Here is a 109,701-nt window from a genome sequence, read left to right on the forward strand (position 1 = left end):
TCTGTAAGCCCTGTGTTTGGAAAATAGAAACAAGGATCCTCAAGGCAAGCTAGGATGTTGAACTATCCCAATTGGTGACTCTGGATTCGACTGAGAGAGTCTGTCTCCATGAATAAAGGTGGAAAGCAATGAAGATTCCCTGTCCAGCCGTGAGCACAACATGCACACTCACATACATGCATGCACGCCCTTCACATATGCAGACACACGCTCACACATATGTAAGCTGCAGCATGAGTATATGTGTGCACATGCGCACACACCCACACAGAGCCTCAGGAAAAAGGCATCAGGTGCAGAGATGTGCATGAAGCTGCAGGCAAGACCTTCCAAGCTATAGATAGCCCATCACTCTGGGGGACAAGAGCACATTAGTCCTCAGAAACTCCTGAATTAAGTTGCATCTGTGAAATTGTATATTCAGTGAAAAGACTTCCAAGTATAGGCTTCCATTCCAAGTGTTATTCCCCAAGGAAAGGAAAAGTCATGGGAAACTCTTCCAAGAGAGAACAAATGTTTGTTTCCAGAATGTAAAGTGATGTCCCAATATGTGGGTGCCTTGATTGTAACAATTGCTGATGTTTCAGGGGAGGTGTTAGACCACAGAAGGCTTCTGAGCTACAAGCCAAAAGACCTTTGGGGTCTACATTTGAGGTTTACAAACACAAGGCAATATTTGTATAAGCACTTTGTGTTCTAGTTAAAGGATGAGGAGAGACGGATATTTACTGTTCTTTGACAATGAGCTGGGAGCTTTGCCTACCTCATCATAGTGGACAATGAGCTGAGCAGTCTGAGCAGACTGTCAGTTTTTTTCACTAAGGGAGGAAATCGGGCTCCCCAAAGCCATTTGCCTGAGGTCACATAGGAGCACACAGCAGTCATCGCACGGCCTCCCCGGGTTCTCCAGGTCAGATTTGGGATGCTTCCTGCTGAGCAGTTTTTATAGTTCATTGTTGATCACTACCAGACAGCTAAGAGAAGAGTGAGTCTTTGATAACAATAGAAAAGACAGAGCCCCATCAAGTATGGACGCATTCCCAGAAGATACTAGGTAACAATACAAGCTCATCATTGATTAGACCCCCATGCATGTAGAATGCTTCCCTCCATATCATATTTAGGATATTTAAATGGACTTAGATTGCACTTTAAGCACAGATCGAAAGCCACCCGTATTCCACTGTGTCTGTCCACAATCCCTCCTGCTGTCCTCAGACCACTGTCTCAATGGATACAGTGTTGCCGATGCCGTCTCTGTGCCTGGGAGCTCAGACCACTGTCTCAATGGATACAGTGTTGCCGTTGCCCTCCTGGCGCCTGGGTTGCATTTCGTCTTTGAAAGCCCTGGTCAGGACCACTTTTAAGGACTCCCTGAAGCGCTTCTTCTTACTGCTGCCCACAAAAAAGTAGATGAAAGGGTTGGCGCTGCTGTTGATGGTGGAGAAAAGCAAGGAGATGTTATGCAGGTTCCCAAAGGCTGACCAGTACTCGTAGTACAGCAGGTAGAGGACCCGCATGGGCATGGCGAAGATGAGGAATATGGTAATGGTGACCATGATGACAATGTACAGCTTCGATGAATGGGAGGCCCACGTGTTCTTCCGGATCTTCACCACCAAGATGGTGCTGGACACTAACATGAGCGGAGTGAAGACCAAGAAGCTGAGGATGGCTATGAAGATGATGACCGCCCGGCAGTCACTCCGAGAGTGACTTTCTTCTCCGCTGTCAATACACATGACATACTCCATGGTGGTCACCAAGCATGAAAGTGCCCATAGAAGAGAACAGACGAATGCCGACTGGTGCTTGGGGCGGTGGCATCTGTACCAGATGGGGTAGAGGACCGATAGGCACCTCTCCACACTAATAGCCGTCAGCAGATAGAGGCCCGTGTTGTAGCCAAATAGAAAAGTCACCGATAATGTCACGATGGTGTAGTAATGACCAGAAGAGAGTTCATAGTCTAAAGCATAGTCAATGGACAGAATAAAAATACAGAACAGGAGAGAGATATCAGCAATGGACAAGTGGGTGATGTAGACTGTGAAGGGATTTCTCCTCATCCGGAAGCAGAGGAACCAGAGGAGGATCCCATTCTCCACAAAGCCCAAAGGGGAGATGCTCATGATGACCCAGTGCACTATGGGAATGGGTGGATGAGAGCTCCCCAGGGAGGCATTTCTGCTCGAGGTATTCATGGCTTTCTCCTCAGCAAGGGATGTCATATTTGACTGGTCCATGAGGATTTCTTTCACTGGGCCACTTCAGGTCATTTTCTGTAGATAAGTCAAACAAACAAAACGTATGAAAACTTCAAGAATTGCAATAGAAGAGACAGCTAGGGGTGGGAGGTGGCTCAGTTTAGGAACGTGTGACCTTTGCAAGCACAAGGAACGGAGTTGGATCCTCTAAACCCACATTTAAAAAGCAAAAAATAAATAAACAACAACAAAACCTAGATGTGGGGCCTGGAGAGATGGTTCAGTGGTTAAGAGCACTTGCTTCTCTTGCAGAGGACCTGGGTTTAGTTCCCAGCATCTATATAGAGACTCATAATCTGTAATTCCAGTTCTGGTACATATGGTGTCCTCTTCTGGCTTGTGTGGACACTGTACACTTGTAGTATACACATACACACACAGATAAGAAGTTATACACATAAAAGTATGTATTTTTAAGAGCTAGGTATGGTGGCACATATTTGTAACCTCAGCACTGGGAAGACAGAGATGGAGAAATCTTTAGAGCTTTCTGGCCAGCCAGCCTACTCTAAGTGGCAAGTTCCAGGCCAGTAAGTGATCCTATTTTTTTAAAAAAAGTGCAAAACACCTGAGGAACAACACTCAAGACTGACTTCTGGTCTCCACATATGTACCCACCCACATACATGTGTACCTGCACGCTTATGAATACACACAGAGAGAAATAAATAAAATAAAAGAGAGAGCTACAAATCATAACCCTGACATTGTGGCAAGAAATTATAGAGGCTGGAGAGGTGGCTCAGTGGCTAAGAGCACCTCCTGTTCTCACAGAGGACCCAGGTTCTATACCCAGCACCCACATGGGTGCGCCTAAACAACCTGCAACTCTAGTTTTGAGGGATACAACACCCTATTCTGACCTCCAACGACACTTGGCATATGGTACACAAACATACATGCAGGCAAAAAAGTAAACAAACCACTCATAAACACAAAATAAAATGAATAGACAGGGGCTAGAGAGATGGCTTTGTGGCTAGAAACTTACTGCTCTTACAGAAGACCCAGGTTCAATTCCCAGCACCTACACAGTGGTTTACAAGCATCCAAATGGGGGAATCTGATGCCATCTTGTGACCTCTGCAGATACAGACATGCAGGTGATACATACACGTACGGAAGTACATACCTACAGGCAAAAACACTCATCCAAGTAAAATTAAATAAATCTTTTTTAAAGAAGTAAAAATAAGCCAGGGAAATTTATTCTGATGTTCTATTTTATCTAACTCAATGAGTTTAAAATATCATATTCATCATATATCCAATATGAAATTAAAAATGAAAAAAAAAAAAGGATGTGTCCCCCATACGTACTGTCTACCTTATTAGATGAGTGACATCTTCTGTGCTGTATAGGACCAGGTGACCGGTGGCCACCCTATAGGAAATGATATATTCTTAGCAGATGAACCACACTTCCTGTGCTGAATAGGAGCAGGTGACAAGTGACCACCCTGTAGGACAGCTCAGGCTTTAAATGCTCACAAAATGAAATTTCTCATACAAAGATGGACAGTGCAAGTTCTTAGGAGCAAAGCCAAACCAAATACTGGGAATTTGTAAAACCAGATGTAAGCTGGGTTCTTAGGGAGGTGACGGTGGTCTCAGACAAGTCTCATATATCTGGGTCCCTCTAGACCTCGAACGCAATCAACTCTTGAGAAAGAGGACTCTCCTATTTGATTGTAATAGTGGGGTGCAAGGGATCCCCACCCCTGTGCCTGCCTCCCGCCCCGCTCCTTACTCCAGAGCCCTAAATTCTTAGCCTGTTTCTTCTTACTCTAAGGCATGTCCTACACTTTCATTTTATGATCCAGGTTTTTTTTTTTTTTTTAAATTTCCATTCAACTTTTCTCCCTTTCCCAGAAAAGCTTCTAACTAAATTCACAGAAAGAGTTGAGAAAGTTGTTTGAACACTTTAGGCCCAACTGCATGTCTTTAAAAAAAATAAAAATCAAACCAACCTTATTCAATTCCATAGTTAGAGATTTCTTTTCACGGTAAGGGAACCGGCTTTCTCCATTCTTTCAAGATATAATTTTAAATCATTGTACACAGTGTTAAAAATAAGAACCACAGTGTAGTTTTGCCGGGGAGAAAGAAGTGAATGTAATTTAATCTAGTGAGTGGAATGAAGGAGAGCTTGCCAAAACCAGGCAAGCACACAGCAAGGTTTTTTATATGGTTTTAAGGGAGGTTTTGAAGGGTCGGTAGGAGTTTGTTTGCTGAATAAGGGGAAAAGGCATTTTAAGGAAAAAGGACACTGTGGACAGGAACATGCATAAAGGCAGGAGGTACAGAATGTCCCTACTAGCTGGACATGATAGCTTATGTCTGTAATCCTATCGGTCAGGAGGAAGGAGGAAGAGCATTACAAAGTCAAGGCCAGCCTGGTCTACACAGTGAACTCCTGGCTAGCCAAGACTAGGTAGTAAGACCCTGTCTCAGTCCTAGCATCACAAAAAGAACGGTTTTGACCAGCTGAGCATGGAGGTGCACTTCTGCCCAGGGCATCCTAGGGAGTGAACACTGTTTTCTCAGAGTAAAACTCATGAGCTGCACAGTCAGGCTGATCTTGATCACGGATTGGAATGGAAACAGTTAAATTACAAAAACTAATTATCACTAAAAAAAAAAAAAAACAACAATGCATATAATCCTTCCGTCGTTTTGTTAGGGTGAGATTTTACTGAAACAAACACACTGCTTAAAAAAAAAAAAAAAATCACATTCCAAATGTTACTTAAGCAAGAGGAATTTCCAACTGTCCAGCAGCAGTTTGGGAGGCCTGGGAACCAGCTGGCCCTGTGTGCCCATCTCTCCAATCCCCATCCTCTTCAAGGCTCCTAGCTGTCTTATCTGTTGCACATCTGCTGTGAGCAGCTGGGGGATTTGGCCTCGCGAAGCAGAACCAAAGTGGCAGCTCACTGACAAAATAGTGGAGCCTGGAATTTCCTCCAGCCACAGTGACACTTTCCCAGCAGCCCACAAACACCACCACTGAGCTCCCTGATGAGGGGCCTCACCTCCCTGGCAGGATGACTAGTCTGGGGCCACTTCCTGTCTCCAGGTAGACCCAGCTCTAGGACAGCAGGCTCTTTGTCCAGACATGCAAATCACCTCGTTATAGAGTAACTGTAGTTGCAGACTGCATGTTTACCCGGCTGGCAGTGGTAGACAAGCAGAAGGACAGCTCATCCTGTCGGGTCTTGGTGGAGATTACAGTGGTGAGAACCTCAGCTGGGGACAGAGGGCTAGAGGCCTGGGGCAGCTGGTGGCATCGTTAGTCAGAAGGCATGGGCAGTATCACAGAGTTTTGTTCCCTCCTCCCTGTTCCTCATGGAAGCACTTCCTAGAGAGAATCAGAGTGCAGACTTTACCATCCAAAGACTCATTTGCTGCCTAACAACGGACCTCTTATCACCAGTGTGAGAGGCTGGGAGGGAAGCCATCGCAGTCCTGATCTAACAGGGAAGAAAATTAAAGATTAATGCCAGAGCCTCTGCAAGGCACAACCTGGGGGGGGGGGTAGGGCTCCACCACCCACGATTGTGCACAGTGGTGCCTGAAAATGCTCACAGATCCTAATCAGAGAGTTGGCCGGGTCTCCTGGCAGCCAGCCAACAGCCCAGCTCGTTTCCCACTCAACAGAGAGAGGAAAGCATTGGTTTAGCCGAGCCTCTCACTTCACAGACAAATGGAAGCTAAAGAGTTTGGAAGGTGGACTAACACAGGGTCCAGCAAGCCAGAAGCCCCGACCTAAGCCCTGCTCCCTCACCCTGCTGCAGGCCTCACCTCTTGCAGAAGTCTTCTTATGCTTAAACTTTGTCTTCCACTTTAGCCTGCCACTCCCCTCCTATTGGAGGACCTGAAGGCACCATGTTCCCTGATGGAGAGGACTCATTGCCCTCTGGGACCTAAGTTTGATTTCAAATTATGATCTCATCTGTGTGGGGCCAGGATTCCTGTGTCCTCTCCACATTGAAAGTCTGTCTTGATGCTCATATTTGTAATCACAGAGGCAGGAGGATTGCTACAAGCTGGAAGACAGCATGGTCTATATAGAGAGTTCTATAAAAGCCATTAAGAAGCAGAGTGGCCCTTGGGGACAGATTATACCATTCCTACCTGGGTAAAAGACCCCCCTCCAAAAAAAAAAAAAACCCATCTTAATGGGTTCCTCTGTAAGCTACTTAGCTATAATTCAAAATGGGGAGATTTTAATTTGTATTACCTTTTATTCCTATTATAAAACAATATGTTCTCGTTGCAGAATATTTGGAAATTTTACATGTAAGACGAGTACTCAGAATTAACCTTATTAAACACTTGGAATAGTTCCTTGCATTTTTTTTCCTAATGGCTCTAACACATTTTTTAAAAATTGGGATCAGCCTAGGATAAGGGTTGTTATCATACATTTTCTCATTTGATAACATATTATATTTCTTCCTATCAGGGTAGTCTCTAAAATGTATTTATTTTTTACTAATCCTCTAACCTTGAACTTACCAATTGCTTCTAACTTTTCATCACTATACATATACATATATATACATATACACACATATATGTATATATATATATATATATATATATATATATATATATATATGCTCAAATTTACAATCACATACATACAGGCACTTACAATCAGATCCATAAAATGTGTGAGCATACACAAACACATACATCTTTACCAACATCTCCCTGTTTAGAACTTCCTTCTGTGACAGTAAGGTACCTGGCTCCAGTCATTCACGTGTGTGCAAACAGCCCGCCTCTGTGACTGAGCAGCCCACGCTGCCACTGTGCCCTGCTTCGGGATACTTTTCCATTTAGCATGGGTCCATATCCCCCTTTATGTCCCACAGCAATGCCCTCCCGCCCTGTCTGCTGGGGTTTCCTCTGCCAGGGCCCCATTCCTCCATCCCCTCCCTGCTGGGCTGCCTTCTTCAAGCAGACACTACCCACCTTGAGAAGTAGCAGAAAGACAATGCTTGGCACAACCCACCTATCTGTAGGAATTAAAACAATGGTAGACAGTTGTACACTCACCTGAATGTAAGAGGTTTGTTTGGGGTTTTTTTTTTGGGGGGGGGGGTGTTGTTTTCTTCAAAATCAGTAGAGGTTATATTACATCCCTAAACTGTCACATGTCACAAATTGATCTTACAATCTGGGATCTTTTTTCCTGGCATTTGGTAGCTCTTTGATGGTAGGCATCCTCTGTTGAACTGTTTGTTTTTCTGGGACACAGACACCTCTACATAAATTCTCTGAGATCTTTGGGTTTTGTTTGTTCGTTTTTTTAAGATTCTACTTGGGGGGGGGGAGGGGGCTGGAGAGATGGCTCAGAGGTTAACAACACTGATTGCTCTTCCAGAGGTCCTGAATTCAATTCCCAGCAACCACATGGTGGCTCGTAACCAGAGAGCTGATGCCCTCTTCTGGTGTGTAGGTATACATGTAGGCAGAACACTATATACATAACAAATAAATAAATAAATCTTTTTTTTTTTTAAGATTCTACTTTTCAGCCCCTACAACTAAGGGTCAGAAACCTCAGAGAAGAGGGGATGGGAAGATTGTGAGAGCCAGAAGCCCAGGACGTCTGTGTCAAGATTCTGTCTTCAATATAGGCCAGAGAGGCTACACCCGTGAAATCTCAAAAATGCAGCTGCCTAATAAGACCTAAAAAATGACAATACCAGTTGCCATGCCAAGAAAGACAGGGAAGGATTGCGAGCTCTTACCCCTAGGTGAGAAGCTACAGATTATTAATGGCTGCCGAGAGAGAGCGAGAAGCTCTGCCTTCTCTAGGAATGAGTCCCTGGATCATTATCTAACTCCAAGTGGCTAGCCTTAAACACATGGGCATACGGCAATGCTAAAGGGGCTCTTAAGGTTGTCTTTATAAATGTATATGCATATGTGAGTGTATATATAAGTAGCAATAATAGTTGAATAAGAGGTCCATGAGTTCGAGAGGGAGTGGGGAAGAGGAGAGTGGTCGGAAGTACCAGAAAGGGCGAATGGTGCAAACACAGTACTCATCCATGAAATTATTTTTTTTTTTTTTTTTTTTTTTTTTTTTTTTGCTAGTTAAAGATGCCTTTTGATTATATCATGAACCTCGTAGTAAATCCCATTGATTAGCCGGAATCATTTTGGACTACATGCAATAAAACTAATAATTCAAAATAGAAAAGAAGGTCACGGGTAAGGCATGAATGTGAATATGGGAGGCCAACCCCAGTCGTCCTATTTTTTCTCTCCCTAGCTACCTGCTGGCCAGCTTCTACACCAAGTATGATGCTGCTCGTTTCCTCACCAACACTGCCTTGCTACTCAGCGTGCTGCTGCCTAAGCTGCCCCAGTTCCATGGGGTTCGTCTCTTTGGAATCAACAAATACTGAAAGATGGGTTGATAGTTCTGCAGGCGTTGAGGGAAGGCACTGGAACTAACATATAATGTTTTCCCTTCTCTACACTGTCTTCTGTATCTTGGAAGCCTGAGAGATAAGATAAATCTTTCTAAACTCCAAGAAGGAAGAAATTGGAAAATGGGGTTCCTGGGCCCTCATCCATGAAATTCTAAAAATAAATAGATAGATAGATAGATAGATAGATAGATAGATAGATAGATAGATAGATAAGATTTTCATTTCTTATTTTTAATTACAAATATATATAATATATTATATATAATATATATAATATGTAATGTATAATATGTAATATGCAATATATATCCATCCATCCCTCAGGGTGTGTGTGTGTGTGTGTGTGTGTGTGTGTGTGTGTGTGTGTGCGCACGTGTGGACCTGAGTGCAGTGGCCACCGAGGCCAGAAGAGGCCATGAGACACCCTGGAGCTGGAGTTACAGGTGGCTGTGAGCTGTCCAGTGTGGGCTAGGAGCTGAAAACTGGATCCTCTGCAAGGACAGTGCATACTGAGCCATCTCTCCAGCCTCAGACCTGTCTTTAACTGTTGTGGTTGGCTAAGTCACAGTAGCCAGATTTGAAGCAGGTTCCACAGTGTCTCTTTTAAGTATGGCCTCGCCTGTCCAGGCTCAAAGCACTGAAGACGCACCATAACAAAAGACATAGCCTCTGAAATGGTGAGGTGTTGCAAAGGCCAATGCTCATGTCCCTTGTCTTGGGACAGAACCCAGGCATGACACCCCTAACTGCCTTCTGTGGATTGCTGAAGACAGAGGAAACGACAGCCAGCTTCTTATTATTTCCATGCTATTCGTCAAGTCAGAGCCTCTTCCTTTTCTTTCCAAGGAGACTGGAATCTACTTGGATGTGGCTTCAATCCCTCAGCAAGATTCCTCTAGGGGCTCTGACTTCAGCGTGTCAAGGGCCTAGAATGTGGCCAACCTTACTTCTGAGAATGGTCATTGTTTTCTCAGTAGATGTGGCAGAGAACGCAAAAGAGCACTTCATTGTGCACCGTTACAGCGCAGAGGTCTCTGCTGTCTGTGCCTGAAGCTGTCTGGCTCAGGAGCTTAGCTTTCAAGCCAGCTGATCACAGATGCAAGCCCTAAGCCAAGAAGCCTGGCCCCTCTAAACCTTGGCTCCTTCACACAATTTGGCATTTTTTACGTATTTCTGGGAGGCTGAGATAGGAGAAAACGAGAAACTGAAAATCTAGAGATTGGAAAGTCCTTTGCCAACAGGAGCCTTGTGGAAATGTCAGGATGAATCAGCAAGCAGGGAAAACAAGCATGGTGGACTCTGTAACTGTGGAAAGATGGGAGCTTGCAGAGCCAAGCCCCTGACAGCTCCTCCTGGGGCTTACACTCATCTCTCCCCAGAATGTGTGAGGAGCACTTGCACAGTGGAGCTGGTAGCAGATTCAGCTAGAACAGATTCAGGGAGAACGAGTGGGGACAGAAGACACTTGTGTGCAAGCCTGAGGACCGGAGTTCAAGTCCTAGAACCCACTTAAGGTGGAAGGAGAGAACTGACTCCATAAGGTTCTCCCCTGACCTCCACTCATGCCCCCACGCATGTGCACACACACAACAATAATACATTTTAATTCTTTAAAATAACAAATGTCACATCTTTATGTGCATTCTCTAGAAGCTCAGGAGCAGGTGTCCCCTTTTGTCTTCCTGCTCACTCAAACAGTCTTTCCTCAGCCCCAGACTCCCATTTTGAAACATATCTTCTGAGAGAGGGTCAGGAGCTCGGTGGGGGGAAGGGTGGGAGGTAGTTAGTTTGGGGTAGGGAAAGAAAGGATAGAGGTAGAAAAGTAAGAAAAAAAAAAAAGAGAAACAACAATAAACTAGGAGTTGGAGGAGTATGCATGTGAAACCTGCTTTCGTTCCCAGGCAACCACAGAGAAGTTGACACCAGGCAGACTTTAGTGTACAGATGCAAAGAAAAGGGTGCATTCTCTCTCTCTCCTCTCTCTCCCTCTCCCTCTCCCTCTCTCCCTCTCCCTCTCCCTCTCCCTCCCTCTCCCTCTCCCTCTCCCTCTCCCTCTCCCTCTCCCTCTCCCTCTCCCTCTCCCTCTCCCTCTCCCTCTCCCTCTCCCTCTCCCTCTCCCTCTCTCTCTCTCTCTGTGTATATACACTAACCTGCACAAATAGAAAGCCATTTGTGAGATGGCATTTCCATGGCAAGGAGGACACAGAAGAGCATGTGCGGGGCAGAACGGCTGTCCTGTGTTGACACGTCACCCTCCCACCACAACCAGAGAAGCAAGGACCAGTCCCCACCCTTCGGAGTTTGCAAGAGAATCGACTTAGTGCACTGTTTTCCCCGGGTGGAGGGGTATTGTTTCCTTTGGGGCATTTGGCATGCCTGGCCGTTTAGAGTTCAAGCCCACCTGAGCGTGCTCCTACATCTAGTGGCTGAATGCCCTTCAAAATGTAGGACAGCCTGACACCAGAGCTCGTCAGTCTTTAATTGTCCACAGTGATGAGCCTCCCTACTCCAGAGGCCAGTTTGTGATCTCCTTCTTACTGTCACACACATGTGACAATAGCCGGTACCCTCCTTGCTCATTCACCCCACCCACCCTGGCTGGGAAATACCACTAAGATACGCCAAAGCCTGCTTAGTACTTGCTCTGTCACCACGGGGCTGGACAGGGCTTCACAAACTTTGGTGCTAAGGAAAGCAAAGAGAAACCTGCCCAGCTTGCCTCTAGCCATGCCTGGTGGCTCTGTCAAGCCGTTTCTATACAGGAATCAAATACGGTTATAGCCCAGTCCCTCTCTTACTCCTGAAGCAACCTTGAAAGCATCTGCGTCCACCATCCAATCTGTGAATCAGTCCTCTGATTATTCTATACCTTCCCGGCTGTGAGTCAAGACAATGAAGCTATAGTACAAATTTCAACCTGAAAGTTGGATATCCGGATCTGGAAACATTCCTCCCCCCACCCCCCACACACACACACACACACACACACACACACACACACACACACACACACACCAACAGAAAAGCAAATTTCCCCAAATGAAGGCAGTGGGAGACAGAAGTTTTTGCCAGTACACACTGACAGCAAATATGACTCCACAAAAAGCAATCGGCATAGAAATTGCTGCCCGGGTGACAGCTCTCAGAACCGGAGAGAACTTACTGCGCTTGTCAAGAGCATCTGAACAACTCCACACGCTGGAGTGTAGACTCACTGGTGGCCTTTGCTCAGGAAGGGTCCAAGGCAACAGGATGGCTCCTTTGAGTCCTATGGCACCCATACCCCGCCAGCCCACCAGGTCCCCTGCCCCAGCATCTCCCAGGATGGCTGCAGACGAGTCTCTGAAGTCAGAACTGCTCTCCCACTGCTGAAATATTTGAGCTGCACTAGGCAGATGGTCCCACGCTTATCAGCAGAAGCGGAACTTCAAATGGCATCATCCGCTGACACACAAGTGAAAATCTGTACCCTGATCCACAGTGGGAATGGGCTGGGGATAGCACAAAATGGCCCATCACCCTCAAAGACAAGGTATAGCCTGGGATAAGGAGAATGGTGCTCTTGAGACATTATGATGTCTTAGAGGGCAGAATACATAGAACCATTCCTATTCCTGGCTGAGCTCAGAAGTAATCAAGTGACCTGCATTGAGCTCTTGAAGACTCGATGTTCTTCACCATAAAATGGATTTTTAATATTACCTCAAAAAGGTGTGGGGATTAAAAGGGACATGTATGTCTAAATCTGCACAGTGAGAGGCACATGGATAAATAATTCAGTATGCATTCTCTCTTACAATATATCTCTCTTACAATATGTCCTTGGAATATATCATGAATGGTTTAGTGCAGAAAGTTGGGCTGAGGCAATGGAGAGGAAAGGAAGCCAAGGTAGAGGGATCTGTGGCAGAGGAGGTTTGTCTGCCCTGTGGCAGTACACAGGGAAGTTCCTTCCCAGGAATTGTTAGATACAGGTTCTCACACAGGAACTCAGAAGCACAGCATTAAAAATCTTTCCCCTGACTTCTGACCACTTTTCTCCAAAACCCAAGATAAAACCAAGCGAGAGAATTGTAGATCACCTGGATCTCAAGTAGCCACGCCCACAGTGAAGAGTCACCCTCCCTCCACTCCTGTCCACACCTCTTCTTTTCCAGGGGCTTCCTCCAGCTACCACAGCGAAGCAGCAATGACCCTGGAACCAGTCAGATCAAAGGAGAGGGAACGCAATTCCAACCCATTGGAAAGCAGATGTCCACTCAAACTCTTTCCAAAGCAGGTCTGAAGGGCAGGAGCACAATTGCCCTGCAGAAAGCCCAGGGCTCAGTTCTCCAGGGGCCAGGGTAGGGACCACAAGACAGGGGTTTAACCCCAAAGACGTTCAGAACACAGCTGGTCACAGGAGCAGGCGCAGACAGACAGAGGGTAAGTCAACAGAACCTGAGCTCTGGCCAGATGTCGAAAACACTTCCACGTTACCTGATTTCCATGTCCCAACAGAAGGGAAGGCCTGCCTCCTGGAGAAGTGTAAGTTTCAGGAGCAAAGTCAGAGAGAGAAAGGAAACCCCACTAAGGACAAACTGCAAGGTAGAAAAGGAAGGGCACACCGTGGGGAGGGATTCGTAAGAGGAGCCAGTAGGATCCACTGAGAGCCAAGAAAGGGGCTGGCCAAGAGGTCCTCTGGCATGGCATGGGGGAGGGGAAAGGAGGAAGAAAGGAGTTCTTCTCTGCTCCTCTATCCACATCGGCCGCTTTCTTAGAGCTGAGACAGTCCAGATTTGGTGAACAGTTGTCCCCCTGGCGGGTAGCGGAACCCTGAGCAGAGTGACCAACTAGAGAGAAGACTCCAACGTCATTGTTTAAGTCAATAGAACAGAGGAGAGTACCAATTTGCTTTTTCCCATCTCTTATCGCAAACAGAGATGCCTGGCCACTTTGGCAGAGGACAACAAGTCACCCAGTTTGGAAGTTGATCCTGGTCACCAGGTGAATGCAGAGCAGAGCTCCCAGGAAGCTAAGAGGTCAGCTGGTCTCCAGGGGAGGGGGCCGCTGCAAGGGATCCGCTCTCCTCCCACAGAGTAAGTGGGTGGGGGAAGGTGCCAATTGTTTTGTGACTAATTGGCACCACCAACAAAACAGGAACTATCACAGATGGGGCTGGAGTTTCATTTGTGGTAGGTAATGATTTATGCTTAGAGAAAATACAGCAACTAACTGTAAAAATAAAGCTGTTTGCATTTAAGTCACAAATAGGACGGCTATTTCTGTGCTTGGTTTGTCGTTGGGAGGAATCGTTTTCTTCAGAGGTGGGAAGATTTGAGGGGGAAGGAGGTATAGAAAGAGCAGGAACAGGGCCAACCGAGCCCCGGGGAAGAGAAGTCTGTGGCCCCCAACTTTTCTTCCATCGAAGTTCTAGACTGCACTCCTGCAAGATAAGTCATACTTTTCAGAGTTCTTTAAAACACGCCTCTTCCTCCTGTCAAACGACAGAAAGATGAAAAAGGCCAGCCTTGAGGGGCTCAGGGGAGCAAGGGAGGAGAAAAGATAACGTGAAATTAACTTAAGGAAGGATTTTTGGCTCACAGTTCAAGGGGTCCAATCGGTCATGGCGGGGAAGTCAGGAGAACAGGGGCCTGGGGCAGCCGGTCACATTCCATCAGCAGTCAGGAAGCGGAGAACAATGAACGCAGCTACTCAGCGGGCTTCCTTCCTCGCATTCAGTCCGGAACCCTGACCCATGGTATGAACGCCACTGCTCAGAGGCTTCCAAAGCCAATCAACCTAAGAGATAATTCCTGACAGGCATGCCGAGAGGCTGGGCTCCTAGGTGAGTCACGTTAACAATCAATGTTGACTATCACACAGGGTAACACAGGAAGCCAGGCGGTAGATTCATAGTGGAGACTAGTGAGAGGTGGAGTCCGTATGTGATGGAGCGGCAGAACCCAGAAGTGGACCCCTGCTCCCTGGGTTGGAATCCCCTCCTTCTATCCTAAGCCCCATTTCTTACTTTCCAAAGCCTCTTAGTACCTGGGTGGGGGCCGAGGGTGAGGGGGCTTGACTCTTGCTGACCTAGGGAAGCAGGCGCGCTTCAGTCGTATCCTCAAATGTGTCCTCTCCTGGAATCAACTCTGCCCAATCCTAGATGTTGATTGTCGATCACAGGAAGATAGCTTCAAAGTCCAATGTTCCCTTCTGACTTTGAGAATCCAGAGAGCTGGAAGAGCTGGTAACTAGAGAGACAGAAGGAAGACATGTCGGACTCACAGAACATGCTGACAGACAGCCCAGTGTACACTGTCCTGCTATACCGTTTGGGACAGAAGTGACTTCAGGGATGCTAGAAATCCTATCTTCCAAACTTGACTAGAGTAAAATTGGCTACGCAGTTCTGTATCTCCCCATTCTGACTGACAGACTCTCAGAGCAGAACCAGTCCCCCATCTTCCTGATTGACAGGCTCTCGGGGCGGGACCTTCCCACCCTCTGCCCTCTAGTCCTGCAACAGAGTCTTCAGATCTCAGTGACCAGATAGATAAAAGCCAACGATAAAAACCCTGAGAATGAAACTCTCCCAGGCCCATTTGATCCCACCAGCCTGGGGCAATCTTCTTTCCTAACCCTGCACAGGGATTAGCTGGATCTGTCCCAAGCAAGGATTTTCATTTTTCAGAGCAGTTTCTTAGACATTGAGTCTGAAGGAGAACTGTCCCACCTCCCTCGTGTGCTTGGCCTAAACAGGGCCACATGGTGAGGTCTAGTGAGAACATGCTATAAGGTAGAAGACTCCTACCTATAAGAAGAGAAAACTCCTACTTATAAGAAGAGAAAACAAACTGGTTTGGGAAGATAGATGTAGCAAGGATGCCACAGCTGCAGTCTGAACATGGCCCAGCCCTGACATCCTCTGTCTGAAAGGAAGTTTTTTGGTTTTTTTTTCCCCACCCAGGAGAAGAGCTTTTTCTGAGCAATGAGAACACCAAGTGACCCAGAAATGGGTGGTAGTCCTAAGCAAAGACAGAATTTATGCCAAGGGCCCTGAGAACGCCTGGCCACGCCCCTTCAACAGATTGCCGGTGGCCAAGAAAAATGGCTACAGCCGACAGGCAATGCAACGTTGGATGCAAAATGAAAATGCCAAATCAAACATAAACGAAATAACCAGAGGCCTCTCTGGGTTCCTCGGAATCACCGGTGCGATGACTACACGGCTAAGCAGTCTGAAGCAGGAGGAATAATTAGATTAATTGATAAGGCATTAGGAACCATAGCACAGCCCATCCCAGTTAAAAGGGCCACAGTGACTTTAAACACACCATGTCTCTGGGGATGATATTGAACTTTTTTTTTAAGATTTATTTTTATTCTTACCCATAGGCTAGAGGAGATGGATCATCCTGGAGCTGGAGCCCAGTGTAGGTATTGAAAATCAAGCTCAGGTCCTCTAGAAGAGCAGTATGCGTCCTTAACCACTGAGCCATCTCTCCAGCCCCCACCATGAACTTTTTGATACTCCTGCCTCTGCTTCATGAACTCTTGGGTTATAGGCACACATCACGACGCCCAGTTTTATGCACATTCCATGCATGCTAAGCAAGTATTCCATCAGCTGAGCTGCATCTCCAGCCCCGTGAACAAGAGTCCTTTTTAAAGTGGGGGAGGGGCTGGAGAGATGGCTCAGAGGTTAAGGGCACTGTCTGCTCTTCCAGAGGTCCTGAGTTCAATTCTCAGCAACCACATGGTGGCTCACAACCATCTGTAATGGGGTCTGGTGCTCTCTTCTGGTGTGTCTGAAGACGGCCACAGTGTACTCATATACATAAAATAAACTTAAAAAAAAAAAAAAAAGAATATTTATTTGGGGACGGAAAGTAGTTCAGTGGTTAGGAACTGCTTTTCCCAAGGACCTGATTTGATTTTCAGCTCCCATGTGGCAGCTCACCAGCATCTGTAACTCCAGTCTTAAGGGATCCAACGCCCTCTTCTGGCCTCCACAGGTACTGCATAAATTTGGTGCACAGAAATACATTCAGGCAAAACATTTAATGTTTAAACTTTATTTTCATGTGCATGGGCACTTTGCCTGCATGTATGCCTGTGCACCACACATGCCTGGTATCTGCTGAGGCAAGAAGAGGGTGTCAGATTCCCTGCAGCTGGAGTTACAGATGTGGCTTGAGGAACTGAACCCAAGTCTTCAGAAAAGTAGTACATGGTCTTAGCGACTAGTGTATCTCCAGCCCCACTGAACAAATATTTTATAAAGGAAGTTAAACAAATAGCTAGTAAGCTCATGAACAGGTGCTCAAAACATTAATCATCAGAGGAATGTAAATTAAACCCTAAATGAGATAGTGTCACATACCTGCTAAAATGTGGGTGCAGAAGATTGCAAACAAAAGAATTCAAACCAGTTGTGGGGGAAGAGGGGACGGTCAGAACTTGAGCAGCTCTGGTGGGAATGCGGAACCAATGGGTAAAGCTGGGCAGGAATTTCTTTAAAAAGCAAACACGCATGGCACCTTATGAGCCAGAATCTCACTGTTAGTTATTTATCCATGAGAAAGTAAAATCTAGGGTTGGAGAAATGGCTCAGAGGTTGAGAACTCTCTATGCTCTCCCAAGTTCTGTTCCCCATATCAACATCAGGCTGACCACAACCATCTGCAGACTCCAGTTCTTGGGAATTTTGTGCCCTCTTCTGGCCATTGTGGGTACTGCACACACATGCAAACACTCTCTAAAGATAAATCTTAAAAAAAGAAAAAAGAATACATATAGCCACCAAAATCTTTATGTGAGAATATTCATAGCTATCTTATTTATAAAAATAAGAATCTGGGTGGCTGGAGAGATGGCTCACTGGTTAAGAGCACTGACTACTCTTCCAGAGGACCTGAGTTCAATTCCCAGCAACCATATGGTGGCTCACAGCCATCCGTAATGGGGTCCGATGCCCTCTTCTGGTGTGTCTGATGTTGGGGGCCGACTTTTAGCAGAAAGCAGCTATCAGCTTTGCAGCCATCTTGAGCCATATACCCTGACATGAGACTTGGATTACAATAGCCTACAACAGCTGAGCACACTCTGATAATCTTGGTTTAGATGCCTTGGGTGTGTGAGATTAAAGGTGTGTGAGATTAAAGGTGTGTAACTTAAGAGTATGACTTAGAAATGTAGAGATCAGATTTAGAGACAAGACCTAAGGGCATGATTATAGGTGTGACTTAGAGGCACGGCTTAGAAGTGAGACATATAAAAGGCAGAGACAGAACAGAACAGAGATCAGACATAGCAGAGAGAAGACAGAGAAACAGTACAACTTGGAGGAAAACAGATTACTTGACATTAGGTAGAAGACACTTAGCTCTAGTCAAAACAATTAGGACAGAGAAGGAGAACAATTTGGAGTAAGAGACAATCAGACAGAGGAGAAGCAGAGAAGCAGGCACTCGGAAGAGAACAAGAGGAGTACAACTAGGAACTAGGAACTCAAGACTTGGGACTTGGACTAGGAAGAGAGACTGAAGAATAAACAGGATTGAATCACACTCTGTCTGGTCTCCATTCTTCGAGTCCATCCTCACTCTCTCTCTTGCTGAACCCCGACCCGAGGACCGGAGCAGCAGCTTGGGCCAGGATACAGTGGCCGCCAAAGGCAGGGCAGCCCGGGCCTCAACATTTTGCTCAGGTCGCAACAGTCTGAGGACAGCTACAGTGTATTCGTATACGTAAAATAAATAAATAAATCTTTTTTAAAAAAATCAGAATCTGAAAACAGTTAAGATGCCCATCAAAAATAAGCTGGATCAATTAAATTGATATGTATCCATACAATATAAAACTACTCTGAAATAAGAAGCACAGACTCACAGATCCATGCAGCAGCATAGACATCCATCTAATATAGAACACTGTATCATATAGTGATAGAAATCTGATTATTATTCACTGGTCATGTCAAACTGGCTAGGAAAGACAATGCCCCACATCTAGGTTGGGACACAGCCTACATGGGTGTGTGCACTTACCAAGTTAGACCAAAGGGAAAACTAATAGATATGATTTTCACTGGGTGTAGTAAGGTTTGCCTCTATACAAGTGTTTCTTAGCACAAAGAACTCTTAGAGCTGAGCTTGTCATTGAAAAGGTCACGTGCTCCTCCTTCAATGTCTAAGAAGGTGGCGTGCAACCGAACTACCGACACTAAGTCCACATTTGTGCTGGAGCCCACGTGGAATGGCAAGCTGAAATGCCTCCCTCAAAACTCCAAGTTTCACGTTTATTTCTTTAATAACTTCAAGTCACATGTTAAAGTGACAGGCTTGTTTCCCCAATCACTTCCGTTTTCCTCCGCTCTCCGATGTCCTACACTCAAAATGTTTTCAAGTAGCTTGTGTTTGCTGATAGAAATCTTTGGTGGGAAAGGATAGGTTAAGAAATTACTTATTCTCAGGAAGCTGAAGCTGAATAAACAGGAATTTGGACCTAGCATAGGCTGCAGAGCAAGACCTCCTCCAGACAAAGACCTTAATTGTAAATGGAAGACTTTATGTTGGCTTACAGCGTCAGAGCATCATGATATTTTTATTTTATTTTATTTTATTTTATTTTATTTTATTTTATTTTATTTTATTTTATGTGTATAGATATTTTGCCTATGCATATGTCTGCATACCATGTAGATGCCTGGTGTCTTTGAAAGCCAGAAGAGAGCATCAGATCCCCCCGGAATTGGAATTAGAAATGATTACTGGCCTCCATGTTTATGCTAGGAATCAAACCTGGTCCTATGCAAGAGCAGTTTAGAGCCAGTGCTCTAAACAGCTGAGCCATCTCTCCAGCCTCATTCTGACACTTTAACCACGGGAAGCTCAAGCACTTTCCAAAGTTGTCCTGGATTTTGCTGTTCCCTTATATGTCCACTAGGGGGTATCTGGGCCAGCAAGGATTAACATGCTTAATCTATGGAAATCTCCAGCCAACACGTTAAGACTACCAATAAAAACATGTAAAATAAACACCCAAGAAATGTAAATTGTAAAAATACATTTGCCATCTTTCCTGTGCTGTGTTGGCAAACGTTAAAAAAAAAAAATAAAGTTATCAGTGCTGGAAAGCATGCAGATCTGTTGCTGTTACAGATACCAATTACTGAAACTTCCTCGGAAGCAAGAACTCCCTTCTCTGGGTCCTAATAAGGTCACCATCCACAGACACAGTGCTGAGCAGTGTGCAGGTTAGTTTTTGTCAACTTGACACACGCTAGAGTCATCCAGAAAGTGGGAACATCATAAGAAAATGCCTCCACTGAGGCTGGAGAGATGGCTCAGCAGTTAAGAGCACTGGCTGCTCTTCCAGAGGACCCAAATTCTATTCCTAGCACCCAACATGGCAGCTCTCAACTGTCTGTAACTTCTGTTCTGGGGGGGGGGGGGCTGACACCCTCACACAAACATACATGCAGGCAAAACACCAATATACATAAAATATCTTTTTAATAGAAGAAAACGCCTCCATCAGATTGGCTTATAGGAAAGTCTGTGGGGCACTGTTTTGATTAATGATCAATACAGAGGGCACTACCCATGACAGGCAATGCCACTCCTGGGCAGGTGGTGCCAGGTTATGTAAGAAAGCAAGCTAAGCATGCCCCAGGGAACAAGCCAGTAAACAGCATGTCTCTCTGGTTCGGCTTTACCACCTGCCTCCAGGTTCCTGGAGAGCAGACTAGGACAGGTGGGCTCTGAAATTCTGATAAACATTACTTTCCTCGTCCTCTGAAGATGCCTTACTGAACACATGCACTTTGCCCTCTGCCGCTTGCCTGGATTATGATCATGTGCTTGTCCAAACATCAAGAAAAAAAAATGTCCAGTGTGAGAAAGAATATTTTTGGAGTATTGCCTTGGGACATGGAGTCTATCCATGCCAGTGACTGTTCTAAATATTTCCCTGGACTCAGCCCTGCATACTTGGCCAGTATTGTTTTGGCCCTTCATAGAAATATAACTTCTAAATTTTCCCTTGCAGATACTCATCAGCTGTACAAAGAGAAAAGACATAAACTGCTGAAAGCCATGCTTCTTGGGTCATGGACACTACTTTCCACAACACCCACTGGCTTTGCAAGGAGACTGGATCTTCAGAGCGGAGCCCGTTTTTGCCACATTGATAACAATGCTTGTTATAAACTAGGTAGTAGGCCTGGATCTGTTGCTTTCCCTCTTGCTGTGAGGAAATCCCTGAGAAAGACAACTTAAGGAAGGGTGGGTTTGCTTTAGCAGCTGGGGTGAGAGGGAGCTGGCCACAGGACAGCTACATAGCACCTGCAATCAGGAAGCAGAGAGAGATGAATATGTGTGTTCGCCTCCTCTCTCCCTTCCACACAGTCTAAAACCCCCAGCCCACAGAATGCATCATCTACCCTAGGGTGAGCCTTCTCTCCTCTGTTTACCCAATTTAGAAACTCCCTTACAGATATGCCCAGAGGAATGTCTCCACGGTCATTCTAGACTCCCTCAAGTTGACAGTATTAACCACCACAGGGGTTAATTGCTAGAGATCCTGAGGACACATGTTTGCTCTGCTTTGGATACACCATTTGGTTGCCTGAAATAATTTAGTCAGAGGCCAACCCTGGGTACCATTAAAGTTGTTTTCATTTTTCTCTTCTGCCCATGACTGTTTTGTGGAAAATGGTGATTTTTTTTTTATTTGTAATTTCTTCAACGATACTAGAAAAAGGAGTCACATCCAAATAAGAGCAGCTCGCGTGGTGTTCTTACACAGAGAAATGCACTTCAAGAACACTGCCTGAATCCTTCCTTCCAGGAGGGGTCTCCAAATTCTGCGGTAGCATGTGTTAAATTCCACACGTCTACTTGCTGTGTGTCTGGTTTTCATATAAAACTTAACACCTCGAAGCAGCAATTTTGCCTCATTAACTTAGAATTGGTGAAATCCCCTGTTATGGTTTGTATATGTTCAGACCAAGGAGTGGCACTATTAGAAGGTGTGGCCCTGTTGGAGTAGGTGTGTCACTGTGGGTGTGGGCTTTAAGACCCTCATCCTAGCTGCCTGGAAGCCAGTATTCTGCTAGCAGCCTTCAGATGAAGATGTAAAACTCGCAGCTCCTCCTGCACCATGTCTGCCTGGACACAGAAGTAAAACCCTAACTAAGACATCCCCAAATTAATTTAATTTTAAATTGTGTTTAGAATTCATATCGCAATTTTAAAATATTGGTTGTTTTACAATGGTTGTGTATGTGTGTATAGGTATGTGTGTACATGTGTGTGCATGTCACCAGGTGTGTGTATGTGCGCATGTGTGTGCATGTCACCAGGTGTAGGGGTGTGTGTGTGTGTGTGTGTGTGTGTGTGTGTGCGTGCATGTGAGCAGGTGTGTGTGTGTGTGCATGTGAGCAGGTGTGTGTGTGTGCATGTGAGCAGGTGTGTGTGTGCATGTGAACAGGTGTGTGTGCATGTGAACAGGAGTGTGTGTGTGCATGTGAGCAGGTGTGTGTGTGTGTGTGTGTACATGTGAACAGGTGTGTGTGTGCATGTGAGCAGGTGTGTGTATATGTGCATGTGAACAGGTGTGTGTGTGCATGTGAACAGGAGTATGTGTGTACATGTGAACAGGTGTGTGTGTGTGCATGTGAGCAGGTGTGTGTATATGTGCATGTGAGCAGGTTTGTGTGTGTGCATGTGAGCAGGTATGTGTGTATGTGCATGTGAACAGGTGTGTGTGTGTGCATGTGAGCAGGTGTGTGTGTGTGTGCATGTGAACAGGTGTGTGTGTATGCATGTGAACAGGTATGTGTGTGTGCATGTGAACAGGTGTGTGTGTATATGTGCATGTGAGCAGGGGTGTGTGTGCATGTGAACAGGTGTGTGTGTATATGTGCATGTGAGCAGGGGTGTGTGTGCATGTGAACAGGAGTGTGTGTGTGCATGTGAGCAGGTGTGTATGTGTGCATGTGAACAGGTGTGTGTGTGTGTGTGCATGTGAACAGGTGTGTATGTGTGCATGTGAGCAGGTGTGTGTGTGTGTGTGCATGTGAACAGGTGTGTATGTGTGCATGTGAACAGGTGTGTGTGTGCATGTGAACAGGTGTGTGTGTATATGTGCATGTGAACAGGAGTGTGTGTACATGTGAGCAGGTGTATGTGTGTGCATGTGAACAGGTGTGTATGTGTGCATGTGAACAGGAGTGTGTGTGTGCATGTGAACAGGTGTGTGTGTGTGTGTACATGTGAACAGGAGTGTGTGTGTGTGCATGTGAACAGGTGTGTGTGTGCGTGTGTACATGTGAACAGGTGTGTGTGTGTGCATGTGAGCAGGTGTGTGTATATGTGCATGTGAGCAGGTGTGTGTGTGTGTGTGTGTGTACATGTGAACAGGTGTGTGTGTGTGCATGTGAGCAGGTGTGTGTGTGTGTGCATGTGAGCAGGTTTGTGTGTGTGCATGTGAGCAGGTATGTGTGTATGTGCATGTGAACAGGTGTGTGTGTGTGCATGTGAGCAGGTGTGTGTGTGTGTGCATGTGAACAGGTATGTGTGTATGCATGTGAACAGGTATGTGTGTGTGCATGTGAACAGGTGTGTGTGTATATGTGCATGTGAGCAGGGGTGTGTGTGTGTGTGTGCATGTGAACAGGAGTGTGTGTGTGCATGTGAGCAGGTGTGTGTGTGTGTGCATGTGAGCAGGTGTGTGTGTGTGTGTGCATGTGAACAGGTGTGTATGTGTGCATGTGAGCAGGTGTGTGTGTGTGCGTGTGTGCATGTGAGCAGGTGTGTGTGTGTGTGTGCGTGTGTGCATGTGAGCAGGTGTGTGTGTGTGTGTGTGTGTGTGTGTGCATGTGAGCAGGTGTGTGTGTGTGTGTGTGTGTGCATGTGAGCAGGTGTGTGTGTGTGTGTGCATGTGAGCAGGTGTGTGTGTGTGTGTGTGTGTGCATGTGAGCAGGTGTGTGTACAAGCATGCATGCCTGTCCATGCCATGTGGACTCCAGAGATCAACTCTGGGTGTCTTTATTGCTCTCCACCTTTATTGTTTTTTTGTATTAATTCTTTCATACAAAGCATCTGTTCCCACTCATCCCAACCTCTCCCCTTAATTCCTCCAGATCTACTATTCTCTTTTATGTCCTCCTGTAATTCATTTCATAACCCACCCACTTCACTTCGTGCTGTCCATAGACTTCTGGGTCTGGGGCCATCCACAAAAGCGACTCCGCCTTGGTTTATGAGATAATGCTTTTGGATCATGTATTTCAACTAGACTGGCTGGTCTTTGAGCCCCTGGGCTCCTTCTGTTTCCATGTCCTAGAACCCAGTGATGGAATTCTAAATGTACCTCCACCTGGCTATTATGTGGGGTGTGGGCAATTTACTTCAGAGATACTTGTCTCCCCAGCCGTAGACTGGTTTCTTGAGTGTTAATTTAATTTCTCTGGTCTAGACTGTAAGTCATTTGGGAAAGAAACTGCGTTGATTGCCGCCATAAGGACACAGTATGGCAGTCAGATGGTATTCTGACAAGTGTCTGCTTCCTTGTTGTGATGAGTGACCTGGAGCCCTCTGGTTAAGAGCAACCACTCCCTGGTGATGACTTAGTAGAACTCAGACAATCCAGCCCCGTTAATGGCAAGGCTACAGCATCCTCATCATCCCTGGTCTATTCTGTCAGCTTCCTTACGTAAGAGCAGAATGACTTACCTACTATACCAGTGTGCACTTACTAAACAATTTTGGTGGCAGATTACAAAGGTGAAAATACAAATAACTTTGCTGTGTTGGTCTAAGATTAAGCAGTACAACACCTGAACTTCACACACTTTGTGGGGTTTGCCATGGGCAAGTCAATGTCCCAGTTCTGGGCCCCTCATCGACAGCCAGAAGATCAGAACTTAACATTCCTGGCTCTGTCGATACTGGACAGCCACCCCGTTAGCTTATGCTTAGTTTCCAAATTGGAGAAGACAAAACAAAAATATATGTCCTGCCAAGACAGTGCAAGTGAAACACAATAAATACATAGAAATGGCCTTCTTAACTCTGTTCCGACTTCAGCCAGCATTTAGGAGAGAGGATTACTGTTAGTGTTGATGCCTTCGGCTTGACCACACAGTGTGGGTCTCTGCAGCTCTTCTGTGTTGTCTCTTTCTTCATTCTGACCTTCCAGGGCGACTAGAGAAACAACGTGGGCAAGCCCTCCTCACAAACATTCTACGAGAACACGCTGGAGAAGGGGCTTTGTGTTCATGGCCAATAAGAGATAAGGGAACTTCATTAATACCTTTTAGCAGTTGGCTGCCCCTACACATTAGCCCAGGTTAGGCTCCTGTTGGAGGCACAAGCCTCAGTGTTTTCTGGGCCCTGAGACAGGCAGGTACAGACGTGGAAGGGAGTTGGGGGGGGGGGGGCTGGAGTCCTAAGTGCTGGGGGGGAAGGACTAGATGGCAGAGAAGAAGGTTTCCACAAAGCACTTCTTGGAAATGTACTTGGCTTCGCATGAACCTCTCCAATCCAAGATCACAGTCAGAAAACCGTTGGTGCAAACAAAACCCAGCCCAATCCAGGATCTTGCCAAGATTCATGGGAATCTCCCTGTACATCTCCTAAATGGGTCTGAATCACAGGGATTGCCAAGGGAGTAACTTGGAGTGAAAGTTCTAGAAGAGGAACAGTCCACCTGGGAAGCTGACCAACTCCACAGACCCACATGGACCCCTTGGCACAGTCTCCCTGAGAAATCCTTCTCTCTCACCCATTGCTTCCCTGGAGGAGACGCACAGTCCCTGGGGACTCCCTTGCTAGAGACCAGATCTGAGGGTTTCTCTCTAGCTAACAGGGTCAGTAGGGTTGGACCACCTGCTGTTACCACAGGGCAGGTATTCCAGCCCACACTGTGGCGACAGCTTCATTTATTTGCTTTATACCCCAACCTTCTTGGAAAGACACTCAGTAAGGCCGCCATCTCCAGCCATCTCTTAACCTCCATGCTGTTTATTCAGCAAAACTCAGCAAGCAAGTGCATGGAGCTTCCCAGTGGGGTGTGTGGAAACAGAAAATGTGGAGCCGAGAGACCAAATGTGACAGTGACATCAGCCAGCTGAAGTCCCCACTCAGCTCCACCACTGCCAACTTGAAGCAAGTCACGTAACTTCCAGAAGCCTCAGCTTCGGACAGGGACAATGGCGTGCTCAGATCATAGGGTCACCAGCAAGTGCTCAAATGTCTCAGCTGTTGCCCTGGCAGCTGAATGAGTCCTGCCAGTGAGACGCCTGTATCTTGAATTCGGAGTTCCATTTAAATCTTCAATAAGTCAGCTCATGGTTTTTATACTGCAAACTGTAGAAAGGGGGGCTTGCTAAAGTCGGCCAGACTGTCGGGCTATGGAGAAAGCGAAATGTCTAGCACTGAGGGTAGGGTGTGGTGGCAAGCAGGCATTCTGAAAACTTTCTATGCCCATTGGCTGGGGCTCCCATAACTCCCAAGCTGGGTCGCCTAAAACAGAATGCATTCTCTCACAGTGTCAGAAGCCAAGAGAGCAAATCCAGATGCCAGCATGGCCAGGCTCCATCTGAGGCTCGGTACAAGCCCTCCTTGCCTCTGTTGAGCTTCCAGTGGGTATCAAGCCGAGGCATCCTTTGCTTAAAGCTACAACACTCCTCTGCCTCTGTTGTCCCATGGCCTTGCCCTTACAATATCAGGGTACCAATCAGGCTAGATTAAATCAATGCGAGTTCACTCAATTTCAGTATGACCTGTATTGACTGCAATGATCTGATTTCCAAATGAGCCTGCAGTTGAGATGTAGTTTTAGGGGTTGGGGAACACACAGAAATTTGAACCTGGGTACTCAAGTTACAGAGCTGAATTGTAACTTCCCTGCTGGGAGCTTTAGAAAGGCATTGAGATCGGTTTTCTTACCCAGCTCAGGAAGCTGAAACTCCAATCATTCCTCAGTTCCACTAAGTACAATCTAAGGTGACCATGCAGCCATCGCCGCTGTCTGTCTCCTGAACCTTCTCGTCTTCCCAAACGAAAGCTCTGCTTATTAAAATACTATGTTCTTCATGGTCCAGTCCCTCCTCCCAGCCATCACCCTTCTTTCTCTCTGTAACTCTTACTCCTCAGGAACCATCTGTAACGGTAGGAGACATGATGTGTAAGTGCACTCTCCCACACAGGCTCAGGTACCGGGGCTTGGTTGCCAGCTTCGGGATCATGCAGCTTCTGACTTCATGATCGGATTACTCCATCAATGGAGTCACAGTGTGAGGGCATTATTGGAACGGGATGGAAGCATTAGGAGGCTGGCTTGGTTGAATGAGGTAGGGTACGGGCAGTGTATCCGTCCTCCAGCCCTTTCCTCTCCATCCTTCTCCCTCTGCTTCTTGTCTGTCATGAGGTGAACCACTTTGCCCTCCTCCGTGCTCCCATCATGCCGTTCTGCCTTATAATGTTCCCAAAGGAACAAAGCAAAAGAATATAGACTGACTGAAACCCCGGCACCAAGCCCAAGAGAGTAATCTCCTTTCCGTTGTTTATTCTGTTACAATAACGTAGAGACGATGCTTTTCCTTTTCGAGACTGGCTTCTTCCACTTACTATGATGTCTACCAGTTCCGTCTATGTTGTAGCCTGTGTCCGAATCTCTCTCCTGTTCAATCTTGCATTAAAAAATAATTGCTTTCTGTTGATCCATTCCTCTGGGAATAGACCTTGAATTGTTGGAGTTGTCTTTTATAAAATGTTTTTACTTTTAGGTGACATGTAACAGCATACTTCTGTCTTACTTAGGGTTTGCATTGCTGTGCACACCATGACCAAAGCAACTCTTATAAGGACAACATTTAATTGGGGCTGGCTTACAGGTTCAGAGGTTCAGTCCATTATCATCAAGGTGGGAGCACGGCAGCATCCAGGCAGGCATGGTGCAGGAGGAGCTGAGAGTTCTACATCTTCATCTGAAGGCTGCTAGAAGACCAGCTTGCATGAAGCTAGGATGAGGGTCTTAAAGCCCACACCCACAGTGACACACTTACTCCAACAAGACAGCACCTACTCTAACAAGTGCCACTCCCTGGACCAAGCATATACAAACCATCACACACATGTAGGGTATAGTGACATTTCAACACATTATGTACAATGTGAAACTGGTCTGTCCATCCCCTCAGACGTATCTTCATGCTGGAAACAAGAATCCTCTCTCTTAGCTGTTTGAGAATATTTAAGTGATTGCTGTCATGGTTAGTATTGTCAATTTGATGGATATAGAGTCACTAAAGAGACAATGCCTCTGAGCATGCTGGGATTTTTTTTTTTTTTTTACATTAGGTTACTTGAGGTGGAAATACCCACCCTAAATGTAGATAGTCCTATTCCATATGCTGGGGTACTGGGTTACATCGAAACAGAAACAAGAACTGAACCTCAGTGTTCATCTTTCTCTGCTTTCTGACAGCTAGTGCTCCATGTCCAGCCATCTCACTGTCCTGCAAACATACCCTCCCACCATGATACACTGTATCCCCTGAACTATAAGCCAAGATAAACCGTTTCTTCTGCAAGTTGCTTTTGTCAGAGCAACAAGATCATGATAATTAGGATGTCATCCTTTCTCAGAATACATTATACATTATAGAATTGAAGGAGACATGTTTGCTGACCAAGCCCTGAATCAATCTCTCTCTCTCTCTCTCTCTCTCTCTCTCTCTCTCTCTCTCTCTCTCTCTCTCTCTCTCTGTTCCTTTATGATTCTTGGGAGCCTATGGAATCAGTACCCTGCTAGACATCACCAAAAAAGAAACCCAGAAGGCACTCTGCATGTAATTTTGGTCCTGAACTTTACAAGCACGGAGGGATGATCCACAGGCAACTCAAATGACAACCAACTTCTGTAGAAGGAGCACTTATTAAAGGAACACTGGCTGGCTCACCAAATCTCCAGGAGGCAAAAAAAAAAAAAAACAAAAACAAAAAAACAAAAAAAAACAAAAAACAACCCAGGCTGTTAAGCTGGATTGCCAACAACTGCATGAGCTAAAAGCGTGTGGCAGATTTAGCTTCACCAAGATGTGACTGCTGCCTCCGTGAAGCACAGTGAGTCAGCAGCCCTGCCACCCCTGGTCCCCTGCTTCGTGTGCTGGCCTCTGTCTTGCCATTGACACCCCCGTGCTAAAGGTGCTTTCCGTCTCCCTTCACCTCATAAGCAGAGTCCATGGGGGCAAACTGAAGAATGCCTAGCTCACAAGCATGTGGATAGAGGGTCAGGAAGAGACTCACACTAGGGAACCTCCCCTCTCCCTCCTGCCACTCCAGATATAGAAAGGAACTCAGAGAGAGCCACCTCAGCTCTTGGTAACTTCTCTAGCTCTGTCTGTAATGGCAAGCAATAATTATCCTAATTACTCATACTGGGGCTTTCAGGGGGAGGTCTGTACCTGGGACTCCTCCCTCCCACCACGCCCATATCAGCCCCAAACCTCCAGGCCTGTCTTAAAATAAAAACCCTATGCTTGGTCTTCCGTGAGAGACCATTGATATTTTTACAGACCAGCCTTGGAAGTTCCCAGAACACTTCTTCCACTGGCAGCGCAGTTAACTTTGAAATTCTGCATTAAACTCAGGCTGGGTGGTGAGGTCTGTCAGACCATACTTCTCAAATAACACAGCTCCAGCCTCAGGCAACAAGAGCCTCTGAGAACAGAACTACTTCAAAACCACCTCAAAAAATAGCATCCCTCCTGGCCCTTGGGAAAATGCACAGGACTCTGCCAGAAGGCAGTGAGAAGCCCCTGTGGGTTCCTTATTTGTTGGTGCCATCAAGTGGTAGGTTTTTGGTTGGTTGGTTGATTGGTTGGTTGGGTTGTTTGTTTGTTTTGTTTTGTTTTGTTTTAATAAACGTTGCTTAGCAGGCTATGTGACCATCTATACTCAGATAAGTTTATGTCATGAAACATTCAATTTGGGGACTTGACAGCTCAGTCAATAAAGTGCTTACTAGGTAAGTGTGAGGAGCTGAGTTTGTATCCCAAGCACCCAGGTTAACCGTCTATAATCCCTGCACTCTGGAAGTAGAAAAAAGGAGAGGATCCCTGGGGCTGGACAGGAAATGAGAGCATGGCATAGAAAAGCAAAATGTTTACCCACCCAAACTAGAAGGGATCAGTAACATTCCACACTCTTGGGCGAGAGCAGGGGAATAATATACTTGCTACTGTTAAACTAAGGGGGAAAGGGGGCAGGGTAATTCATAGTAGCTGTTCTTAAGAAATAGAATTGGGACTAGAGATTGGCTCAGTTGATGGGGGGCTTGCTTAGCACTTGTGAAGTTCTGGGTTCCATCTCTAGCACTGCATAAAACCAAGTGTGGCCATGCACACCTGGAATCCTGACTCAGGAGGCAGAGGCGGGAAGATCAGCAGTTCCTTGTCTACATAGTGAGTTTGAGCTCACTCAGGACTACAAAAGACCCTATCTCAAAACGTAAAACAATAATACAGGTAGTGAAATTTACCCACTTGTGTTTGTTCCGTGCCTATAATCCTAACACTCTGGAGACTGAAACGGAAAATTTTCTGTGAGTTCAAGGTCATTTTGGACCACGCAGTGAGCTCCAGGCCAACTTGAGCTACAGAATAAGACAAGGGGTATTCGCCAGAGAAGGACTGCTCAGACACGGGTTAAAGCCAATAGAAAGTCTTTATTGGGGCTGGAAGGATGGCTCAGCCGTTAAGAGCACTGGGTGCTCCTCCAGAGGTCCTGAGTAAAATTCCCAGCAACCACACAGTGGCTTGTAACAATCTGTAATGGGATCTGATGCCTCCTTCGGGTGTTTCTGAAGACAGCGACAGTGTACTCCCATATATAAAATAAATATTTATTTTTTTTTTTTAAAAAAAGTCTTTATTGGCTGGCTGGCAACTACTCTCGGTGTTGGGGAGCCCCATGTAGTTCTGAGCCTTTTTCAGGGTGAACTTGTAAGAAGAAAACCATGAAGCTAGAGAGATGGCTCAGTGGTTAAGAGCACTGGATGCTCTTCCAGAGGTTCTGAGTTCAATTCCCAGCAACCACATAGTGGCTCACAACCATTGAAATGGGATCTAATGCCTCTTCTGGCACACATCATATATACACACAGAATATGTGTATATTAAATATATTTTTATTTAAAAATAAAAATTTTTAAAAGAAATGTTCTGGGTTGTCAAACTTCAGTGAACAGGAACATTTATGCAGAAAAAGAACTACAGAACCCAAAAGGCAAGGTTAGTACATTTAGAGACCTTCCCAAAACTACAGACTTTGATGGATTAGGTGTTCGTTTTTTGTTTTGACTAGTGATGCTGTCTATGTGCTGAGTTTTACAGCCCAAATGGCACTGCCATCATGGAGTCAGTTGTGCTAAGAAATGGAGGTCTAACAAAGGTCTAGGGGCTTGTCACGCCTGTGAATAGTACCATGAACTAAAGTATGACTGTAACATGAGATTTTTAGGTCTTGTTACAGCTTGGCTATGGAATGTGCCTTGAGGCTCACACACTGAAAGCTCATCCTCCAGCTGGTGGAGCTGCTAGAATGTGCTTGAAACCTTAGGAGAGAGGCTTAGAGAAGAAGAAAAAAAAAAAAAAAAAAAAAAAAAAAAAACCGTCCCGGGGAGTGTGCTTTTTTGTTTGTTTGTTTGTTTGTTTGTTTGGTTTTTCGAGACAGGGTTTCTCTGTGTAGCCCTGGCTGTCCTGGAACTCACTCTGTAGACCAGGCTGGCCTCAAACTCAGAAATCTGCCTGCCTCTGCCTCCCAATAAAGGTGTGTGCCACCACCGTCCGGCAGGGAGTGTGCTCTTATAAAGGTATGTGGCACAGGTCGTCCCACCCCTCCCCCCTCACACACACCTCCAGCTACCAGTACCCTGATTCTTAGATGAGCACCTCTGCTCCCTGCCACGATGCTCTCTCTGCCATATGCTGGGCCCTGAAACATTATAGACAGGTGACCCTGGCTGAAACCTCTGAAACCGTGAGCCCAGGAAGCCTTTTAATGTTGTTGCATTGGTTATTTTGTCACAGCAAAGGAGGCTGACTCAGAGAATACTAGCACCAAGGGAGGCCATTGCTGTGACTTTTCTCACTGGTGTGGTGCAAACCTTTGAAATAGATGAGAGGTGGAGGCAGGAGGATTAGGAATTCAAGGTGAACTAGTCTATAGGTGACCTTGTCTAAGTAAAACAACAAAACAGACAGCACTGAGACAGTGTCCCGTCAGCTTTGCCACATCTTATTGATTAGAATTGAGTCAGTTTCCAGTCCTCTCACACACGCACCTAAGGAAGGGGTATTACAACCAGGCGGTGGTAGCAATTGTGTTTCATAAAAAGTGCCAGGATATGTTTTATAAAGCACGGTATGGTGAGGTGGGAGGGGTGCCTCGGTGGGCCCATGCTGAGGTACCCCTTCCCCCTGAGGTATCAGCCGTATGACCAGTATAGTATAGAATAGAGTTTACTTAGGGCATGGGAAGCGGAGTAGAGAAAGAAGTGGAGACAGAGAAAAAAAGGTAGAGAGAGAAAGAGAGAAAGAGACAGAGAGAGAGAGAGAGAGGAAGATAAGAAGGAGGAGAAGAGAGAGGTGAGGGGAGAGGGAAAGAGGGAAAGGAGAGGAGAGGAGAGGAGAGGAGAGGAGAGGAGAGGAGAGGAGAGGAGAGGAGAGGAGAGGAGAGGAGAGGAGAGAGATGAAAAAAGGGGTCAGGGAAAGAAGAGAATCAGAAAGAGAGAGAAGGCTCAGAGAGATCAAGGAGGGGCCAACCAGCCTCTTTTATAGCAAGCCAGGCATCCCTGACTGTTGCCAGGTAACTGTTGGAGGGAGCCCAGAAGGAATGACAACAGTAGCCAAGGCTTTTAATCCCAGCACTCAGGAGGTAGAAGCAGGTAGATCTCTATGAGTTCAAGGACAACCTGGTCTACAGAGTGAGTTCCAGGACAACTAGGGCTACACAGAGAAACCTTGTCTCAAAAGCCAAAAAAAAAAAAAAAAAAAAAAAAAAAAAAAAAAAAAAGAGGGGGAATTACAAAGGCTGTGACTCATGTGATGGGGGAGTCTTCCACAAATACCAATGACTTTTTTTTTTTTTTTAAATAAATCTTCAAGTAGGGCAGGCAAGATGACTCACTGAGTAAAGGCACTTGCCACCAAGCCTGACAATCTGAGTTTGATCCCTGAGACCCACATGTTGGAAGAGACCAACTCTCAAACATCATCCTCTGACCTCCATGGGATGCCCTGACACGTGCGTGTGCACACACAGCCTGCTGGAGGTAGCTAGCAACACCACTATCTTTCTTCAATGCCTTTTTTCGTCTGCCTTCTTGGTATCTCATGAAAACGGGACGATGCTACAGCCCCAAGAATGAACACCACTGGCTGGGACAGGTCCAGCAGCTCGATGCTCCACTCCCTAGCAAATATCCCTTGGGACCATTTTTCAGCCTACAGTCGGCCTCACCACAGTCGTCCTGAGGAGGGTAACTCCATAGTACCTGTCCCAGTGGGAGGGCTGAGAGTTGGTGCCTGTAGACTGGCCTTCCCAGTATGCAGGGAGCCTTCCTCCTCCCCAGCCCTCTGCAAAGAGGGCCACGGCTGGCTGGAAAGAGAGGAATCCCGAGGGCTACTCTAGAGGCCGTGCAGAGAGTAGAGATGCGGGAGGCAGGAGTGAGACAGATGGAGGACACAAAGGTGTTCACAACCAGAGTGCTGATGCATATACCCAGTTCACTAACAACCAGAGAGGAATGCAGTGTCAGACTCCTACTGGGATAGATCAGGATATTTTCCCAATTAGCTGGGACTTGACGCAAACTACCAAAAGTGTCTCGTGATTGTTTATTAGTTTGACTGACAGGTCTCCGAGGAAAACTGGCCCCGCCCTCTGCCCTCGGGGCTTGCCAATAGGAATCTAAATTTCACTGTCCAGATCTGAAGCCAAAATAAGTCTCTGAGAACAGACCGGTGCCAGACTGGTGTGGGCGCTCTTTCAGCCTTCCAGAACCTTCTTGTCTGCTGAACAGGGTACGAGAACCAGCAGAAATAGCAAGCCCTAAGGGAAGAACCAGAGATCACCACAGTGGCTCCTCAGCAGCAGACCGTGAGTGCTCCCACTTGCCCGTTCCAGAAAGATCTCTGTGACTTGCGTGTGTGGGAGCCTTCCTCCTCCCCAACCCTTTGCAAAAAGGGCCACATTGGGTGGAAAAAGAGTCAGCTCTAAGAGAATTTTAAGGGCTGCCTTAGGGAGCTTTGTCTTCTGAAACAGGGGTATTGTGGTCTGACTACAACCACAGAGCCCCCCTTAAGAGCACCATAAAAAAATTTAAAACATGCCTAATAATCATTCCCCATATATGTGTGGGCATGCTCACAGGTGTGTGCACAGTGTGCATGGTGCTGGCTCTGCACACCCACTGAGCGACACTTGGTTTGGAGCGCTGAAACAACACCTGAAATAAAATGTGGCTGGCTCTGTTCTATTTTGTAGTTTTCTAGTAGAAAGCCATCACACAGATGAGAGCACATTTAACTCCCGCTGAGCTTCCTTGATTGACTGCATTTAAGAAGCTGAGTGAACTCATTAGTAAAGACCATAAATAACACATTCTAGACACCAGGGTGTAAATCCAAAATAGGGCAGGGGAACTGGGAAGGCGACTGCCCAGCTGCCACCAGAACATGTAGCACTGACCCTGGCAGGTTTTGCAGACTGTACCCAAAGACAAGCTCGGTTCCCCCTTCCCTCTATGTCCTCTTGCTCTCTCTATAGTGGATAGTTACAGACAGGTGTTGACTGAGGTGTCTGCAAGCAGACAGGAGGTTGAAGGGTACCTGCCTACAGGAAATGGTATGGTAGCATGTTAAGGGACTGAGGCAGGACCTCAGAGCCCAGAGTCCTCAACATGTTTCATGAGGATGGCCTCCAACTTCTCTGGGCTCCTTAACAACCATGTGGAATCAGTCAATCTGAATGATTAGTAAAATTGAACACATTAGTTCAGCTCTCATCTTCTGTCTCTCTGTCTCTCTGTCTCTGTCTCTCTGTCTCTGTCTCTCTGTCTCTGTCTGTCTCTCTGTCTCTCTGTCTCTCTGTCTCTCTCTCTCTCTCTCTCTCTCTCTTTCTCTAGACAGGGTTTCTGTGTGTAGCCTTGGATGTCTTGACACTCGATCTGTAGACCAGGCTGACCTTGAACTAACAGAGACTCTGCCTTCCAAGTGCTGCGACTAAAGGCGTGCACCCCCACCGACCCAGCTCTACTTTTTCTCTTAAATTATGCTTTGTTCCTATGGCCAGAATATTAAGACATACAATTTAAGTAAGTTCCTTTTAATTTACTATTACACTTGCATCCAGGCAGAAAGGTTAGTGTAGACAGCCCCATTCCCTTATTTGTTCAGACTTTTTTGGATGGCTAGCCCTGAGTATGCTCTGATTTATCACACTGCTCTGCACTTAACACTCAGCCCCCAGGCAGGCTGCTGCAAGTGGCTCCCTGGTGGCTCCTGGTCTATGACAAAGATCCCTGTAGGATCTTTCTGCCACATCCCCACCCCCAATTCTGCTCTTACCCTTTGCCCTTGGGCAGAGGGCTGTGAGAGTGGACTTAAGGAAGAGAAGGAGACAGAAGAGAATGAGATTTGAGTGGGAAGGACCTGTACTCACCTGTGCTTGGATCAGTCCGTGAAATGCCAAGGATGTCCTGCCTGGGGGTCTGGGGTACAGCTGGAGAAGACCAATTAAGGCCATAGAAAAGATCAATGCATGTTCAGAGGCCAGCAAGGACCCGAATTCCCAAGAGGAGAAAGTATGAGCAAAGCATCCAGAACATTCTGTCCAAGAAGAAACAAAATACTGAGAATATACCACCTTGCTAAGTGCTAAGCTAAGTTAAAACTTCTGGATATCATTTTTTCCCTATTGGATAGTTTTATTTTGAGAATGATCAATGCAGAAAAGGGCTTCAGTGTACACGGTCTCTCTTACTGCTTCCCAAAACAGCCTTTAAGCACAATTGTTTATTGTTCTCTGAGAATTTCATACATATACAATGTAATTTTGTCACACTTACCCCTACTCCTCACCTCACCCCTCTCAGATCCACACCCACCCTGCACAACTTTGTGTCCTTTTTCTTTAATAACTCACAGAGTCCAGTGTGAACTGTTTCTTCACAGAGACCATCACTGGAGCACAGCTGACCCACCAGGGGCCATAACCTTAAAGAATGCTGGCTGCCTATCTTCCACCAGTTGCCATCAGCTCTTCAGCAGGGGGTGGTAGCTTGTGAGCCCCTCCCCACTCCATGCTAGAATGGAGTGGCTTGATCTTGTGCACAGTTGCTGGGTTTCTTTTAGCCTCTAACTCTCAAGCTAGCGAGTATGACATTGACTTCTGAGATTCTTGCCCGTACCTCCTGAATACTGAGATTATAGGTATAAAACACCATTTCTGTTTATGCGGTGCAGGGGCTGGAACCTTGTAAGAGATAAGCAAGCACTCCACCAGACTGAGAACCATACTTTTGAGAACTGTCAGACAGGGGACGGACATGTTTTTGTACTCTGTGTCCAGAATTTAGAGTAATCTAGAGTGAATCTAGAGCTGTGGAAGTGGCTCTGTGTGTAAAGCGCTTGTCTGAAAATGGGAGGACCAGAGTTTGGGATCCCAGAAGCCATTTAAAATCTGGGCGCGTGTGATGTCTGCTTGAGGGGGCAAAGATGGGACCTCTAGGGCAAAAGAGGCTAAATTGTTGAAGTCCGGGTTCAGTGAGACACCCTGCATCCTTGCTTTCTTTTCTTTTCTTTCTTTTTTTTTTTCTTTTTTTTTTTTTCTTTTTTAAGAATACACTGTTACTGTCTTCAGACACCAGAAGAGGGCATCAGATCCCATTACTGATGGTTGTGGGCCACCATGTGGTTGGTAGGAATTGAACTCGGGACCTCTGGAAGATCAGTCAGCACTCTTAACCTCTGAGCCATCTCTCCAGCCTGCTTACCTTATTCTTTAAGATGGGGGGGGGGGGTTCTCAGTGTGCCTGGAGTTGGATGTTCCAGTAAGATTGACTGGCCACAGAATCCCTAGGGTGTTTCTCTACTCCCTTGCGCTGGGATTATGGATACATGCTACCATGCCCAGCTCTCCTTTGGGAATGCTGACAATCCAAACTCAGATCCTCATGCTGCACAGTTTTCTGAGCTGTGTCCCCAGCCACAGTTTAAATCATTTCAATGTCTTGCTATGTATCATTTTAAAACTCCTGTTCCTAATTCTGTCACCTCATTCTGGTAAGAGCTCTTAGACGTAAGAAACATGGAGGGCTTTCCTTACGGCCATGGGCAAAAAAACGAACTGTTGTAGGTGCCAGTATCTGGGGCTGAGGTCAGGAGTCAGTCCTAGTGTTAGTAGAGGACGTGGACATTTCAGTAGTGTCTACGGGGTGGAGAGCTGACAAGGGGGAAATGAGCCTGGGTATGAAAACAAGGAGATAGGGCAGGGGACTCTGACTTCCCTCATTCCTCAGCATGGGACAGCGCCTCTCCAGTAATACAAAATCATTTTGAGGTGCAGAACAGATGACGCCTGTCATCACCTCCCATTTCTGACCACAGGAGGCCACAGAGAAAGCAATCTCCCTGGGATGGAGCCATTGGCAACGACCTTGTGTCCTCTGGACTCCACACAATCCACCAGAAATGAAACCCTAAATGAAACCACCTTGTTTTTGGAGTATGTGACTGAATACTACACTTATACTTTAATCTCCCTGGTCATTTGTTCCCTGGGAATGGCTGGAAATGGCCTTTTGGCATGGTTCCTGATCTTTTGTATCAAGAGGAAGCCATACACCACCTACATCCTGCATCTCGCCATTGCCGACTTTATGGTCCTCCTCTGTTCATCCATCATTCAGATAGTGAAAATGTTCCACATCAAAGATTTCACCCTGCTGAGCTATACCATCCTCTTCTTGCTCTTTGGCTACAACATGGGCCTGCACCTCCTCACGGCCATCAGTGTGGAGCGGTGCCTCTCCGTGCTTTACCCAATCTGGTACCAGTGCCGACGCCCGAAGCACCAGTCCGCTGTGGCCTGTACACTTCTGTGGGCCCTCTCTGTTCTCATGTCTGCTTTGGAAAATGTCTTCTGCTTTCAGGAAGAGGATCCCCAGTTCCCAGAATGCCAGAACCTGAACATATTCTCCTCTGCCTTGACTTTGCTGGTCTTCGTCCCTCTCGTGGTCTTCTCTAATTTGATTCTCTTCATCCAAGTCTGCTGTAACCTAAAGCCACGTCAGCCGGCTAAACTCTATGTGATCATCACGGTCACCGTCATCCTGTTTCTCGTCTTCGCAATACCCATGAAGGTGTTGCTTATCATCAGCTACTATTCCGATTCTGATGATGGTTCTATACCAGAAGCCTTCCTCTACCTGGACCTGCTGTCCACTATAAACTGCAGCATCAATCCAATTGTCTACTTTGTGGTAGGCAGTCTGAGGAGGAAGAGGAGTAGGAAGTCCATAAAAGAAGCGCTGCAGAAAGTCTTCGAGGAAAAGCCAGTGGTGGCCTCGAGGGAGAATGAGGTACACTTCTCCCTGCCTTCATGACCTTCTACTAGGACATCCCCAAGGAAGGATGTTATCCCCTATGGGAATATGACACTGTTACGTAACCACTTTTCTATGTTCCCCACTGGTTCCTCGCTAAGACTGAAGTCCTTCATTCCTCCTGGAAATAAATGACAAGGGACACCGAGCACATGGCACGCTTGGCCACTGAGAACTTAATAGGAGCTAGTACTTTTTTCCAGTCCTGGGGATTGGATCTTGGATCTCATATGTGCTAGGCTAGTACTCTAGCCTGGAGACCGGGCTCTGGCCTGATCCTGTCTTCCCAGCACTAAGCGCTACGTGTCCCAAACACTGTCCCACTTCATCTTCCACTGTTGTCAATCCACTGTCACAGATAAAGGTAAGAGGCTAGAACAGTTATAAGATATAGGTGGTGCTGAACCAGACTGTGACCTAAGGAGTCGGCCCTTCAAATCCATCCTTGAGACCTTAATAACCAGGGCAGTCTTTGTATACTGTTCTTATTACTACTTCTCAAGTTCCTCTCCCTTGACTTCCTCTATCCTGTGCTTTGGATGCGTCAGAGGGAAACATGTTAGTTCATATAAGGGACATCCATGCTATTTTACAAAGCGTCTTCACTATCTGTACCTTGAGAACTCATCATGGGACCAGTTGAGAGAGGGAAGGGAAGGGATGTCCCTTTAAAGATGTCCTTTAAAGATGGCATCCTATAGGAATTAGAGGGTCCTCAACAAGACTGAGTGAAGCTTGGCTCAGGCATGGAAATTTCCACTTTCTCTCCCTTCCTGCCTTCCCTTCCTCTTCCCTCCTACCCTCCACCCCTATCTCCCTCCTTCTCTGGTTTTCTTCTATTCTTGGTTTTTTTGAGACAAGGTCTTACTGTGTATCTCAGCCTGACCTCCAATTTTTGATGCTCCTGCCTCAGACTTCTGAGAGCTGGGTTTACAGGCATGTTTCAGCATCCCCCGTTTCTTATCTTTTGTCCCTCCTTACTCCTTCTTCCTGTTGCTTAATAATATGAGCTGGTTACATGCATAGGAACAACATGCAATGCATTTTTTGTTACAAAATGTGTACACAACAGACCCACATTCTCCCTCAGCTCTCTCGGCATACAGCCACTACAGCGCCATCCCTTTATTCCTCAGCTCTGTGCTGAGCAGCTGATTGGAAATGCTGCTTCTGATACTTCTGAAATGGAGTGTTTTCTTTTTTTTTTTTTATCGCAAAGAAAACATTCCTCGGTAGTCCCGGGGCACTATGGACAGCCTTTGCTATTCTAAGGTCAGTCCCAGCTTCTTCCCAGCACTATTAATACATTTTGCTCATCCAGTCATTTTCTTACTGGGAGAATAAACCCAGAATGCAACTGGATTTCATAAAATAAGTCCTTAAATGTAAACCCCACAAGACTAGGGATTATACTGACCACTCTAACACTCGGCAGCTTTGGGCCTGCTCCAGCTATGATGAGAAGTTTCAGGGTTAGGGTTAAATGGTGGGTGGCTTATAATCCTACTGTAAACAAGCAAAAATGACCCATAGTCAGAAGTGTTTGAACTCAGTGAGCTCAGTCATCACAAGAAATGGAGCCCGGCATGGCAGTATCTCCATAATGGAAACGCTCAGGGCTGGGAGCAGGAGGCTTTCTGTGTGTTTGATGCCATTCTGAGCAACCTAGTGAGATCCTGCCTCAAAATAATAAAATAAAACATCTGAATGTCATTTTAGCCCACACAAATGGCAAAGCCAAAAATAAATTGCTGTATTTATGTGTGTGGTACTGGAGATACAAACCTATGGCTTCATGTCCTAGGCAAGCCCTGATCCATAATCCCAGTCAAGGGTGACTGTTGGTGAGAGCCTCTATATTTGCGGCGTCCAGCTCACTCCATCCTGAAATGGGTCTGGTTTGTGGAGTTTCGAGCTGGAAAGAGAACTGGACTTTTCCTTTGGCCCTGCTGCTGAGTTAGGAGAGTGTCTTGTCATTAACTCTCACCTGGGAACCTAACCGTATGTCCTCATCAAACACGTAGCTGTGAGAAAGTGCCTGAAATCACTGGCAGGCTAAGACGGGACACTGGGACATTGGGCGGCTTCAGAGCTAGAAACAAGACAACATCGTTTCTTCCATGACTGGCACTTTGCTTCAAAAAATTGCGCTTCTTCGATGGGTGTATTTCACTTGCTCTGAGAAACGCTGTAAAGGGACCTTCCCCCCCTGAATTTGACAATGGGACGTAGCTGTGAAATCCTGTGAAACCACGAGAGTGATAGCCTCGCATTTTTCTCATTTTTGTTTTTAATGTCAAAAGGCCGAGAAACAAACTATGACCACCTCCCCCTCAACCCCACCCAGTCCCTAAAGCAACGCCGGAGGACCGAGGACTGCTAGCTGGGTTGCGCTTTTCCTTACATGCGGGCTGCCCTTGACGAAGGCAGTTACTTATTTCAACCTCCAGGGGTCGCTCGCTCTGCTTTAGAGAACCACTTCAGTGACAGAAGGAGCTATAAATGGTGTCATTTCAAGCAAACAGAAACTTTCAGAAGCTTCCCTGAGAACTGAAGGAGGCTCTTTGAAACTGGGGGGAAGTCAGGCAGGATTTGGAGGTTTCCTGGACTCTGCCCTTTCCTGACCATGTTAATTCAAGGCAATGAAAATGTCCTACTCTGTATCACTGGGGATCGGAGAAACACCGAATGTCTGTCTCCGAATGTATGTTTCTCTCTGTATTAGTAACTGTGCACTTGATAGCTGGAGCCAGGCTGGCAACATGGTTCAGTAGGTAAAGGTGCTTGCCTCCAAGCTCGATGGCTTGAGTTGGATTCCACATGGCGGGAACAATGAACCAACCTTTGCAAGTTGTCCTCTAACCTCCACACGTGTGCTGTGACATGTGTGCACACACACCCCCATGCACAAATAAATAAATAAATAAATAATATAAATACTTAAAAATTAAATAGAAGAATTCAATCATCAAATGTCTTTGGTCCTATATAAAAGGATATAACACTGTTATCACTTAGTTATAAACACTATTAGACTACTGTTATTGTATATTCACTTATAAACAAATTGTAAATCACTTATTAAAAGTTGTGAAGATGTATTTATTACGTATATACTGTTCTACCCACATGTATGCCTACTTGCCAGAAGAGGGCACCAGATCCCACAGATGATTTTGAGACACCATGCTGTTACTGGGAATTGAACTCAGGACCTCTGGAAGAACAGCCAGTGATCTTAACCTCTGAACCATCACTCCAGCCCATAAACACTTCTTGACCATGCACTGTCTGTGGCTTTGTCCAAGGTGTTAGGAAAGGTGCCTAGTAAACCTGTGCTTTTCTGGGTCCCCTCGGCCTCTAGGCTAGTGGTTGTCAAACTTGCTAATGCTACAACCCTTTAGTACAGTTCCTCGTGTCGTGCTGACCCCCCATCCATAAAATTATGTTCACTGTGACTTCCTAACTGCAATTATGCTACCGTTAATGAATCATAATACAAAATCTGATATTTCCAGTGGTCTTTGGAGACCCATGTGAAAGGGTCCTTCAACCTCCCAAAGGGGTCACAACCCACAGGTTGAGAACCACTGCCCTAAGCTGTTCAATCCCTGAGGCCAAGGCCTGTGTACCATCTCTCGTCAACTCTAGAAAATTTCAGACATCCAAGAGGTACACTTCTTCTAGAGGATCTGAGTCAGGTGAATCACAACTGCCTATAACACAAGCTCCAGAGGGGGTGCAATGCCTTTGTCCTCTGGCCTTCATGGTCATGTGCACTCACATCTCATACCCCCACACAGACACACACACACACACCCCACACATATAATTAAAATAATAAAAAATAAATTCGTAAAAACAAACAGCCTAAACAGCATGGTGGCCCCACACCTTTAGTCCCAGCATTTGGGAGGCAAAGGCAGGCAGATCTCTATGAGTTTGAGGCCAGCCTGGTTTACAGAGTAAATTCCAGGACAGTCAATGCTACAGAGAGAAACTGTGTCTAGGAAAGCCATAAAAACAAACAAACAAATAAAAACTGCCGTTAGGCAGCATTTAGACATTGGTACCCTTATTCTTTGCTGCAGCTGACTGACCGTACGTAGTTAAGGAGGAAACCCAGGGACTTTTACACATTCCAGCTGTCAAAGCTCTTGCTTGTCCCTACCCTTGATAAAAGGTAAAATCAGAGAGAAAAGGCAGAGTGAGCCCCCCTGCTCCTGGGTGCTTTTCCCTGGGTGCTTTCCCTGCCTTCATGCAGTAGAAAAGGGAGCTGGCCTTAGCAGGCATGGGCCCACAGGAATCTTTCTAGCCCCTGCCCAGAGTCAACATATTGGACTATTCTGGAATTAGGGGGCTGCCTTTCCAGGCTAAGGCCCAAAAATGACTGGAACCAGGGCACAGAGTGGAGGTGTGAGGAGCAGGGTGAGTTCCTGACTGCGGAAGTGGTGGTATCAGAGGCCTGCTCCTCACGTGCTGGTCACTCACTCCCCAGGTAAGTCTGGAGCATGCTTGAATCTGTACAAGGCCTATAAACACTGCCTGAAGCAACTGGCTGCACAAGGAAGAGACAGCTGACAATCCCTGTTTGCTAGGAGGATTAAAACTGAGTGGTTTATTTAAAGTAATACTTTGGTTTTTACCTATTATTATTATTATTATTATTATTATTATTATTATTATTATTAAGACGGGGTTTCACTATTTAGTCCTAGCTGGCCTCGAAACTCACTTTGAGGATCAGGCCACCCCAGGGCTGGAGTTGATAGTTCTTAGCTTTCCTGAGACAAGAAACTCAGGTTGGTCTTGAACTCAGCAAGTAGCGGAAGACGGTCTTTAACTCCTAATACTCCTGTCTCCATCTCTAAAACAACTTTTAAAAAACTATTTCAAGCGAGGGAGAATATAGCTCGGTAGGTAGACTGTTCAGTTAGCACGAGTGAGGCGCATAGCAGGTGACTGTAGTCCCAGCACCCAGAAGGTAGAACCAGGGGCTTGAGAGATGGCTCAGCAGTTAGGAGCACTAGCTGGTCTTCTAGAGAGCCAGGTTTGGATTTCCAGCACCCACACAGCAGCTCACAACCCCCTGAAACCCCAGTCCCAGGGGGTCCCACACCCTCTTTCTGGACTCTGCTGGCATGCACAGATATGCATGCAGACAAAACACCCACCATACATGTAAAATAAGTCATGCTTTTTAAAGGGTGGAAACAGAAAGAAAAAGGACTTCAAGGTCATTCTTGGCTACATAGTAGATTTGAGGCCCCTTGAGACCTTGGTCAGAGGCATTACTGGACAGGGATGCTCAGAACCAAGGTAGCCCCTGGGGAGACTACTTCTACCTGCACTCAAATGGGGACTCAGCTACAGAGACATCAGACCCTTCACACTTGCTGCATTGTTAAAGCATGGAGTCAACAGTTAGAATCTGGAGGGAGTGGCCAAAGTGACGTCAGGAGCCGGAGAACTTGTTACCTGCCCTACAGTGGTTACCAGAACACCTGACCTGCTAACCTGACTGAATGGAATGCAACAGGAAAAAAAAACTGGGAGTCTGGGAGAGGTTGGGGAGGTGAATCAGGATCCCATGGCCTCACAGGAGGGAATGGGGCCCTTTGGATTGGTAGAAACTGAGGTGATGAAGTCACAGGGCCCAGCACTGCCCTATACCAGACCTAGGAGTACAAGATGGCTGAACTAAGTACCTGTGAGGAGAGGAGGAGGCCTCTCTAACAGCTGGCTCAGGAACAGTGATACAAATAAGGTGGCAGGTGGTGCCACTGGCTGCTTTGGCCCGTCCAGACAGACTACAGTTGGGGGGTGGGTGGGGGGAGGACTGTGACTGAACAGTAGAAATACTAACTTGTAGCTCCCTGCTGAGAAGTCTAGTCACATCTTGCAGACACCAGTCACTACCCCAGAGCAGGAGACCCTGCCCCCTACCACCACCCTGTGGGGTTGCTGGGAAGAGCCAGAGTTGCCTGACAAAGCCCATGGCCCTTCCAGTGTCACATAACAACTTTACCATAGCCTTGGTTTAGAACATGTATCATGTGAGCTTTGCACCAGAGACGCTATCCCCCAACACACTGTGTGCCTACAAAGGCTGCCTCAAACACAGATTCCCCCACTGTAACATTCAGTCTCCTGGGGGACTAAGCTCAGTGCTTAAGAGCACACAGACTAGGAAACTGTAATGCTTTTTCCAGACACATGCTTCCTACATGTGCCACGGTTTCCTTAGGCAAAGTAAAGGGTGACTATTCTTCCCATGATTCCTCAGCATGTGTTTGTTCATCAGTCCTGTGTCCTTGGATTGTATTAGAATATTTGATTCTAGAATTCTGAAATTAGAATTATTTAAATTTTATCTCTAAAAAAAAAAAAAAGTAACTGGAATTTTGGCCTAGAATTGGGATAGAATTCCAACAGTTTCTGAAGTGGCCCCAAACATACCTCTACCACTTTGTACTATGAATTTATTTAAAATAGCATCCTCAAAAACTGACAATTATAAAATAAAACTATCATCCGGTTCTGAAAAAACACTGATGAGGCCCTCAAATGTTTAGCCAACATTTAGTTCTCTATGTAAACATAAACAAGCAGTTATCTTGTTAGTTTGCAAATTTGTCTTCATCTTTAATGTTAAAATTATACATATGCCGTATGCCAGAGGGGGGAAAATATGATTAGTAAAGAGTTGGGTTTGTTTGTTTAAGACAAATTCTCACTCTATAGCTGTGGTTGGCCTCTAAATCAGAGATCCACCTTCCTGTGTGCTGGGATTACATGTATGCACCCCTACATGGCTTAACTGCTTGATTTGCATACGTCATAGATTTACATGCCTGAGATCATCTGAAAATATCTTGGATGAAAATGGACGGGGGGGGCCGGTGAATCTAAGAAACTTGTCCTGGCTAATGATAAAAAAAAAATTACAGGAGGAGACCCATCTCTAGCCTGTGTAACCTTTCCCCATTGTAATACTCAAAGCCCTCCTTTGTGGACTGAAGAGATGGCCCCTCGGTTAAGAGCACACACTGCTCTTGTGGAGGACGACACCAGGTAGCTCCAAAACCACCAGTAACCCCAGTTCCAGTGGGTCAGACATCTGAACTTCACAGGAACTGTACATACACACACCCTCAGCAGTCATACATACATACATACATACATACATACATACATAATTTTAAAATCTTAAAAAAAAAAAAAACTTTGCCAAAAGCAGAGGACATATTACTCCTTTCTCTCCTTGGTCAATGGACTCAGACCCATCCTGTCAAAGGCCTCTGTCTGAGAGTTTTTTCATTCCTGGATGATCACAATCACAGTGCATGTCACACTACTCGGGGCACCACAGGGTGAAAAAACAAAGCTGGGTAAAGGCCAAAGAGGGACAGAGTACTGCAGAAATGGCATTTGAGCAAGAACCTGGTTGACGTAAGTCATGTGACTTGGACTATAGGGGTTTAGAAAGTCTATGTTGAAGTTCTATTGGTGCCAAAAGGCCTAGAAGGGGCTCCCACCAATCCAGGTCCGGGCAGTATGGGCACACATGGCGTTCACAGCGTCTGGTTCAGGAAGGAGGTTGCTAAAATAAAAAGGGAGCAAGGAGCCAAGACCTTTACTGCTAAGCTCTAAACAGTCCCTGCTTGTGGGAGCCCCCCTAAGAGGACGTTGTAATTGAGGGCTGGGCCGCTGGGTGGTGTCTCTGGGAGGTGAGGAAGGTACAGGAAGTGAGGCCTGATGGGAGGCGCCTGAGCCTGTGGTCTTCAAGGTGCACTTTTTCTACACTTTCCCTCCCATCATGGGGTTTCTTCACGAGAGGAAACCAGCTGGGCCCCTGTGACCTTAACTTCCTTAACTGGTACCTCATCCTTTTCTTCTTTAGTAAGACAGCAGCCTCGGGTCCTTGTGAGCACTGTGACACTAAGGAATACTGGATCAATTGGTCAGAGGTCACCAGGCACAGCAGCCTGACACATCCCATAATACTGACTGAAAATTTATTTATAGACTTATTTATAATTATTTATTTATAATACTGACTGGAATGGGGGAGGGGGAACATTGTGACTCTTGACTGAGGGTCTCTGCTCATCCCCTTTGGTGGTGCTGCCCATCAATCATCTCAGGGGAGAACAGGCTTGCCCAAAGAGTCAAATTCTTGGCTTCTGAGCTTAATACATTTAAGAGTTTTGGAAAGCTGGAGAGGCAATGGGATGAACGCCAAAATGCCTGGACTCCCAGAAGCAGGATCTTGAGAGAGGCTTTATTTGGTTTATTTTTTCCACAGGTCTAAAAACTTAGAATGGCCTGTTCATGGCAGACCTCCTACATTCTGAAGAGTTTAAGTGAAGTTATGGAGAGGGGGGAAAAAAGCATGTTGATTAAACATCGAATTTCCATCCAAACAGAGATAAGTGTCCAAGCAGCTGGGCTGGGGGGAAGCCAGGGCTTCTGGGAAGCTGGAGCTGATGGAAAGCCGGGATTGCTGGGAAGCCAGGACTGGTGGGCCACAGGCCTGTGTGGGCAGCAGGCTACAGAGGCCTCAAAACTATGTGGGACCTCCTTTGAAAACCCCCCATTCAGATATAAGAAACCAACCTGGGAACAGGCTGGCATCAAGAAATCAGAAGCCACCTGTGAAGAGCTGACACATGATTTGGTCCTAGAGATGAGAGAACAAAAAGTCAAATGACCTTTGATCCTGGTGAATCTCTGTGAGTTCGAAGCCAGCCTGGTCTACATAGCAAGTTCCAGGACAGCCAGGGATACAATGGTTCCTGGTCTAAAAAAAAAAAAAAAAAAAAAAAAAAAAACCTAAAAATAAACAAACAAACAAATATCCAACGGGATGGGAAGCCACCTAAGACCCTGGGACTAGGGACTAACGGGTTTCACCCAAGCTCCTTAGGGAAGCTGAGGGAAGATAAGATGGTGTTACCAGGGTCAGGAGGCTCTGTGGACACGGTCTCAGAATAGAAAGGTCAGGTGAAAATGGGGTTGTATCAGCCAGCTCCTCCAGTCATCCTGTATCTCCACAGGGCTCCACTGACTAAATCCTGCTATAAACAGCAGGCATGTCACCTGAGGAAGGTGGCCTCTATCAAGGGACAGTAAAATGCAGTTATCAGGGCAAGTGGGCTTAGAACCAGACTCACCCCAGGGACCTAACTAAGATGTAACTAAGATGTAGGGTGGGGCCCTCCAAACTAGAGCCTACCTATGACCTCAGTAAAAGATGGCAATGCACGACTATGGGGACCAGATGAGAAAGGTCTCAACAGATGGAGGAGGGGGTGCAGAGAGGCCCCGCTGTTTGCAGGCAGCAGCACAAGTCACCTTAGCCCAGAGAACAGAGGTTGATTCAAGGGAGAAGGGACTTGGAGAAAGAAAAGGATAAGATTCCTGAGAGATGACATTCAACCCCAAGTCCCTGAGAGTCTGGGGTGAGGAGACTGACTTCTCAGCTCGAGAGAAAATGCAACACTCCTCTCTTCATCTTGGAAAAGGCTTTAAAAGCATTCTGGTGAGATGGCCGTGTCCAGTCTTCCAGTAGTAACACATTACTGCAGCGCCTGCTCCATCGTGTAACTATGAATTTCACACACCGCCTGTGCTGCTCGGCTGGGGCAGGACCAGCAGGAGCGGAGTCCTGGAGTCACAACCTCCCCCAGTGCGGGTGATTCGCATCGATCCCTTCTATGACGGGGCTCACGCTTTTCCTTCACATTCTGTCTGTAATTCCTCTCATGCTGACCTGTTCAGGGTTTGTTCTTCTCCTGTTCTTCTACTGTGAGTTCCATGAGCCTGCAGCCCTGGAGGCCTGACTGTTCTTTGCATCCCAGTGTTGGCCCAGTGTGGTGCTCACACAGCATCCTTCCCTCATCTCTGCCAGCTCCTTGTTCCAAGCAGCCCCTTCACTCACACACAGCCACCAGAACTGTGGGCATGCTGGTGCAGTGGCTTCAACCCTAGAGGCCAGGACTTCTCCCAGCACTTGACAGGAAGGAATGCATTAGCCATGTACAGAGGTCCGACATGCAAGGGTTTCTTTATCATCAGCCATATTTACAGAATCTCACATCCACAACAAAACAGAGTATCTACAGAGGACCACATGGGTCTGCATGAAAACAAACTGATTTATACAAAGGAGTCACTCTCCAGAGGCTAAGACAGAAGGTGAGGTGGCTCACTGCTCTCAGGGGCTGGGTCTTCCCAGGAGAAATGCAATCATGGCCCAGGTGGTGACTATGCTGCATACCCTGTAAGACAAAGGCACAAGTCAGAGGCTCGGACGACACAGAGGCGACTGGCACAGGCTCTGCTCTCTACTCTCTGCTCCCAATTTTGTTCAAACAAATGGTTGGGGGTTTGTTTGTTTGTTTTGAGACAGGATCAGAAGTATTCCAGGCTGGCCTTAAATTTGCTATGTGGCCAGAGATGACCTTGAACTTCTGATCCTCCTGCCTCCACATCCCAAGTACTGGGGTGACAGGTATGCACCACCTTTACTTCAGGTGGTGCTGGGGACTGAAGCCAGAGCTTCAGGCATGCTCGGCAAGCCGTATCAACAGAGCTACATACCCAGCATGAACATCCCTTCACCATCCTCCAGGTGCTGACCCGCCTCTCAGGGTCAATACAGATGAGCTGCCTTCCCGAGAGGTCGACATCAGAGACGGACAGGACAGGAGGCTGCCTGCGACTGTCCGTGGTGGCTACAGCTCTTAAGGATCAACTCCAAGTCTGTTTTTCCAGTCACTTGGGCCCCAACGTCAAATGTGACTGAACCCTGCTTGGGGTTCCCACTACCCAGGCTGGACCATTTCACGGCCATTATTTGCTCGCTGGCACTCCCCATCCTCCGCCTCCTCTCCTCCCCCCACCCCCCAACTGGCACAGGAGCCAGCACGGGAGTTGGATTGTGTCCCCCTCCTCCACTCAATCCCACATCCACAGTCCTCACTGGTGTAGCCTCACCGGATGGACCCATTTCTTACCTTACATACACACACACAGAGTCTGGCTCACTCCTTACTTCCCTGACTCTAACTGAGGCTTCCATCATCTCCTTTGAACTGTATCCTGACCCCAGGTCTCTCTCCACCCCAACCCTAGTTCACTGACAGAGCAGGGCCCAACACTCCAGTGGGATGTTTTTCTGGATACCTGTCAACAACAGCTTGACAACTCATAGCAGTTAGCGAGCTGGCCAGAACCAGACCAAATGGGACCCCAGCAGGCAGAAGAGCTTTCTGCCAGGTCACTCACTGTAACAGGCAGGTGATGTTGGGGGAATGTCTCCAGTACCGGTACAGGGAGACCTGAAGGGTTGGGTGGCTCCTGTACTCCTTCAAGACACTGCGGGCACTGCCAAAAGAAGTTTGCTCAGATCAGCAACCAGTGGTGGCCACAGCCAGTAAAGGCGAAGAGGCAGCAAGGATAAAGAGACAGGGCATGGAGCGGGTACCCACTCCTTAAACTTATTGGTCAGAAGCAGGAACTGGCTTCGAGTGAACCGCCTGACATCGAACTTGCAGAGATTCTGGAACTCACGGTAGACCTGGTGCTCGCTCACCCCAGGCCACCTCTTGACAGTGAGGATGAGTACAGGAGGGCGGATACTGGGGTAATCTGGGCCAGAAAAATTCTAGGAAAACAAAACCAAGAGAGAAACTCTCTTTACTTCTGATACTTCACACAATTTGAAAATGCTGGAAGATTCTAGAAGAGGCTGTGTTTGGGGCAGGGAGCAGGGAGGAGAAAGGAGTGCCATGGGGTGTGAACCTCCTCCTCAGCTCCCACTGCATCCTGCATCATCATCAAAACCCTGTAGCAGCACATCCCAGGGACCACTAGGCTGCTGCCCACCCCAGGCCTGAGGGAGCTGAGAGTGCAGAACGAGACATACTCACGATTTTCGGAACCCCAGCTCGGATGAGATTCACTTGGTTCACGTAAGGTGCCAGCACATCGAGGTACTGGGGGAAGCCAGGCTCGGGCACAGCATCACTGCTGTATGGACAGAGAAAAACCCTGAAGCACTCAGGCACACAGGTTTTTATGCAGGTCCTCAGCTATAACTAAGGTTCTGGTGGGAAAACAGGGGCAGGAGCTGCCTCGGGTGCCTCTCCTTTCTACCCCTCCCATTTTGGTGGGCTTCCCCCACACATACAAGCAGAGTTTGGACCAAGAACTTCTGGTATCTGCTGACCAGCACCTGCAGCAACCTTAGAGAGTGAGAGGCGGTAATATTACCTTGACTCCAATGATGCCCCCCCACCGCCTCTACTGCCAGCTGCACCCCAAATGTAGATCTTGGAAGCAACACCGGCCAAGGTGCCAGGTGGGCCTAGACAGCCATGAGCCTCTCTAACCTGAGAAGGCTTTCCAGTCACAAGAGCTAAAATAAAGAAAGGGGGTAGGGCATGGGTCCAAAAACCGAGGCGTGCTGCTGTAGGCAGCCTCCTTTGTGCCAGCATACAGCACCTGCCAGTGAGCACCAGGATGCTGCCACACCAGGTGGAAAGGAAACCAGCTAGCAGGTTCCTCACATAAGCTATAAGCCTCACACCAGCTTATCAGACAATATTTATATTTATATCTATGGCCAGAAGAGACCTACTAAAGGCTAAATTTACAGGATTGTCCATAACATTTCTAGGCCAGTCCTGAAGAACAGGTTATAACTGTGATCAGTTCTCTCTGTGAGCCCATCAAGCCCCATGGAATTAATGTGACCCACATAACAGCTCTGTCACATGTCAATGGTGCCCTGGGTGTCCGTGTACCAGCTCAGGGGCACTGGGATGCCTCCATCAGGGGCCATGAATTTATGATCCAATTTGGGTTTCTGTGTCTTAGCCACTGTCCTCCCTGTGGCCTTTATGAACCCCCGGTGATGTGTCTTTCATTTGAATACTTTATCCTCTCCCTTCACAGTAGCTTCTGAGAGCTATGAGAACACGCGTAACCCACAAGGCTACAGCAATGAGCCAGGAAGTTCTCTATAAGGAATTAGGACTCAAGTCCAGGACTGGAGAGATGGCTCAGTGGTTAAGAGCACTGACTGCTCTGCCAGAGGTCCTGAGTTCAATTCCCAGCAACCACATGGTGGCTCACAGCCATCTGTAATGGAATCCGATGCCTTCTTCTGATGTGTCTGAAGACAGCTGTAGTGTACTCATATACATAAAATAAATAAATATATCTTTTTTTTTAAAAAGGGACTCTAGTCCAACCCTGCTGTGTACGTTCCGTGATGCACACCAGTCTCCACATTGCCAAGATATTGCAGGACCCAGGCAGGAGGCATCGCAGCAGCAAAGGGCTCCGTAGAGCAGACTGCTTCCTTCAACACTGTGCTGGCTGTTGGGGAGACACCACATTACTACATATCCCTTCTCTTTGGTGGTCCAGTGACCCAGAGGTCCTGGTTTCTAACAAGGGTTTGCTGAGACCTGAGGACTTGGTACCAGGATGAAAGGAAGGACACTCACCCATGCACCCTCTGTAGGAGCAAGTGAGCCACTTTCAAAAGAACTAGAAGAAAACACAAGAGATGGAACTGATCTCAGACCTGTGAAAAAGTGTCAACTCAACTCCGTGTGCTACCCAACAGGAACCAAACAAGACCCAGTCCACTACAACAGAGCAGGAGGCCCTTTGAAAGGAACACGTTACCTGACCCGCAGAGGAAGGCGTCATAGGCTGCTTCGTGAGGGCACTTGGTCTCAGCTGAAGTGGTTTTCCAAAAAAGACAAATGACCGGTCGGTAATTAGAACCATCGTGAAGAGGAAATCTTTCTTCCCAGCCCATCCTATTCAACAACCGTGGCAAGTATGGCACACACTGTGTACCCGTCTCCCTGCTCATAAACATTTCTCATTCTGGTCTTGGCCATGTGGAGATGGCAGACTATACCCCACACACTGAGAGAAAGCAGGTTCCTGTGCCCAGAACAGTTCTCTGGCTTCGCCTATCTGTAAGGCAGAGTTGTGGGGAACAAAGCAAGTCATGCCAGAAAGGAATCCCAACCCAGGTCTACAGCCCGCTGCCTGGGAGACCGGAGTGGAGAACCCTCAGCCCCAGGGCACTTGGTCAACTATGCCATAGGCCAGAGCTCAGGGACATACCGTATTTTTTACACTCTCTTGCGTGAATAATCACTGGTCCAGAATTCTTAGTGGGATTCAAGTTACTATTAGAAAAACAGAAGGGGGATAATGATCAACTCACTAAAGGTAATGCCTTCTTCTTGTCCCCAGCTCCTTAAGCTAGAGAGATACATGCTCAGCACATCCTTTTTTAAAATATGAAGGTCTAAGCGTGGGCTGACGGGATCTTGACAAGGCCACAGACCGTGAGACTCTGGGTTCAATCCCTGATATTTCAAAGGAAGGAAAACAACAGAAGACTAGAGACCAGCCAACTACAAACTAGAGCTGTCCAGAAGCAGTGTGGTGGTGACTGACACAAGTAAAGCAGCAGGAAAGGCCGCGGAGAAAAGGCGATGGGCGACAAGAGGGCTCAGGAGGAGTGACTCTAATCAGAGATGAGGAGAGAAACAAACAGGAACACCAACCAGCCCTCCCACCGGGAAAAAGAAATCCAGAGCACGCCAAAGGAGGAGAAAGCCCCTGTTCCTAATGCCGTATGTGCAACATCCTGGCAGGTAAAAGCACAGGTACCTGAGTAACTGTCAAGGGGGAGAAGCCTAACAGCAGTGGGCATGGGTAAAAGGGAGACTGTGAAGGGGAGACTGGATAACTTGTCTCTGGAGAGTAGGTATGCTACCATACCAGTTTTAGGCACCCCACCAAAGGCTTCCCACCAGTGAGAGATTCTGACTCTTCTATTCCACAGCCCGATTACACACATTTCCCACAGATCCCTCGAAAACTACAGGGAGCCGGGGAGAGGGTCAAAAAGTGAGTAGCTTGGTTTTGAGTTTTAGATGGTGACGGTAATGGGAACGAGGGGTGATGGCTTAGGTCCTTAGGAAAGGGACAAGTAGGTGGAGTCTAAGAGAAGGGAGGAAGCAAGGAGAGGGTGGTGAGCAGCAGAGAAGAGCCCTGCTGGCCTCAGACAAGGAGGGTATGTGGGATACAGTTTAACTGTTCAAGTGCTTGCCTAGCATGTTCAAAGGTTCTTCCCCCAGCACCCTCATAAAACTGAGCATGCTAGCACATGCCTATAATCTCAGCATCTGGAAGAGAGACAGAAGGATCAGAAGTTCAGGCCATTCCTGTCTACATGGTGAGTTCAAGACCAGCCTGAGACACCTGAGATTCTGCCTCAAAAGAAACCAGTAAGAAAGGTGACTGTTTGCTGGTGACAGGAGAGTCATTGGGGATGACAGAACTTGTAAAATGCTCAAGAAGACAGGCAGCAGGCTCAGACCTTGGCCTCTGACCTCTGGTTTTGTTTTGTTTTTTTGTTTTTTTGTTTTTTTCCAGAAATGGGGCCAAGAATGCTGTTTGAGGCAAGGACAGAGGCATGAGGAACTGGGTGGAAGGACATTAAGTCCAAGCAGCTATGTCCCTAGGGAGCAGTACCACAAAGCTATCGTTTTGTTATCCAATGAAAAGCATGTCAATTACATAAAAATACATCAAAACCAGGGGCCTTGAAATAAGTTAAAATCAGACAAAGGTCTCAGAGGCCCCATGTGGCCTGGGCAGCTGAGGCTGCAGCCTTGCTCCAGAAACACCTTCCTCACCTGCTCAGCACTTCATACACTTCCGAGAGGTTGGAGACTCGTGGGAAACGCAGTTCCTGCAATCATGAAGAATGGAGCACAGTGCTTGGGGTCACCATCTGCTGCAGGCCTCGCCAAGGGTCACTACATGGACCTGGCAAATGCTGGCCTTGACACCATCCCAAGGTCAGGAGAGCAGGACTCTGGGGGCATCACAGAAGACGTCCCAGTGACCCTGGCTAGAGGCCAGTGCCGCCACAAACTCACACCTTCTGTTTAGGGAAGTGTGTGAACACAGGAATCTGAGACGTGAGACTGAGTTGAGCTATATCTGCAGAATATCTGGCATTCTGGGGATCAGAAGGCCTTGGGGTAAGGTAAGATTACAAAGTCCCGAGATCAAAGATGGAACAGGTGAAGACCAAATACTCAGGGCCTCTCTGGGCAGAAATGAGCTGAGGAACCCCTTCCGAGTTCTGCTACCCCTCCTCAAATAGCTTACTGTAAGTCATTAACCCAAGGCTTTAGAACATCGATGGGTTCCCCTTGCTCTGTTACTCTGCTTAATTCCTAAAAGCACTTAAAGCAACTAAATTCTTCCCTTTTCCATGTGTAGCATGTGATGTGGGCTACAGGACAGTCACCTGAGGAGATTTGGGAGTATCACCTGGCTCCACTCTAGACCACACATGAGGCAGGCACAGTGGAGATAGGATCAGTTTGCAACCTCCCCTGAGATTCTAACTCTGTCAGGGAACCCATGACTTCAGTACTTGACAAAAATGGGGTTTCCTCCAGACTTTACAAGGGGCCCCCTCACCCTTTAGGATGAGGCTCTCTAGGCATCCCTCATAGGTTTATAAAATATGTAGTAAGCTCTAAAATAAACTGTTTGGACCATGCATGATGGTTTACACCTTTAGTCCTAGAAGGCTGAGGCGGGGAGCTGTTATGAGTGAGTTCAAGGTCAGTCTAGGTTACCTAGCAAGACGGTCTTAAAAACCGAAACAAAACAAAACGTCCACAAAATTATTGCTCTGTTGTCCAATGAAAAGTACACTATTTCCTGCAAATACATCACAACTGGGGGCTTGGAATATCTAAAAATCCATCGAAAAGTGTCACAAGTATGAACTCAACAACCCCTACCCCAAAGCAAGTCACTCCTTACCTTCCAGATGTCCTTTGTCACATTCTTAGTGTCAATGAGGACAGGAAACAGGCTGTGGATGTTCTGCTTAAACTGATCGTAGCTTTCTGAGGGGGAAGGACCAAACAGGACACGTGAATTTGTAGGTTAGTGGAAACACACGGAGCTATCCTCTAGCCTGGTTTGCCACCACCAGCACTCATGAGTAAAGCAGAGAGAACAAGACACGAACTCGAAGTACTTCTAATCCTCATGGAGGACTCTGGCTCTCCAGCCACACGGCCACTGTCACTTTCTATGGTAAAGGTTATGTGGTTTTCCACCAAACTCAGGCTCAGCCTACTGCCATCATCAGCTAACACAACCCCAGGAGCTCGGGAAGACATGCATGAAATAAGTTATAAATGGCTGCGCAGAGAACAGTCCAACACAAATCAACTGAATACCGTATAATTAAGTAAAGCACCCTGGTAAGAAAGAGGTTTTTAATAGACTCCTAATAGGTTATACCCTGTGCAGTTATACTGCATCCAGATACTGAAGTATACTACACACAAAACCTCACCACACACCCCAAGCAAAATTCCCAGGATTCTCCACCACACTCCCTGCCCTGACCCAATGGAACCTCTGCCAGGTCCTCTCCCTGGGGTCCTTACGCCAAGCTCACAGTGGACTGTGACCAAGCTGTGGACTTGTGAAAAGGTCCTGACCCCCTCCCAGCTGCCCACTGCTCACATCTCCCATGGGCCCACATGCATTCTGTGGCTGCAGCACCTCACCATCTCCACAGCCCCCAGGGCCACAAGGACCCCATCAGCTGCAGGAACTGCCCCATCTGCCTCACTTCTCCTCTCCCACTGCATGTTTTTTCTGTCGCTCAGGCTTTCTGTGTTAGGCTTTCTAGTTCTTCTAATATGCTCAAAAGTAGCCGTTCTATCTAGTCAAATTTTGCAGAACTCCCTCCTGGAGCTTCCTGTCCTTGTTCATCTAGTGCGTGCCACATCTTGTGAACCCCCTTACACCTGCCACCAAGCTGAGGTCGCTACCGCCATCTCACCTCACTGCTACGTAGTGAAGGCAAAGGCACCAGCTGGAGATCACATACACACTACCTGAGGGATAGACACTACCCACTATGCTATACTGCCATTTGTCCAAGCACAAACTCAGGTGTGGAAAAGGAGCACAGCCACCAGAGAGGTGGCCACTGAAACATCCAGACAACTGTCAGGTCTATAATGGCACGAGGGGGAAAAGCTAACCTTAAGATTCAATATACAGTCTACACAAGTATGTAAAGACTCAAAACAAAAGAGAAAAGCCAAAGTGTTAAGCAATGAATGGTGGGTACTTTCCTTCATATATTTGTGACCTTACCCAAGGACACACCATGAGCCAGGCACAGGAAGGGGGTATGTAATCAGATTCACCCTCTCTGAGGAAGCTCCCTGGTCTCTACCCAGGTGGTACAGACACAGACCTGAAGCTAGGAGAGCCCGGCTTCACCCGTACCTGGAAGAGGTCTGAAGAACTTCTCATGGAGATGCAGTAGGTCCATCATCATGTTATGTCCTACCAAGGGCTGCTTGGAGTAAAGCAACAGGGGAGAGAAAGGAAAGTCTAAAAATCAGGTCCGACACTTGGTCTAAAGCAGCTTTTTGTTTCTTCAATAAAGAATGTAGTTTTAGATCATGTGGTAACCCGGCTTCGGTGTCTTTCGGCTCCCACTTAAGGTAACGGGACTGCAGAGGTGGAAGGAGGGAAAGAAACAGGGAGAGAGAGGAGAAAGATGGAGAGATGGGAGAGCAGGGAGGTAGGCAGGCAGGCAGGCAGGCAGGCAGACAGAGAAAGGGAGGGGAGGGGAGATGAGTGAACATCACAGACTCTGAGGCAGGGTCCATACTGGGAATCTGTGAGGCAGACACAATTTCTCTAAGCAGTTTGAGGTAGTTGCTGTTAACATTCCCAAGCTGCTGAGAGGGACAGACACAGGAGAATCTTGTGCACTGGTTTCCCTCCAACTAACCAACCACAGAAAAAGCAATGTTAAGTCCATGAAGCCAGAAGCAATTTACCAAAGACACGGAGTCACCTTAAAATTTTACTAGTCATTTATTTTGTTATATGGGTGCTTGGGCTGCATAAATGTCTATATATCACCTATGCCTGGTGTCCAGGGAGGCCAGAAGAGGGAGTTGGATCCACTGGAGTTACAGCTGGCTGTGAGAGGACCTGCAAGGGCTGGGAATCAAACCTGGGTCCTCCGCAACAACGACAGTGCTCTTAACCACTGAGCCATCTCTCCAGCCCCCAAGAATCACTTTTTTTAAAATTTACTTATTTTTTTTAGTATATCTTTAATCACTTCTTGGACTTTTGAATAAGGTCAAATGAAAAAAGATAACTTTATTGGCAGAGAAGCCTTCAAAATCTACTGCTATAAATACAAAAGGTGATGGAAAAACAAAGCAAAAACAAGAAAAGAGATGTTCCCTACCTTCTGGGCTTTCACCAGCATCTGAAAAAAGACAGAGAAGCCTCTTGCAGAGAGAAGAATCTGTTCCTTCCAACAGCTGATTTGGTCACAAGAGGCGTGCTCAAGGTACCAGCGATGTGGCTGGCTTACCTTCTTCACAATCACCTGCAGCGAAGAGAGACAAATGTGCTCTGGGTGGGCACCTGGCAACGCAGCTGGAAAGCAAGCATCTGTCTTGTTACCACAGAGAGAAACAGAAGTCTCTCAGAGGCCAGATTCTGCTGGGGGATGGGGGGGAAGGAAGGAGATGAAGCTGTTAAGGACACACACCTAGGCAAGGACTCACCCCTTCCTCTTTCAGCACTGTCCAGATGTTGAGGAGAGCCTGCCTCAGCACCAGTTGGACCTCAAAGGCTTGGAACCCTGCAGCAAGGAAGCACAAGGCATACACAGAACCTGAACACTATCAAATTTTCCTTCCCCATGGGAGAAGCCTGAAAGGAATGTTTCAAGCCTGTGACCGGTGAGCTGTACCAGAAGCCTGCTTCCAGGGCACCCAAACCTACGTCCATGTGAGCCTGCTGGGATATTCTAGGACAACGTCCTCAAAGGTCTGGATCTCAACAGTGCTCTTCAGTTGGGGACACTCATGTGGCTGTTTCTATAGTTTGCGGCTGATGATATTAACCGTGTTAGAAAATAATACTAATTATAACTTAGAGAAGGCACTTCAATAGTAAAAACAAAAAGTGAAAAATTACATTTACGAAAATCTGATTTCTCAAACAAAAATATTTAGTAAATTGGGTGTGGTAGTGCATGTCTTTGCTCCTAGCACTCTGGAGCAAAGGCGACCAGATCTATTTGAGTCTGAGGCCAGCCTGGTCTATATAAAAAGTTCCAGGCCAGCCAAGACTACAAAGTAAGGTCTGTCTAAAGAAGTAAAATAAAACAGAGAGGTGGAGAGTCAGCTCAATGGTTAAGAGCACTTGCTGCTCTTGCAGAAGACCTGGGCTCTGTTCCCAGCACCCACATGGTAGCTCACAAGCATCCAAAACACCAGCTTCAGGAGATGCAATGCCCTCTTCTGACCCCCAAGGGTGTAGCCCAGGCTGGCCTGGAGCTTATAGAGATCCGCCTGACTCTGCCTCCAGAGTACTGGGATTAAAGGCATGTGTCACCAGGCTGTTGGCTGCGTATGGTCTTTGTATGGCGTGTTACATTCACTCCAGCAATCCTTTATGACCTGGCTGTTACTTAGGAACTTTGTCACTAGAACTTCCACTACTAGGAAGTTATACCCTCCAGATACTCAGACGGCTCACTATGCCAACACCAACAGAGAGCATTCCTATACACGGCCTCTGACGTCATCAGAGAAGTCTCTGCTGAGGGGCTGTCAAGCTTATGGCAACAGATCCAGGTTTCTGTTTTGAGACAGTTTCACGTAGCTCAGGCTGGCCTCAAACTCACCACAGAGATGAGGGTGATCTTAAACTCCTGACATTCCTGCCTCTGCCTCCCACGTGCTAGGGTTGCAGACGGGGGCCTGTCACATCTGATTTTATAAAGTGCTGGGGATTGAACCCAGGGCCTCATGCATGCTGGGCAGGTATTCTATCACTGTGCTACAATCCCAGGCCTCTACACACCTATTTTTTATTAAAAGCTTAAAGTTACAGCTAGCAAACACTGAGTCTTAAGGTGGCTGGCTTTTCCATTTGAGGAAAACGACTCAAGACACCCAGGTCTAAATAATCTCAGCTCAGTTATTTCAAGTAAAAGTTTTATTCCATTAAAATAAAATAAGATGCTGGAGAGGTGGCTCAATGATTAAGTGCACTAGCTGCTCTTCCAGAGGTCCTGAGTTCAATTCCCAGCAACCACACGGTGGCTCACAATGATCTATGATGGGATCTGATGCCCTCTTCTGGCATGAAGGTGTATGTGCAGATAGAGCAAAACTCCTATTTTAAAAAAACAAAAGTTATATTCCATTAAAATAAAAGAAGAAAAGATGCTGGAGAGACAGCTCAGTGATTAAGAGCCCTTGCTGCTCTTACAGAGGACCTGTGTTTGATTCTAAGCATGGTGACTTACAATTATCTGTAACTTCAGTTCCAGGGGATCCAGTGTCCTCTTCTGCCAACCTTGTGCACCAGGCATGCACGTGGCACACATACATAAATTCAGGAGGAACACCCATACACATAAAATACTAAGTAAATACTAAAAAGAATTTTTTTTTTTCAGCAGAAACGGCAGCTGGGGCTGGAGATACACTTAGTTAGAATGCACAAGGCCTGACTGTGATCTCCAATGTGTGCACACAGTGCACTCAGCTGATCCAGGTCTCAGTGGAAAATGCCACCCGGGTGCCCATCCCCAACAGAGACACTCTACTGTGACCCACAGAAGCAATGCTGTCTACACACTCTACACACTTATTGTTCCACACTTAGGTTGACATATAGAATTTAAGTAAGAGATGACCAAAAGCTGAGGCTTCCTAAAACTAAGAACATTACTTCTCACCAGGGAGGGTCTCATGTAAAACTTCCTTTTGGAGCCTAAACAGCCGGTTGGGAAGAGTGTGGTGACTGCCAGGTGAGGCTGAGCCTGCCATAGTTTGTGCCATGGGGCAAGCAGGTTTTACCTTCGTCTCTACTGTGCCAGGACAAATGGCACAAACAAAACAAACAAACAAACAAACAAAAACATTAACAAGTCACAGCTGAGCAACACTTTGGAGACAGCTTTGATTTCATAGACTCCATGGCAAACGGTCCACAGACCGGGCTCTGGGCATTGCTACACTAGGGCATGGATTCCCCAAAGTAGGTAAAACAGGCATTTGAGGGATGGAAAGGATTGGTTTGGGGCTGGAGAGATGGCTAACAGTTAAGAGCACTGGCTGCTCTTCCAAAGGTCATGAGTTCAATTCCCGGCAACCACATGGCGGCTCACAACCATCTGTAATTGGATCTGATGCCCTCTTCTGGTGTTTCAAGGGCAGTGTGCTTATATACATTAAATTAATTAATTAATTAATTAATTAAAAAAAGGATTGGTTTATGAGTGAGTCTACCTGTGACACTCAGTGAAGCTTAAAAAGCCTCTGAGACTTGGGAATCCAGGTCAGTTCTTTCACCCCAAGGATAAGCTACCAACTAAGCAAAGGCCTCAGACGCAGTCATGAGTAGGACGTTTGGGATCAGGACTCACAAGAAAGAGAATTTGTCTCCCACCTTCTGGTGTATTGCCATGACACCCCCCATGCTCCCAGGCCTCCTGCCATGCCTACCAGAGATGCCAGGCAGAGTCATCTGGTCACCTTCCTCAGCCAGGTCCAGCCACTGGGTCACCTTATCAATCACCACCTTGATTTGATCTTTATCCAGAGAACTGAAAATGGACGCAGGAAAGCAGAGACATTGGCAGAGGTCACACCAGACTCCTAAGACAATCTTAAGACTGACACGTGTCTGGAACCTGTGTTTTCTTTTCTTTTTTCTTTCTTTCTTTTTTTTTTTTTTTTTTTTTTGGTTTTTTTCAAGACAGGGTTTCTCTGTGTAGTCCTGGCTGTCCTGGAACTCACTCTGTAGCCCAGGTTGGCCTCGAACTCAGAAATTCGCCTGCCTCTGCCTCCCAAGTGCTGGGATTAAAGGCGTGCGCACCACCGCCTGGCTTAGAACCTGTGTTTTCAACGCTGTGACTTCATAGTGAAGACCAGCAGCACCAATGAAAACGGCCATTTGTTCTCCACATCCTTTCATGCAAGAGGAAGGTAAACTCCTGTTCTTCAGACGTCCATAGGAACACAAGTCTGCTTGGCTGGGGTGGATGGAAAAAGAGCCAGGGGCTCTAGCCAGTGAACACCACTGTCAGGACTGGCTGCCTGTGGCTCCCAGGGGATTTGTACTGAACTTACTGGAAACAGGAGGAAAAAAGACAAACACATGGACGAACCCTCTGCTCCTCTGTCAGAAATCTAAGCTCTCTCTCCAACACTTGAAAATAACAAGAGATCAAAAATTCAAACTGTTCCCCTCTGTTTTCACTCTTGAACTTTGAAGACCATTTCATTAGAATTCAAGAGGAAAAACAACAGGGCAGGCGAGCTCTAAAAGCTGTGACTGGCAGCTGTGGGAGGCAAAGAGGAGGAGGAGGCCAGCCAGCCATGCCTTTTGAGTTAGGGTTCAAGAAATCAAGCAGACTCAGTAATGGAGGTTAGCGAGTAGCTTGGAGGGAGGGGAGAGGCTGTAGAAAAAGAGTGAGAAAGTCCGGAAGGTCAGGGCAAGCATTCGAAAGAAAGGGAAAGTTAGCCACTTTGAGTCTCAAGTCAGAAAAGCAGGCAGGCGTGGGGGGGGGGGGGGGGATTTCTGAGTTCGAGGCCAGCCTGGTCTACAGAGTGAGTTCCAGGACAGCCAGGGCTATACAGAGAAACCCTGTCTCGGAAAATTAAAAAAAAAATAAAATTAAAAAAAAAAAAAAAAAAAAGCAGGCAGGCTTAGCAGTAAGGTTAAGTGACTTCCTGCTTTTCCTTCCCACCCCCCAAAAAAATCTACATTTTTGTATGAACATCAATACCAAGTACAAAAAAGGAAGGAAAAAAAAAAACCAAAACACAAAAATATTCAAGATTCCCCAGACAGTATGAAAACCACATTTTGGAATCAAAGCTAATTGATTTTTTTTTATGTAACCTGATGAAGGTGAAAAATCTCAAGCCCCAAAAAGCTCAAATAATTCAAAACTGGCAACTGGCTGGGATTCAGGTTGCCCCTCCCTGTGGTCACTGTGGGCTTTAGTGCAAACAAGTGGGAGACTACAAGGTCTAGGCCTGCCAAAGGAAAGGAAGCAACCTTGCCCCAGTGACAGAGAAAAGCCTTCTGCTGAGGTTCACACAGACACCCTGGTGGCTTAGCTGCTCCCCTCTGTACCTCACAGTTAGCTTGTAAACCCCACAGACCCAATTCCTCTCTCTTTGAGTACCAAATTTCAGAGTTAATTTCTTAGCCAGGCAGTGGTGGTACAGGCCTCTAATCCCAGCACTCAGGAAGCAGAGGCAGTCAGATCTCTGAGTTCGAGGCCAGCCTTGGTCTACAGAGTGAGTTCTGGAATAGCCACAGTACACAGGGAAACCCTGTCTTTAACCCTCCTCACCCCAGCCCCAAAGTTAATTCCTTTTTTTCCTTTCTGTTTTTCTTTTTATAGATGAGGGTACTCCTATGTAGCTCAGGCTTGCCTGGAACTCACAATCATAACACCTCACTCTCCTGGGTGATGGATTAGCAGTGTGTGCCACTGTGCTGTATATAAGGGGGAGGCGGGGTTGTGTGCTGGGGGTGGAACAGAGAACAACCCGTCCTTTCTAAGTGTTCTCTACCGTTTTGTGAGAATTTGACAGAATTTCTATTTCTCAATGGCCTGAATCTCACCAAGTCTGCTAGGCTGGCAGCCAGCAAGCTCCAAGGATTCACCTCTCTCTACCTTCCCAGAGCTGGGACTATAATTAAATATATATATATTTATATTTAATTAATATATAATTATTTTATATATATAATTAATATATATATTAATTAAATAAAATCAAACTGGGGGTTGTTGAGAGCAAGCATTCCAACTGAGCTTCACCTCCCAAACCATGTATCTTCATTTTCAAGATTAAAATACTGTTCACACGAGAGTTGAAAGAAGATGTGGAAAGTGTTTTCTCAAGAGAGTACAGGTGGCCAAAGCCACCTCAGCTAAGCATGGATGGTTTGATAAGCCAGCCTCCCCATCCACAGAGGAGGCCGGAAACCTAGCAATAAGGGGACCAGAGGCACTTGGGAGGACAGACACTACCTTCGGATTCTCCAGTTCCCTCTCAGGATACTGTGTTTGATTTTTTTCTCCTGTTCTTCATTCATGTATGGGATTCCATTTTTGAGGAACTGGAGACAGGAACACAACAAGGTGATTAGTAAGAGCTATCGTGAGGGCCAGGCAGCAAAGTGAAGGGGGCACCTTGGCCTCGTATAGGCGAAGGAGAAGGGAGGGGAAATGGCGGTTCGTTTAGAGTACCCCTCCACAACCAGAGCAGCCTCATCAGGTACATACCTTGTTATAGTCGAAGCCATACTGATTCAGAAACTGTACACTAGATGCCTGGAAAGAGAATTCTGAGTCCAGGATCCCAAATGTTGTAGGGAAGAGAAAGAAATTGCAGGAGTGTGCTACATACCTATAAAGCAGAGATAGCGAGGAGAAACCCTCAAACAAGGACAGAGCAGACAGGCACGCCAGCCTGGCTCACACAGCAGGCCCCATGTGGGCTTGCCTTTCAGTTAAGTATCTAAATGGTTTCTCAATGCGCAAAGTATTTTAGACACTGTCTAGAGGCCAAAGAAAACAGGGAATAATACTGTCCTTGGGGAGCAAAGTCTAAAAGCATAAATAGGCCCATGACCCACCCAAATATTCAGTCCAAGCAGCAGGTCACAAACACACACACACACACAGCTTGGTCCCTTGACTACTGGTGCCTGAGAGCTACCAGGCAGCTGAAACATCTCTCCAGATGTCAACACCCCTTACTACTTTCCCAAGACGCATGAGAGCCAGCAACCGGAAACGAGAATCAGAAGAATACTTCAGACACGAGGCAGGAGAGGCCCCACAGAAAAGGCACTACTTCCAATCTTGAGAGCACAGCGTGTATGCAAAAGTCAGAAGACAGTGTCCAGGACAAAGTGACTCAGACAACCAAAGTAAAGCTGCCAAACACAGACAGGAAAAGCCATGTGTATCACAGTCGACATACATACTTGTTTGACTCTCCTTTGATGCTGGAAAACACGGACAGTCCTAGAACAACAATGGTAGACATAATGAACACAGAGGCAAAGCCACCTGAGGTCAGCCAAAGACCAGACATTCCCCATCAAGCTTTGCACCCACAGACATAGTGGGAGCTGCAGAACGGGGGCACATCCTTACTGCAAAACAGACCACAGCATGAAGTGTACCACACCATGGCTTGTGCCGAAATTACCAAAAACGTACTTGTGGCTGGTTTCCCAAGCACAGAAGTGGTAAATCAATATTTTTATAGCTTCAAAATGAGCCAAGAGTCAGACTCAATGGGCTACACCTGCAATCTTGGCACTTGGGAGGAGGAGGCAGGAGGATCAGAAGCTGAAGAGTTTAGCTGCGTTCCTTCTTGAAAGGCTAAGACAGGAAGAATTATATGAGTTTGAGGCCATCCTGTGTTTCCGTGTGAAATTCTGCTTGTTTTTGTAATTCATTTTACTGAAAAAGTCAGGACCCTCATTACAAAGGCCAGCCTTGTAAAAGAAATCACGCCAGGCAGTGGTGGTGCACACCTTTAATCCCAGCACTTGGAAGGCAGAGGCAGGCGAATTTCTGAGTTCGAGGCCAGCCTGGTCTACAGAGTGAGCTCCAGGACAGCCAGAGCTATACAGAGAAACCCTGTCTCGAAAAACCAAAAAAAAAAAAAAAAAAAAGAGAAAAAAAAAAAAAAAAAAGAAATCCCATTACCTGCAAATACTATCTAGCATTTATACTATCTAGTCCTTCAAATAAACTTGTAGACCCCAGTATTATAAAGCAGAATCAAATTAGAATTTATTTTAGACTATCAGGTTGGGTTAATTTCCAGGGTTTTGTATATGAATGTTCATGAACCGTTGCCAGTGTCAGTCTCTGAGAACACTGTGGATGACTTAACCCATTTAACCCTATGGCTGTATCCACCAATGCATTAACACACATTCTCTAACTCAGTCTCACTGATAGGGAGATCCCAGATGCTCAAAAGTGCACCAGTGTGTAAATATGAAGGTCATCAGTAACGAAAATGCATTTCACCATAAACAAATAGTTACTACGTATACTTTATTTAGGACACTAACTCCTAATCTGTACTTTGTAATATTACAGAATTGTGAAAATGACCAGGTCTGTATGCTAACACAGCCTTCCAAACTCCATTAAATAAATTAAAAAAAAAAAAAAAAAAAAGTAAAACACGTGTACAATCTCTTCTTGTATGTTTTCTTTTAAAAATCACACATGCTGGGGCTAGGGAGATGTCTCAGTGGTGGTCAGGGATCTGTGTGACTCACATCCATCAGTAACTCCAGTTACAGGGGATGTAGCATCCTCCTCTCACCTCTATGGGCATTGCAGGCATGTGGTGCATACATACATGCAGGCAAAACACTAAAGACATACAATAAATCTTTAAAAGATCTTCTAATCACCTACACTTATAGACAAAACATATAGTTTTGCTCAAATGATAGAATAGGTCTAACTGGTTCCTGGAATTGGTCTGTTTAGGCTATGAAATAAAAAGCTGGTAAATTTCTGCTTGGTCAAAAGCCATCACCTTTCACATTGTAAATGCTCAGGTGATAATACACACATACACAAAGCCTCCACCTTCCACACTGTCAATGCTCCAGGTGATACATGTACGTACACACACACACACACACACACACACACACACACACTTAAAATAGAACAAGAATACAAAACGATACAAAATGTCTTTTAAAATGGCCAAAGCTGGTTTTAACCACAGGAAACCCAGACAGTTAAATACCTTCCATAACAAACAGCTGAACATCAGACTCACCAATCTGGCAGATTGTAAACTGCTGAACACTCTGACGGGTCTTCAGATACCACTCTGATGGCAAGTCGAAAAGACTGTGAAGAAAAAGGCATCTTACTGCACAGGCAAGGGGATCAGAAGCAGGTACCAGGCCTCTGCACCACAATTAGGTGGCTGTTGAGAGATGTCTCAAGCTACCAAAAAAATATCCTCCCAGAACACATCAAAACAAAACAAAAACCAGCCAACAGGAGCCTGTTCGGAAACAATGCTTGTCTGGCAGGGTCTAACTAAGGAGACACTGGTGAAGTAAAAAACAGTACCTGATCTGTTGGGGCCGAGACAAGTTTGAACGCAGACCTGTGAACTCTATGTCCAGACCTACGGGGGCACAAAACAGACAAAAAATCTTCAGGCTCAGAGCAAGCCACCACTTTTCACACAGTAAATGCTCAAGGTGGTACGCATATGTACACAATAATGGAAGACGAACAGGGTGTGTGGTCGCAGACAGGGCTGTCCAGAGCTGCAGGTTTGATTGCTTCAGCCCTCCTGCCCGAGTGGGAAAGGAAGCCTCCTCTCCTTCCTAGGGTCACTCTCTGAGCTCCTCTGGCCTGGAGACCCATCCTGTACACACACACCACATACCAGTTCCCAGGCTGTTCCTGACAGGCCCTGCAACCCCAGGTACCTTACCCACGAAGTCCGCACCCGCGACAAGCTCCTGCAGGAGTGGCAGGCTCTGCTCAAATTCGTCCGCGCCCACGTCCATAGCCGCTAGTCCCAGGGTGCGCCGGATGCGGCCACGTGCTGCCCACGCGTTTCCGCTGCGCAGGGCCTTAAAGCTCGCGCGTCTCACACCAAAGCCAGAGCCTAGTCGGTGGGAGTTTCGGTGCCGGTTACCCACAGCCTTGATCTTAACTTGCTGGGAAAGTGGAGGCTGTTGCCTTCAAGAACTGCTAGCTGTGCTTGAAAGCATCGTTGATACCGGGGATCAGCTAGTATGGTCTTTAGCCTATAGAAATAAACGCCTGCCTACAGTGCCAGTGGCCAGTATCCACGCTCATGGTCCATGGTCTGATACACCCTCTTAATTCTAGACTTAGTCTCCTAGAGATCTGGCCTCCTAAATGAGATGTTTCAATCCATACTTAACGTGAGGGAAGAAAAAAAATATATACATGTTTATCTTTGTCTTCGGTTGGGTATTTATTGATCAGAGAGTGACTGTTTTAGCTGAGGACCGAACCCAGGGCCTTAGTGCTTGCTAGGCAAGTGCTCTACCACTGAGCTAAATCCCCACCCCCATCAGAGAGTGACTCTTAAGCTATTGAATGCTGAATGCCTCAGAATCAATACTTGAAGAAAACTGACCCATGCTCGTCATTTTTCTAAAATAATGAATACTTGACTAATAAATTTCACCTAAGTAAACCTATTGATTGAGGTACACAATATTCGGGAACTTCTTGAAGCCACTTTACCTGCCTTTTTCATATTTTAGCAACTTTCAGAGCTGTGTCACGATCTCCCCAAGCTCCAGCCTAAGCTATCTTGCATGACGATTTAACACATAATTGTTTTATGTATATTTTGCTGGTATATGTGTGCACATGTTCACAGTACCCTGTAGAGGCCAGAAATGGGTGTTGGGTTTCCCAGAACTGTAGTGCTGGCTGTGAGCTGCTATGTGGGTCATGGGTACCAAACCCAGGTGCTCTGCAAGAGCAGTGAGTGCTCCTAACCATATTATGTAACATGACTACTTATAAAGCATTTTCTACAGCCACATTTGAATTCTCACTTAAAGGCAAAGTGACCACTCACTACCCATCATTCCCACCTCCCACTGGCTACTCCTCATACTCATTTCCTCTCTTAAGATTTGCCTGAAATCACTTGGGGGTGAGTCCAGGGGAGACTAGAAGGCATTTTTGTTTGTTTTTTGGTTTTTCGAGACAGGGTTTCTCTGTGTAGCCCTGGCTGTCCTGGAACTCACTTTGTAGACCAGGCTGGCCTCGAACTCAGAAATCCGCCTGCCTCTGCCTCCCAAGTGCTGAGATTAAAGGCGTGCGCCACCACCGCCCGGTGACTAGAAGGCATTTGTAGTGTATCTCCACATACTATTTTTGAGTTTACAATTGCACTCACATTAAAGACAAAACAACTCAGTCCACATCCTGGGCAACAAACAACCTCCTTCCTTGATGATTGGCCAGGAACCATCCAAGATGGCCAGTGCTTCACAGAACTTCACGTGTGCCCTATAGCCACAGGGTGTTTACAGAGAGCAATACAGTAAGGGTTCAGTTTGTTATAAATGTTTTAATTCATTCTTCAAATAGTGACTACTTTCCTTAAATACATCTCATGTCCAAGAATGGAGACAAGTTAAGCCCGTGTGAAACCATACAAGCACACATAAAAGTGGAGAAGCTAACTTTAAGTTTTCACTGTTGCTTTATTGCTATGAAGCTTTCAGTCTGGTTTTCCTTCCAAATGCTTCCCTTTCTTCTTTCCTTCTTTCTTTCTTTAATGAAGGTGCTTTCTTCTGGTGGCTGTAGATGGTAGTTTGATATTTACACTTCCAACAACAGTTAACACTTCTATTTCATTCATAGATTCTTCGAGGCTCCCGAAGCATCACGCCACTTTCTGTCATGGCATTTTGTAAACGTTTCATCTGGTTTGGAGATGAGGGAGAGAAAAAGAAAAGAAAAAAAGAAAAGAAAACACTGTCAGCTGTCAGAAAAAAAACTGAGAACTGGTTTGTTTTTCAAGAGACAAAGAAATCACAGACTTCATCTTGTTGGCCCCCCAGGGTACATTTGTGTTCTCTGAGTGACTTTAAGAGCATAGATGCTGGGGTAAAGGTGCAGAAACCGGGAAGTGGCCACCAATGACTGGTCCAGCAGAGACCCACACCCTGAGAGGGAATCCACCCCTGACACCGCCTGGAGGCCCAGAACCAGAGCCTGGATAGACCCGAGACCTAGGATAGAACCAAACAGGGCTGGCAAAAAATAAATAAATAAAATAAAAATAAAAAAATAAATCAACGGAATGAATCCTAATAATACTCCACTATATTCAGACAAGAGCCTAGCATAGTTGCCAGCACAGGTTTCATCCAGCAACTAATGGAGGCAGATGCAGAGACCCACAGCCAAACATTAGGCAGAGCTTGAGGAATCCTGCAGAAGAGGGGGTGGGGGAAAGGACTGTAGGGACCAGAGAAATAAAGGACACAAGAAAACCCACAGAATCAACCAACCTGGGCTCAGAGGAGCTCACAGAGGCTGAGCCCACACTCGGGAGCCTGCATAGAACTGATCTAGGCCTCTGCATTGTTATGGTCATATAGCTTAGTCCTCCTGTGGGACTCCAGTCTCTCTTTGGCCTGCTTTTGGGACCCTTTTCCTCCTCCTACTGGGTTGCCTCATCCAGCCTTAATAGGAGGGGATGTGCCTGGTCTTACTGCAAACTGATATGCCATGCTTGGTTGATATCCCTGGGAGGCCTGCCTTTTTTGAGGAGAAATAAAAGAGGAATAGATAAGGGGGTAGGGTTGGGCTGAGAGGAGAGGAGGGAGGGGAAACTGCCATCATGTCACATATGAAATTTTAAAAAATAATAAAATATATAAGAAAAAGGAGGGAGATATCAGGAATCAGCATATTCAACTATAAGATGCCAGTATAACAACAGGAAGTGCAGTGCTTGGCGCACACCTTTAATCCCAGCACTTGGAAGGCAGAGGCAGGCGGATTTTTGAGTTCGAGGCCAGCCTGGTCTACAGAGTGAGTTCCAGGACAGTCAAGGCTATACAGAGAAACCCTGTCTCGAAAAACCAAAAAAAAAAAAAAAAAAAAAAAAAAAAGTCCAGTGCTTACATCCTAGACAAGAGGGTCTCAGTCACCCAGCAATATTGACCTGCAGTAATAACTGACCTCAGTTTGTACAGAGAATGGTAACACAAGCTCCTATGGACTACTGCAAAAATCAAACATCATAGGATCCAGTCAAGGCCTAACACACAGAATACCCTCAGAAAATACTGTAAGCATACCTAATATCAAGAACTAACCAAAACCCTCTGTTGTCTCTGTGTGTTGCTAGAGATTGCACATGCAAGGTAGCACTCTCGGAGCTGCGCCCACAGCTCTGGACCTATGATGGATGGAACATGACGTCCAGCATGCTTTACCAATGACTTACAGTTCTGGCCTTCCCAATTAAAATTCTGAGATAAGGACTTATGAAGTTATTCAGGCAACCCTTGAACTTGAGATTCTTCCAAGTTAACCTCTTGACAGCTGGAATTATAGACCCATGTCACCAAAAAAACAACTGATTTTTTTTTTCTTGAAACAGGATCTCACTATATATCCCCGACTAGATGAAACTTGCTTGGTAGACCAGGTTGGCCCTAAACTCAAGAAGTCCGCTTCTGCTTCTACCACACCACGCTAAATTTTTGTTTCTTTTCTGTTTTCTTTTTTTGTTTCTTGAGATAGGGTTTCTCTGTATAGCCTTGGCATTCCTGGAACTCACTCTGTAGACCAAGAAGGCCTTGACCATGGAGATCTCCCTCTGAGACCAAGCTGGCCTCTGGGACCTCCTGAGTGCTGGGATTAAAGGCATGCACCACCACTCTTAGCCAAATGTTTACCTTTTAAGTAAATACATAGAAATAAAAATACCGAGTCTGAGGAAGCCTCCCATGGCGTGGGCTGATAGACCATGAAGTTGATTCCTGCTTCTAAGCACCGCTGTGCCAACACTCGCCCTACGCTCTCACAAGCCACCACATTTCGGGTACTATAAAGGTGTTTCTTAATAGCCCACTCACGAGTGGATGCTGAAACCACAACCTGGCCATTAAGATGCTCAACAAATGCTTCTACGTGATGCTGAGTCTTTACAACTCGCAACCTAAATGGGGAGAAAAGAGAATAAAATTGTAAAAGCAATCTATTTACCAAAGCTAAATTACTTAAGGTGGAAAAAACGCCTACATGTTCTTCAAGAATTCAGTGAATACACTGTTAAGACAGTTCAATGGGTAAAGATGCTTCCTACCAAGGCCAACAAGCTGCATTCAATCCCCAGGACTTAAAAGGTGGCACATAAGTATATGTGGTATATGCATGAACCTGTGAGCGTATGCACACACCAATAAATTGAAAAAACAAAACAAAAGCAAAAAAATCCCACTCTAACAAAAATACCAAGATAACCACAGATAACACTGAATACAGATAATAATCTAAGGCCCAGGCTCCAAGGTTACATTACAAACTTGTGAAAACTAGCTCTGGCATTGACTTGTCATGTCTCCCTCAGTTTCAATTCCGCTATCTCTTTAAAGTGGAGAAAATTGCTACACCTGCTTCATAACATAGTTTAAATAGTTGAACTAAAAAAAAAAAAAAAAAAAAAAAAAAAAACAACCACTGGGGGTTGGAGAGATGGCTCAGGGGTTAAGAGCACTGACTGCTCTTCCAGAGGTCCTGAGTTCAATTCCCAGCAACCACTTGGTGGTTCACAACCATCTGTAATGGGATCTGATGCCCTCTTCTGGTGTGTCTGAAGACAGCTACCGTGTGTTCATATGCATAAAATAAATAAATCTAAAACAAAACAAAAAAAAAAAAAAACAAAAAACAAAAACCAACATACATTCAAGGCAACTAGCATAACTGCTGGTAAATAGTGTTTTCAGTTAATAGCTGTCTTGGACTGGGGAGTAGCTTACAGGCAGAGCGCTTGCTCTGTGTGCTAAAGATCCTGGTCTAACCCACGCAGTTCTCCCAAAATAAAATTTAACACTTATTTTCATGTGTATGAGTATTGTTGGGGAATCTATGTCTGTCTGTACACCCCCAAGGTCAGAAGAGGGTGTCAGATCCTTGGGAATTGGAATCACAGACAGTTGTGTCCGCCTGGGTCCTCAGTGAGCTCAGTAAGTGCTTTTAACTAAATACAAATTTTTTTAAATGTCTCTCATTTCTATTAACGGACTTTAACTTTTATTTCCCGCCTTAAAAAAAAAAATCATTATGGCTCAAACTTTATTCTCTATCTTTTACCCTAATGTGTAAGCTAATAACTAATTCTACTTACCACTCTATTCTCATAACACTTTACTCACGCCTTTACGTACTGAACTCAAGGTACAAAGCCTGTCAGTTCCTCAATCCCAGCCTTCTACCCTCCTTTGCTAGAACGTCCTTCACGGTAAATGATTCCATGGGTTTCTGTCCTTTAAATCCCATCTTTCTGACAAGTCACCTTCAGAGAGGCTCCAGTACATAGTCTCTTAATCTCGAATTACCATTTATTTAAGTTTTCTTCAGAAGAACTATTACTTGCTTGTTCCAAGGTCACTTCCTACTCACGTGTCATTTTACTGACACAACCTGAGGCTTATCTGGCAGGGTCAGTCAGGGACTGATGAAACTGACTCGAAAGGTGCTATGCACAGCTTTGTCAGTCGGCCATAAGCCGGCTTTAATTACCTGTGCCAGAACTCACGGTTGGGCCACACTGTAGCCCAACCCCGTTCTTTCCGGGCTACACCTAAGAGCTCCAGATTCCGAGGGTTTCTGTTGGTGAACTCTGGAGCCACCGCTTCGTTTTCCTTAGTCTCCACTTCGGGCTGCACCGCCGGCATGGAACTGGTGGAGAGGGCTGCGAACCCACATTCTAGGGAATGGAAACAACCACATGCATCTTTAAAAATGACTACTACGGGCACGGGAAGAGCATGCTCTTACCATTCCCATCACAAGGCCCAGAAGCGGGAGAAATGGCCGTCTGTGACCACAGGTTATCACCACAGACCCATAGCATTCTACTGTCACCCCGATTCGGGAAGTGCATTCATTTTCCCGCATCAGGGACAAAATCGGGTTTGCAAATGTACATGTACTGTGTACACAGAGCGCAGGGAAGGAGGTGGGGCGAGATTAGTTACCCAGGTTCCTGCAAACTGACAGACATTTCCAGAACCGCGGCTGAAGCGCCATCTCTGACGCGACGTGCGCAAAGCCTCGCAGGGCCCTGCCTTCCTTGCTCACAGCAGTCTGGGTGAATAACTAGTCGCAGCCATGTTAACTGTGGGAAAGCTAAAGGAGCCGGCAGAACCTGGGTCTCCGGGACCCGGAACTAACAAGCTCCCTAGTGCTGAGTGGCCGAATGAGCGATCGGTATCTCTGGTCGACCAATCACCGCAGACGTTGAGATGGAAGGCGGGACACGCTAGCCGTGGCCAAGATCCTGACTTCCGTTTTTCACTTTCGCGCCTTCCTTTTACAATTTCTAATTGATCAGAAAATCAGAGACCCAGCTCCTGGTTGCCCCCTACTTCCGGCGATTTGGGGGTTTTTGTTTGTTTGTTTGTTTGTTTGTTTGTTCGTTCGTTTGGGTTTTTTTTTTGTCGTCCCCCCCCCACACACACCTCTTTCCCAGCATGCCTTACGGTTGGTGGAGCGTGGAGAGCGGGCGGGGCGTGTTACCCAGCAGGCCCCGCGGCGTCGTTCGGGCCTCTCCACGCCGTGGTCCCAGCCGTGGTGGCCGCTGTCCCGTCTCAGAGCGGAGCTATCGGTTGTCTGCGGCTGTAGTGAGATTTGCTTCGTTTCCTGAAGATGGAGGGCCCTTTGTCCGTGTTCGGGGACCGCAGCACCGGGGAGGCGATCCGCTCCCAGAACGGTACGGGCGAGAGAATCTTGGGTCCGGCTCGCTGCGGCGCAGGCCGAGGCCCAGCCGCGGTCGGTAGGCCAGCCAGGGCTGCTCGCTTGGCACAGTGAATTTCCCCCAGAAGTCCGGCCACCCCGGATCTGCTCTCCCTGGCGGGCCGGTTCGGCGCCATTGCGCCCTACTACGTAAGGGAAGAATGTTCGAGAATTCAGCACGTTTGGGGGAGGAGGCTCTCAGGATGGGCGTAGGCGTCCATGCCCTAATACATAGTAGAGGAGCCCCGACATACATGCCTACCCACGGCCCCTTTGCTAGGGTTTCAGCCCAGTTGAAGCATCCCTGGCATAACCAGAAAGGAATAGCTTTCACCGGTTCCATTTGCCCATGAGAAAATGCTCGTCGAGTTTAGGTGGCTTTTGCGTTGCTTCCCTTCGCTGGTCGTGTTCTGGATGTCCAGAATCTGCAGTTGACAGCTGCTCCCCCAGTAAAACTTAACGGGATGCAAATTGAACGTTATTAAGCGACCCTTAGCCGCCTGTATCGTGGTTAACGTTAATATGAGTTAGCACGTGGCTTGCTGTGGTTGAACCCGTTACTTGAAAACATTAGCTTGTAGGAACTGTGTTGCGAGTTGTGCTGCTTTTTTTTTTTTTTTTTTTTTTACAGCTCTCTTGGAAATTACTAGTACTTTACCCAAAAAGACTATCTAATATTCTTATTAAAAACTTGTTAGAGTCTTAAGGAAAAAGCTGAGCTGTACCTTAAAGGTTTTTTTCTCTAGTGACAAGGAATGAACTTAAGATTGCTCATGTTTTGAGGCATTAAAATCTTTGCAACAGTTGACACACCAATACTCAATATAAAAAGTAGTTAACCTTCACCAGGACTTACTTAAGGATGTTTAAAAAAAAAAAGTAATTACAGACTTGTAGATTTGAGCAACTCATAGGTGGTTGAGTGTCGTAGTTATGCATTGTTCTAATTCTTTTTCACTGTTCATCTACAGTTATGGCTGCCGCTTCTATTGCCAACATTGTTAAAAGTTCTCTTGGGCCAGTTGGCTTGGATAAAATGTTGGTGGATGATATTGGTGTAAGTATATCTAATTGTTCTTAGTTACCTTGATAAAAGTAATTTTTTAAAATTTCAAAAAATTTTTCTGTAAAGTCTTTGTTTTTACCTAAGTATAGCATCATGGAGGTTGGTTTCTGTGTTGACTACTTGTTCCTTCCTTTTTCTCAGGATGTAACCATTACTAATGATGGTGCCACCATCCTGAAGTTACTGGAGGTAGAACATCCTGCAGCCAAAGTTCTGTGTGAGCTGGCTGACCTGCAAGACAAAGAAGTTGGGGACGGAACTACCTCAGTGGTGAGATGCTACCATGAAATGGCTAGAGAATGGTCAATTTATTAGATTTGAATCCATGAGAGAATCATATACTCTAGGTCATAAATAAGTCACCTTTTGAGGCCATCTCACGAACATTTGAAAATTAACCGTCGTTAACTAGTTTGTGCAATTTAAGTAGGGAAAGAACTTAAGGAGACTAAATCCTGAGGTCTTGTGAATTTGGGGGCTTATTTTAAACCCCCTTAGATTATGATGTTCACATGTAGAAAATGTTGCCAGGTTTGGGCTTTTCTTTGTTTAGTGATACTTTTGAATTTTAAATGTGAATAGGAAATCTGAAGAATTCAAAATAAAAGTTTGCAGATGTTAATTTGCTACTGCATAGTGCTAACAGCTAGTCTGCAAACATGGCTAGTAGCATAGCATTTTGTGAGCTAACCAGCTTAGTAGTATGATACTGTTTGGTGAGGAAGATTTTAGGCCTGGTAAAATAAATGGTGGGGGGAAAGTATTTATAGACTTGTTAACCTTTGCTGTGAAAGAATTGAGTCTGATTTCTAAACAGTGAAAATGGCCTTTTATCTAATTTAATTTGTTCATAGACAATGTAACTTTAAAATAACTTGAATTCCACTCAAAAGAAGAAAAGTTCTTTTGGGGATTTTGTTTTGTTTTATTAAGAAACATGGTTCTTCACAGTGTTCTCTATTTTAAATGATTTTAAGATTTAATTGAAATGACTGGAATGGTACAAATCATTTCCATTGATTCCTATCTAGCTTTTGTTGCACTAGATCTCTAAATGTAACGGATATAAACTTTGCTGTTTTAGATTTTTAGCATTATCTGGCTGTTATAGCTTGGGCCATTTGCACAGAATACTTTATAGTGGTCTCCTTTATGTTTTTTAGCAAGTTGCTTCTCACTTGTCTACCGTGGCTATTCTGGTTAATAGTGCTACTTACATCATAGCTGGGTATGGCCACATACGCCTTTAATCCCAGCACTTGGAAGGCAAAGACAAGAGAATCTCTGAATTCAAGACCAGCCAGGGGTGTCTCAAAACAAAAATGAAGTGAAAATGTAGTTAATAATGCTGGGTCATTTTAATGTTTTCCTACATACATTGTACATAATGAGTGCCATGCATATGTAAAGCAATTCTTGATCAACAGGTGATCATTGCAGCGGAACTTCTGAAAAATGCAGATGAGCTAGTCAAACAGAAAATTCATCCAACATCAGTTATTAGTGGCTATCGTCTTGCCTGCAAGTAAGAAGATTGCATTCAAAGAACATGTTCTTTTGTGTAATGGTAGTAAACTCTATCTTAATGTTTTAACTAATCAGTTAAGTAGGAAATGTTGTATCGTAGCATTCAAGTGGTGCTACTTGAGTGTTTTAAGCTCAGTGCACTTTGTTTTCCCATTTGACTACCACACTTTCTCCTGATAGAGCTTAGTGGCTATGCTTATGGGAGAGATCAAAGGTGCCATGATCTGAGGAGGGGGAGCTGCTCCCTGTCTTCCCTCTCTATATGAAATGGCTGAACAGAAAACCATTCCCTGTGACATTTGATAGTGTGTAAAATGTGGTGAAACGTAAAACTTCTGAGTGGTATGTTTCTATTTTTCTTTTCCACACTCTTAACAGGGAAGCTGTGCGTTATATCAATGAGAACCTAATTATTAACACAGACGAACTTGGAAGAGACTGTCTGATCAATGCTGCTAAGACATCCATGTCTTCCAAAATTATCGGAATGTATCCTTGAATGTTTTAGTGGAGTTTGGCCCTAACCCCTTTTGCTCTTTAAAATGATTTTAAACTTTTTGAAATACTGGTTTTCTGCAATGAAATTTAAAATGCCCATTTGTTGCAAGTTGATCCTGTAGAGAGAAGCAACTGATCCTGCTGCTGACTTTCCAACATTTCTATGGTAAAAACTGCATTTGAATGCAGGTGGTGGTGGCATACATTCACAAGTCACTTTGAGTGTAGTAATAGTACTTTTCCTCATTGGTGAATTATTTTGCTAAAAGGTTGAGTAGCTTTTTGGTCTCTGGGCCTTTTGTTGTGTTGTTTCAACTGTCCTTAACTGTTGTCTCAGAAATGGTGATTTCTTTGCTAATATGGTAGTAGATGCTGTTCTTGCTGTTAAATACACAGATTTGAGAGGCCAGCCTCGCTATCCAGTCAATTCTGTGAATATTCTGAAAGCCCATGGGAGAAGTCAGATAGAAAGCATGCTGATCAATGGCTATGCACTCAATTGTGTGGTTGGCTCTCAGGGTGAGTGAGCATACTACAAACCAGAGTCTCTGTGGTTTACATACCATACTCTTAATAAGTTCAGATGCTGTGATAGGTGCTGGGCTGGTGGCTGGGTCATTTGACTATAGCATTAAGGTGTGAGAGGCGGGCGGGTCTCTGAATTTAGGCCAGCCTTGTTTGTCTAGAGAAACCTTGCATTTAAAAAGAAAAAAGTGGTGGGTGTAAATTAAAAGAAAATATGTGCACTTGGAACCAAAACGAGGTTTAGTTTAATTAACTGACCTTTTATTCATTTATAGGCATGCCCAAGAGAATAGTTAATGCAAAAATTGCTTGTCTTGACTTCAGCCTCCAGAAAACAAAAATGAAGCTTGGTGTACAAGTGGTTATTACAGACCCTGAGAAATTGGACCAAATTAGACAGAGGTAAGTGGAGAGGCATGGTCTTTTAAAAAAAAAAAAAGAAAGAAAGAAAGAAAGAAAGAAAGAAAGAAAGAAAGAAAGAAAGAAAGAAAGAAAGAAAAAAAAGAAGAAGAAGAAAAAATGGTTAGTCAGTCCGGGCATGATGAATACACCTACCTTTAGTAGGTGGATGGGGTCATTCAAAACCAAGAACTGGGCTACAGAGATGGCTCAGCAGTTAGGAGCACTGACTGCTCTTCCAGAGGTCCTGAGTTCAGTTCCCAGCAACCACATCTGTAATGGGATCTGATGCCCTCTTCTGATGTATCTGAAGACAGCAACAATGCATTCATGTGTATAAAATAAGTAAATCTTGCTGGGTGGTGGTGGCACACGCCTTTAATCCCAACACTTGGGAGGCAGAGGCAGGCGAATTTCTGAGTTCCAGGACAGCCTGGTCTACAGAGTGAGTTCCAGGACAACCAGGGCTACACAGAGAAACCCTGTCTCGAAAAAACCAAAAAAAAAAAAAGTAAATCTTAAAACCAAAAATTGTGGTCAATGTGGGCATCATGGTGTGGCCTCATGTCACAAACAACAAAAGTGATGTCAAATAAGTACAGATAAGCACCCAGAGTCTGTTGTTCATTATCAACTGTTAGATACTGTGTATGACGGCTGTGGTTTTCTCCTAAGACTGCTATGCCACTGTGACATAATAGTGCACAGTGCTGACTGTGGCTGCAGTGACATCCCCGCAGCAGACAGTTTTTATTCCATTTTACTCTCAGGGATTTGCTATTATATAATTGATCTATTACTGACCAATATGTCTGTTACATACATGTAACATAGTTAAACATTTGCTTAAATAATTGACTTTTACTCTGTCTCATATTTGGGTATGATTTACATAGTACATGTGACTGCCTCTTGATTTGTTATAAATGTCCACAGTGGGCCTGACAGTGGTGGCACATACCTTTAGTCCACAGAGGCAGAGGCAGGTCATCTGTGAGGCCAGCCCAGCTTCAGGAGTCCTTTGCTGCTCTGTCCTTGATCTATTCTGTACCGCTGGTTTCCGTCTCTGAAGTCCTTCTTCCTAGTCACTCTGATGTTAACAACATAGACCCGTTTGAAAGAAACAGATTTTGACAAGTCATGGCCTTGTCTCAGAACATAAGTATCTTTGCCATCTATTCTTTAACATACCCTTGTGTATCTCAAGAGTCTTCATTTCCTGGACTTATATAACTTCTATTGGTTCAACTCTAAACTATTTTCTGATCCCACTCTGTGTGGCTGGATTACTTACCTCATCATATTTGTCTTGGCTTCATACAGCCTTAGTAATGCTGTCTTGGGATTGTTAATAATCTCTACTGCATCTTTAAGGTAGGAGATGGTGCAAGGGATTATCTTTTTTAAAACTGCCCTTAGTTAGGAACTCAAATAGTAGAAAGAGCAAATGTTATTTTCACGTCCTTAAAATTTACATAAATTTGACTGATTTAACCTCTGGGTTTAGTGGGAAAGAATAGTTAATAAAGGTTCATGTATAACCAGTGAAAGTTACCACTCCATTGTTTAAAAAACTGAAGTTGCTAATTTTGGTTTATTGAAACATTCTCTGTAGAGAATCAGATATCACCAAGGAGAGAATTCAGAAGATCCTGGCAACTGGTGCCAATGTTATTCTAACTACTGGTGGGATTGATGATATGTGTCTGAAATATTTTGTGGAAGCCGGTGCCATGGCCGTTAGAAGAGTTTTAAAAAGAGACCTCAAGCGTATTGCAAAAGCTTCTGGAGGTAGGTCTTCTACTAGCCTGAGATAGGCGGCTTCTCAGTAATATATGTCACTGGGTCAGAAGTCTTTGATTAAAATATCAACACTACATTTCAAAAAAACATTTTCTCTTTGTTGTGCTCTCACAGGTTTATAGAGCCATTTTCTAGGTGATTGGGGGGAAAGGTCTTTAATACTGAATTTGTTGGAAATGAATAAACTAAGGTTCTATCCTGAAAGTGGCAGTTTTGTTTTGGGTTACCATAGTGGCTTGTCTGGAACCGTGAAATAATGCACTGCCTTTTCGTATACGAAAACTAAGGGGAAATGTGTCTTATATGACTCTTACAGCAAGTATCCTGTCTACACTGGCCAATTTGGAAGGTGAAGAAACTTTTGAAGCAACAATGTTGGGACAAGCTGAAGAGGTCGTACAGGAGAGAATTTGTGATGATGAACTGATCTTAATCAAAAAGTAAGAACTGCTTTGTAAGTTATAAAGCAATGCAAATTGTGTTCTAAAAACTGATCTTAATCAAAAGGTAATAACTGCTTTGTAAGTTGTAAAGCAATGAAATTGTGTTGTAAACAGAATTTCCCATTAATTTGCTGCTCTAGTCTGTTAGTGATAGGAGCGGTTATACGCATGGGATAAAGCAATATTGGAACATTGTACATGGAGATGAAGTGTGTTTTGTCTCTTGTACATGGTCTAGACATTGTTCTTGGTGCCTTATATCTAAATGTCTTATTAGTGGGATTTAATTAAGGGTGTGTGCAGTTAATGTTTTCACTAATTATAAATGCTAATAGCATAATTTCATGTTTGTTTTTTGTAGTACTAAGGCTCGTACATCTGCATCCATTATCTTACGAGGAGCAAATGATTTCATGTGTGATGAAATGGAGCGCTCTTTACATGATGCTCTCTGTGTGGTGAAGAGAGTTTTGGAGTCAAAGTCTGTGGTCCCAGGTGGAGGTGCTGTAGAAGCTGCCCTGTCCATATACCTTGAGAACTATGCAACAAGTATGGTAAGGCTGCTTCAGAAGGCATTGGAGATGGGGTTGGGTTTTACCACATACCCTGTCAGAGACCTGCCGTATCCTTGGTTTCCTTTCATGAACACACCTCATGGGTTTTTCCTTAGGGATCTCGGGAACAGCTTGCTATTGCAGAGTTTGCAAGGTCTCTGCTTGTCATTCCTAATACACTGGCAGTGAATGCTGCCCAAGACTCCACTGACCTGGTTGCCAAGTTAAGAGCTTTTCACAATGAGGCTCAAGTTAACCCAGAACGTAAAAATCTAAAGTGGTGAGTATATGATTTCCTTGTGTTCTATTGTCAACTATTCTAAGTTCATCACAGTGCCTTTGTCCCTCCCTCCACCTTTGGGAAATGTATGGACTTGTTGCATACTGAAACATCACAGGCATCATTGTTGCTTGGTAACCTGTCTATGTAATGGTGCCTGCTAATTTTTAGTGTTGTGTCCTAGGTGTCAATTCCGAGTCCCATTCTGACTCCCTGGGTAGTCTATAGGGGTAGGCTTGCTTACCTTAGGCAGCTCTGAGCTTAGAGTGAGTACAATCTCCGTATTATATCCTTAGACACTCTGGTCCTTAGACAGATATCATAAAGCATACTTATACCAACCAGAACAGCTGTGCTGTCACTAGACAAAAGAATCTTTGGCCACCAAACTGTGTGCACAACTTGGCTGAATATCCAACAAGTGACTATTTGCTAAGTGTTTGACGACGAGGTTTCTCGGCTACACTCTCAGCTATTCTACTCCAGAGGCATGCTTGTTGGAACTCCCACAGTCTTTTGGAGTAGAATAGTTGGACACTGAATTTGATTTTCACCATTACAGGATTGGTCTTGATTTGGTCCATGGGAAACCACGAGACAACAAGCAAGCAGGGGTGTTTGAACCAACCATAGTTAAAGTGAAGAGCCTGAAGTTCGCAACAGAGGCTGCAATCACCATCCTTCGAATTGATGATCTGATAAAATTACACCCGGAGAGTAAAGATGATAAACACGGAAGTTATGAAAATGCTGTTCACTCTGGAGCCCTTGATGACTGATTGGATTTCCCTTTTATTTATAACAATGTCGGGTGCAGTGTCTTAGCCTTGGATGTCTCACATTAAAGCAAGCTGTCTACCTGGGTTCCTGTCCTCAGTTTGGTCCTCTGATTTCACTTTCTACTTAGTGTTTCACTGATATAATGAGAATTGTCCAAAGGTGGTGGCTCATCCAAGGGTGGCTCAAGGTTCAGATCATCCTCTCTGAACACACATTGCAATCCCCATCCCACCTCCAATGCACAGGGCTGCAACACCACGTGTCCCACCCACTCTCTCCAGCGTGTGTAACAAGGTCACTAGAATCCTACAGCCAGATGCTCCCAGAGGATGGCCCAAGGCAATGGCTCCTCCATCGATGTTGACCTACAGGGAAGAAGAGTGTTAAGTCAGTCCTCTGGGCACAGGCTAATACCTGTTTTACATTTCTCTCCTTGGTGTTATGCTGGCAGACCATCCTCTCAAACTCAACTTTCACTGAAAGCTTAGGAATAAGTAATGCCTGTATGACACCTGCTGTCTCCCTAGTTTCTAGGATGTTCCATTGATTCTAATATGAATTAGTTCTTTACTGTAAAAAGCAACATGGACTGTGCAAGTTCAGTGGCAAACACAACTTCATGTTGGTTACCTTCTCAGGGTTTAATCCAAGTTCTTTAGCTATTGCAACAGAGAGAGCAGCATAGGCTTCATTGATTTCAAACACGTCAACATTGTGCAGGGACCAGCCTGCCTTTGCAACCTACAAAAGAAAAAGAAACTTGAGTTAAACCGTTAGTGGTTGACAGCTATATGATATATGGGACTTGGAAGGTGCTTCTCTGAAGTTAAGTACACCTCAGTGGGCCCTGCCTGTAACAGTGTAACAAGGCTTGAAGAGTCTAAGATGAGCCAGCATAATAATGTTCCCAGAAGAGCATTAGGATGGACTCCTTTAGTGACTCCATATCGTACAGCTCTAGGTGCAGTGGCACACCTGAAATCTCACCATTTAAGAGGCTGAGATGGACAACTGTGTTTGAGGCCAGGTTGGGCAACAGAGCAAAGTTCAGCCTCAAAAGCAAAGGAATGCAATCATCTAAAATGTCCCTAAGGTATAAAGTCCAAACTGTCTTCTTACGTACAGGTAGCACATTTTATTTTATTTTATTTTATTTTATTTTATTTTATTTTTAAAAAGCTTGAACTGGCACAGAGGCAAAGACTACATGGCACCTGAGTTAAGTCCCCAGAGCCCACATTCTAAGAAAGCCAGGCATGGAGATGTGCACTTGTAATCCCTGTACTGGGGAGGTTGGGGTGGGAGGTCTTAGAGCTAGGCTGCATCAAATGGAACCTGGTAGCAGGAACAATAAACTTCAGAGTGGAAAGGTTTATTAGCTTAGTACAGAGCAACACTGTACACTCAGAAAAGCAAGTTAAGGTTGCCAGTGATGCACACCTGTAACCATCAATTGAGAAAGCACTGGCTGGAGGAGCAGGGCTTTAAAGACATCCTCTGCCTACACTGAGTTTGAAAGCAGTCTGGGCTTCCCCAAATCCTGTCATACATGTGCCTGACAACACACATTGCTAAAGAGACTCACAGCTTGCTTTATGGCTGGAATTGGTCCTACTCCCATAACAGATGGCTCCACACCAGCTTGTGACCAGGAGACTATTCGTGCTAAAGGTTTCAGCATCCGACGCTCAGCGTCTGTCTTCTTCATAAGAACCACAGCAGCAGCACCATCGTTCATTCCTGTAAACAAGTGACAGAGATCCACCTGCCTTTATCATTCAAGTGCTAGCAGTACAGGTATGTGATACTCTGGAGTTTTTTAGTTTGGAGGTGGTGGTGGTGGTGGTGAGCGTCCTGACAGGGTTTCTCTATAAAACAGCTCTGGTTGTCCTGGAACTCGATTTGTAAACCAGGCTAGCCAAACTCAAAAGATGTATACCTGTTTCTGCCTCCCAAGTGCTGGGATTAAAGGTGTGCACCACCATGCCCTGCTACTTACTTACTCTTCACTTGTATGTCCTGCTTAGAAGTCAAGAAAACAAATCACTTCAGCACAGATTAACCAGCAATATAGAAAGACCAAGTGATCCCCTTAAGCCCAGCTTTAAGAATCATTTTGTGTAGAAAGACATATTCACTTGGTAGACCTCACCAGAGTTGGTATTTCCCTCAGTGCCCTTCAGAACTCACACCTGTTGCATTAGCAGATGTGACTGTTCCTGTCCCATCAGTAAGAAAGTAAGGTTTCAGCTTGCCCATGGCTTCAAGGTTACTCCCATGACGAGGAAACTCATCCACTTTCACTTCAGTAAGACCTGCAGAGAGCAAAACCAGTTACTTGGAACGAATACAGAGAAGGCAGGGTTCTGGGACTGAGGACTCAGAATCAAGAGGAGTGACATTTGGAAGAAAAGTCTATTACCATTTACCCACTTCCATTCCAGTAGGAATTGCTAGAATTACTGCATGCTCTCCCATGAGAACTCTTCGAGAGACACTCACCCTGTGTTGCAACTCCACAGCCCTTCCTAAGGGCAACTGTTCTCTGTATTGTATGGACACAGGTTTGGGTCATTGCATTTTGCTAGATACACCTGAGTGGGTCAGAAGTGGTGCAATCCTGTACCTTCCCCCCCACCATGAGCAGGACTGAAGAGACCTTGGTTGCCACAGCAAGGTCAAGTGATCTAGGTGGAGTTACCCACCTTGGCTGCCCGGAACACAGCAGAACTGCCCCTGGGCTTGCCCTGAGACATCTCCGGCCGTGACCTGGAATGGACTATGGATTATCCCACCCATCTGGAACCAGGAGGGGTTGTGGGTTGGGTCTTCCCCTTTAAATTGAGAGCTGAACATTAAAGCTTTGGGCCTTGATCAGAGAACTTTGTCTTGGCCTCATCTCTTCTCGCCCTCCTTCCCCCTTCATTCCCAGCCCCCTTTTCAGGTGAATCCAGTTGACTTGTGGCCGCGGGCGGCTACAGATTGGCGCGCCATCGTGGGACTTGAAAACGGGGACCAGCTGAGGAAACACTGTCTTAGGTGGGGCCCCACGGGAAAAAGGTAATAAAAGAATGTATCCCGCGCACTTAGGAAGTAGCAAACAATATTGAATCTAGCGCTAGGTAAGTTTAGGAGGCCATGTTTGCAGGAAGTGCGTTGTGAGGGATATGGTATAGGTCTAGGTCAAATAGGTGTTGACCCGATGCCTACTTTGCCTAGGGGTGACAGTGAATTCGGGATAGGAGACCGGCAGATGCCCGCAGCCTTCAAGAGCTGCCTCAGACGAGAAAGAGCAGGGTTAGAAGAAATTGGAAAACTAAAAAAGCAGCCACAGCTACATCTCCTAAAGAAAGGGATAAAGTGTTAGATCTTAAACTTCAGAGAGAACGGGTTTTGAAAAGCAGTTGTTCTCTCTCTGGGTTATGCCAGCAAAAAGAATGGAAAGGCTGTTTCAGAGCTCTCCTAGGAACAAGAGAAAATTCAGGAGACGTTTTAGACTAAGAGAAACTAAGAGAAATTCTTAGTTCTGCTTTGTTTATTGTCTTGTCCTTGGTGCACCAATGTCCACGTGTGTCTCATTGTGTTTTCTGTCCACATGTCTCGTTGTATGAATGATTGGTCGTCTATGTTTCATGTTCTATGTTTAATGTTTAAAAGATTGTTAAAATCGCTTGATTCAACACTTGGTCTAGTTTAACTTGGTTTTCAAAGGCAGTTCTAATATGCAGAGCAGCGGCTAAGTTTGCTTAACACCTGTATCTAAAAGTTTGGGAGCTGAGCTGAGCTGGAAAGGCTGCTTTTAAAGGGACAGGCAGGTTTCTTGGATTAAATAAGGAAGTTAAGAGTTGTTTGTCGTGGAAAAAATCTCAGTGATAAGGTGCTTTTATTTTAGAATTGTGGCTAGAAAAAGCAAGAAATTTTGTTTGGTTTAAATATATAAGATGTGTTGTTACTTCATTTTTGTTTGTAATTGGTTTTAAGGTACAAATATGTTCATGTCTTGGTTATAAATTATTGGCCTATAAGTTATTGGGTTTGATTAAAAATTTACAACTTTGGTAACAAAAAGTTGGCTCAAAACTGGTAACACAGGGTTAGTCATTCAAAAACCAGATGTATAAAAGATATAAAAGCAATGTCTATTTAGTGAGATATTAAAGACTGCACTATCGTGCATTCATATATAAGAACTGGCAGCCAAACTTTGTAAGGTAAAAGTAATCCACTATAAAAGAGTTAAAAAACAATTGTGGCACAATATGGGTCTACTGACCCCTTCACACAAGCTTTATTGGATACTGTGGTAGAAGCAAATTTAATGCTCAAATATTGGAAAACTATATGTAAGGCTACTTTGTTAGGAGATTACTTGCTTTGGAGCTCAAAAATGGTGTGATACCAGTAAGAAAACCGCCATGATGATTGCCCAGGCAGGCAATGCAGATTGGGATCTTAACATGCTTCTATGAGAAGGTTAATATGAAGGTAATGCTAATCAGGTTAAACTGCCTGCAGGAGTGTATACATAGATCGCAATGGTTGCCTGCTGTGCTTAAAATCAATTACCTACTAAAGGGGATCTTAGTGGAAATTTATTCAGTATTAAACAGGGTTCTGAGGAACCATTCCAGAAATTCGTGGACAGGCTGCTGAAAGCAGCTGGTAGAATTTTTGGAGATCCTCAAACAGGAATTCCTTTTGTTACTCATTTGGCTTATGAGAATGCTAATGCAGCCTGTTGCACAAAGCAAAGACAGACTTACTTGGAGACTTCGTCTTTGCGCTAAAATTGGGCCCTCTTACCATCAGGGTCTGTCTGCCTTACAAGGGACCACTGTACAAGCAATGCTTGCACAGAACCGTAAAGATAAAAGATGTTTTTAAATGTGGAGATTCAAGTCATTTTTAAAATGACTGTCCCAAAAACAGGCACTAGCAAATAATCCGGTCACAAGACAGAAATTTGTCCTTGGTGCAGGAAAGATAATCTCTGGGCTAGGCCTCAGGATATAGGCCAAGATTAAAAACATTTACATCTGAATTAAGTTGATATACAATGGGTGCGGCAGAAGTTTGTGTGACAAATACTCTTTTTGCCTTGGTCATCCTGACCAGCCCCTTGAAGGGTGTTTTCTAGAATTTGTTTATTGCCTTCTTTGTTCCTTGGAAGGGTCAGCTTCAGGGCCAAGAGTTGTAATGATTATGCTGGAGAAATTTAAATAATGGCTGCTCTGCCCATGGCATTGTAACTACCTGCTGGAAAAAGAATTGTTCAACTTGTTTTTTTGTTCCTTTGCATCTAGTTCCTTCCAAATTGTTAAGAAAGAGAAAGGACAAGATGGCTTTGGTTCCTCTAATATATATTGGGTTCAGTCTATCACTAGCAAGAGACCTAATCTTAAGTTCTGTAACAATTAGAAGGTTGCCTTCAGCTTGGCATTCATCTGATACTCTCACTCAGCTAAAATAGATTGGTTATTGAATTAATCCAAAACAAAGTTTAAACTTAAGATTCATAAGACTAATGGGGCATTACAGCCTGACTTGCCTACTCCAGCTGCCATTTCAGTAAATATGTATATAATTATTATAGATCTAGAAGATTGTTTTTATACCATTCCTTTACATTTCTGGTAAGGCGTTAGGTTTGCATTTAGTAGATTTGCTGGTAATTGAGAATCCAAGGTTCTCACATTATTGGAAAGGTTTGCTTTTAATTTCATTTGCATTTAATGATTTTCAAAATTTGTTAAGAGATATTATTTGGCTAAAACCTCATCTTAAGCTTACCATAAGAGTATTTGAACCTCTGCTTGATATTCTCAAGGGAGATACAAGTCCTAATTCCCCTTGACAATTGACTAAAGGAAAAATAGCTTTGTGGAAAGTAGAGTAAGCTGTTAGTTATCAACAGACAAATTATATAGACTATGAAAAATTGTTGGTTGTTTGTGTTATTATTACTCATGCCCACAGCAGCCCTTTGGCAAAAGAAACCATTTATGTAGATTCATCCTTCTTCATCTACAAGTAAAGTTTGTGTTAATAAAACATTGTAAAATAGAATTCTAAGAACATTTTCAATAAAAGGTTTACTCCTTATTCCAAATAGCAATTAAATTGGTTATTGAAAAATGATATTTGGCCTATTATGGCAAACATTTTAAGCAAATTTGGTGATCACTATCCAAAAGATAAGTTGTTACAGTTTTTCTCTGCATGCTTTTATATTTCCTGAAATTTACTACGCATGCAGCTCATAGAAAAGACATTTACTGTATTTACAGATGCCTCATCTATTGAGAAGGCAGTATATGTAATTAGATCACATATTTAGATCACATGTTTATTTTCTCGAGTTTTCTCTACTTGAGCACAAATAATTAAATTATGTGTTGTAGCCACTGTTTAAAATACTAGAAAATCAAGCTTTCAATTTATATACTTATAGCCAGTAAATGGCTCATAATTTATAATTGCTTAAAATTGTTCCTTTTTTAGATATTGCTAATTCTCAAATTTTATAGTTATTTATAAAAATACAGCTTAATTTTTAAAACATGTACTGTCTCTGAACTTTTTAAGACATTTAAAAGCTCATTGGATTGCCTGAACCCCAGGACAATGCCAGAGCAGATTTGCATACTAGACAGATCATAGGCCTTGCAAATAATTGGCCATACTATCTTATTCTTTACAGCATCAAAATAGTAATAGCTTGATACAATAATTTGGCATTTCTAAAAGGTGTGCAAGTTAAATTGCAAAAACTTGTTTTCAGTATTTTCAATTTTTTTTTTCATAATGGTGTTAAACCTTGAAGATTTATGTAATCAATTTTGGCAAATAGATGTTACTCATTTTGATTTTTAAAAATTAAAATATGTACATGTGACTTGACACTTTTTAGACTTTCTAGTTGCAACTAATTTAACAAGAGAAGCAACTAAAAATATAGTTATTGCCTATATTATTTCCCTGTGCTTGGTGTTCCATACCAGACTAAGATAGGTAATGGAACTGGCTATTGCAGTTATTTGACTACAGTCAAACATTTGAGAGATTTTGTTGACAATTTAATATTGAAATTCCTTATTATCCTCAAAATTGTGAAAGAGAGATTATAAAACCTTAATATCTTTATAACTCTCTGAGTGTGGGAAAAACAGCTATTGGTGCTTCTTCCCTGATTTTACAAATACTCTAAAAGGTTGGCTTTTTAAACTAAAAAGGGGGGGAGAATTATACCCTCCAAGGTCACCAAAAGCACATCTTGCTTTTGTGTTATTTCTTTTAAATTTTCTGCAAACTGATGTTAAAGGTCAGTCTGCAGCAGATTGCCACTGGCATCCAGTCACTTCCAGGGTCTAATGGAGAGACCCCCTAACTAATGGTCCTGACCCTGTCTTAATTTGGGGTCGTGGATCAGTCTGTATTTTTTCAGAAAAAGAAAATGGAGCCCGATGGCTGCCTGAAAGATTGGTCCGTCAAGTGGACGCAGATCTTGAGCCTAATAATTATGATTCTGATAATGAAGAATCTGATGACAAAATTTAGTCAGACACATTATCATGTGTTAGCCATGGAGGACCGAAGACTCTAGATAAGGTTGTTACTCTATCCAGGGTGTTCCCAAGTCTCATCTCCACCCAACCTAAAAGAGGGGACTTCTGCCCCTAGACCAAGCAGAGAGGGACCACCCAGAACCCCCTCTGTCTGGCAATCTGAATTCTTGCTAAGGCTGCGAGGCTAAGCACTGCAAGGGAATATAAATAAAAGTTAAAAATATGTTTCTGGGTTCCCTGAGGGACAAGCCTGACTGCATAGGGGTTGATGTCGAAAGTATCCCCTCTCCAGGAAAAAGACATCGGGACGGGTATGGCCCTCAGGCCTTACTGGACAACGACAGGAGGACTGGAGCCATTACAAGGTTCCCTTTAATTACTGGAGGTCAGGCCTCTATCCCCGCCTGGGTAAGATGAGAATTGCCACGGTCCTTCTATAATTGGAAAAGAGAGGAGACTTCAGGGACAGCCCTGCTTAACTTTGAAGGCCTAAAATCAGCTATAAGCCTAAAATTCAGCAATAGGCCTGGCTTATTTGCCCGCTCAAAGTCTTAGGTCTCCATGGAAAAACACTGAAACAGAGGGCTATAAAGTATTGTAAACAGACAGCTTTTGTTGAAATCTACCAGCCTGAGTAGTCATAGACTTTGTGTCTGATCCCTGTCAACCAGCAGTTGGATGAGATACTAAAACAGTTCCATTTTCAACCTTATTTCCTACTCGGCTTGGATAATTATATTGCTGTTAACGTTTGAACCTTGTGTCTCAAGCAGATAAGTTGCCTTCACACAAAGATCTCTCCCAACAAGCCCGGCTACTCGGTACCTCAGATGGGATGAAGTCGTGTACCCCACACAGCTGCTTCTACTGGACCTGTTCCTCCTGACCTATCCTCAGATGGGCTCCATAAACCCTGGACAGCAGGACACAGCCGACTCTCCTGCATCCTCCATACTCATTCTTCTAGGTTCCCCCTAGAGATACGTCGCCCCCCATGTCAGCAGGAAGTAGCCAGATATCACGACGACGACCCCATTCCTGTTTCACCTCTCTCTTTTCTTTTTAAGTTAACTAAAACGGGGGAAACTGTACCTTCCCCCCCACCATGAGCAGGACTGAAGAGACCTTGGTTGCCACAGCAAGGTCAAGTGATCTAGGTGGAGTTACCCACCTTGGCTGCCCGGAACACAGCAGAACTGCCCCTGGGCTTGCCCTGAGACATCTCCGGCCGTGACCTGGAATGGACTATGGATTATCCCACCCATCTGGAACCAGGAGGGGTTGTGGGTTGGGTCTTCCCCTTTAAATTGAGAGCTGAACATTAAAGCTTTGGGCCTTGATCAGAGAACTTTGTCTTGGCCTCATCTCTTCTCGCCCTCCTTCCCCCTTCATTCCCAGCCCCCCTTTCAGGTGAATCCAGTTGACTTGTGGCCGCGGGCGGCTACACAATCCACCTTGTGTGAGCCGCACATCGGTGTCAGATTCCGCTTCAGATCATGGTGAGTAAGCTAACAAAATGCTTCTTGTGAAAATCACATGGGAGCCACGGAAAAGACTTTATTTAAACCGCATAAGCGAGTCAGGTCTTTTGTGAACCACAAACTGATGTTCCACGTCTCATGGAACCCATGAGAGAGACACACACTGCAGCTGTGGACAATTTGAAGATGACAGTTTCCCATGTGTCCATACCCTGCTGTGTTGACAGTATCTTCCAGCTAGGTGTGCTGGCACACACTTGCAATCCTAGCACTCAGCAGGTACGAAGCAGGAGGATCACCCAGCAGTTGGAGCCCAGCCTGGTCCACACAGTGAGCACTAGGCCATCCAGGGTACACAGCAAGACCATGTCTCAGAACACACACATCACCACCTGCCCTCCCCCATTCAGACATAGAACGCCTACACCTTTATAACCTGCAATGACCAAAATCCACACAGGTGTCATCCATGCCTACAAACAGGCTCAGCGCAACTGTGGCCTCCACACTCACCTTTTCTGGAAGACACCAGCACTGGCACAATCTCCTTGTCAAAGTGGCCAGCTTTCTGCGCATGCTCCGCCCTGTTCTGGGACAGAACTGCAACCTTGTCCTGGGCCTCTCTGCTCACTTGCCATTTTTTGGCTACGTTTTCAGCTGAGAAGAAGAAAAGGCAGACACAGCATCTTCATGAGCCGGGCTTTGGTAGCTCAGGTTACTCATATTTAAACAAGAATTCACTGTACACACCAGTAGGCCTCCTAGGAAAGGCCTTGCTCTGCAGGTAGCTTCTGCTGCCTTGATAGGCCTGAGAATGATAGCACCTCTTGAGAGGTTTCGTCTTTCTCTTCCCTTTCCATATATGGAAGTGTAAACTTCCAGAAATGAGTGTCCAGGTTCGCCACTGATATTTTTAGCCCATTCACCTAACATTCTCTTCTAAGGACTTGAAAGGAAAAGATAGAAATGCAATTCCCTTTTACCACTGAATTAAAATTCCACTATGTACTTCCCTTGAAAAAAATTATTTACCTATATAATGAGTTGTTTTAAAAATAATAAAATCGGGTCTGGTGATATGTTTCTGCAGATAAAGATGCTTGTTCCCACCCTGGGGTCCTTGATTGCACATAGTAGGGGAACTTCACATAGTAGGTTGACCTGTGACCTGTATATATGCATTGTGATACATGCATACCCATGAACACACAAATATAAATTTTAAAAACTTTTTAAAAACAATCTGGAAATGTAACATCTTAGCGCTTCTTGACAGTTTACCTAGCGTATCTATCGTTAGATCTTAAAAGTAAGGCAGAAGCGGGGTGCATGCACATTTATTCCTGCACTTGGGAAGCAGAGGCAGGCCAGCCTGGTCTACAGAGTGAGTTCCAGGACAGCCAGGGATGCACAGAGAAACCCTGTCCCAAATAAATCAAACAAAATAGTAATTGGTCCCGTGGCTCTGAACCCAGTGCTTACATGTGTGCTGTACTTCACTTTAAATCTCAAAGTGTGTTGTTTGGACGAGCAAGGGCTGCCTCTTCTGATACATTGCTTCTGTTTGCTTGTATCTGAGTACAGTCAAGGCATGAAAACACTGGTGGGATATGGAACAATCAGCTTTTTCTCATGTAGTCCTGGCTTTGTTACATATGGAAGTTGTATGTGCCAGATTTTTATGATGTCATTGTTTTATGAAGCTGGAAAAAAATTTGCTATGTAGACCAGGCTAGCCCAGAGTTCACATGGATGTCTATGCCTCTGTCATTCTTATTCTAGGATATGGGTGTATATCACCGTACAAGCTCAGGAGTCTATATTGAAAAGTTTCCATCTTTTTATTTAAAACTAATCAGCAAACCATGGGAATTATAATTATGTCATAATAAAATACCTTTACTTGCCAGGCACAGTGGCACATACCTTAGAACCCAGCACTTCAGAGGCATATTGTCCTTACCTGTGATGCCCATGTGGTAGTTGTGAAATGCATCTGTGAGGCCATCACAGAGTATGCTGTCAGCCAGCGACATCTCACCCATCTTGACCCCTGTTCTCAGGTGAGCCAAGTGAGGAGCCTGGACGCAGGAAGGAAGAACAGATTTAGGATGGTTGCCACTCGTCCTCTCAGCATCCCACTCAGATTCAGGAGGCTCGGGCTTGTACTTCCTCCCTCTTCATTACTCATCAAGCCCTTCTCCCCACTACCTGCTCTGCAGGTCAGGACCTGAGACCTCTTGGTGTTAGCAGACAATCCCACCTGCCTTCTCTTAGCAATCTATTCCTCCATCACTTGCCCATTGCCGTCTCTCGACCAAACCTGTCCATCCTATGTCTTAATTCCTTATGATTCTACTGTTTCCTTCTGGATAGACAAGTATTACCTCAGGGACAGCATAGAAACTTAACTCCTGTACTACTTTCAAAAGATGTCACATGTGTACCTGAAGGAGTTCATATGTACCATGTAAGTGCATGCCCAAAGAGACCACAGGGTATGTGATGCCCTGGAGCTGGGTAATAGGCATTGGGGAGGCACAGGACAGGGATGCTGGGACCTGAACTTGGGTTCCCTGCAAGAATGGAACAAGCTCTTCTCCACTGACTTGTTGCTCCAGCACATCTAGTATCTATCTTGGTAGGAGACACCGTACCCACAGGGAGAATATTCAGGTTGTAAAATGCACTAACAGAACGGTTTCTGAGTAGAAGATATTTTAACTTTCAATAATTCAAAAGCAGCCAGAATACACTGGAAAGCTTAGTGGACATGGAGTCAACAGAGGTGTTAATCAAAGTAATGATATCTATGAATAAAATTATATAGTTAAACTAATAGTTTTTTATGCTTCTTATTTTTAAGAAGTAGACAAATGCCGGGCAGTGGTGGCGCACGCCTTTAATCCCAGCACTTGGGAGGCAGGCGGATTTCTGAGTTCGAGGCCAGCCTGGTCTACAGAGTGAGTTCCAGGACAGTCAAGGCTATACAGAGAAACCCTGTCTCGAAAAACCAAAAAAAAAAAGAAAGAAAGAGAAGAAGAAGAAGAAGAAGAAGAAGAAGAAGAAGAAGAAGAAGAAGAAGAAGAAGAAGAAGAAGAAGAAGAAGAAGAAGAAGAAGAAGGAGAAAAACATAAGCCATACATTTAAGTGGTGGGGCTCTGGTCATCAGTATTCCCACCTGCAAATTGGGAATAACAGCACTGACTCCATATTGGCTTTTGTGACCACGCACAACAGCCCTGGGTGCTGGTATGCAGCTTAGTGCATCTAACCAGAAGGACTCCGTTCACTTTGTGACCTTCAGCCTGCCTCTTCCTGAGCTCCGCAGTGGCTTAGCCCACTAGGCCTCTGACCAGTGGATTCCAAGGCCAGGCTTTGAGCACAGGAGGCAGATGCTGTTCAGCTGCAGTGCCAGCTTGAAGGACAGTACTTGGTGAGATGGATGGGATGGAAGCCTCCTGCAGAGGGAGGGGCAGCTCTCCATGATCCTCAGCTCCATTCTTCCTGTTGGTTTCTGAGACAAGGGCTTGTATGTGATCCACGCTGCTCTAGAGCTTCGGGGCTCACACGCTTCTCGGCCTTGACTCCTTGTGCTTTGTGTGCTGAGCATGGTGTGGTTTATTCGAATGGACTGTTCTAACCTCTGGCTCCAGGTCAAAATTAGAAGAATACTTTCTAAGGATGAGCTGTACCTAGGAACAGGATGCTCCTGGTTCCCAGATCTTACCTAACTTGTTCGAGTTCAGTTGCCTTAATAATTTAAGCTGCGGGTAACTGGGGATTTGACCAGCAGAGCTCATGAGCCACTGTCTCTCTCTCTGTTGAAAGTACATGTAGAATCACCTCTACAAAATCAAAGGCAGTGCTAGCACTTGGGTGGGTCGTGATAGATGGATTTCTGTGAATTTGAAACCAGCCTGGTATACGTGTAGAGTTCCAGGGTAATCCAAGCTATAAAGGACTCTTTCTAAACTAGGAGGATGGGGTAGTAGGGCATGGTGACACACACCTTTGATCATAGCACTCAGGATGCAGAGACAGGCAGATCTCTGAGTTTGATACAGAACACACACATATACACACATGTGCGTGTGAAAACACACATACACCCACACATACACACACACACACAGAAAAAAATTAAGAAGGTAATACTGGGTGAGATGGGTCAGTATACACAGGCACTTGCACCCAGCCTGATGACCTGAGTTCATCCCTACCTGGTGGGATGGAGAGATTCTTCTCTAGGAAGTCATTCTCTGGCCTCCGTAAGTGTGGGTACATGTACATATGATATATGGGTAATAAATGTTTTTATTTCATTTGTTGTTATTATTCTGTTTAGAGGGTAAAGTTGTATACAAGCAAACCCCAGCTGTATTTTTTTTTTTTTTTTTTTTTTTGGTTTTTCGAGACAGGGTTTCTCTGTGTAGCCCTGGTTGTCCTGGAACTCACTCTGTAGACCAGGCTGGCCTCGAACTCAGAAATCCGCCTGCCTCTGCCTCCCAAGTGCTGGGATTAAAGCGTGCACCACCACCACCCTGAGCTGTATTTTTTTTTTTTTTTTTTAAAGAAGTAGAGAATTAGTGTACTGCATGATGGGAAACAACTCACTATGGGAAGTGATAAACTTGACAGCATCTCAAGTGGAACATTTGGGGACCTCACTAGGATAATTAATCAGGAGCTTTATTGCACAATCTGATTTTTATTCTTTGATAATAAGTAGAGAGCTGAATCATAAATCTGGATGACTCAGGGCTTTAATGACCTTAGTGTCAACTTCCTAAGGAGGACACCTCTCAGAAGTTAGCTGCCTGTGGATTTTCTTTTACCTTTCTTGTGTTCTCAAAATGAATGTGCTGTACTAGGCATGTTTATTACCTCTTTTGGCATGATAAAAAGGAGTGTTCTCAAATTAACATTTATTTTTAAGAAAGACAAGTTAAAACGTTTAGACTATTGAAAAATATCCAAAGATTTTAAAAGAACCTTTTGCTGGGCATGGTGGCACATGCTTGTAATCTTAGCACTCCAGAGGCAAAGCAGGAGAGAAAAGCATTTAAGCATAGCCTAGGCTATAAAGCAAGTCTTGGGCTAGCCTTGGCTACATAGTAAGCAGGGATAGCAAAAAAATGATATTGTGAGTTTATTTCAGAAAACACTGTATGCTCTTGAACAACAGCTTAGAGAAATGATATTCTCCTCTAGCTGCCTGGCTGATAGGTTGTTCCTCACATGGGATTGCTCATCCAACCTGGAGAGAAATGGGCACTCAGGCAGAGGTCAGGCTGAGTCATGTCCTGTGTGTTCCTCAGCAGGACATGCTCCCTAGGTGGCCAGGATAGTGATCATCAGCACCTCTGCACTTACCTTGCTCATATTCTCCATGCCTCCAGCAACCACAATGGTGGAGTCGCCCATAGCTATGGACTGGGCTGCAAGACACACAGCTTTTAGGCCTGAGCCACAGATCATCTGGCAGCTCCATGCTGGAACCGAGTAGGGGATCCCTGCGCCCACACTGGCTTGTCGAGTAGGATTCTGCCCACAACCTGGAACGAGGAACACAGAGCCTCGAGGTCTGTGGTTCTCAACCTGTGGGTCGAGACCCTTTAGGGGGCTGTGGATCAGATATCTACATTACAATTCATAACAGTAGAAAAATTCAGTTATGAAGCGGCAATGACATCCTTTTATGGCTGTGTGATCACCACACGAGGAACTGTATGAAAGGGTTGCCACCTTAGGAAGGTTGGGACCTGCTGCCCATGAAGAAGGAGAAAGGATTTTAAAACATCAGGGGTCAAGTGTGGGCTAAGTGCCAGGAGACCGCCTGCCACAGCAGCAGAGAAGCCTGTCCTCCTCTCTCCAGCCCTGGGACAGATGCCACCTTTGTGCAACTGCTAGTAATCTCAGAAAGAAGCTTCCTCTTCCACAAACAGTGTTCCTAATACCTTAACACAGAACCTTAACATCTTCATCTCTGTTGAGGCCCGTTCCCTTAGCGTAGCTGTAGCCATTTTGTTCCGTGCCTTCCAGTTACTGACACAGAAAATAGCTTGACTCAGAGCAGTGTTGTGCTGACCACATACCCTGTTCTGTTACGTTCTGTATGTTCTCAGACGCGTTAATCTTTCAGCCCAGCTGTGCCAGTATTCTTTTTCTCCAATTTTATTCTTGCCTGTCTGATGATGGCTTTGCTTGTTCCGTCTATGGCTCTTAGGTGTTTGGCCAGTGGTTGGGTTTCTTCACCCAGTTTGCTCTCCTCCACTCTGAGGACATGTCTCAAAAAACCCCCCTCCTAGTCCTATGCCCTTTCTCCCATCTCATCTCTGCCCTCACTTCTTAATTATAACCTTCTGTAGCTTATTTATTTATTTATTTATTTATTTATTTATTTATTTATTTATTTTTTGGTTTTTCGAGACAGGGTTTCTCTGTGTAGCCCTGGCTGTCCTGGAACTCACTCTGTAGACCAGGCTGGCCTCGAACTCAGAAATCCTCCTGCCTCTGCCTCCCAAGTGCTGGGATTAAAGGCGTGCGCCACCGCTGCCCGGCTAATGCTTAATTCTTAGTCTTTAACCACTCCACCTTTTTAAAGTCCATCTGAATACTTATGTCATCCTTCCAGTCAGCCTCTCCAAGTCCATTTAATTAGTAGCCTTTATCGTTACCCACCCCTTGTCCCTCCCACTCCTAATCTTATTCATTGAAATCCAGTACATTCCATGCTATCCCTGGTTGGTTGTTCTCCATGTTATTGACGTCAAAGGCGCCACTGTTATTAATCGACTAGTATGATAATTGCCTAATGATACTAGCAAGCAGCTGTTGATGCGCTCCCAGGGAATAATGCAAAGCTTCTGCCAAGCATGCAGAGCTTCTGGACTGTGGATTTATTTTTTGAACTATACATTCAGCACTAGTATCTCTACGACCCCCTTGAACATTGCAAATATTTCAACTGAAAGAATAGATTTTTTTAAAAAGAAAAAAAAATAAGTAAACAAAAAATGCCAGATACCTAAATCCCCAATACAGAAACATAAGAAAAATAAAAAACATAAACAGGACAACATAACTCCTCCAAAAAATAGCCCATTGCTGAGGTTTGCTCTGTTGCTGTGGACTACAATGCTAAATTCTAGACCTGAAGGCCTAGGCCTTGGAGTGGCTTCTCACATTTACAAGCTATTGTTGTGCAAACCTTGTTCTGTAATGTAAAACTATTGGTTAAATAAAATTAACTACAGCCAATTACTGAAGGGATTAGAGGTAGGTGGGTTTGGAGTAACCTGGTTGGAGGAGGAGAGACCAGAAGGAGGAAGAAGGTGAGGAGAGGAGGAAGCTGCCATGAGGGGAAGTGGACCATGAGCACATGGCCAGGAGAAACAGCAAGTTTCTGGGATACACCGCTGGGGAGGTAGCCAGGCCATCAGTTAGAATAGTAGATTAGGGGTGACCCCCCCAGTAATTGTCAAAGCCAAATAAAATAACCATAGTCTGAGTCTCATTCATTTGTCAGCTAGTCCGGGATAAGCTTGAATTTGTTGTACTTCATAAAACAATGGCATCTAGTGAGAGTTTTTAATCCCAAAAGGAAAGAACTTGGATATTAAAAAATAAAATAAATTCACACTTAAGCAAAACTCAAAATCCAGCAATATAAATTAAAACTTTTAAATTAAAACTTTAAAAAAGTTCAGGGCCAAACAGCCTTCTGGGACACAGAAGCCTTGGGCGGTCCACTGCCCTGCCGTTCACTGCACACAGTTTGCTGCTTCTTTTTGCTCATTCCAAATCTGCAGCTCCCACTGGAGGTCATCCTACAGTCCCAGCATCTCCAATATCCTAGAGTATCCATAGCACCTGAGACTTAACCTTCAGCTTCTTAGAGCCTTTCTCCAAAGACTCTGACCCTACCACAAGGTGCCAAGACGCAGGTGTTCTCCTTGAGCCCCTCAAAATTGTATTTTGTGTGTGTGTGTGTGCCTTCAAAAACTAGTACCAGATGACTCTTAGACTGCCAAGTTTGGTTTGCAGCTCAAGATCTGGCCTGGCCCTGCTTTGTCTAAGGTTTGTGCCAACCCTAGGGAACTACAAGGTTTCATCCCACAGCAGAGCTGTTCTCAAAGCTGATTCTTCAGCCCCATCCTGAACAGCAAACAGAATCTCAAAATATCACACGAAAAGACCAAGACCCAATTCATGGTAGACTCCTTCTCCCTTGTCTGAAATCTCAGGAGCCAGGTACCTGCAGTCCACATTTCCTACAGTATTACTCTTTTTCCAAGCCCAGGAAATAGCAAGGGGTTTTCCAGCCTAAGGTTCCAAAGTCTCTCATGTTTCTCCCCAAAAAACATGGTCAGCTTTTGCATAGCTACAAACCTATTCCTGATACCAATGTCTATTCCAGTCAACAAACTATCTGATGCTGTGACAATGTGCCCCAAAGAATTTAGGGAAGAAAAGGCTTGTTTGCTTTGTTTATTTGACTATAATAATTTCTAGTCCATCTCTGTCTTAGCTAGGGTTTCTACTGCTGTGGTGAGACACCATGACAAAAAAAAAAGTTGGGGAGAAAAGGGCTTATTTGGCTTACACTTGCACATTGCTGTACATGACTAAAGTAAGTCAGGACAGGAACTCACACTGGGTGGAAAGTGAGGCAGAAGCTGATGCAGAGGCCAGGAAGGGATGTTACTTACTGGCTTGCTTCCCCTGGCTTGCTCAGCCTGCTTTGTTATAGAACCCAGGGATGGCACCACTCACAATGGGCTGGGCCCTCTCCCACTGATCACTAATTGAGGAAATGCCCTACAGCTGGATCTCATGGAGGCATTTCCTCAACTGAGGCTCCTTTCTTGTGTTGACTCTAGCTTGCGTCATGTTGGCACACAAAACCAGCCAGTACAGTCACTTTCAGGGAAACCAAGTCAGAAGCTCAATGGCCAACAAATGCACCCGTGCTGCCTTCTTGTAGCTGCTTGTGGCCAGCCAACTTCTATCATCCTGAAGTGATTCAGGGGACAGCTCTGGTAGGTTCTGCCCATGTTCAGAATACTGTAGACAGACTATATTGTGTCTGTATGGATGTGGATCAGAATAAATCTGATGGGCTGTAGCTTAGGCAGGAAATAGGAGGTGAAACATCCAGGGGGCAAAAAGGATTCTGGGATAGTGCCAAGTACGAGAGATTCACCCAGGAAGATTTGATGAGACAGACGAAAGGTACCTGAGTGTGGGGAGCCGACAGAAGGCGGCTATCATCCTTGCAGCCATCTTGAGCCATATACTCTGACAAGAGACTTGATTACATTAGCCTACAGCAGCTGAGCACACTCTGATAACATCTTGCTTTAGATACCCAGGATCTTCCCTTGGGTGTGTGAGACTTAAGGGCGTGACTTAGAGATCAGATTTAGAGATAAGACCTAAGGGTGTGACTTAAGGGTGTGACTTAAGGGCGTGGCTTAGAAGTGAGACATATAAAAGGCGAGAGGCAGACAGAAGAGTTCAGTACAACTTGGAGTAGTTATTAGGCATTAGGTAAAAGACACTTGGACTAGAGAAATCAGAAGAACTAGGTAGTAGGCATTAGGCACTTAGCACTTGGAACTTGGAACATGGAGGCACTAGGGACTAGGAACTAGGGACTTAGAGAGAAGAAGAGAGACTGAAGAATAAACAGTATTGAATCACACTCTGTCTGGTCTCCATTCCTCGTGTCTGTCCTCACTCTCTCTCTTGCTGAACCCCAACCTGAGGACTGGAGCAGCTTGGGGCAGTGCGGGCTAACAAGTTAGTCCCCAAGGCTTTTGGTAGTGCGGGTTCCAATATTGACAGAGTGGTCCGAGACACTTGGGCCCCCAAACGTGGGGTAGCTCAGGCTGCAACATTTTTAGCACCCAATGTGGGGCAAAGCAGCTCTCAACATTTTAGCACTCAACGTGGGGCAGCTCGGGCTGCAACACCTGAGCACAGGTGGCAAAATGTAGATTAGAATAAGTGGGTTATTTTAAGTTATGATCAAGTCAGAGAAGAGCCTAGTTATATGACCAAGGTATTTGTAAATATATTTTGAGTCTGAGTCTTATTTCTGGGAGCACAGAGCAGGGAGGAAGAACCAGACCTCACTTCTACAGGATGGGCCTTCCCACCTCAAATAACAATTGAAAGGAACCCTCAGGACAAGCCACAAATCAACCACATAGAAAGCGCCTCCTCCTCCTCATTAAGACTTTTCCAGGTGATCTTAGGTTGTTCCAAGATGAAGGTAAAACTAACACGCACAGGTATTAATTTAGTAAAGATGTGATTGTATCAGGCTTCCCTTGAACTCAGTGATTCACACACCTTAGCCTCCCAAGTGCTCTGATTAAAGTCATGTATCACCATGCCCTACTAAAATGATAGGTATACATATATTTAAAGATGTATTTATTTACTGTATGCACATGAGTACACTGTTGCTGTCTTCAGACACACCAGAAGAGAGCATCAGATCCCATTACAGATGGTTGTGAGCCACCATGTGGTGCTGGGAATTGAACTCAGGGCCTCTGGAAGAGCAGTCAGTGCTCTTAACCTGTGAGCCGTCTCTCCTGACCCAATGATAGATATTTTTATACTCCACATCTTCAAGGGATTTGTGGGTCAGAAATGAATGTTGAACATTTAGCAGAACATGAGACAGTACATGCCAGAGACCCGGGATAGACAGTACTTATCCCTTAGCTTCCGGAACAGTGCTAGACACATAAGAGGTACTCAGCAAACAACTTCTTACATGATTAGGGAGATGTCTTGGCTTAAGAAGTATGATGGATCTGAGTTCTTGCTCCACTTCAGACTGTGACCTTGGTAAGTGACATCTCAGTTCCCTCACTCCTTTGTTAGCTGGAGATTATGGGATCCACATAGCCTGGGTTAAAGAGGCATGGTCCTCTGCATGGTGCTTTTTATAAGACCATAAAAGACACACTTAACAAGTCCTCAGTCAACACTGTCCTATTGTGTCACGGCTATGGCTACGGCTATATAAGCAATTTGATAGAAACCAGTAAGATGTAGAAAAAGTGACAGAGAGACCAGTGATGGAATGTCCTTTGATCCATGGAAAAGTTCTGAGTCACTGGTCTGGGAAGCAGGGAGGAGGGGAGTGGTGGACAACACAAAGGCTGATGGTATCACAGTCAGACCTTGGAGGGCCGAGAGAAAGTGGTATGAGGCTCAACCAAGACTTTAAACACCGTTGTTGGGAACCGCACTAGTCCCTGTTCGGGCGCCAAAAATGTCGCAGCCCGAGCAAAATGTTGAGGCCTGGGCTGCCACTGTATCCCAGTCCAAGCTGCCGCTCCGGTCCGCGGGTCGGGGTTCAGCAAGAGAGAGGGTGAAGGCAGACTCGAAGAATGGAGACCAGACAGAGTGTGTTTCAATCCCTTTTATTCTTCAGTCCCTCTTTCTCTAAGTGTCTCCTAAAAGTGTCTCCTCTGTCTGATTCTCTATAGTCTGATTCTCTACCATCTGCCTCTGCCTTGTATATGTCTCACTTCTAAGCCATGCCTTTTGGTCATACCTTTAATCATGCCCTTAGGTCTTGTCTCTAAATCTGATCTCTACACTTCTAAGTCACACTCTTAAGTTACACGCCTTTAATCTTACACACCTTTAATCTCACAGACCCAAGGTATCTAAACCAAGATTATCGGAGTGTGCTCAGCTGTTGTAAACTATTGTAATCCAAGTCTCATGTCAGGGTATATGGCTCAAGATGGCTGCAAAGCTGATAGCCGCTTTCTGCTAAAAGTCAGCCCCCAACACACCGAGAGGACAAAGGGGGTCAGAAAAGACAACAAAGCCAAGTGTGATGGTGAATGTCCCAAATCCCAGCACTTGGGCAGTTGAGGCAGAAGCATCAAGAGCTTAAAGTCATCATCCTAGTGTGTTTAGTTACTGTCTGCATATGAGCACACTGACAAGTGTAAGGCCATCATCCTAGTGTGTTTAGTTACTGTCTGCACATGAGCACACTGACAAGTGTAAGGCCATCATCCTAGTGTGTTTAGTTACTGTCTGCACATGAGCACACTGACAAGTGTAAGGCCATCATCCTAGTGTGTTTAGTTACTGTTGCATATGAGCACACTGACAAGTGTAAGGCCATCATCCTAGTGTGTTTAGTTACTGTCTGCACATGAGCACACTGACGAGTGTAAGGCCATCATCCTAGTGTGTTTAGTTACTGTCTGCATATGAGCACACTGACGAGTGTAAGGTCATCATCCTAGTGTGTTTAGTTACTGTCTGCACATGAGCACACTGACAAGTGTAAGGCCATCATCCTAGTGTGTTTAGTTACTGTCTGCATATGAGCACACTGACAAGTGTAAGGCCATCATCCTAGTGTGTTTAGTTACTGTCTGCATATGAGCACACTGACAAGTGTAAGGCCATCATCCTAGTGTGTTTAGTTACTGTCTGCATATGAGCACACTGACAAGTGTACGGCCATCATCCTAGTGTGTTTAGTTACTGTCTGCATATGAGCACACTGACAAGTGTAAGGCCATCATCCTAGTGTGTTTAGTTACTGTCTGCATATGAGCACACTGACAAGTGTAAGGCCATCATCCTAGTGTGTTTAGTTACTGTCTGCATATGAGCACACTGACAAGTGTAAGGCCATCATCCTAGTGTGTTTAGTTACTGTCTGCATATGAGCACACTGACAAGTGTAAGGCCATCATCCTATCGACACATTAACTTTGGATGCTATGTCAACAACAACAACAAAATCGAATGCCAGAAAGACAGCTCTCTGGGTGAAGAAGGCACTTGTCACTGAGCCTGATGGCCTGAATTCAATAACTGGGAATTGTGGGTAGTGGGGGTGGAGGTAGAAAGAACCAATACCCACAAGTTGTCCTTTGACCACACATGCAACTGTAGCACCTCTCAAAAATAAAATAAATAAACAAATAAATGTAATTTAAATTTTTTTTAACAAGAAAAATATCAAAAACAAACGCCAAAACTGAAATGACACAAGGAAATACAGGTTAAGGAAGCGCTCATATTCTCAAAATCGGCAATGACCCAAAATACAAAACGTCCCTTTTCTTAGTGCTGGGAATTAAACTCAAGCTTTGTGCATGCTGGGAAAGCTCTCTGCAGTGTCACTGCCAGCCCCTCTCTCCCTCCTGTCCCTTCTTTTCTTCTTTAACCAAGAGGCTGGCTAGTAGCTCAGGCTGGCCTCAATCTCATATGGCTCAATTCTCAGACTCCAGAGTGCTGGGGTTAGAGCCACGTACCTCCAGGCTGGGCAACATGGAACTTTCTGGATGCTGAAATAATGCCGCTGTAGAGCTCCCGTGTCAGGTAGAAGTCAAAATGCAGATGTGTAACAGGGTTAGGTCAGTGTTGAAGACTGACTACCTCCTTTAAGTTGGATACACATGATTTATTTCATGTACAAAACCATAAATAATTTGTATAACCTTCAGCCTACATATATAAGGTCTATACTAAATGAAATTTCTGTCCAGAACTGGGTTCTAGCCAATTATATATATCATATATATAATTCTAATTATATCTATCCAACATGTACTTAAAATTTAATATATAGCAAACTGGCAGTGGCGCAGCCCATAAGGCATCCGCCTGCAGAGGGCGCGGGTCCATCCGCGCGCGCGCGCGGGCTCTCTCTCTCTCTCTGTGCGTGTTTGAATCCTGCTTGCTCCTGCCCGCCTCCTCCCGCGTCTCGTGGGAAAAAATTTTTTAATATATATTGAAATAAAAGTATGATGGAGATTGTAAATACTGAAATAAAAGCCTTTCCAAATATAGAATATTCAGGGGCTTGAAGAGATAGCTCAGTGGTTAGGAGCACTGGCTACTCTTGGGGGTTTGATTCCCAGAACCCACATGGCAGCTCATAACCACAACCATCTGTAACTCCAGTTCCAGGGAACCCAATGTCCTCTTCTAGCTTCTGCCAGCACCAGGCAGGCAAGTGATACATAGACATATATGCAGGCAAACCACCCATTTAAAAAATACAGAATATCCAACAGGCACACATACAAATGGTCTCTGACAGAGTAAGGGCAGAAGTTGGTCCTGAATATTAACAATTTTCTCTACAGTTGATTCCTATGTGTGCTGAGCAAGCACAGGGCAGGGCAGGAGGGTGAACTCATGACCACAGGCATGCTAACCACACACTTCACCACTGAGCTACACACCCAGGCCCCAAATCAACCATCAACACGAATGGTCAGTAGTCACTGGTCTACAAACCCAGCAGGAGTCAGAGGTAACATGAAGCATTCTTAGACTCTCCTGTCTTCCTGCAGAGCCCAGGAGTGAGGAACAGCCTATCTCAGGACACGTGGACAAGGGTATAGCTGTTCTGCTGCAGCCTCACTTGCAGCTCTGGCACAGTGCCAGGCCCACACACTTTTACTGACTGTGACATTTTAGGGGTATGTGGAGGACTGTGCATGCTTGACTGTGCATCAGGCTGGTCCTGCTTCTAACAGTGCAAAGGTGGTACAGACCAGTGGCCTAAGATCACTCAGGGGAAAAGCTTGTAAAGAGGCTGTGACTTCAGCTAGCAGAAGGAGGAGGGACAGAAGGAATCCTAGCAGAGGGAACTCCAAGCAAAGCAATGTATGGTAGTGGTGGTGGTGATGAGGGTGGGGGTATGTGTGTGTGTGTGTGTGTGCAAATAAATGCTTTTGTTTCTAATGAACCAGACCTGTCCTGGGGTACTGAGGACTTACCTGCCGTCAAAACGTGTCCAAATATGACCTCGGACACCTCTTCTGGAGCTACCTTGGCCCTCTGCAGGACTTCTTTGATGACAGCTGTCCCCAGGTCGTGGACAGGCACGGTGGACAGGGCACCATTGAAGGAGCCTATAACAGAATGGGGAGGGGGGAAGGCGTCTGAACCAAGAGCACGACAAGGACCACCGAGGGCGTGGATGGGGACAGATGCGTTGGAGACTTTAGATCAGTGCTTTGTCAAGCACAGGGCAAAGTTCAGACCACCAGTACCTGCCACCACAGGGTGACAGATGAACCATCATGCATGCAAGCAGGCAGTTGGCCGGGTTCTCTATACCTCTGCAGGTTAGCAGGTGGGGGGCCTCGGGGACACTGACCTATGGCGGTCCGCGCCGCCGAGACGATGACAACCGGGTCGGAGCTTGTGTTCATCCTGCTGCTCAACTGGCGTTTGCATAGCCTTGTGTGCAACTGAAGCAAACTTTGCTGAGTCCAGGCTGAGCCCCGCCCCGCCCCGCCCCGCCCCGCCTCTGCTCAGCAACTCCCCCACCCCCACTCCTCCTCTGCTCAGGAGAGAAACAGGGTGTGCGCAGTCTAGGTGTCTTAGGGTGTGGCATAGATAGTTTAGAGGTCCCTGGCGCGATAGAGACCTGGGGGTTCTGGGTTCCGGGTGTGTAGATTAGAGTGGGCACCATCAGCGTGCACAAGGCTGAGGTGCTGAGAGAAGTCTCGGGCTGTGGACTTTGAAGGCTTGCAACACAGCCCTGGAATCTTTCTCTGTACCCTTTCTCCGTCTGTTTTTGTGTATTTTCAAAGCAGTGAGGGTGGCTAAAAGTCTACTTCTGATTCAGCTGGGACTGGAATGCCCTGGCTAGAATTCCCGAACATGCCCGAAGCCACAAGGAACAGGCTAGTGTCCGTTAGTTCGCAGGGACCTTGAAATTCCTCCAAGTGTGCCTGGGCGCTGTAAACTGTAGTTCACGCGGATGCTAAGAGCCGGGTTCTCGTCCAGGGGAGAACCCCAGGGGCCTAAAATGGTGATCTGAAGATCTTATTCATTAAAGGTCCCTTGGGGCCACGGACCACTGCTGTTTAAAACACCTGCAGCCAAAGTCAGAATTTGTCTGGACTTTCTAATTACCTTTACCTTGCTAGAAATGGATCCTCCCTCAAACAGTCCACACAATCTATAGAATGTGGGCAAGCAAAAAGTTATTTCTGCAGAGGGCACACAACTGCATTAAACCCTATAGGCTGGGGCGAGGCTAGGCTTTCAGACAGGATGGGCCAGTGCTTCACTCCAGAGCTTGGACACACATACACACACACACATACACACACACACACACACACACACACACACACACACACACACACACACACACACTTGCTTACATACATACATATATATATATATATATATATATTTTTTTTTTTTTAAAGATTTATTTTATATATGTGAGTACACTGTCTTCAGACACACCAGAAGAGGGCGTCAGATCCCATCACAGATGGCTGTGAGCCACCACGTGGTTGCTGGGAGCTGAACTCAGGATCTCTGGAAGAGCAGTCAGTGCTCTTAACCACTGAGCCATTTCTCCAGTCCTCAAAGAAAAAAATCTTAATATTTGATGTTTATCTGTGCTTTGGGTTTTTGTTTGCCTGCATGCATATATGTGCACCATGTTCCTTGTTCCCCAGGTAGGTCAGAAAAAGACATTGGATCCCCTGGAATGGAGTTAGGATGGTTTTGAGTCACCATGTGGGGGCTGGGAACTAACTCAGGTCCTCTGTAAGAGTAAGTGCTCTTTGCCTGTGACATCACTCAGCCCCAACTTTTCTTTCTTTCTTTCTTTCTTTCTTTCTTTCTTTCTTTCTTTCTTTCTTTCTTTCTTTTTTTTCTTTCTTTCCTTTCTTTCTTTCCTTTCCTTCCTTTCTTTCTCTCTCTCTTTCTTTCTTTCTTTCTTTCTTTCTTTCTTTCTTTCTTTCTTTCTTTCTTTCTTTCTTTCTTTCTGACATGACTTCATACTGTAGCCGTTAGCTGACCTATAAGTCACTATGTAGGTCAGGTTGTCTTGGAACTTAGAGATCCACCTGCTTCTACTCCTTGAATTCTATTCCTTGAATGCTGGGATTAAAGCAGGGTGCCACCATGCCTGGATTTAGCCTTACACTGTTATTACGCAGTTGTCTAACTCAAGGCAAACTGCAAGTGTAACTTTTGAATGCAGATGTAACCTTGGGGATGTAGTTTTATCTGAGAAAAAAAGTGCTGACTGGGAAGGGATCCTTGCCAGATGGTATCTTTTCTAATTAAAGAAGGAACATCCTTGGTCTCATTTAATCTTGTATTGTTTCATTTACATCTTCCTTTTGCAGACTCCCTCTGGCTATTCTTCCTACACCCCATCCCCTTACAGGCTGGCTGCAGGACTCCTGATGTTCTGAAAGGATAGCCGTTCTGGTGTGCTTCTGCAGTTTCATGCCGTTTCCATTCCACTTCCCCCTTACTCTCTGGCTACCTTTTAGCCCCCTTTGTGGGCTTACTCTGTCCCTTACCCTGTTGGGCTGAATTGTGGGTCCTGTGTCTGCGGCCCCAAGGGGCTGGAGCTGTAGCTCAGAGAGACAGAAGTGTGGGAATTTGACTGAGTTCACTCCATGCTGGGCGGACATTGGGCTGTGGGAAGCCGCAGCAGGGCTCCGATCTAGGGTGGAAAGAACACAGTCTGGAGCCGCACTGGGGCAAGAGCTCTTGGGTTGGGGATCCCCAGGCCAGGAGGCAGTCGGGAACCAACTGGTCTCAGACCCTTGGGCTCTCAGGCACCACCGAGGGGCCGCAGAAAGGCCAAGACGGGGGTGTACAGGCTGGATGGACCCACATCCAAAGTGGCGAGGGGAACAAGCTCCAGCCGTGTCTTGCAGGGATGAGACTCTTGGCCTCGCTTGGCTGGGTCATGGCTGGCTTGGCTGGAGGCCTCTGTGGCTGGAACTTAGAGAAGTCTTTGGCGGGAGGTTATAAGATGGCTCAGTAGTTGAAGACCTTCTTCATGGTTCCCCATGGCGGGCCCTAAATAGGAGAGGTAGTCCATGGTCTTAAAATGTTTATTGTCATAGTGGAAAATGGATGAAGCTATACCCCGTGTTAGCAAGGAGGAGGGTCTGGGAAGGAATGATCAATGGGCTACGCCCTCTGGCCTTTAGGTATCTCATAAATATGGTGATCTCTTGAGGCTCTGCAGCCTGTAGTCACACCCTCTACCTGTGCTATGTGACCCTGATGGTGATGGCGCAAACTTCTCTTTGGGAGGGGCTGTAGCTATGTGAAAGGAACCAGGGCCCAGGAGCAAGGCAACTCCTACCATCCCTTTAGGGTCTCTGGGTTTCAAAGCCTGTGCTCGACCAGGTACCCAGCTGCCTCTCACAGCTCACCGCCCCACATTACCCAACTTGCAGCAGCTCCCGGGCAAACACCAGGTGCACCCCATCACTTCAGTAGCCATGCATCATGCTGGCAACTCTGGAATCCTTGTCTTTAACCTATGTTGTCTATGAGCAGCCTGACCCTCTCTATTTAAACTTCCTAGCATTGGGTTCAATCCCCAGCACTACTCCAGGAGCAGCCATTGCCCCTCACATTATTCACATGGAGCCCACCTCACCCTTTAAATAAAAATGGGGCTAGAGAGATGGCTCAGTGGTAGAGTACTAGTCGTTCTTGCAGAAGACCTGGGTTCAGTTCTAGCACCCACATGGTGGCTCACAAGTCCGTTCCAGGGTATCTGATGCTCTCTGGTCTCCAAATGTACATACACAAACATGAGAACACATACACACATAAATACATTTTTGTACAACTCTATTGCATCTTCCTGAGGTAGAA

At 45.5% G+C, this 109,701-nt stretch overlaps 6 protein-coding genes, 2 long non-coding RNA genes and 2 other non-coding genes across 16 annotated transcripts; 5 read left to right on the forward strand and 5 right to left on the reverse strand.

The window, feature by feature from the left end:
* Window positions 1-802: 802 nt before the first annotated feature.
* Mas1 (MAS1 proto-oncogene, G protein-coupled receptor) lies at window positions 803-12,025 on the reverse strand. The gene is made up of 2 exons (XM_076926658.1): window positions 11,883-12,025; window positions 803-2,282 (listed from the first exon to the last, which is right to left on the reverse strand). The coding sequence occupies exon 2, from the start codon at window positions 2,244-2,246 to the stop codon at window positions 1,272-1,274; it is 975 nt and encodes a 324-aa protein (XP_076782773.1). The 5' UTR covers window positions 2,247-2,282; window positions 11,883-12,025; the 3' UTR covers window positions 803-1,271.
* On the forward strand, window positions 10,849-21,545 carry LOC143440049 (uncharacterized). Its single transcript, XR_013107958.1, has 3 exons — window positions 10,849-13,306; window positions 13,640-13,740; window positions 20,753-21,545. It is a non-coding gene; the product is annotated as an uncharacterized LOC143440049 (long non-coding RNA).
* A 12,159-nt stretch (window positions 21,546-33,704) lies between these two features.
* Window positions 33,705-41,379, forward strand: LOC143440050 (mas-related G-protein coupled receptor member H-like). Its single transcript, XM_076926659.1, has 2 exons — window positions 33,705-33,873; window positions 37,383-41,379. Exon 2 carries the CDS (start codon window positions 37,412-37,414, stop codon window positions 38,378-38,380), a length of 969 nt encoding a protein of 322 aa, XP_076782774.1. The 5' UTR covers window positions 33,705-33,873; window positions 37,383-37,411; the 3' UTR covers window positions 38,381-41,379.
* Window positions 41,380-48,430: 7,051 nt separating this feature from the next.
* Window positions 48,431-68,497, reverse strand: Pnldc1 (PARN like ribonuclease domain containing exonuclease 1). 6 transcript variants are annotated; one of them, XM_076926660.1, is made up of 20 exons: window positions 67,060-68,497; window positions 66,687-66,744; window positions 66,385-66,458; window positions 64,547-64,586; window positions 63,840-63,963; window positions 63,585-63,673; window positions 61,036-61,136; window positions 58,078-58,154; window positions 57,753-57,896; window positions 56,768-56,840; window positions 55,274-55,359; window positions 54,124-54,179; window positions 52,538-52,602; window positions 52,085-52,138; window positions 51,901-51,943; window positions 51,671-51,769; window positions 50,317-50,416; window positions 49,876-50,051; window positions 49,673-49,771; window positions 48,431-48,663 (listed from the first exon to the last, which is right to left on the reverse strand). In XM_076926660.1, the coding sequence occupies exons 1-20, from the start codon at window positions 67,133-67,135 to the stop codon at window positions 48,600-48,602; spliced, it is 1,698 nt and encodes a 565-aa protein (XP_076782775.1). In that variant the 5' UTR covers window positions 67,136-68,497; the 3' UTR covers window positions 48,431-48,599. The 6 variants fall into 6 exon arrangements, with proteins under 6 accessions (XP_076782775.1, XP_076782776.1, XP_076782779.1 ...); XM_076926661.1 differs by having other exon boundaries at window positions 56,768-56,837; window positions 67,060-68,496; XM_076926664.1 differs by lacking the exon at window positions 51,671-51,769 and having other exon boundaries at window positions 50,317-50,413; window positions 67,060-68,496.
* Window positions 68,498-68,668: 171 nt separating this feature from the next.
* Window positions 68,669-73,513, reverse strand: Mrpl18 (mitochondrial ribosomal protein L18). Of its 2 annotated transcripts, none has more exons than XM_076926669.1 (4): window positions 73,343-73,513; window positions 72,885-73,071; window positions 71,216-71,298; window positions 68,669-69,046 (listed from the first exon to the last, which is right to left on the reverse strand). In XM_076926669.1, exons 1-4 carry the CDS (start codon window positions 73,392-73,394, stop codon window positions 68,979-68,981), a joined length of 390 nt encoding a protein of 129 aa, XP_076782784.1. In that variant the 5' UTR covers window positions 73,395-73,513; the 3' UTR covers window positions 68,669-68,978. The 2 variants fall into 2 exon arrangements, with proteins under 2 accessions (XP_076782784.1, XP_076782783.1); XM_076926668.1 differs by having other exon boundaries at window positions 71,067-71,298; window positions 73,343-73,511.
* A 361-nt stretch (window positions 73,514-73,874) lies between these two features.
* On the forward strand, window positions 73,875-82,058 carry Tcp1 (t-complex 1). The gene is made up of 12 exons (XM_076926666.1): window positions 73,875-74,076; window positions 75,071-75,156; window positions 75,307-75,435; window positions 76,593-76,690; window positions 77,071-77,181; window positions 77,528-77,709; window positions 77,991-78,117; window positions 79,730-79,905; window positions 80,234-80,357; window positions 80,722-80,914; window positions 81,031-81,194; window positions 81,757-82,058. The coding sequence occupies exons 1-12, from the start codon at window positions 74,013-74,015 to the stop codon at window positions 81,971-81,973; spliced, it is 1,671 nt and encodes a 556-aa protein (XP_076782781.1). The 5' UTR covers window positions 73,875-74,012; the 3' UTR covers window positions 81,974-82,058.
* On the forward strand, window positions 76,839-76,977 carry LOC143440204 (small nucleolar RNA SNORA29). The gene has a single exon (XR_013108045.1). It is a non-coding gene; the product is annotated as a small nucleolar RNA SNORA29 (small nucleolar RNA).
* LOC143440055 (uncharacterized) lies at window positions 77,955-79,730 on the reverse strand. Its single transcript, XR_013107959.1, has 2 exons — window positions 79,076-79,730; window positions 77,955-78,421 (listed from the first exon to the last, which is right to left on the reverse strand). It is a non-coding gene; the product is annotated as an uncharacterized LOC143440055 (long non-coding RNA).
* LOC143440203 (small nucleolar RNA SNORA20) lies at window positions 80,477-80,604 on the forward strand. The gene has a single exon (XR_013108044.1). It is a non-coding gene; the product is annotated as a small nucleolar RNA SNORA20 (small nucleolar RNA).
* LOC143440053 (acetyl-CoA acetyltransferase, cytosolic-like) lies at window positions 81,967-106,323 on the reverse strand. Its single transcript, XM_076926667.1, has 9 exons — window positions 106,199-106,323; window positions 105,816-105,950; window positions 96,397-96,578; window positions 92,984-93,101; window positions 91,534-91,677; window positions 84,167-84,289; window positions 83,560-83,714; window positions 82,605-82,715; window positions 81,967-82,339 (listed from the first exon to the last, which is right to left on the reverse strand). Exons 1-9 carry the CDS (start codon window positions 106,251-106,253, stop codon window positions 82,169-82,171), a joined length of 1,194 nt encoding a protein of 397 aa, XP_076782782.1. The 5' UTR covers window positions 106,254-106,323; the 3' UTR covers window positions 81,967-82,168.
* Between the last annotated feature and the right edge of the window lie 3,378 nt (window positions 106,324-109,701).

The sequence above is a fragment of the Arvicanthis niloticus genome, chromosome 28, assembly GCF_011762505.2.
Source record: "Arvicanthis niloticus isolate mArvNil1 chromosome 28, mArvNil1.pat.X, whole genome shotgun sequence".
NCBI lineage: Eukaryota > Metazoa > Chordata > Mammalia > Rodentia > Muridae > Arvicanthis > Arvicanthis niloticus.

Excerpts from the sequence above, each read along its gene's own strand:
- LOC143440053 (XM_076926667.1), bottom strand. The coding sequence starts at position 106,253 with ATGAACACAAGCTCCGACCCGGTTGTCATCGTCTCGGCGGCGCGGACC. Across the intron at positions 96,579-105,815 it reads TGGACACGTTTTGACGGCAG|GTTGTGGGCAGAATCCTACT; the intron begins GTAAGTCCTCAG and ends TCCTCGTTCCAG. Across the intron at positions 82,340-82,604 it reads TTGGATTAAACCCTGAGAAG|GTCAACATCGATGGAGGAGC; the intron begins GTAACCAACATG and ends TCTTCCCTGTAG.
- Mrpl18 (XM_076926668.1), bottom strand. The coding sequence starts at position 73,394 with ATGGCGCTTCAGCCGCGGTTCTGGAAATGTCTGTCAGTTTGCAGGAAC. Across the intron at positions 73,072-73,342 it reads GTCAGTTTGCAGGAACCTGG|AATGTGGGTTCGCAGCCCTC; the intron begins GTAACTAATCTC and ends TCCATTCCCTAG. Across the intron at positions 71,299-72,884 it reads AACCGTGAGTTCTGGCACAG|GTTGCGAGTTGTAAAGACTC; the intron begins GTAATTAAAGCC and ends CTCCCCATTTAG.
- Mas1 (XM_076926658.1), bottom strand. The coding sequence starts at position 2,246 with ATGGACCAGTCAAATATGACATCCCTTGCTGAGGAGAAAGCCATGAAT.
- Tcp1 (XM_076926666.1), top strand. The coding sequence starts at position 74,013 with ATGGAGGGCCCTTTGTCCGTGTTCGGGGACCGCAGCACCGGGGAGGCG. Across the intron at positions 77,710-77,990 it reads TTGTGTGGTTGGCTCTCAGG|GCATGCCCAAGAGAATAGTT; the intron begins GTGAGTGAGCAT and ends ATTCATTTATAG. Across the intron at positions 80,915-81,030 it reads AGAACTATGCAACAAGTATG|GGATCTCGGGAACAGCTTGC; the intron begins GTAAGGCTGCTT and ends GTTTTTCCTTAG.
- Pnldc1 (XM_076926660.1), bottom strand. The coding sequence starts at position 67,135 with ATGGACGTGGGCGCGGACGAATTTGAGCAGAGCCTGCCACTCCTGCAG. Across the intron at positions 64,587-66,384 it reads GTTTACAATCTGCCAGATTG|GACTGTCCGTGTTTTCCAGC; the intron begins GTGAGTCTGATG and ends TTGTTGTTCTAG. Across the intron at positions 49,772-49,875 it reads CTGACCAATAAGTTTAAGGA|TGCCCGCAGTGTCTTGAAGG; the intron begins GTGGGTACCCGC and ends TTCTTTTGGCAG.
- LOC143440050 (XM_076926659.1), top strand. The coding sequence starts at position 37,412 with ATGGAGCCATTGGCAACGACCTTGTGTCCTCTGGACTCCACACAATCC.